We start from the raw sequence: 144,179 nt of genomic DNA, 5'->3' as shown, positions 1-144,179 counted from the left end.
AAAGGATTGTGCAACTTGGTTTTCTACGTTCATTAAAACACACACACATACAACTGATTTATATTTAGAAAGAAATGGCACCATTCAAAGAGAAAGCATATATAAACTATCAGATTCTCAAAAATGTATATGTTTTAAATATCTCTTAAAAATCTTGAAAGTGAAGTTGTTCTAGTATTTGCATATTAATGAAATGTGAATTTAACTAGTGGAAACCAACTAATTAAAAGACATTGCATATAACTTCCAGATGTGCTTCATGTAACCTCACAATCCTTCTGTCCTCTGCCTTGGTCAGATGACATCTGGAATATTGCACTCAATTCTGAACACCTCTTTTTTATTATATTTTAAAAATAAATTCTATTGTTCTCAGCCTTTTCTTATAAGCCACTTATGTATATACTTTTATTCCTCACCCACTGTAACTGAACACTCCCTGGTAACAAAGAAAAACAGGTAGGCAAAGGAGTAAAGCAAAAGAAATCTAACTGGTACATCTGATAATCTACATAGCATTCTGTCTTCCTACTTTCCTTCCTACCAAGAGAAGGCTGCTATGTTTCATTCATTGTTCTTTGGAACCATTATGGTTTTATTTTTCTATTTTTAAAAGTTTTATGGGTGCCTTTTGTTTTAACAACAGTTGTTTCTGGATACCCACCCTCATGAGCCTTTTCCTCATAACAAAGAAATACTGTGACACAGTTAAGCAAAACCAACACAAAGACCAAAATGGACAATTCATGCACCATTCTATACCCATAGTCCAGTACTCTCCAAGGAAAGGAAGGAGATGCATTTCTTTAACTCTTCTGTAGGGGTCATTCCAATTATACAGTGTTCCACTTTATTATAGTATTCATTGTACATATTGTTTTCCTGGTTCTGCCGATTTTACTCTGCCTTACTTCATAAAAGTCTTCTACTTCTCTGAATCTCTCATAGTTGTTATTTTTATGGTACAGTAATATTGCATTGCATTCACATGCCATAATTTGTTTAGCTGTTTCCTAATCAATAGAAACACACTTTATTTCCAGTTTCTTGCTACCACAAAAAGTGCTGCTATGAATATTTTAATACACATGGGATTTTCTTTCAGTCTTTGACCTCCTTGGGGTATATACCAAGCAGTGGAAATCTTTTGTCAAAGGATATAAAAAAATTTAGGAACTTTTCTCACATTGTTTTGTTTCTTACATGGAAAATTGTTTTGTAGGAAGGTCGGTCCAATTCACAGCTCTACAAATGAGGGATTAGTGTTCCTGTCTTCCTGTATTTCTCCAATACTGAGTATTCTGTTGTATGCAATCTTTGTCAATTTGCTGGGTTTAAGGTGAAATCTCAAAATGGTTTTAATGTGTATTTCTCTTACTGTTAGCGATTTTGAGCAATCTTTAATATGGCTGTTGACAATTTGGAAACTTGATATCCTTTGACCACTTATTTATTCAGGAAATGCTTTTGGTTTATATGTTTGTGTTAATTACCTATATATCTTAGATATCATGTACTTATCAGAAATTTTGATGTGAAAATATTTCTAATTTAAAGTTTCTTATAGTCGCAATGATTGTATTTCTGCAAAAGTTTTAAAAATTTCATGTTGTTGAATTTGCTTCTGTTTTCTTTTATGACTACCTCTGTCCTTTGTTCAGTTAAGAATTCTCCCCTAGTTATACTTGTGAAAGGAACTTTCTTCCATTTGAAATTTAGTGCAGTATGTAATATAAGATGCTGGTCTTACCCCTGTTTTCTGCCAAACTACTTTTCAACTTTTTCAAAAGCTTTTGTCAAATAGAGAGGTTTTCCCCATGTAATATATATTCTCAAGTTTATGAGATGCTGAACTTCTGAATTAATTTGTTTCTGATTCTTATATATTCATTCTATTCCACTGATCAACTTTCCTACTTTTTTTTTCCAAACCAGTACCAAATAGTTTTGATGGTTACTGCTTCATGATATAATTTGTTCTGGTTATTCTCCTTTCCCCTCCATTATTTCCCTTTGAGATCCTAGACCATTTGTTCCTCCATATGAATTTTATTATTACTTTTTCTAGTTCTTCAATGTAGCCACTTGACAGTTTGATTTTTAGAGAAATTAATCATTAAATTTAGATGGCATTTCCATTTTTAGTAAACCCTGAATATCTGTCTAATTATCTGCCTTCCTTAACATTTGTAAAATGTATTTTATAATATTTTGTCTATTTAATTGCTATAGTTAGCATTTTAGGCCTATGTGATATAACATTACGGAAAAACAACATCCTATTTTCCCTGAATTTATTGGGAAAGCTTATACTATTTCATTATTACAAATAGTAATAAGTTTTTGTTTCATATCTATAATTGTGTCATATTGAAATTATGTATCATTTAATTTTATTTTATGTATCTTAGCTGTATATGTTCTACTAGTTTGCAGGTATATCATCATCATCAACGTTTGTAGTAGTAGTAATGGTGGAGTTGTTGGTGGTGGTAGTGGTGGTGGTGGTGATAATAGCAGCAGCAGCAGCACTAGTGGTAGTAGTAGTAGTAGTAGTAGTAGTAGTAGGGCAGCATAGTGTAGTGGACAGAGAGCCAGAACCAGAGAGACTGGTTTGGAAATTCCTGACAGATCCTGACTAACATACACGTTGTGTGGCCCTGTTCAGGTTACTTAAGCTCTCAGTGCTTTGAGCAACTCTCTTACTCTCTTAAGACTATGAGTTACAAAGAAGATACTGACCTGCATTGGTAGAAAGAATTTCCTCATCCAGGGGCTTCCCTATACCAATGAAACCACAGGTCCAGTCCTATCCTATATTTTAAAAGGGCTACATGATGACTAGCATTTTTAGCATAAATTACTGCTATATTTTATCAGATTTTTATCTGCAAGTACTGATATGATAACTTTAAAAATGTAACTGTTAGTGATAATTACCATCTTAATATTGAACTATCCTTGCATCTTTGATATATATGTGGATGTATTATACATACACACACACACACACACACATATATACACATACACATACATATGTACACATGTGTGTGAGTGTATCTTCCTGAGTCCAAGTTGATTATAATAAATAAGTTTTCATATGTAGCTACAGCCATTTTGCTAAGATTTTATTTTTAAAATTTGCATCAATATTCACTGGTGAAAAGGGAGTTTGGTAGAGTGCTTCCTTGATCAATTACTGAGATTAGTATTTATGGTAGTAATTGTTCTTTCAATATTTGGTAGAATTATCTTGTAAATCATGGACTAGAATTTTCTCTTCTCTGCTAATTCCTTTTATGACTTGTTCAATTTCATTTTCCAATGTTGAGTTGTTTAAGATATCTATTTCTTGTTTTGTTAATTTAGATATTTTATATTTTTTAGATAATCATCCATTTCCATTACATTCTTGTTTTGGGGAGCATAACTTTTAAACACAGCTTTAAGATTTACTAGCTTAAAACTGCTTTGTGTCTTTGGGGACACCTTGTATAATAATTTATGGTAAATTTTAATAATTTTTTTTTACTTCCTCTCTATTGAAATTTACTTTTTTTTCCTTTTGGTTTCAGTAATTTGATTTTCATGTTCTTTTATTGGTCAGGTTAGCTAAAGATTTATTGATTTTGTTATTTTAATAATGAGCTCTTTGTTCTATTTATAATTTCTATATTTTATTTCATCTGTTTCTTCAAGATTTCTTCTTTGGTGCTTATTTTGGTTTATAAACTTGTGGATTCCTTGTTTTTACATTGCAGATACCTTAACACTCCCCTTTTCTATTTCATTAATGTTTTCAGAGGTCTAAATTTTCATTATCTGCAACTCATGATTTTATAATTTTGTTTCATTGCTGCCATTCTTTTTTACATCATTGCTGTTTTTATGATTTGTTCTTTGACCTACTCATTTTGCAAAGATGCTATGTGAAGCAAAGGGAAAGTGAAGGGAATAAGCATTTATATAGGGTCTTCTGTGGGTCAGGCACTGTGTTAAGTACTCTTTACAAATAGTTTCTAATTTGAATCTCACAATAACCTACAAGGTAGGTGCTATTATTATCTTCATTTTACAGATGAGGGAACTGAGGCAGAGGGAGAGGTTAAATGACTTGTCTAGGGTCATACAACTAGTAAACATCTGAGGCTGGATTTTAATTGAGGTCTTCTTGATGCCAGGCCCAGTACTTTATCCACTGGGCCACCAGCTGGCTGTGCTGAGAAATTTGCTTGTTATTTAGAGGTTCCACTTAAAAGACATGATAAGTCTTTCAAACCTTACTTTTTTTTTAACAGCCTTTTCAGTGCTTTAGTTCCTTTTTTGTTTCTGCTCTATTAGATTTATTCAGTTCTGGGAGGGAGACATTAAAATCTCTTAAAATTATTGTTTTATTTATGTCTTCTCTCTCTCTTTTTCTTTTTTGCGATTCTGGCTTTCCACTTATGAATTTAGATACCATCATTTATTACATATAGTTTAATAATGATGTTGTTTCATCATCTATGGTGCTTGCAAGTGTAATGTAGTTTCCCTCTTTCTCTCTCTGAAAATTACAAATTATTATTTTGTCTTATCTGATAGCATAGTTGTGACTCCTTTTTTTTTTTTGAATAACCTACTATGTAGTAAATTTTATTCTAGTTTCTTGTTTTCCTTCTGTCTTTATTTTTTATGTGTGTTTCTTATATATAGCAAATTATTTGGTTTTATTTTCTTATCCATTTTGTTAGTACCTTACATTTCATCAAGCTGTTCAATCAATTCATATTTAAGATTGAAATTGTAGGTTCATATTTTCTTCCATTTGCTTCTTTTGTGCTTATTTTTATCATCTCATCAGACAATGTGAACAATAGTCACAAGTTCTTATATACACACATAGCAGACTCCAAACAACAAATCTCTATGGTGACTGCAGAGGGACAGCTCCATATACTTGTAGCCTTCATGAGAAGGAGGCACTACTGTAAGACTATGGAAGAAAAGTTGTCTCCCAGAATGAATTTCTTCACTACATAGTCCAAACCACCCACTGTCTTCTGTGGAGTGGTGATTTGGGAAAAGAGGTAACTGAAAAGATATCTAAAAGACAAGTTGGTCAAACAATTAAAGATGGTAGTAGAAATTTTTTATAATCTTAAGTCAGGACTCAGAAGATGAAAGCAGTCTTGTCTCTTGCATCCAAATTATTCTTCAGGAATCCCGACAAAGACACAAATCTTCTTGTAGCAAGTTGTTTGGCTGATATTTTCTGAATCTATCATCCTGAATTGCCATATACTCACTACAAACCCAAGGACATACTTTAGTTGATTACAAGGTAGTTAAAAGTTTTGGAAGATACCAAGAATCCACAATATAATAGATATATTTTACTTATTAGAGAATTTAGCTTGGATGAAACCTATAATATTTGCTTTGATTGGAAGATTGCAATGAAATTTTTATTCAACTTTTTAGAATTGTTGATCAACTGTTGATCAACAGTTGATCAACAGTGATCAACAACAGCCACAATAGGAATGTCCAAATGTACATGCTAGACTTGATGAGTTCTAGTATTGTAGAAGGTGATGGAGTAACTCAAGAACTGTTGGATTTGATCCTATTCCTATGAACTACCTTTTGTGCACATAAAGACTTAAATAAATAAACAGTTGATCTTGCAAGGGTACTATTTTTTTTTAAATCCCAGACTGTTAAGACATGTATTATTAATTTTTAAAACCAAGTTTTGATATTGAGAATATATTCAATAAACGATTTATCCAAACATACATTTAGTTCAATAAACAATTTTTGACATTGATTCTCATTTATTGCTCTCTGTCGTGCCACAGCTTGAATTCAAACTAAAGAACTATGATAGAGAACGACATTTTGCCATGGTTCATTTGCTAGCTAAATTGGTTCTGAAGAGTCTGATTTGGCAACACAGATTTGGATTCTTTAGCAGTGATTTCTTGGAAGATGTAATGATATTCATGTTTCTTGTCAGGTTAAAAAGTGTGAGATTTGCCATTCACTGTTTATTAAATCACCGATACTTAACAGGGACCTTATGAAATACTTTAAAGTTAGATTTCATTATCCAAAAGAAACTAATTGTCATGATGTCATTGTTATAATAATAAAAGCTGGCAAAAGAGATCTTTCATTAGTCAATAATCTGTTACTTGGCTTTGTGAGGGAAAAAAAGTTGGAAAAATAGTGGAGATTCTGAAAAAGAAGTTATGATGGGTCTTGTCAACTTTACAAGGAATACTATCTTCATGTAGAATAAAGGATAAACATGTGCACCCATATCTTCAAAATAGCATTGATGCCCAATTTTTGTTAGACAGTATCTTGCAAATTCCTTTGTCTCTAGTAATCTTGAAACTGAAGAATGAAATGTTTACATAATTTCCCCCTCAGATCCAAATACTGAAAAGATACTCAATGACATGTGCAAATATAAGAAGATTTTCTATGTTATATTTTCATTGTGTATCCCTCATGAAAGGTAAGGTTTCTGGAATATAAGTGTTTTGAGGCCACCTCCTCATTCCATTCCTATGTTAACATATTTCTAATCTTAAATAATCTCCCACGGAAATATTGTAAAAATTACTTGTAAAGGGGCATAGATTTTGAAGCCCTAACTCCTGATTGCACTCTTCTCCCTTCCTTTTCCTTGCCTTTTTTTGTTCTTTCTAAATATCAAGTCCTATAGCTCCTTTTGCAGCCCAAATCTCTTTTTGCAGATGAGGAAATGAATATCCTGGAAAGTTAAGTGACTAGTGCCAAGTTACAGCCAGTTATTGAAAGAATTGGGAATAGAAACCAGGTCTCTTGACTTCTGGGTCAGAGCTCTTTCCACAAATCTATGTGTTTCTGCTTGTCTCTAGCCCCCTTCTATGCTTTCTAATTTGCAGTTTTTAATTGGCTGTGGGCTGGGAAACCAAATCACCAATCTTGTTTAATTTTATATAAAGTGGGAATAAATGGAGTATGAGTGTTTCTCCTTCTGGAATAAAGTAAATGGATTTTGCAATGGTAATCTTTGTAATGGCTCAGTGGCTTTTTTAACTTATGTGTGGCAGAAGCCACTATATTCCTCAGGCATCAAATTGACAGAAAACTACCTCTTACCTAAGTAAGGAAATTATTGAAATGGCCAGAAGTGATAATCCCCATCAATCAATATAAGTGGCACAGAGCACTTGGAATCAGGGGCTCTAGGTTTCAACCCTGGCTGTGCTATTTAAATACCTTCATACTCTTGGGCAAGTTGGTTCATTTTCTGGGTCTCATTTTTCTCCTTTGTAAAATAAGAAGATTGGATGATGTCTAAGGTTCCTCCTTCCAGATCTAGATTTTCTGCATGAATAAATACTTACTGAGCAACTACCATGTGGATCGAGCCAGGCTACTTAAAGATGAAGTCTAATTTTTTTTTTGGGGGGGGGATTCTTTCTCTATGTGTGTCTCTGTCTCTGTCTTGTCTTCTCTCTCTGTGTCTCTGTTCATTGGTATGGGAGCTTTGATCTGCTCTGTTTTCAAGAGATCCTTCAGTCTCAGCCTCCCAGATAGCAAGGATTGCAGGCAGATGCTACTGAAGAGGTCTAGGGGTTTGTGGGGTGCTCCTGGGAACCACTGAGATTATGATGCTGGGTCCTGTCTGAAAGAATTCAACTCAAATCTTCTTCCAGCCAGAGAAAAATTTGTTAGTGATAAAACACATAGGCCAGGTGATGCCCGTGAGAATGAGCAGGCATGAGACTCTCAACATCTGAATGGGGGCCAGGATAGATCTTATATACTAAAGTGACTTTGGGTGACCAGGGAAGGGTCTGGGAAAATGGTCTGGGAAAAGGGTCTGGGTGAGAATTCTGATTGGAATGTCTAAGAGACTGAATAGACAATGGGAATAGATAATGAAGGAACTGAAAGGCATCTGAATGAGATCAAAAAGGTGGGGCTAGGGCTTTTGAATGGAGATAAGGGGAGTTGACAAGAGGAGTCTATAAGGAATCTAAAATGGGAGCCAGATTCTTTTTAGGGCAAGGGGCAAAGAGGCATCTGAATAAGATTAAAAGGTAAGGCTAAGGCTAAGTCTTTCAAAGGGAGGTGAGGGACTGGGTCTGTAGACAAATGGGAGTCAGATTCCTTTTGGGTCAAGGGGCTAAGATCTCAGCTTGGGCCTACAGCCCATCACTACTGTCCCCTGCTGAAATTTTCTTTTTAAGCTAACCTAGATGGAAACACAAAGGGAAGAAAAGGTTATTAATTAGTTATGCATGCTGTTATGCAACATTTGTCTATGTCCTTCTGCAAATCTTCCATAGAGGTTGCATTCAGTATGCTAGAGGTCTTCCTATAGCTCTTTTGACATCATGCAGATACCAGTGGGTCAAGAACACAGAACTATGAGCAATTCATGGAATTGTAAGGAGGCAGATTTAAGGTTATTGCAAAGAAAAAAACCTCCCTAACAATTATGAACTTTGCAAAAATGTAAAGAACTGCTTTGGGAGGTTGTAGATTTCCTCTCATTGGAGGTCTTCAAGCAAAAGTGGATGACCACTTGTTAAATAAGTTGTAGCAGGGATTTCTTTTTCCAATCTACTGAGGTCCTTTATAACTCTGAGATCCCATGATTTGAGCACATGCACTATCCATCACTAATATCATGTAACTATCCCACAACAGTTCTCCAAATAGATACTTTGCAGCATATCTCCTACACAGTTCTTCAATAGTAAATATGTTTCAGTCTACTAATATACTCCTTATTCCTCTCCAATGACATCTAGGGAATGAAGAACTTTAATTCTTCAGGGGTCATAGAAGAATGTTGATGTTGAAAAAAAATTAACAAGCATTTATTAAGCACCTAGACTCCAGGGAGATATACATGCATATGTAATACACACACACACACACACACACACACATGCACATATATATTTACACACACACACATATATATGGAAAACATACCTACACACATATTCATACACATACACACACACATAAAAAGAATGAAATAATCCCTACTCCAAGAGGTGATGGGACAGGAGCCCAAGCCAAGATCTTTGCCCCTTGCCCCAAAGGGAATCTGGGTCCCATTTGTCTATAGGCTCCAGCTCCTCATCTCCCTTTGAAAGCCTTAGCCGTACCATTTGATCTTATTTAGATGTGCCTTGCCCCTTGCTCTAAAAAGAATCTAGCTCCCATTTGTCTACAGGACCCAGAAAACCCTTAAATTTTCAGGTTCCTTATCAACTTTCTTTATCTCCCTTTGAAAGCCCTAGCCTCACCTTTTGACCTTACTCAGATGCCTTCTAGTTCCCTTCATTACAGGCCCCATAAAACACTTCCAGTTCCCTCCATTATCTATTCCCATTGTCTATTCAATCTCTCAGACCTCCCAATCAGAATTATTATTATTATTATTATTATTTTAGGCAACTGGGGTTAAGTGACTTGCCCAGGGTCACACAGCTAGTAAGTGGCAAATGTTTGGTCTGAGGCTGGATTTGAACTCAGGGCCAGTGCTGTATTCATTGTGCCACCTAGCTGGCCCCTCCCAATCAGAATTCATAACCTAGACCCTTTTCCCAGTCCCCTTCTCTGGCCACCCAAAGTTACTTCAGTGTATAAAAATTCCACCCTGGCCCCCATTCAGATGCTGAGAATCTCATGCCCAAAAGGCTGAGACTTTCTCATGCCCGCTCATGGGTGTCACCTGGCCTATGTGTTTTTATCCCTAATAAACTTTTCCTCTGGCTGGAAGAAGATTTAAGTTGAATTCTTTCAGGCAGGGCCTGGCATCGCAATCTTGGGGTTCCCAGCAGCACCCCACAAACCTCTAGACCTCTTCAAGAGGGAGGATTTTTGTTTCTGGGAGAAGTTAGAAGTTGTTAAAAGTACTACAGTTTCCCAAAAGTCATACGACTTACTTTTCCCTTCCTGTTCATTTCTGGTCCCAGTTCACCATCCATCCATGAGATCTGTCCAAGATCCGCATTCTGATAGGACAGTTCCATTTGTCATCTATCTAGCATTGATGAGGTCAGAGTTTATTCAGGTATGGAAGTATGTGAGCCTCCTCCCTCTCCCTGAATATACACTCTGTTCTAGTTTTAGGCACCTCACTATCCCAAAAATTCACCATGCTTATTTTTTGCCTCTACGCATTTATGATGTCTCCCTCATTTAGAATGCCCTTTCTTTTCTTCTCCATTTGTCTTAATTCTATCCATCCTTTACCATCCAGCTTAAGACCATCTCCATTCACTTTCTTCCCATTACTGTGGTCCTCATTTCTTTTCCTCTCTTCTGAATTGGTATAGTACCTACAGTCACAGAATCAAAGAATTCAAAAGGACTTCAGAGACTATCTAGTCTAGCCTATACCTCAATGAGGACCCCTTCTATATCCCTGATAGATGCTCATCTAGCCTCTATCAAAAACCTTTAAAGAGAAGGAACCCAACATTTCCCAGGGCAGCCTAGTCTACTTTTAAACAACTCTAATGCTCAGGGAATATTTCCCTATAACACATTGAAATATGCCTCTTTAATTTACCTTCTGGGACAAAATTGAATAAATCTAAGCCTTTTCCACACAATAACTCTTCAACAACTTGAAGGAAGATTTCCTTTTCCCATCAAATCTTCTCTAGGATAAATACCAACCTTTTCCTTAACACCCCCACCCCAATTCCTTCAAACACATTTTGTATGGCATGGTCTTTAGTTTCCTTATAATCCCCGATTTCTTCCTCTGGATATTCTCCAGGTCGCCTGTGCTACATAAAAATGAGCCATTCAGAAGTGAAAATAATACTCCAATTGTTGTTTGACTATGGTAAAGTATAGACTATCAGCTCCCTCATTTTGGATACTGTGCTTTTCAATGCAGTCTAGGATAAAATTAGCCCTTTTTTACTTTACTGTTTACTCCTTTTACTCATTACAACTCCCAGGACTTTTTCACAGGAACTGTTGTCCAGCCATGCCTCCCCCACCCATTGTCTAGGAAACTGAATATTTTAACACAGGTCCTGAATTATTCATTTGGACTTATTAAATTTCATTTTATTAGATTTGAATTAGTGAATGAAAAGCCTTTTAAGTGCTTACTATTTGTTATTACCACAGGCAAAGCACTGTACTAGATATAGAGGATACAAATAGAAAGGCAAGATAGGCCTTACCCTCAAGGAGCTTACATTTTAATAGGGTGAGACAATACCTATTGAAGGGTTTGGATGAAGGACAGATGGAGTGGTCCTTAGGGAGCAGCAACAAAACAAATGGTAATGCATCTTATTTAGTGCTATTTCCATGGACAAAATCATTTGACAGTGCCAAGGACTTTGGTATTGAGAACTTCCTTTTCTGAATCTATAGTAGCTATGGTTTCTGAAGCCATTGGGGCTAAAGAACCTGCAAATGCTAGGGAATGTTGTGGGGTACTGCTATTCTTAGAGCTGCTGGGAACAGGTTCCTAGGCTTCCTCTACTGGAATCTGAATGGAGGTGGTAAGCGAGGGGAAGAGAGTGGTTTGGTCTGCCAGATACATGCTGCCTTCTCATGGCACTTTGCTACTTCAGCTTGGATGCCTCATGATATTTTTCAGTGCTGTGTTTAATATGGACAGAGATCAGTTGATTCATTTATAGGTGGTGCTGTAAGGTTTAAAAAGCACTTTTCTGCACAAAGCACAAAGGCTGGTTAGTAGAAGGAGCAAGTGCTGAATTTAGAGTTAGGATAATTGGGTTCAAAACTTGTCTCTGTCTCCAGTTGTGTGACCTTGGATAAATAATTCCCCTTTTCAAAGTCTCAGATTTGTCAATTCATTCAGTTCTGTGTTATGAGAATCAATTTAAGAAACATTAAATTGGCCCATCAAACTCATTTGACAAAAATTTAACTTTAGTAAACAGAATCTGAAGGATCACTTTAGTCTCTTACTCTATCATCTAGTGTATTATATTATCCCTCCCATATTAGAAAACAAAGATGAAGAACCACATAGCTGCCTCTTGAAATACACGTCATATGCCAACATCTTCCCCATGTTGAGTGCATCCCCATTCTTTAAAGCTTAACAATAATAAACATTTATTATTCTCCCATATGTTCAAAGGTTTAAAAAATGGTACAGTTGAAGGCCATGCCATGATCATGCTGTAGAATAGGCTCTTTCTCTTTTCTGCTTAGCTACATTGAGTATGAATGACCTCATTACTATGGGAAACCATCTCCAGTTCTCAACTTGGTCCAGAGGCTGGTTTTGAAAAAATATCACCTGAACTGCAATCTACTTTTTACTATGATCTCTAATTTATCTCAGATCCATAACATGTGAAGATTAGTTGAGGGAACTGAAGATGTTTAGCCTGGAGAAGACTCAATAATTTTCAAGTATTTGAAGGCTTGTCATGTAGAAGATGTAATAGACTCTTCTATTTGACCCTCAAAAGGCAAAACTAGGAGTAATGGCTGGAAGGTGAACAAAGGCAAATTTAAGGCTTGGTCAGTCAAGAAACATTTATTAAGTCCTTATTCTGTGTCAGATTTTGGGCTAAGCCCTGGGGATACAAAAAAGGGGCTCTCAGTAAGGTAGAGCTTTATAACAAGAATTATCCAAAAGTGGAATGGAATATCTCAGGGAAGCATGGGTTTGCCTTCAGTCAAGTCTTCAAGCAGAGGTTGGATGACCACCTTATGGTATGTTGTAGTGGAGATTCTGCTCTGGTGTGGGTTCATCAAAATGGCTGCTGAGGCACCTTCCACTTTTAAAATTCTGTGATTCTGTGAAATGTTTCCACCTCTTCCATGGAGCTTTCCAATTTCCCAAGTCATGTGAAAAAAAAAAGCCTTTCTTCTACCCCAACCTCATAAGCCACCATCTTTACATCCTTCTAATATAACTCATTGTGTGTTTCTTTGTTTTATTGTTATCTTTGTATGTATTAAATCCCATTAGTAGATTATAAAGTCCTTCATGAGGGCAGGGACTATCTTATACAAACATGCAGTCTCCCTCAGTGTCTAGGCATGGCACTCTGTACACAGTAAAAACTTAATAAACATTGCATTAAAATTATATTAAATTTATTATATTTGAGTGGTATGAAAATGCTACAGGAATATAATGCAAACTTTTATCCTTTATTATCTCAAGAATAAGAAGCTCTCAACTATATTCTAGATTGAGGATTTAAAATTCAAAATTCCTATTTTAAATGCTTTAAAAATATTAATTTTATTTAGAATGAACATTTTACTTGTGTCGGTAACTCTAACTTAAAAGTTCTTCCAAACTGTCTTTAGTTTCATGGCTCACCTCCCCCCTTTCCCCCTCCCCCCACTATTTATATTTTATTTCTAAGACCAAAATTCAAATATGTTTTGGTAAAAGGCAGTTAACACTATTCTCCAGAAGGATATCAAAGCTGCTTATTCTGGTTTAAATACACAAAACTATTCAGACTTAAAAACATGCTTGGTTTCAAATTATATAGAATGTTTTGGAAATGACATATCCAAAAGAAGAGGGCAATATAATTTAACATTTAATTACATACTATCTTGAACTATTTGATATACATTAGTCTTGTCTCACCCAACTAAATTGGAAATTTCTGTTGGCTAGCATAATGTTGTATTATAGCATATTATTCAGTAAATATTTCTAAGTGGACTAGTATGTCATTTTTAAAACTAATCTCAGCAGATAGCATACTGTAAAATGCTATTTTAAAAGTGGTACTTGAAAAATAAGACTAATTATCCTTACTTGCTAATGAAATGATGGTTTACTTAGAAAACCTTAGAGAATCAGCAAAGAAACTTATTAAAATATCAAATCACTTTAAAGTAGCTTACTGCCACTACCTACTCTAAACAGGAAAGCAAACACTAAATTATACATTTTAAACTCAAAATATTGAGCAAATGATAATTGTGGTCTTCATTATTTCTGTACATAAGTAATAATTGGTCTGTACTGTGAAATGTATGGCATGTTTTAGAAGTGGGGGAAAATGGTTCAAAGTTGGTGTTTTGAATGTCATTAGGTAGTCTAGAACATTAAGATGCAGTTTTGATGGAAAGTGTTGGTTCCATTACCAATAAACCAACTACATTCTCTAGGAGGTTTCAGACTAATCTCCTAGCTTTATTATCTTATTACTAGGGAGTTGACACTGAATAACAGATGTGTCAGATCCTATGAGACAGAGCTCAGTGTGATAATGGTAATGAAGAATTCATAGGATGATAAGATCATTTAAAAGTGCTAAAAGGTAAATTAGGAGCCTCCCTCTCCAAATTAAGTTCCCATGGTTGTACAGGTAGTAAATGGAAAAAGAAGCATCGTCTAACTCAGATCCTCTGACTCCAAACCTAGCTCTCTACTATACTCCAATGGAATGATACATTTTCAAAGTGTAAATGAGTTTATTTTTAAAATGGTTTCTTGCTTGTGAACATCTTACAAATTATTTCGATCCAAACATTTGACTGAGTCCATGGATCCATAGCTTCAGTTTGCTTATCCAAGAAATTACATTATCCATATTTAGCCAAGGATGACTCTCAAAATTGAAGGGAAATATAAATGAAGCTATGTCCCAAGTTATCTTGGAATAACTTAAACAAATGAAGATGAATTTTGTATAATCATAAAAGGAATGGATTGATATAGTCATAGTTTAATATAAACTAGGGATAAATATAATTATAACATGTAATTATATAAAATTATAAATTTTAAAAGTATACATTTAAATTTGTTGGTTTTCAGTCATGTCTGACTCTTTATGATTTCATTTCGGATTTTCTCAGCAAAGATACTTAAATGGCTTGCTGTTTCCTGATCCAGCTCATTTTATAGATGAGGAAACTGAGGCAACCAGAGTTAAGTGATTTGCCCAGGATCACACAGCTAATAAGTGTCTGAGGACAGATTTGAACTCATGAAAATGAGTCTTCCTGGCCTGGCACTCTATCCAACCACCTAGCTGCCCTATAAATTTTAATTATTTAATTTTTAAATTTAATTTTCATTTAATTTTTACCTATATATTTTAATTATTAAATTGTAATTACAAAAAATGAAAATAATAAACAATTGTTAAAAAGACATGCTACAAACTGATGCAGGGTGACATGAGAACCAGAGCAATATACATAATAAAGGATAGTAACTGTTTCTTTGTCTTTGCATCCACAGTGACTAGTAGATTGAAATCATCTAATACATGCAGGTTGAAATGAGCTAAAAATGATTTTTAAAAACTTAAAGGTTAAGATAATTGATCAGAAGTAGTTTCATGTCCATATATTTTCCTTTAATAAGTATTTTATAATACGTTAAATGGTGTTATATCTTTAAGAATAACTACAAAATAACCACTGTTAACATGCAATTTAGGTGTCATTGCTCTATCCAAGAATGGCTCATTGATGGGGGAATACTTTTACCTGTGAGCATTAATCTCACCTATTGTTCTAGTGGGATCTGCCATGCTTCCTCCTCCTAGAAGGATGGGTGGATTATATAGCTCAGGTGAATTAGCAATAATCAGTTTATTATATGCTTCGCATTTGTAAAGTTTCTTATCAAAAGTATTCTATTTAATCATCATCACCATCATCAAAGAATGTTTTGATGCTTAACTGTGTGTGTTGTGGTACAAAGGAAATTATAGAGACTTGTTCTCTTACTAATTATCATAGCCTCCTGGAGAATCAATGAGGAAAAAATATTTATTTTTAACAGGTCCTGAAACTGAAGGAGAAAAAGATTAATCTACTTAAGGGCATGTAGAAAAAATTAAGGATGATTGAGATAGAACATTATGTTAGCTAGGTCTTCCCAGGACCCCTCCTCCTTTTTAGCAACATCCTTATGATATGTTTATAGTTGTGGGGCCTGAGTCAAGCATTGTGTTCATTAGTACAATAATTTCATTTTGGTAAAAAATGTTTTATTTCAGTACAATTCTTAATAATCCAGTTTGTAGCTCCTAAATATCAGGAAATGTAAAACAATTTGTTAACATAAGCTGTTTATTCTGGTGCTAATTACAAAGCTTCCCAAAACTGAAATATACTTGGCTCTAAATTATATATACAGAAATATTTAGTATATTAGATGTTAATATATATAGAATCCAGATAGCCTCCAAACTTAGGAAAACAGAATTTTTAAAATCTAATTTTATTATGAAGATACAATGGCAAGCCAAGTGAACAGACATTAGGAATTTTTTTAAAAATGTAGCTTCCAGGATGAAAGGCAGTGGGACATAGAGTGGTGGACTTAGAATAAAAAAGACCTGGGTTCAAGTCTTGCCGCTAACACTGATGCTGGGCTATATTACTTTGGGCAAGTCACTTAAGCCCTCAGCATGCCAGGCAACTGCCCAATATTGTAAGCTGTAACTGCAAAGACAAACAACTTTGAAAATCTTAGGATCTCTTACCAATACCATGACCAACCATGAATCCAGAGGACTGAGGAATATGGTATCTACTTCCTGACAGAAAGGTGATGGTTTCAAGATAAAGATTGAGACAGTGACTATGCATATTTTTCCAGGGTTTTGTTGTTCTTTTTTTTTTAATTAGAAGACACTGGAGGTAGAGAAAATGAATGTTTACTAATTGAAAAAATCTGTTAATTTAAAAAATGGTAGTGGTGTGAAATGGTGGTTCCTTACCTGGAGCTCCCTAAACCAAAATCACAAGTCTGGTAAAACACACACACGTACATGAACATGCACACTCAAACAACAAAATTCCAGGATATGCAGGAGTTTTCATTTATAAATATGATCTTGAAACACTGCAAGTTCTGGAAATGACCTTTTGAATCCAGAAAGATGAAATAATATTCAGAAAAACTCTGGTGGTGCTATTGCATGCTCTTTGAAAACTGGTAACCTACAGATAGTAGTTTTAAAGTAAGAGAGGAAAGGTGATATAGAAGATATAGAACTAGATAGAGAAGGGACTCAGAATGACCTGGATTGGAATCTCTCTGCACTTACTAACTGTGTGATTCTGGGCAAGACATTTAACCCTTCTCAGACTCGGTCTCCTCATATATCAAACAGGGATAGTGATTGTATCAACCTCACAAAGTTACTGTGAGGATTAAATGAGAATAAACGTGAAGCCCTTTGTAATTCTTAAAGTATTATATAAATGTGAGCTACATAATTATTATTTATTGTTATTAATCATCTGTAAAATGGGGGAATTGAGCCTATGATAGTAATCAATAACCCATTCCTTTAACATTTCTGGATTAATATTTTTCTGTATTTGATATAAGTACATTCAACAAAATCAGGCAATGTCTGCATGTGTGTAATAATTGTTTTTTTTTATGAACTATGAAAATGTCTGAAATGACCCATCTATTTGTGGAATGATGAACAGTGTTTTATGCTCCTGTTTGACATCTAATCACATAAGCAAGAAAAGGGATATATGATTTCTTGAGGGGAAAGGGTGCAGTGTTCTTAAGCTGGCTTGTAGAAACAGTGAAATTTTATATTACATTTTCTTTTATTCTTTAAGAAAACATCCAAATCTTCTGGTTGTCCAATCCCCTGGATCTTTCCTGGAAGGCTGAAATGGCTGTAATTGTGCTGAACTGAACCAGCTAGAGAACTAGAGTGCCCTCTGTTGTTAGTTTTCCTTCACTACAGTTAAATGTCTTTACTGTTTTAAGACTGGGGCATCATAAACCAAACATTTACTCTTGATATAACTCAAATAAATCGATGAATTCTGCTCATAATAAAAAGAGTACTTCAATTTGGGAAACATCTCCAATAAAAAATATATATGTATATATAAAACTTAGTTAAGGCACTGTATAAATGTTGTATCATAATCAATCTCTTTATGAAATATTCAGATTTCCTTTGTAAAATAAAACTGTATGAAAATATTTGACATTGTTTGAAGCAAAGCCAAGGAATATTGTCAAAAATTTTTTATGACAGCATATCTCTTTAAAACCCCTGAATAATTCTGAGATATCCCTAATTTAAATATTTAGTAGAATAAGATCATAGGATCATAATGGGATTAAAGATTTTTTGGAGTTCAAAGGGACCTTTGAAGTTATCTAGTTTAACCCTCTCATTTTATACATGAAGAATTTGAAGTCTGGAGACATTATGAAACAACTCAACTTTACTACCACCTCTCTCCATTAACATTTCACATTTTGCATGTTGCTAGTAATTAAAAAAAATACATAGCACTTTAAAGTTTATAATATATTTTCATTGCAACAATCCTGTGAAATACATAATATAAGTATCATTATCACCATTTTGAAGATGACACTAGGTTTTAGAATATAGGATTAGATATTTAGAGATGGAAGAAACCTTCAAAGTCATCTATTGCCATCAAATTCAAATAGAAATGTATCCTAGAAACATAACTGACTTAGGAAACCACCAATTGTTCATTGTTGTTCAGCCATTTCAGTTGTGTCCATCTCTTCTTGGCAAAGATACTGGAGTGGTTGGCCATTTCCTTCTCCAGCTAATTTTACAGATGAGGAAATTAAGGCAAACAGGGTTCAGTGACTCACCCAAGGTCATACAGCTAGTAAGTGCCTGAGGTTAGATTCACACTCAGGCAGATGAGTTTCCCTGCCTCCAGGTCTGGCATCCCATCCGTGTGCCATAGATGACAAGGCATTTGGTTACCTTAGGAGTCATATTACTCCTGCAGTTTACCTTGTGCTTCATTGAATTTCTTCACATTCAGAGCACTAGGCAGAAATCACATTGCATTGACACCCTCCATGGGCCCTTGAGAACCACAAAAGAATATTATCTATTTTGTGTTATATTTTTATTCATTTTGATAAACATTTCACAATTACATTTTAATCTGGTTCTAGTATACTCAGGAGGCTTGCTGGCCACTTGAAGCCTGTGGACAACAAGTCTGACATCTTGAAAATTTTCTAATTTTCAGATGAGGAACTGAGACATAGGGAATCCAAGCAACTTCTCTGAGAGCAAAGTTGTAGTCAATATTCAGACCCAGGTCTCTGCCTCCAATTACAGCATTCATGTTCATGTATACACAAAAATATATAAGTATATATTATATATGATTTATATACATATATACATACATAAATAAATGTTTATATAATATGTAGAAGAAAATTGGGGTAAAAATACTTGTGATTTCTGGTGTGGAAAGTCTTCCAAAAATGTAATTAAACCATCCTTCAGTTTTAATTTGGCTTATAATCTTTCAGTTTATAGTCTTTGAAAGGTACCTGGAACACTTAAGAGTTTATGTGACTCACTCATAGTCCCACAACTAGGATGTACCAAAGGTAGGGTTTAAAACCAGGTCTTCCTAACCCCAAGGCTAGCCCTCTATCTACTTTATTAAGTCTGTAACCTGTATCTTGGAAACTGACAGGATGATTAGTCATTATGCATGCTATTGTCCTCAATGAGAAAGCTCCAGATTAGATCACATTTGTTTAGCCTCACTATAGAAACAAACAGGCATTTAATTTTTTTTATTTCATCTTTTTTTTAGTTCATTTAATTAACATTGTATGCGTTCACCTAGAGGGGCAGAACAGGTTGAGCTTCAATGTGGGCGTTCTTTTATACATTTCTAAATCTGGTAGCTTCAATATATTTTCTCCCCTTTGTACAGGACTATTCTTTTCCTGCCAAGGTTTTTGAATTTCTGAGCTGCTGGTAGCGATTCAGTTCTTGTACAAAGACGCAATTCTTGGCAGCTGTCCCTTTGGCATTCTCTAATATTTTCATAGACCTCAACTGAACTTTCAGTCTACTCGGGGAGCTTCAGAGACTGACAATGGAAACAACTTCTATTTGTCTTTTACACTCCTTACTTTTAATCCTTTCCATAAGCCACTTGAAAGTACTGGGCAGGTTAAAGAGAGAAAAGAAAAAGAAAAAAACACCAACAAAAAAAAATCTTTCTGTTTTCACCCCCATCCTCTACAGTGTTAAATTTCACCATTCCTTTTCTGTCTAAATAGAGATAAACACATTTTATTTAAATTAAAAGCTCCAGAGACGGTAAGGATAGTTTTTGTAGCTCTAACTATATATCCAGGATCCTGAAACTGAAAAAAGCAGATATTTGAGTACCATTCTCCCAAAATAAAATAGTAAAATAGCTGCAAAGGCATACAGGAATTGGGCTGCCTCCACAGATGCACTGTGTGATGTTTGAGTAGAATGGTGCGCTTTTGGGGTGTGTGTGTGTGGGGGGAGATGCTGGGGCCTCTGATGTTCTACTGTCAGAGGTAGGACAAGCCAGGTAACTCCTAGGGTATTAAACAGCCCACACTTAAAAGAGAAAACTAACAATCTCCCTTCCACACAGGTGCCACGCAAAGACCTCATCTCAATTTAATGTTCTATTTTTAATACAATTAAGATGCCTTTTACTGATGCCTTGCGTTTTTACATCACAGTAATTTTTGAACATACCATCCCTCAAAACCCAGTTCCAGTACTGATCTCTCCCTTGTAACCAAACGAAACCAATTAAGCAAAAACCAGCCATGCAATGACCTTGCCTGGTGGCATAGCATATGCAAATCTCTGCATGCCCACTTCACTTCTCCCACCCCCATAATCTCTCACCTGTCTTCCAAGAGGAAGGAGGTGTTTTCAAAGATCTCTTCTCCAAGATCAAAACTAGTCATTACAATCACTCAGAGTCTGACTTCCTTTTTGTGTTCTTTTCTTTTACATTATTGTAGTCACTGTTTAGTGTTCTGATTCCGTTCATTTCATTGTGCATCAGCTGATACAAATTGTCCCATGTCTTTTTTGTACATATTACTTTCTTTCAATGTTTAGTAATTTGTCTTTAACCAGGGCTCCTGCTATCAAATGTATTTGACCTAAAAAACACTGAGGGATTGCTCATGCCTATGTACATTGCATCTCACATGTGGAAACTGGGCCGTTTCATGCATTTATTCATTCACAGTGTCCTTATCGGAAAAGAGGCTCAATGAGGACTTGTAGGGATATATACAGGGTGATTCAAAACCACTATGATAATTATCTAATTTCAGATAACTGAGCTTTAAAAAAAGCTGAGTGGAAACTAATTTTGCTGTCTCCCTGCTTTTCTAATTTAAAGTCAAGTCTTCTAGGACTATTTCACTAGGATATTCTCATAGATTTCATTATTTTCTCTATTCTATTTATACAACATAGGTAACTTCACATTTGCCATCACTAATATATTTTTTGAATCTATTAGCATTTGACTTACTGGAGTGGCTCATGGCATTCTCTCTCTTTGGTCAAGATATATACATATACACACACATATACACACATACATATATACATGTGTGTATATTATACATTATATATGTATATATATACACATACATAATCCACACACATACATGCATACACACAGTGGCATACATACATACACACATATTATGTTCCTGTTCAACTGTTTCAGTCATGCCCAACTCTTTGTGACCCCATTTGAGGGTTTCTTGGCAGAGATATTGGAGTGTTTTGCTATTTCCTTATCCAGCTCATTTTACAGAAGAGAAATTATTAAGGGTCAAGTGATTTGCGCAGGGTTACACAGACAGTAAGTATCTGAGACCAGATTGGAACTGAGATAGATGAGTCTTCCTAACTCCAGGATAGGTACTCCATCCTATCACCTAACTGCTCTTATCCATATTATACAATATTGTACATACATACATATATATTTAGAATATTCTCACATATGGGCAGTAACATAAACACATTTTATCATGTTGATTCATGAAAGTTATTGGAGTTATAATATATGTTCAAGAAAAGAAGGAAGATTTCAAATTAAGAGAGCAAAGACTCTTTTTTTCCTCTGTAGGCTTTGGCTGGACTTAAATATCTCTTCAGAGAGAATCTGTAAAATGGGTGAATAAAACATACAATGTTGCCCTCAAAGAACTATTCAGAGTTATATAAACCTTAAAATGTTTTGTAAATGTGTTACTTCTATCATCACTATGACTATAATAAACTTAAAATGTCCATGTAAACACATTTTGTGTTTGATATGATTGCCATAAAAGGCTTGTGACCAAAGCCATCATAACTGAATTCAAATCAACTTTCTCATTCCTAAAGAAAAATAAAGAAACAAAGATTTACGGTAATCAGATAGGTCTTGGATCAAACCCAAAGCCTATTGGCAAAACCACACTTCACATAGCCATATAAGTTTCAGCCACTTTTTCTTTTATTTGTTAAAAGAAGGTAGAAATCTCTTGAAAACAGACACAAAAACAACAAAACAGTTGTATCATCACAGGAAAATGTTGATTTTATTCAAGTTATCAAGAAATCCTTTCTTGCACTGAAACATGAAAAAGCTTAATTTGAATTTGTGTAGTTTACAGAAAAATGAACCCAGTCATTTGCATTTGAAGGATATATTATTCATAACTATCCACTTTTCAATATACATGATGATCCTTGTATATTTGTGAGATTTGGGTTAAAAATTTAAGAGCACTAGCAGTACCCTCAGGCAGCTAAGTGGCACAGGGGATAGAATGCTGCGCCTGGAGTCAGGAAGGCTCATTTTCCTGAGTTCAAATCTGGCCTCAGACACTTATTAGCTGTGTGACCCTGGGCAAGTCACTTAACCCTGTTTGCCTCAGTTCATTGTCTGTCAAAAGAGCTGGAGAAGGAAATGGCTAACCATTCCAGTATCTTTGCCATGAAAACCTCAAACAGGGGTCATGAAGAGTTGGACACAACTGAAAAAATGACTCAACAACTAAAAGCAGTGTCCAAGAAAACTCTTCTTTTGAAAGTACTTTTCTTGGTTTCCCTGGTGACACTGTTTTATTAAGCTGTATTGCATAATTTACTTAGCATCTTTGCAAATTTCAATACATACATATGTACAAACATACGTATATTTTGCGTTTCAATTTTTTACTTATATACTAAAGATAACAATAGTTTTAGATTGGCTCAAAAATTTTGTGATAATGTACAAAATGATTATTACCCATCTTAAGCAGTTTTCCATGTATGATGATGTAAATGTCATAAGGGAAACTTATGAAACTCAAAACTTATGAAACTCTGAAACTTAAAAAAAAAAACAGCCTCATGACATATACTCTGACCCTACCCTATCAAGTGAAACAGTTTACTTAAGTGATACCATCTTTGAGGGCAAGAGCCATGTCTTTTCTCAATTATGCTAATGTCCACAGAACCATCCACCCAGAAGGCACTCAGGAAATGTGATAGAGATCAGTGGCATACCCCACCAGTGGCAGAGTTCCAAGGCTTTACAGTATTTAGTCTTCACTAGTGCTATTCCCTGGATAAAGGTTCATAAGCTCATTGTCATGTTGGAGCTCTGTTGTTCAGAGATATCACAGCCTGTTCTCCTATATTCACAGGCCAGAATAGATGCTGTTTGGCATATTCCCAGTATGAATTTCAGCCACACACAATTCCAGATTCACACATGACAACACATATCATCTAATGATTATGTGTAGAACAAATGGATATGATTGTGGATTATTTACAGAGTGAGTGTGATACAGAAGTGACGTTAAGTCTAACCAGGAATGAAACTGTATACTAACCTACATGAAGAAAACAAGTAGACAGACATTTTAGGAACACACAGAATGTTTTAATCATATCATTCATCTAATAGTGTTTTGTTGATAGTTATCTAAGTAGAGCTTAAAAATCAAAAAAGCCAGTCCAAAACAACCAAAACACACACACACACACACACACACACACACACACACACACACACACAATGTCCAGCATGTATTATGGCATCAAGTACTAGCCCAAACTAAATGATCAGGAATGGCCACATTGTACCTTCTGTATTCTGTAGAATTTGGATCTGTCAGATATCAGATATAATTACTTAAGTCATTTCACTGGTGCCATACATAACAATGAAAGATAACACTAGCCACTGGCAGTGAGATCCTGGAAAAAAATCTATCTGCTGGGATTGAAGCCATCCTTGATCTGCTTGAATGGACAAGAGCAACGGATGAATGACAGCTGGACGGCTACCTAAATAGTTATCAACTGGTATGAGGTGGAGTGACTAGAAGCTCTGTATACTCATTGAAGGACAACTTCAGTGAAAAGGGAAGAGAGGAGCAGAGGACAGAATGGTCTGGCATGCAGAAATTAGGAATTAGATGACTGTGAATATGTGGCCATGTAGCCTCATAGGTCACAAGGCAAAGTCAAAGAACGTGTTTGATACTGCAACTAGGAATCAATCAAGAAATATTTATTAAATATTTACTGTGTGCCAGGCATATAGGCATCTAGGTGATGCAGTGGATAAAGTGCTGGACCTGGAATCAGGGAGACTTGAGTTCAAATCTGGCCTTAGACACCACTAACTGTGAGATCCTGGGCAAGTCACTTAACCCTATTTACCTCAGTTTTCTCATCTGTAAAATGAGCTGGAGAAGGACATATTAAACCACTCTACTATTTTTGCCAAGAAAACCCCATGGGGGTCACAAAGACTTGGACACGACTGAAAAAACTGAACAATAATAATGTGCCAGGTAAGGTCTGAGGTCCTAAAGATGCAAAGAGAGAAGTGAGTCAGTTTCTGCTCCTCAAGAGCTTACTTTTTTTTTTAATCTATAATGGCTAATCAAACACAAATTATTGCACAGGCTTAATGGGAAAGAACCAATTATGACTGGCAATATCCCATAAACCTACACTGTCAGAACAGTGATAGCATCAGGAATCCAATACTGTCTTTAGAATCAAAGGCTTTGGTGAAGAAATGTTTACATGAAAGATGTTAAACTTCTTAATACTGCCAGCCATCTGTAGCTACATTGGGATTGTGAAACGGAAAGTTGTAACTAGGAAGAGTGAACTAGGTCCTTGCCTTAAAGCACTGAAATTTAGATTGTATACATATTTAATATATATGCTTCTTCAGCAATATAGAAGATAATATAGTAACATTAAACATCTCTAGTTTCCAAAATTGTTTCTCATGTGCAATTTTCTACAGGCCTTTTACCATCCTCTTTGTTCCACTTTGGATGCTATCCTTCCTGCTCAACTGAATTTCTCTTAGTTGCTCGTATTATTTTCACATCACAAATTGCAAATGAATTGCAAGCACACTGCCTGGCACATTGGCACTTAAATGTTTGTTGATTGATTACAAAGTTGATTTGGAGGCACTCTTCATGTTCTTTTCTCTGAATGCCCAAATTGTTGTGTATGACTCTGGTACAATGACAGGAAGTCCCATAGTACTGTCAGATTCTCAAGCAATTCATATCCCAGAACTGTAAGGATATGTGACTGGCTTACATGACTCTTTGAAGTCATAAAAAGAAATGCTGTCTCTCTCTAAGCCAAAAGGAAGAAGCAATGAAAGCCATACCTGGCTTTCCAGTGGCATTTGGTAGACTCAACATTATGGAATGTTAGGCAGCCACTCAAGGTTTACAATGTAATTTTCCAGGCAGTTTGTTGGCAATTTAAATTATATAACTGTCATTTCTTTTAAGATAAACCAGATTCTCCAAGTTAACTCTTTCAGACTATGTGGGTACCAGTCAGGGCACTCAAATATCCAAATATTAAAATGGATCTACCATCTCACTGATATGGCACTTCCTCCAGGGATGAAGACCGTAGCTCATCCATGCCTCACCATCCTTTATCTGTTGCCCATGTTTTCTCATAATTTCACCCAAGAGGTCCACACAAAATGCAAGGTCTTCCTAACTTTTTTTAATGACATGACACAGATACCAGTGGAGCACATAAGCTATGGTATATTAGGGCAATGCAACAATTTAGTAATGGAATCAGAGAGATCTAAATGTTTTAATTAATTAAATGTACCCAATTTTTATAAATATAATTGATGCAAAAAAACACATCCCTCGGTTGTCAGCATTTAAAATAGTCAATGTTAGCCTTCAAGGAACAATAGAGAACTGTTGAGCTGGTGCTTAACTTATAAAGGCCATATGAAAATTGTAATGCCTTATATAAGTAAGAAAGAAAAAAAAAACCTTGAAAAAAATTTTCCGTCATATACAAGAAAATAAAATAGCAACAAGCACTTAAAAAGTTAAAAATATGAACATCTAAATGAAAATTCTTTTGGCATGTTTCACTCTAAGGAGTGGGATACTTTGAAACCTTATCAAACAGGGTGTTGGAGTAGATGTGTTTTTCCTGCAAATTCTTGGTAATGAATATGCATTTAGAAAAAAAGCAGTAGAGAGGAGATTAGAAGCTGGTAAAGTCTATTTCACAAAATTTGAGAGTTAGAAGGGACTTCAGCATCAGTTCAGTCCAACTCATGTGCAGAAGGAATTCCTACTACAATACACCTGACGAAGACTCATCTGATCTTCACCTGAAGACTTCCAAGGAAAGAAAACCCACAACCTCTTGATACAGTCAATTCTGCTTTTTTTCAGAGCTCCAATTGTTAGGAAGTTTTCCTTATGTCTAGCTTTAATTTACCTTCTTGGAGTTCCCCTCATTGTTCTGGATAATCCCTATAGGATGAAATGGAATAAGTCTATTCTCTCTTTTACATAACAGCCATGCAAATACTTGAACACAAATATGTTCCCTGAGTCTTTCTGGCTTCAGCCTTAATATCTTCACTTCCTTCAACTGAACTTCTCATGACATAGACTCCAGTCCCTTTACCATCTTTGTGGTTCTCCTTGGACTCTCTCCAGCTTACCCAACCCTTCTTAAACTTTCTTCCTCAGACCTGATCATAATACTCTGGATTTCGTCCAAACGTAGCTACCAATGGCCCAGATGACCTTAGAATAGTCAATTGAATTGAAGTTGAGCCATTTAGATTGTTAGCATTTTGATTCCTTCTATAATATGTATAACTGGCAGTGGGAGCTGTAGTAGCAATACGAGAAAAGATAAAGGGCTCCTGACATCAATATTTTGTGCCTTGTTCATTGTTTTGAGGGGGAAAGAATTTAGAGACAGAGGAGGAAATGAATGGGCCACTGAGCTTCCCCAGGGAGCTAGGTCCTGTGGAGGTAGGAGGATGTTCTGAAGGAAGGGCAAAGGTGTTTTTTTTTTTCTGAATAGAGTCTTTGAGGGTTTATGGTGTCCTAAGAGATTACTGAAGGTGTCTGTGTACATACTGAATTGGAAATTTCCTAGGGTATTGTTTTATTAAAGGAGGCAGGAAATATTGAAAGGAAGCAGAGGAGAGTGTTGTTCATCTTCCTCCTAGTCACTGTTTAGACAGGATTTGCAACTGAATTTCCAGCTGTGCAGATTTTTAATGACTGAGAGGATCAATGGTCACATGCCCCAAAGAAAAATAAACAAACAAGTATTGTATTTAGAAGATCTGTCTTTGATATTTGTAAAATATGGAGCAGAGGGGGAGCTTTGAAATAAGATTATAGATTATTAAACACATGATTGAGAGCATTTAGAAAATGGAAGCATTGGTTCCTAGAAGCCAAAATGGGTTCATCAAAAATAAGTCAGATTAGACTAATTTTGTTTTTTTTTCATAGGGAAAGGGAAGGGAAAAAGCATTTATATAGTACCTACTATGTACAGGTACTATGCTAAGCACTTTACAAATATTATCTCATTTTATCCTCACCACAACTTTGTGAGGTAGGTGCTATTATCATTCTCCATGTTAGAATTAAGGAAACTAAGGTAAACAGAAATTAAGTGACTTGCCCAGAGTCACATAACTTATAAGTGTCTGAGATGTGATTTGAGTTCAGATCTTCCTGACTCCAGGTCAAATGCTCTATCCACCTAGCTGCCTAAAAAAGATATTTGTTTTTTGACATTATACTAGCGGACCAAGGGAATACTGTAGACACAAAGTATCTGGACCTCAGTGAGGTATCTGGTGAAACCTCCTGATGTTCTTGTGTGTAAAGATCAGTGCAGATAATGGACTGATACCAAGAAAAAAAAGGGGACAAAAAGCATGCTCCAAATGGTTCTGTTCAACATTTTTATTGGTAACTCAGAGGATGGCATACATGACATTGTATTTATTAAATTTATGACAAACCTAGGAGAGCTAGTTAATATGCTGAATACAAAAAAGTCTTCACAGACTAAAAGTCTTACTGAATCTAAGAGGATGGGCTGCAATAAAAATGTAAAGTGCAGTCGGGTCCAAAAAAATCAATTTCCTACAAAGCAGTTCATGTGAGAAAAGGCTTTTTCACAGGTGGAAACTGGCCTGTTGGATATCCTAACTTAAATATGTCAATTCAATGATCATTTATTGAGGGTACAGCATATTGGGTTAAGCACTAAAGATGAAAAGAGAAGTGTAATTTCTAGAGCAAGTGAGGTAATAAGTACTTGTGATAATACTTGTCACCCACATTAAGAACTCTGTATAGGTTAAAACAGATCTGGAGTATTATATTTAATTCCAGGCACCATTTTAAGAAGAGAAGTGCGCACTGAGGTGGCCAGGTTCAGAATACCACTTTACCCACTTTAGCTGTGTGACCCTGGGCAAGTCACTTAAACTATGTTTCCCTCAGTTTCTAAACCTGTAAAATGGAAATAATAATAGCACCAACCTCACAGGGTTGTTTTGAGGACCAAATATGAGAACTTTATAATATGTAATGTAATGTAATATAACATACTTTGCAAACCTTAAAACACTATATAAATGTTAGCTATTATTTTTAGTCTTGTTGATTTTACCTTCAGAATATCTCTGGCTTCTGTCCTATTCTCTCCACTCACAGTGCCATGGCTTCAGTTTCCTCATCTCTAAAATGGAGATAATACCTTCCAGTGTTTTGTAAGGCTCAAGTGAGATCACGCACATAAAGCACTATGGAAATTTTAAAACAAAACTATGATATCACTAGGTGGTATAGTGGATAGAGTACCAGGCCTGGAGTCAGGAAGACTCATCTTCCTGAGTTCAAATCTGGCCTCAGATACTTACTAGCTGTGTGACTCTGGAAAGGTCACTTAACTCTAGTTGCTTCAGTTCCTCATCTGTCAAATGGGCTGCAGAAGGAAACGGTAAATCACTTTGCCAAGAAAACCCCAAATGGGGTCACAAAGAGTCAAATACTACTAAAACAACTGAACAACAAATGACTATTAGTAACACTATGCTATTATGAATGATGACGACTGCTACTACCACCACCATCCCTTCTAGTGTACACCTTTTTCTTGGTATCAGTCCATTATCTGCACTGATCTTTGTATACAAGATCAAGAGGCTTCAGCAGATACCTTGCTGAAGTCTAGATGTATCATGTCTACAGTATTCCCTTGATCAACTACGTCTGCTGTCAGAAAGCAAAAATCCTTTTTGGGTAGCTAGTTGGATAGAGCTCTGGGCCTGAAGTCAGAAAGACCAGAGTTCAAATCCTGCCTCAGATATTTACTTATCTATGTGACCCTGGGCAAGTCCCTTAACCTTTGCTTGCCTCAGTTTCCTCAACTCTATGAAGGAGAATTATAACATCACCTACCTCACAGGGTTGTTGTGAGGATAAAATGAGATAATATTTGTAAAGTGCATAGCACAGTGCCTGGAATATAGTAGGTGCTACATAAATGCTTTTTCCCTTCCTCGGTGGCAAGAAAAAAAGAGCAAATAAAATTAGTCTAACCTGACTTGTTCTTACTGAACCCATTCTGGCTTCTAGGAATCAATGCTTCCACTTCTAAAGGCAAAATTTGTCTTCCAAAGGCCTAATTATTTCACTTCCCAGCTTAAAAACTTCAGAGACTCCTGATTGCCTTTAAAATTAAATACAGACTCTTAAACTTGGCCTTTAAAGATATCTACAAGCTCATCTTTAGCCAATTTGTACAAGTTTAAGATAATTCCCCTTCAAACTCTCCATATTCCAACAAAACTGACTTACCAGATGTTCCCTGAACTTGACATTCAATCTCTGTGCCTTTGAACTGTCTTCCATGCCTGGAATCCACTTTCACCCTCACCACTGCCCCTTTAAACTCCTTATGTTCCTTGTATTATTAACCTACGACACCCACCCACGGGTGTGCTGAAGCCACGTTATACTGTCTGGTCAATTGTTACATTTTCGTTGTGAGCATTTATATTTTAGAAATTGGCAAGTGCTACAAATCAGACTTGATTTATTGTTTTGTTGATTGTCTATAGACTTAAGAGGATAGAGAACATATTAAGAATGAAGATAAAATTTTAATGTATGACATGCCAACATTTCTTTTTAAAAGATCCAGTTGTTAAACATTTACCAGCACATCCTTACATCTACCCCCACCTCTTATAGAACAAAAGTCATTTGGGGACAGGGGCTGTTTCATTTTTCTTCTTTTTCATTGTACAGTCAGTTCAATCAATCAATGAGTAAACAGTTGTCAAGTGCCTATTATGTGTCAGGCACTGTGCTAAGTGCTGAGAATTCAAAAAGAGGCAAAAAAAAAAAGAGAGATAGCCCCTGCCTTCAAGGAGCTCACAATCTAATGGAGGAGATAACATAAATATGTATATATATATGTATGTATGTATGTATATATATACATATATATGTATATATATATACACACATACATACACACACAAACCAACTGTATGTAGGATAAATAGGAAATAATTAACACAGGGAAGGCACTAGAATGAAGAGTAGTTGGGGAAGGCTTCCTGTAGAAGATGGAGGTTTAGCTGAGACTTAAAAGAAAGCCAGGGAAGTCAATAGGGAAGATTAAGAAGAAGAGCATTGTAGGCCTGAAGGACAGCCAGAGAAAATGCCCAGAGCTGAGAGATGGAATGTCTTGCTTGTTGAACAGCCAGGAGGCCAGTTTCACTGGATCAAAGAGTACATGTAGGAGAGTGAGGTGTAAGGAGACTGGAAAGGTAGGAGGGAGTTAGATTATGAAGGGCTTTTCAAGCTGAGAAGATTTTGTATTTAATCCTGTAGGCCAGACCTGCATAACTTGGCAGGAGGTAGGGGTGAAAATTAAAGTAGGCCAAACTTCTTCAGGCTGCAGATATGATTTTATTGGCTCACTTTCCAAGGAAAGGTATAATTAATGATTAAACTATTTTGCAAATAAACCATATTAAAAAAAGGAAATTTCAATTAATGTCAATTAATTACACTTGTTACTTAAGATTTTTATTTATCATTAAATTGCTCCTCTCAGAGATAAAGACTGACGATGGTTGGTTGCCATGGGTCATGTGACAAACAAGAGAGAGTATGCATTGGCAACCCTCCCCCTCCACCAAGTTGCATGACAGATACAATAGTGACTAGTGGAAGGCAGGTGAAGTGGAGCACAGACAAGTACTCATTACATCTTTACTTTCTTTTACAACCTCTACATTTTTCACAGGCCACCAGAAATCCTTTTTGCAGGGAGCAAGTGACCAGTGGGTCATATGTCGTTCAGGCCTGCTGTAGGTGATGCTAACATGGTCAGACCTGCATTTTGGGAAAACCACTTAAATGGAGGAGTGGAGGATGGAATGGAGTGGGGAGAGACATGAGGCAGGCAGACTTACCAGTCAGCTCTTGCTGTTGTCCAGGTCTGAGGGGATGAGGGCTCGCACCGGAACTGTGGCAGTGTTAGAGGCCTGCTATAATGTGATATATGCATTCCTAAAAACCACTAAGCTATACAAAATCACATAAAAACCACAGGACCTCTGGGAAAATTGGGATTAGGGACCCAACATTAAACGTCTTCATCAGTGACACATTAAAAAAAAAAGATTTTTGTTGTTGCTCAGTCGTTTTCAGTAATGGCTGACACTTCATGACCCCATTTGGAGTTATCTTGGCAGAAATACTGGAGTGGTTTGCCATTTCCTTCTCCAGCTCATTTTACAGATGAGGAAATTGAGGCAAACAGGGTTAAGTAGCATGCCCAGGGTCACATAGCTAGTAAGTGTCAGAGGCCACATTTGAACTCAGGAAGATGAATCTTCTTAACTCTTTCCACTGAGCCACCTAGCTGCCCCCCAAAAGACAAGAACTTAATTTTAAAAGGGCAGCATAATTTTAAATGGTTAAGAAATACATAAGTACTACAACAAACAGTGACAAGGTCAGCAGCCTAGAGCTGTTGCTCAGCCTACTGTCTGGCAAAGCATATCCATACAAGTGAGAAAGTGGCCTCCAGGACACTGAAGCCCCTACAGCAGAAGATAGGGGTGTGGGAGGCTGTGCCTATGTGGGTGCTGACCGGTACTCCTCAGCCCACGGGGGACCATCTCTAGTTATCCTGATCTGTATCTTGCCATTGGACCCAGATAGCTTGGGAAGAGAAAGTGTATCTGATGACTTTGCACAGCCCTCCCTCACTTAAATCCAATTCACTTGCAAGTCATGACATCACCTTCCTGATGTCAAGGTCCTCTTTGAGAACGAAGGACAAACAATAACAACAGCCAATCAATCAATATGGCGCTTCGCTTTGAAGTATGTTCGTGAAAGTGGACGTTGGAAGATCGCAGAGTTTGAGTTATTGTAAAGGAGAGTGAAAATTGTAACATCACTTGTGGCTGGGTGTGGTTCATCATCCTCTTGTCTCTTTTGCATACTTACATGCATTTTGTGTATTCCCATGCAGCTCCCTTCAACTGGGTGCAATTTTCTGAATTCTTCTTGCTTCTCACAGATGAAATTTCACATAAGCAAATGCAACATCTGCCTTATGCTCAAATTATTCCCTGATAAAATATATCAGTCAACTTGCAACAAATTTGTGTTTTCAAAATAAGTGTTTCAGTGCAACTTACTGTATCTCCAGGGTCTAGCACAGCGATTTGCTCATAACAGGTACTTAAATGTTTATTGACTTGAATTTGGCTTTAGCAGGCAGATCTACAGCTGCTAGCTGGTAATTATCAGGAGACAAATTTGGACTAGATACTAAGAACTTCCTAGCAATTAGGCTTGCCCAAAAATGCAGTGGTAATTAAGTTTCTGTCACCAGACGTGTTCAAGACCACTTGGTAGGCCTAATGCTTATGGAAATTCACATTTCAGGTAGGGTTTGAATTAAATGGTTCCTAAGCAATTTGCCAACTCTGAGATTCTATGATTCTTTAGGGAAATCCAGGCCAGATTTTGCTTCTAGATTGGTAGAGACAGACTGTTAGACATGATAAAAATTCACATGTCTTTATGAAATAAAACCCGATCAATCTTGGCAAATGGAAAGAGAGTCATCTAAATTACAGCTAGTTTAAAAAACAATAATGACAACAACATAGAATCATAGGATTTTTAGTTGGATAAATTATTTCTTTTTAAAAGAAATACAGTTTTATTACTTTTAAGTTAGCAAAGTGTTGCTAAATAGTGCTACTGAAGAGATTAAAAATGACATAACTAGTATGTTATTTGTTTATATGAGAAGAGATGTTTTAGACTTGAGAACAGTTTGTTCTCTTAAGTAAAATACTACTCTCATTTTTTACTTTATAGAGTTTGCTTAGCAAAGTTTTTCTGTCTGGAAACATATAGTACATGGCAAACAATCCAAACCTTTATAAAATAATGTTAAATGGCAAATTGTTGGGTTCTAATGTATATTTTGCTTATTACATACAAAGACATTGTGTTTAAACATAAATGGTAAAACATTACATGTATATATACAGAGTATAATAACAGATGTCATATGGACATTTCAAACATCATCTTATATGTACTGAGAATACATTCAAAAGCAGAAGTGCAATCTCAGTAAATATGCACAAGGGTCTCTTTAAAAGCCCTGTCAATAGGAAATCAACAGTCACAGAACTATTATTTCTCATAAAGCAATTTAGTGAAAATTGTGAAACATCTGGAAGAATGTTGCTCTGTAAGAATATCTGGCAATATTTTGAAAACCTTTAAATTTAATTTATTCTGAACCTAATAAATGCCAAATTAAATGAGCATTTCCATATACACAGTATAAAAGAAAAAAGAATTGTACATGAATCACTATTAAGTACCACTTGCTTTCTTTCTTAAAAACATAATAAATTCAACATGTAACTTTCAAAGCTGTCCTGCTTGTCTGTGATTCTTTCTGGACTCCCCTCTGTTAATCTCAGTGCATTTTTTTAAAAAGTGCTTCAATAATCCTTCTTTCCTTCCTTTTATTTTTATTTTTTGCTACCCTTTCTCTACCACATATACCTGTACTCCTTACCAATTGGGAGAAAAAACCTTGTAAAAATAGCTTAGAAATATTTTTAAAGCTTCCATTTAAAGGTCATGCATAAACAAGGAGACAAATGTAATTGAACATTTTAGTGCACATGGAGCATTAAAATTTTGCCCTTCCATAAGCCCCAATTTTAACTAAATTTCAGTGTAGTGATATCCTGGAAAATCACTTTCAAATATATCCAAAAAGACTGGGATTTTTCCTTTTCCATGAAGATAGGCCTTCTAAAATATTAAACAAAAGCAGACCCATTCCATTTCCCTTTTTTTTCCACCCCTTGCTGCTTCCCCTCATTATCCACATAAGATCCCTTTGAACACCCTCCTATGCTTTCAGATCCTGGCAGAAGGCACATTTAATGCCTACAATAGCTGCTTCTTTGAGACACAGGAGAGCATTGTCTCAGGGATCTAAAGAGGTTCATGACATTGCAAAGTTGCAGTTGCTAAGCAGGCCGATCAAGAGTTACTTCCAACCCTGGTAACTCAGGCCTTGTTCAAACACTTCCTCAAAATCACCTGCTAACGGCATCACAATGCACAATTTTTAAATACAGAAAAAAGACAATGGAGTACAAAGTAAAGATCTCTACCTGCTCCTACTAGGCATTTTTTCAAAGGGGAAACTGTGAAATGTCATTCTAATAGTTGAGAAAGCAGTAGGAAGCCCTGCATGCTAATAATATCTTAGAACAATATAGCCCAGATAGCTTACCAGACTATTTTCTTTTTAATCTTCAAAAGTGGCATGAAGTTAATGGTTTAACTTCCTTTTAAAAAGCATTAATGGTTTATTAACACACACACACACACACACACACACACACACACACACACACACACACACACGGCTTGGCTGATTGCTCTTAATCTTCCTTTATAGTGTGTGGCCTGGCATCAGGAAGACCTGAGTTCAAGTCCAGACTCAGATACTTATTAGCTGTGTGACACTGGGCAAATCACTTCACCTCTATCTGCCTCAGTTTCCTCAACTACAAAATAGGGATTGTAACAGCACCTACTCTCAAAGCTGTTTTGAATCTAAAATTAGATAATATTTAATATAATATAACAATGTAATAAAGTTTATAGGACAGTGTCTGGAACATAGTGGGTGCTTAATAAATGCTTATGTCCTTCCTTTATGCCCTCAGTCTTGTCCTATGGTTCTGGCACACGAAGGCTTGCTTTGAAAAACATCCTTTATGCTTATACCTACTGTACATAGGGCCATATATCTATAGCAGGAAAAGACCTCAGATGCAATCAAATCCAACATTTTCATTCCACAGATGAGGAAAATGAGGCCTAAGGAAAGCAAGTGACTTGCCCAAGGCCACACAGGTGTTAAGCATTAGAGGAGAAATTAATGTCATTTTTAAAGCTGTCTCTCTAAATTAATTTGGATTACTTTGCATTTACTTAAGCTGTAAACATGTTGCATAAACCCAGTAGGATGAAAGCTTGGGGAAGAAAACTTTTTTTTTTTTGCATCCTCTGAGCCTTGCATAGTTTGGTGATTCATAAATTTTGGTAAATCTTAGACCTATATTTCTGTTTTAGAAATGCTAAACTCTGAGCAAATATGCCACTTAGGCTGCTTTGTTTAGGACACATACATTTCTCTTCTATTATTGATGTATGGTCTCTGCAATAGAAGAATGTGCATTATGTAGCTTTTTCAGGTGATTGTGAATCTTTTTTTCCCCCAAACAATGTCAGAATGTGTGGAGATAATTGATTCTGTCACATTTCTTTCATGACCCAGACAACCTATTTTCTCCCCGACTTTTTTACAAATTTGACCTCTGGTACAAATAGCAATAATAACTGGAGCAAAAGGCGCATATACATAACAATGCCCTTGATTCTCTTCTTTTCAGCTGATTTCCAAGGCAGACAGAGTAAACAGCCTTCTCCCAGCTTTCTGACTTTCCACAGCTGAGAGTGTAGGATGTTTACAATATCTGTCACTCAGTATTCTCCAACATGGGCTTGAGGTCACCAGTGCAAATTTCAAGCAAGACAGCATCAGAGAAGGACACATTCGCGAGGTTACAACTGAACTGCAGAAACATCTCTTGGGATTTCTGAATTTGGTTGAGTAAGGTGTGAATTTAGGATTTGTTGGGATTTTAGTATGGGATTGGGGTTTGAACATATCTGATTTCCATGTGGGGCCATATTGTGTGCCCAGTCAAGTCTCCTTATACCTGCAAGTCCCTTTCCTTTGTTCAGTTAAATTCTTGGACTTCTACTTTGGTATGGGCCTAGGTTCTGGATGTTTTCATCATTCCCTAAAAACCAATCCCAAGACATTCCACCTTTGCCTTTAGAAAGCAAGAACTTCTGTCCAGAACCTCCCCAAACTATCCAGAATCCAGCTTTATCTCTCATGCTGTGAAACTTTCTTCTGGCTTACTCCTACATGTAACAGAGCACCATGAGCCTGCAAGATAAGAGAATCTGTCGCTTGAATTATATGTTACATGGTCATAAATTCAATCAAGGAAGAGAAAAGTAAATATGCTAGGGTGAAAGGTACATCTATAAAAAAGTATAATGTAAACTTGTAACATCAGGCAGAAATTTTTCTATGTAACATGTGACAGGAAAAAAAATCAGTATTTGGAGGCATAAGTACAAATAGGGTTAATCAATGCCTCCAGGGTCTTTCCAATATTGTTTGCTCCAGTGTAACCTTGACCTTCGCATAATAAATTAGTCCATGATACAAAGGAAGTCAAAGAGGTAAAAAATCTTAAATATTGTTATGTCCCAGAGTAGCTAGCTCTAAAGAACAAAGGAGACATGAGGCAGGGTAGAGCTAAGTGGCTCACAATCCCTAGAAGATGAAGGATCACCTACATGAGTCTTTGATTTCTTTCTTTTTTAAAGAGCACTCTTCCTATAAAGAGCATTTTGTAGGAAATACAAAACCTTTTTATGACTAAAAAACAATAGCTGTAAAGGAGTTGTGCATTCATAAGCTTTTTGTCACATTAAAAATGTTATGATAGATATGAATCTATCACACAAGATATGGATATGTATATTTTTTTTGTCAGCAGCAATAACTGATGCAATTTCTCAGAATGAAGCAAAATGTGCATTGACTACTAGTGCTAAGAAAGACATCAGTCGTCTGTCAAGACTATAGAATCCTCGTTGCGTTGGGTGACTGCTCACAGGTGATGAAAACAGATCCAACCTTTCTGTTGCTGCTGTTATTGTCGAGTCGTTTCAGTCGTGTCCAACTCTTCCTGACCCCAACTTGAGGCTTCTTTTTTGGTAAGGGTACAGGTGTGGTTTGCCATTTCCTTCTCCAATCCATTTTACAGACGAAGAACTGGTGCAAACAGGGTTAAGTGACTTGCACAGTGTCACCTGGCTAATAAGCTTCTAAGGCCAGATTTGAATTCATAAAGATTATCCTCCTGGATTTTTCCTTTTAAAATTTTAAAATTATTTTTATTTATATTGTTAAATATTTCCCAATTAGATATGAAAATTTTTAACACTCACTTTAGAAAAATTTGAGTTCCAAATTCTCCTTCCCTCCTGTACCTCCCCCATGCCGACTTTGAGGAGGCAAACAGTTTGATCTTAGTTATACATATATCTCATGTGATACTTGTTTTCTCATTAGCCATGTTGCAAAAGAAAACACAAATAAAATAAAACAATAAAAATAATGTGAAAAAAAGATTATCCTCCTGATTCAAAGCCCTATCCAAGTGCTCTATTCCCTGCACCACCTAGCCACCAAAATTTAGTTGTTGTTGTCGAGTCATTTCAGTTGTGTCCAACTCTTCACGATCCCATTTGGGATTTTCTTGGCAAAGATACAGGAGCAGTTTGCTGTTTCCTTTTCCAGCCCATTTTATAGATGAGGAACTGAGGCAAACAGGGTTAAGAGACTTGCCCAGGGTCTACTACACTGAAATCCCTGGTAAGCACTAATTAATAATAGCCACCATTCTCTAGGCCAAAGCCTATCTTACTTCTACCTAGGGGCTCTTAAATCTTTTGGGTGTCATGGACCCCATTGATAGTCTGGTGAAGCCTATTGGTGCCTTCTCAAAAAAACCTTTTTAGATGCATTAAAAAAATATGATTATAAAAGAAACCAAAAGTTAGTGAAGATAAAGATGCAATTTTTTTCCCCATCCAAGTTTGTGGACCCTTGAAATTGATTCATGAATCCCTTAGGAATCCATGGATACCAGGTAAAGAACCCCTCCCTGTTCTAGCATTTCTTTGACTCCCAAAGTCTACAAGTGTTTATTACTATGAACAGTTAAGTGGTACAATGGAGGGAGCAATGGGCCTTCAGTCAGGAAGATCTGAGTTCAAACGCTGTCTCAGATTTTAGTAGCTGTGTAATCCTGGGCAAGCCACCTTGCTCAGCTTGCCTCTGTTTCTTCAACTGCAAAATTAGGATAATAATAGTACCTACCTTCACTCGCTTGCTGTGAGAATCAAATGAGATAATGTTTATTAAAAGCAATTAGCACAGTGCCTGCCATGTGGTAGGAGTTATATAAATGCATATTCCCCTTCCTCCTACTATGTGGCAGGCACTGTGTTAATTTCTGGGAATACATATTCAAGCAGATAGAGAGTTCTTGCACTCAAGGAGCTTACATTCTAATAAAACATAAAAGCTGAAGGGAGGGGAAGGGAAGATGGATCCAGCTGGGGGCACTGTAAAGAAAGTCTGGAGCACAGAGAAGAGTGAAGACATGACAAGTCATCCCAAAGTTGTCAGTAAAACTTTAAAGTCAACATATTCACGCCATCTCAACATTATCAGCACCATTTGGTGTTCTGCTGATCTTACTGAGGATGTCTGGAACTTGTATGAGATTTACACATCACAGGACCAGAAGGCCATGACAGCAGCACCCAGATAGCTTTTCCTAATTCAGCACATATTCTCAGGATGTGAATTTTGGTACAATTTGTATATAATGTCCCTTTGACCTTGGGACAGTTTGCTCATGACTTCTTCTGCAATCTTCCTTCGTGTGATTGCTACTTTAATATTGTCTACTCATAAACTTACTTACTATACAGGGAAGAGTGGTCAGGGGGACAGAACAAGATACAATTGTAACATGAAGGCGCCAGGGGCAGAGTGGTATGCCCAATGTGAGAAGTTCAGGGGTAAAGTGAGCTTCTAGGACAAAAAAGTTTCTGTGTCATTGTTGAGAAAGTCCAGCAGAGTCAGGAGTGCCTTCTGGATAGGAACTCTTTCCAGCACACCAAGCTTCTTCCCTGGAGAAATTATTTAACCTCTCTAACCCACTTGTCATCTAAAAAAGATTATACATTTTACTTGGTTCTTCTAATTATGTAATTGTAAAGGACTTTAGGGCAGTGACAATCTAACCAAAATAATCACTGTAGCAACTATAGTGGTATGATGCCACACATTTGGCTTATACTTCCCAAACTAATATGACCATGGAATACTTTGGGGCTTAAAATAGATAAATGGAAGCCATGTGTGATGGGACAGAAAAAGGTGTATATTTTAAATTATGTGTAACCTGTGGCCTAGCATTTCAAGCTCTAGATTTACATGGCCTGGGTTCAGTCTTGCAGAGCCTCCAACATGGTGTGATGGTAAATGTTAAACAATTAGCTCTCCAAAAAAAAAAAATACACACTGAACTTTTAAAGTTAATCTGTATTATTACCATTTTCCCCATCTGTTTTTTAAAAGACTAGACAGTAAACAAAACAATAAATTAACCCTGATTTGTATATTTCTGAGTAGTAAATACTCACACTGATAATTAAACAATTGGTGGTTAAAGCTGGCTCCAGCACACCCTTGGTGGCTTTTCAAAAATTAAGGGTTTTTTGGCTCAATTTGCTGCCCCCCGCCCAAGCATGTCCTCTGGGAACCTCAAAAAGACTGCTCCTGTCTAGTTTCTAGAGATGTGGTAGTGTAGTCTTTGGCTCCTGTGTATGTATTCAAGAAATTAATGTATCATTGGTAGAGGACAGCCTTTATTTCACAGAAACAATGACTGGGCAAAGAACACAAAGGATACAAAATAGCCCATAAACAACTAATACAATGCTCTTCCCTCTTTAGTGATTCCCACCTTCTTCTCACCCAGGGGAGAATTATCTAATGGGCACCCCCACTATGATTTGGTATCTCCCTAGAGAAAAAAATACTTTGGGGTTGCTAGAAAAGACAACCCCTAAACGTTCCACAAAGTCCAAAAACAGAACTGCTCTAGCTTTATGGTATACCCCAAGGACCTATACTCTTTCCAGAAGGAAAACACGCTTTGGGCTGCTAAAGATCAAAATAACCCGACATTCCAATAAGTCCATTCACCCCAGGGACTTATACGGGCTTATGGTTTTAAGGGCTTGAAACCCCACCCCCCACCCCTTCCCTGGAAGGCAAATTAAATCTGTGTTGTTAGTCAGACAACTCCTTTCCCTGCCAGACTTGCAGTCACTTAATGATGAATGGTCATATCAAAGGGTAAAGTTCAGGCAGGTTTTATCATTCCTCCATGTCACAGATCATAGATTTAGATATCAAAGAGACCTTTGCCATCATCTAGTCAAATCCCCCTTCATTTCAGAGATGAGAATCTAAGCATACAGGAGTGAAGTGCTTTGCCCATGACGCAGGTAAAAAGTGGCTGAGGCAGGATCGAATCCAACATTCTCTGACTCTAAATCCAGCATTCTTCCCCCTGAACTGTAGTACTTCTGTTGATCAGTCCCCACGTTGCTCTTCCAAATCCAGGACCATTTATTAGATGCTCAAGCTAGAAACTTTTGGTGCTCTTCCATAAATCTAGCAAGGCAGGGGGAGCAAAATGGGAGAGGAGATCTGAACACTTGGCCACAGGCTAGATGGTTACCTTCTCCAAAGTCCCATTTCTTGGTCTTACAGGTTATGTCACTGCCTCTTTATGAATAGGGCCAAGAACTTAGGTTCAATCAATAAGTCAATCTATCAACATTTATTAAGCACCTACTATGTTCTAGGCACTGTGCTAAGCACAGGGGACACAAAGAGGCAAAAGACAGTCCCTGACCTCTAGAAGCTTATAATCTAATGGGGCAGACAACATGCAAACATATACAAACAAGCTATACACAGGATAAATAGGAAATAATTAACAGAGTGAAGGTGCTAGGATTAAGAGGGGTTGGGAAAGCTTCCTGTGAAAGATGGGATTTTAGCTGGGACTTAAAGGAAGCCAAAGAAATCAGGAGGTTTTAAGGACAGAGAGCATCCTAGGCACAGTGGAAAGCCAAAAAAAAAAATGCTTCAAGGTGAGAGATGGAGAGTCTTTTTTGTCAAACAGCCAGGAAGCCAAAGTCACTGGATCAAAGAGTACATGGTTTAAAGAATTCTCCCTTCTTCCACCCAAGAAACTAGGACATATTGCTCCTTGGGGTCATGTTGTTGAGGCCACTTGTATCTCTTGGGCCACATGGGCCATATAACTCATGTAACTGCTTTGTGCTTCCTCCCCAAAGCTGCCATTCATGGTTACCAGTGAGAAGACTATATGAATGCACAGACACCTGCTCCCCCAGGACTCAAATCTATTCAAGTTGCTGGTTTTTTAGCTCTCTCTGGATTTTTCTGGAAAAAAAATGCCAGCTACAGGTCTATTGGCATCGTTTTGTTTAATTTTAAGAATGTTATTGCTACCTTTTGCTTTTACATTGACTTTTTCCTCTTTTGGTCTCCCTCTCTCAAAGGGCTATCCCTTATAACAAAGATTTCTTTTTAATAAAAGAAAAAAGGGAAAAGAGAAAATAATTCAGCAGAATTGATCAATACATTAAAAAAAATCTGTCAATATGTATGGTGCTCTACCCCATGGACTGCCAAGCTCTATTGGATATAAAAATATTTTAGGCTTATCTATGGGGCAGTTGGGTGGTACAGTGGTTGAATGTCAGGCCTGGGGTCAGGAAAAGCCATCTTCATGAGTTCAAATCCAGTCTCAGATACTTACTAACTGCGTGACCCTGGGCAAGTCACTTAACCCTGGTTGCTTCAGTTGCTCATCTGTAAAATGAGCTGGAGAAGAAAATGGTGAATCACTCCAGTATCTTTGCTAAGAAAACCCCCAAATGGAGTCACAAAAAGTCAAACACAACTAAACAACAAACAGACTTATCTATTGGCATAATGGTTTTTTGTTTTGGCTCTTTTTAATAAGGCTAATACTAAGGGGTTAATACATCCACAAGCATACATACAACCTAAGCCAATCCATTCATCCCACATTACTTTTACTCAATTGCTCTTCTGGTATGAGGTGCGAATATGTTCACAGGTTCAGGAGATGTCCTTGATGCTCTTGGTGAGGATCACTAGCCCACATATAGAGCTGCAGAAACTTCTAATCTTATCAAGTTGATAATCAAAAGATTATAGTTTTAGATCTGGAAAGGATCTTAGAAGTAACTTAATCTAATCACATATTGTTACTGTTCAGTCATTTTCAGTCATGTCTGACTTCCTGACCCTGTTTGGGATTTTCTTGGCAAAGATACTGGCGTGGTTTACCATATTCTTCTCCAGCTCATTTTACAAATGAGGAAACTGAGACAAATAGGGTAAGCAACTTGCCCAGGGTGACACTGGTAGTAAGTGTCTGAAGCCAGATTTGAACTCAGTAAGAGAAGTCTTCCTAATTTCTGGCCTGGCACTCCTACTTTATTGTATAGATGAAGAAACTGAGGTTCACTGAAAATGGAAGATTTGACCAACTTGTGATAAGGAGAGACAAGATTCAAATAGAGGTCCTCTGAGTCCAAATTTAGCACTATTTCCTCTGTACCAGGCTGACTCCTGATAAAAGCGCAGTATGGGAAATTCTGGAGCTAAACAGAGAAAGATTGTTCTTATACTGAAAAATTCCTGATCCATTCATAATTTCTTAATATTTTGGAATGAAAAATAACACTAAAATTGAAATTTTTATGGAGCTTCTATGTATATTGGAACTCTTTATACATGAGGAAGACTCTGTTTCTACTTTTTATTAGATGTGTAATAATAACAATGACACCCAACTTTATTTTTAAACTAACAAGAGATTTTCCAGTTGCTAGAAATTTATTTATTTTTAAACATCTATGCAGGGTTATAACACTTCTTTTTTTTCCTATAGGATTCATAACGAGAAGGCAGATGAGGATGAATGTATCACAGACAGTATTTTCTCCAATAAAAAACATGGCTTTTGGGAGTGCTAAATAAACTTCAGTGAGGCAGCCCTAGTGTGTGGATGAATTCCAAATGAGGAAAAGGCAGTCAGGGTGCATATTAAGTTCAGAGGAGAAGTCTTTGTAAACAATGTAAAAATGGACAAGAAAGAAAGGAAATGAGACTAATAGTTGGGTCTGGCTAGAGAATAATTACTTTCAGAGACTTAAAAAATATTTTAACTGGAAGGGCCCACACCCTTACTAAATTCAGATATCAAAGAAATTTTAGTTACATAAAAAGCTGTGATTTTAGCCTCCCAAACATAAGTCTGAAATGTTATGTTTTTATCATGGAATTCTATTTTTTTTCCTCTTTGTTTAGGCTCCTTTCCTAGAAATTTGATATTATCTAAGTCTCCAATAAACTAACACCTGATCATCACAAGCTTCTTATATGGCAGACCTTACATATCATGTACATATAAAAATCAGATTCTCTCAGCTTTTTTTTAGACACACAATTCCCTGCCTCTTATAAGCTCTAATTTTTTTCAAGTTCCCCTCAAATGCCACTTCCTATTTGAGGCATTTCTTGATTCCCCCTAGTTATTACCCCCTTCTATATTACTTCGTATTTACTTTGTGTAAATTTTATGTTTATTTATATGGATAAGTGTTTTTTTGTTCAGTTGTTTTTTAATCATGACCAACTCGTTGTGACCCCATTTGAGTTTATTTTTTTTTAATTATTGGCAAAAATACTGAAGTGGTTTGCCATTTCCTTCTCCAGCATATTCTATGGATGAAGAATTAAAGCAAATAGGATTTCCCAGGGTCACACAGGTAGTAAGTATCTGGGGTCAGTTTTGAACTCATGAAAATAAATCTTCCTGATTCCATGGGTATGTGTAGTTTTCCCCAAAAATAAGTCAACTCCTGGAGGTCAGTGACTGTTTCTTTCTTTCTCTATTTAGAACCTAGCACAGTACCTACATATATTAACTTCTTAATGAATACATGTTGAATGAATGAATGTTTTATCTTAAAAAAAGTATAGCCTTATCTATTAGTCTGCTTTTTAAAGTTATTTTTTTAAATTGGTCAATCAACTTTCAGTAGATACCAAATCCTTATTTATTTACATTGTGTCCATTTCCCTTATTTCCAAGGTATTTTCTTTTTCTCTGAATCTCACTTTTCTTGTGGCTAAAAGTTACTAGTTCTATGCCTGAAATGACCGAATAGATGGTATAATACCTAAAGTTGCCCTAAATTACTGTTATGTGGAGAGGGTACTATTCTCTCAGGTGTCATTGTTACAAATTCTGGAAAGTCAGGCTTCCAAATATAAATCTGTTTCCCATTGGGGAACAGAAGCTGCTATTGGTTAAATATTTCTAAAGTGACCACTCCCTTCTCCTTTATTCCTCCCAGTTCACAAGATGGGATGGGGTGGGGCTGGGAAATGTGTCCATTTTTCCTTTAATACTGTAACTGTGTCTGAGACTGATATTCAGCAGGGCTGAAAACCCTCTTTTGTTGTTGTTGTTGAGGTCATTTCAGTCACATCCAACCCTATTTGGGATAAAGGAATTGGCAAAGCACTCTGGTATCTTTGCCAAGAAAACCCTCTATCAAACTCTTTTTAATCAACAAATACGATCCTAATTCCAAAACCAGGAAAGGATAAAGCAAAGAATCAATGACAGTAATATTAATGCAAAACCTTTAAATAAAATATTAGCAAAAAGATTATAAGAACATGTCCAAAACACTATTCAGAGTGGCTAAATTGTATGTCTAGGGACAGCTAAGTGTTGCAGTAGATAGAACACCAGCGCTGGAGTCAAAAGGAACTGAGCTGAAATCTGTCCTCAGACAATTACTAGCTGTGTGACTCTGGGCAAATCACTTAACTCTGTTACCTCAGTTCTTCATCTATAAAATGAGCTGGAGAAAGAAATGGCAAGTTACTCCAGTACCCAAGAAAACCCCAAATGGAGTCATAGAGAGTTGGACATGAATGAAATGACTCAACAACAACAAACTTGGATTTATACTATGGATGCAAAGATGGCTGAACAGAAGGGGGAAAAAAATAACAAAATGAATCATATGTAAAAGAAAAATACTATCAGACTACAGTAATCATAGTAATATATGCAAAAAGAAGATTTTGAGGAAGGATAACATTCATTTATGCTAAAAAAAAAAGACCCTAAACAGCAAAGGCACAGAAGGGCCAAATTTGTTAATATGATTATGTTTATATATCCAAAAGCTGCCATAATGTGCAACATGGAAACAATAGAGGCTTTCCTGAGTAAAAAAGAGAAGTAAAAAAGTAATACCTCCTCAGTTATTTGACATAGTTCTAGAAATGCTGATGATAGTAGAAACAAAAAAGAAAGAATAGACAAGTTGGCAACCTGGTAAAAGTAGAGATGAAGTTAGCTCTATCAGTAGATAAGATTATTGACTTAGAAAACCCCAGAGAATCAGCAAACTAACTAAATGGATATACTTAATAGTTATAATAAAATAGCAAGATACAAAGTATCCTCCCCCAACAAAATTCAATGAGGATGTTAAGATATTCCAACACCAAACTAAACTGAAACATACTTTGAGTGAATGATTGGATATAAGAAAATCCTGATGAAAAATGCAACAATTTGTCTTTCAATTTGAAATCTTTCATATGCTTAGAAAGAAAGGAATGGATGAAGAAGATTTTCTTATAAAGTCCCTCATAGCTTTGTTTTGTTTTGTTTTAAGTCGGGCTCCTTTATTCTCAACTTTAAAAAACTTAGATGAAAAGAAGGAGGCAGCTGTGGCCTAGGAGCAAGAAAATCTGAGTTTTACATCTCGCTCTGTCACTAAATGAACTGTATAATCTCAGGAACATTACCAAACTTTTGTGGGTCTCTTCATCTAAAAAGTGATGCAGTTAAACTCAATCTCTAAGAAGTCATCCAGTACTAAAATGCTAAGTTTTCTCAAGTTCAGTTTCTCTCATTATAAAAATTCAATTTATGATAAAATCACCCTATTGTTTTATAAAGCAGGAAATGAATTCTGAATATATCAGCCAAAGACTGTGGGAGAAGTTTCACCACACAATTTTTGTGGAATCTTCCAATTTTAAAATCTAGTGATTTTTTAAAAGCTTCTTAGTGAGGAGGAAGTATGCTCAATCATTAATTCATTTAACATACACATCAGAGAACAGGCTCTCCTCATCCTATTTCAAGAACAGTTAGCAAGGTAGAAAGGAGAGAGCAGCAGTACCTTGGGGCTCAGGTAAACTCAAAAGGAATTGCACCGCCATTATGGTGTGGAGAGGTAAAGTTTAGCTGGGTTATTTAAGGAAATGGAAGAGTAGTATGATTATAGTCTGCAGGATAGAATAACACTGGCTGCAATCCTGCTGCCTTTGGGCAGAATTGAGGTGAGAAGAACTGATCCCAGGACAGACTTTCCCACACAGGGAAGTGCACAGCTGTAGTGGTGTGGGCATCCTAGGGAGACTTCCTTTATATGGGCTTTTTCTGTGCATTCCATTGGTGTACTAATTCAGTAGGAAGGCAGCCTGAGGGGCAAACGTGGTGTGAAAATGTCTCCTGAATTTCCTCACCCTCATGGACAAAGTCTTTTGTTCATTGTTTTCCCCCTGCCAGCAATTTTCGAGGCCCAGAATTGCACCGTTTATTTACTACACCATTGTGAAATGATGAAACTAATCTATGTTGCTTTCTGTCTTTGACCCAGATCAATTTGTTAGTTTTGAAAAATGAAAAGCTTTTGCAAAGTTTGAGGAAACAGAGTATGAATTACCAAATAGAGAAGCATTTCTTTGCTGTGGAAAATACAGGTAAGAGCTGAGGTACTCCTCAGGGTTATACATTCTACTAGGCCCATGAGAAAATAATTATATGCACTTTGCAACTATATTTTAAATTAAGCATTGTTATTAATGTTTTATCACAAAATTATTGATTTTATTTTTTAAATAGATAATTTAAGAAGTTTTCTATATTCTTGGGCCCAGAAGTTTGTTGTAAGAATACATAAATGGTTTTTCGATGAAAGTCAATGAGAAAACTATACTTACTAGAAACTTTTTGACATTCCTTCGCTCTTCAACTCCAATATAAGGCTACATGTTACAGACTGACACAATTTAGGCCATAATTATAAATGTGAGCCTTCCTTGCACTATATGGTAAGTTGGCTAGAGCACGAAAGAAGTGAATGAATGTCCTTGCTGGCATAGTAGCCACAAACGAAAATTCATCAGAAGCCTCAAAGGCATCAGTTAGCATTGGAGACCATTTCTCATCATTGATAAGCTCAAGAAATGAGATTTTTCAAGTCTCTTTGACAAATGTTTACCAAAAATGTGAAGATGGTTTTTGAGATACCTATCACTTTTGTGTTATTACCAGTTGGTATTACATTATATGTGAAAGGTAAACCAAGGAATGGAATCAATTTATGATAAAGTAGAACCAACCCGCCCTCCCCCAAAACTTTATTAGCTCAATATTTGAAAGTTCTATAAATCAGGAAGTTTTAGATCCATAAGAACTTGAAAGTGACAACAGTAACATTTAACTTTTAAACATGTATAGTTTTTTAGGACTCATTTTAACAACTTGGTTTTCTGTTTCATAAATCTAAACTAGATCTGTAAGAATACTTTGGGAGTACTTTAATCATTAGGACACAAACCTCTAAGCTAACTTCAGAATGATTCCTTAATTAACACTTAAGATATGGTATACTAGAGAAAAAATTGGTGGAATTAGAGACAGAAGACCTGAGCCCCTGTACCTCCCTATATCTTAGTACCTGTGTGATGCTGGGCAAGTTATCTTCTGGGCATCAGTTTCCTTGCCTGTAAAGTGAGGGAATTGTACTCAACAATGCCTCTGATGTCCTTTCTAACATGAAATGTATGATGGGGATGAACTACCCTTCTTGAATATTCAGTCCTCAGTTAAGAAAAGGATTTGGTTATGATACAAGAACCTTGAGCCACAGTGGGAGACTCACCTTCCTTTTCTTTGGCTACAATAGATAATGAAGGAAGGAGTGTTAGGGCTGGGGCTGGGGGAGCCCAGCAGAAAGGAAGAGGAGGAGGAGAAGGAAGAGGAGAAGAAGGAGGAGAAAGAAGATACTTTTACTTTAGCTTTTGCAGTCTCAAGGTTACTGCTGCAAGAGAGGAAGAAATACATCAATCAGGATGAGAATTCCTTACAAAAAGGAGACACAATGACAAATACAAAACACTCCCACAATGTCAAGACTACCACCAGGTGTCAGTATAACCTAAAGCATGGCTACAACAATTTGTGTTTACTTATAAATTGTAGCTATTTCAAATCAGAACTATATAAGTATTAGTCTAACAAGTCTTTTCATCTCAGAACTTAGCACATCAATAATCTCTGAGAATCCTGTTGTACAAAAAAACTACTGAATTTCAACCACCGAATCATTTCATCACTTTTCTCATGATATGGTAAAAAAAAAATAGAGCCAATTGAAATGAAAATATCTGAAGGAAAACACAAGTAGAGCCACAAGGAGTTAAGCTTTTGCTTCTCTGCTAAGAGAGTCACTTCCTTCTGTCCCTCTGATAAGATCTTAAGGCACTAAAGTCCTCCCTGGACTTAATGAGACAAACATACATGAATCCGGTCTACTTTATTTACTTAAAGAAAACAAAACAAAACCTTCACTGATTGTTTCATTGCGGGTGGGGGTGGATGGGAGAACAGCGCTCATCTGTGTTTTAACTACAGTGAGGTGGCAGAGGATAGAATGCCAGGCCTGGAGTCAGGAAGATTTCTCTTTGTGAATTCAAATCTGGACTCAGACACTAGCTGTGTGACCTTGGGCATGTCACTTAACCCTGTTTGCCTCAGTTTCCTCATCTGTAAAATAAGCTAGAGAAGAAAATGGCAACCACTCCAGTATCTCAGCCAAGAAAACCCCATATCGAGTCACAAAGAGACAAACATATTTGAAAAATGCCTGAACAACAAATCCTTCCAGGAAAGCTTTTGAGAGATATGTGTGTGTCTGTGTGTCTCTGTGTGTGTATCTTTCATGTATAGAATAACAGTGACATTTCAACATGTGCGGAAATTACCACTAGAATCGGCACCAAACCCTTTAGCTATAAAGAAAGTCAGCCTCTAAATCATGTGAAACAGATGGCTGTCCATCCAATTTTAAATATATTTTCATTTCAGGTGGCTGAAGGCAGTTTAGTCATCACCAAGGTTCATCTTTCCATACTAAAAAAATTATATGAATTTTACTTCTGAAGACTTACTATAAGAACCGCAGCAGATAGTGCTACACCTGGGGTCAAGAAGATCAATCTCAAATCCTTCCTCAGACACTTACTATCTCTGAGACCCTTGGCAAGTCACTTTCTTCTCTAATCTGTCCTCTGTAAAGTGAAAGCAACTGCTTCAAAGGGTTGTTGTGAGGATGAAATGAGGTAAAATGTATCAGTCAGTCCACCAGTAAACACTTCATACGCACCTACTGTGTACCAGGCACTGTGCTAAGTGCCAGGGATACAAAGACAGGCAAAAGACAACCCCTGCCCTCAAGGAGCACACAGTCTAATGGGAGAGATAACATAAAACAGCTATGTACAAACAAGTTATAGATAGGATACATTGGAAATAATCACTAGAGAAAGGACACTAGAATTAAAAGGGATTAAGAAAGCCTGCCTATAGTAGGTAAGATTTTAACTGGGCCTTAAAGCAAACCAGGAGGAGAGGATGAGGATGGAGAGGAATGGGAGATAACCAGTGAAAAGGCCCAGAGTCTAGAGATGGAGAGTTTTGTTTGAGGAACAGCAAAGGGGCCAGTGTCACTTTCTCCTCTGGAGCTATATAGGCCCAGTGGTAAGATATAGATCAGGATGACTGGAGACTGAGAATGTGTAAGAAGAGTGGGAAAGTGTGTGTGTTGGGAGCAGCTTATAAAGGGCTTTGAATGCCAAACTTATGATTTTATATTTTATTCTGGAGGTGAAGTACTGCATAAATGTTAGCTATAATTACGGTAGCTACACTACTTGTAATCCTTTTTACACATTTATTTAAATAGAAGGCAATTTCTTTCTTCTTCTTCTTTTCTTTTTCAAATGAGGAATCTTAAGGATAATTTGCTATATCACTACAAGCAACTCTCCATTGAGATCCAGATATATTTCAATAGGTTAGTATTTGAAATGTAGAATCTCACAGAAGGATTCATTTCAGGCTTTTCGACACCACTTTGTATTTAATATGTCTTATAGAAGGTTTTTTAATACTAACTCTATTATGGTGGACTTCTGTTTAACTTGTGGTTGACTTCAGCTCCTAGGTTTTTGCCTCATTAGTTTTTCTCTATGTAACAAGACCCTGGAGATGAATGCCTGTTGGCAGGTAGGAATCTCCCATCATTCCTTTCCTTGACCTCGAGTGAGCTTCCTCTGACTCTGTGGCTGGCCAGACTTGAGTGTCTGGGTGAGCCCCTCCCAAGTTACAGCAGGTGGCTAGTGGGAGTATACCAGACACTATGAATTTGGAGAAGAGGTAGGGAGAGGAATAGAGAAGTGGTAACAGCACAGAGCTAGGAACCAGAGGAACCATGTGTAGCTGCTAGAGAGTGCAGTAGTGAGAAGCCCCCATGGAAGGAGAGGCTGCTGGAATGAGGTCACAAGGGCTGTATTTCTCTACCAGTGCCAGCTTTTGTTACCATGAGGCCTGTGGAGGATGGATCTGTGCTTTCTCAAGATGCATTTAGAGGGAAGGCATAAGGCTTTGAATGCTCATTTCCCCCCCCTTTTCCTCTGTTCTTTTTTCCCCCAAGGGTGTGTGCATTCTCCCAAAATTTATCTGATTCTTTAAAGTATATTTACCTTGCCTTTGAAGACACTTTAAAAGTACACTTTGTTAACCATTACATTGCTGATCCAGGCATTCATTACTCAAATGTAGCATGGTTGTGCCTGTAAGGAAATAGCCAGGAGGGGAAAGAGAGAGATTCAAAACAATCATATTTTACCAGAGTGTTACTTTTCTCTTGTTCAGTCATTCCAATCATGTCTGACTCTTTGTGACCTCATTTGGAGTTTTCTTGGCAGAGATACTGGAGTGGTTTGCCATTTCCTTCTCCAGCTTATTTTATAGGTGAGGAAATTGAGGCAAACAGAGTTAAATGACTTGCCCAGGATCACAGATCTAGTAAGTGTCTGAGGCAGAATTTGAACTCATGAAGATAAGTCTTCCTGACTCCAGGACTCTAGAGTTCCCATGGAATAGTTTGAAGGGAAAAGCAAGCCTCCTGAGGGAAGGAGCTATGGAGATGGTCATAGTAATATCAATCCTATAATAAGGAAAGGAGCAACAGGTGAAAGTGAATGAGCCTGGATCACCTGCACAGGCCAATAGCACACTTCCACTGCTAGCTCTCCCTGAATACAGGGGCTATATTTTAGGAAGGGTGTTGATGAACTAGATAGCAAACAGAGGAGAGTGTTGAAGAGAATGATGAAATGCTTTGAAACATTCACCAAGAGGAACCAGTAATGTTTAGCCTGAAGAAAAAAAACATTGAGGATATATGATGATTACTTTCAAATACCTGAAAGTCTATCATGTGGAGGCAGTATCAGATTTGCTGTTTTTGGCACCAGAAGTAAGAAGGCAGCACCATTTATTACTATATATCTCCTATGATGCGCCCCAGCACTGCCTTATGTGCTAGGGATACAAAGAAAGGCAAAAACAGTATCTGTCCTCAAAGAGCTTACAATGTAACAATCATGACAACAGAAACAACTATGAACAAACAAGATACATACAGATTAACTGGAGGAAATCTTAGGGGTAAGGCATAGGGTAAGATACTGTAGAACTAGAAAGGTAGGAGAGGGCCAGCTTAAGAAACATTTTGAAAGCATTTTATATTTGATCCTGGAGATAACAGGAGGTCGCTGGAGTCTACCGAAGGGGGAAAGAGGTGCGAAAGAACTAAAGAGCAATATGTAGAAATTGTGGAGTCACTTTTCAGGCCAAAATAAAAGAAAAAACAATTCCTAACATTTAGAGATTTCCTAAAGGGGAATAATTCTGGGGATCCAGCTACCAAAGCAGATAAAATACTTGAAAATATTCAATTACAAAGTCCTCCTTAGAAAAATAAAGACCAACTTAAATAACTGAAGAAATATTCAGTGCTCATGGCTGGGCCATACCAATGGAATAAAAATGAAAATGTTACCAAAGTTAATTTACACTTTTTAATCTATACCAATCAAATTATCCAATGGATACTTTACAGAGCTCAATAAAATAATGTTGTGATTCAGTAGTTTCAGGCAAGTCTAACTCTTCATGACCCCATCTGGGGTTTTCTTGGCAAAGATATTGGAGTGGTTTGCCATTTTCTTCTTTGCCATTTTACAGATCAGAAAACGGAAGGAAATAGGGTGAAGTGATTTGATGAGGGTCCCACAGTATGTGTCTGAGGGCAGATTTGAACTTAGGAAGATGAATCATCCTGACTCCAGACCCAGCACTCCATCCACTATACCAACTAGCTGCCCTAATCAAATAATAGCACAGTTCATTTGGAAAAATAAAAGATCTAGAATTTCAAGGGAAATGATGAAAACAGGTCAGTATGGAAGACCTTGGACTATATTATAAAACTGAAGTCATTAAGGCCACTTGATATTAGTTAAAATATAGAGAGGTAGATCATTGGAACAGACTAGAGAAAGAAGAATTAGAAACAATAAAATTTATTTATCTAGTATTTGATAAAACCAGAAAAACATAAATTACATAGGAAAGGACTCCCTATTTGATAAAAGTGGCTGGGAAAACTGGAAAGCAGTGTGGCAGAGATAAGATTTAGATTAACATTGTCCATCATATTCTATAATACGTTCTAAATGGATATGCAACTTTGATATTAAAGAAAATACTATAAAAATTAGAAGAGAAGCAGATCCTATAGCTCTAATAGCCAAGGGTAGAATATATATATATATATATATATATATATATATATATGCATACATACATATATACATATATATATGCATACATACATATATACATATACACACATACATATATGTATATATATATGTGTGTGTGTATATACATACATATATATGTGTATGTATGTATATATGTGTATATATATATACATATATATATATATATATATATGATTGCAATTTCTACATATTGCTCTTTAATTCATGAGCACCTGTTCCCCCATTCAGTGCACAAACAAAATTAACACATTTAGGATATGACGAGAGGAAATTAAAAGGTAAAAACAAAGTCTTTTTATCAAATGTCTCTGACAAGGATTTGCTATTCAAGATATAAGATACACACACACAAACTATATATATATATATATATTTATATAAAATACACACACACATACAACTACATCCCAATAAATGATCAAAGGATATGAACAGTTCTCAAACAGAGAATTGCAAACTATGAAAATATGAAGAATGCTCCAAATCATAAGAGAAAAGTAAATCAAAACAAATCTTGAGATTTCACCTCACACTCTGCAAATTAGCAAAGATGACAAAAGTTAGGAACAGTCAATGTTGAGAGGGGTTGTGGGAAAATAGGCACATTAGTATGTTGTTAGCAGAACCATTAATCAGTACAGCCACTTTGGAAAGCAATTTGGAATTATGAAAATAAAGATTCTAAAATCTCTATGCCCTTTGACCTACAGATTCCATTCGTAGGCTTATACCCCAAGGAAGCCACTGATAAGAAGGAAAGTCTCCATATACATCAAAATATTTATAGCAGCACTTTTTTTGTGTGATAGCAAAGAATTAGAAATAAGGGAGAAGCTCATCAATGGGGGGATGGCTAAACAAATTGTGGGATATAAATGTAATGGGATATTTGTCCCTTAAGAAATATTAAATATTTTTTAAAAAGAAATATTGAATATGATGAATTCAGAGAAGTGTGGAAAGATTTATATGAAATGATGTAGAGTGAAGTAAGCAGACCCAAGAAGACGACATTCACAATGATTATAACAATGTAAATAGGAAGAACTACAAATAAAAAAAATTAAAAGTGAATGTTGCAAAATTATGAAGAACAAACATGGCTTGAAAGAACTGATATGAGAAGATACTTTCAACCCACCATAATCTTTTGCAGGTGTGGGAGATCCACAAATGTACACTGCATATATTTTCAGACTTTTTTTTTGATATATTGATTGGTTAATTTAACTTTTTTCCTCTTTTTGGCTTTAAAAAAATACTCTTTAAAATATGGGGTTGCTCTCTGGAAGGGGAAGGGATACTGAGGAAAATTATGATATAAAAAACAAATGACATTCATAAAAACTTTTTTTAAGGTGGATTAGGCTACTATAGGAGGCAGCTAGTTCCTTCTCACTAGAGGTTTGCAAGTGAAGGCTGGATGACCATTTGTGGTGGGGATGTTGCAGAAAGGATAATGGGTTAGTTAAGAGTTGGCACAGTTGGCCTTATTCTGAGATTCCATGATCCCCCCCCTCCCATTCCTGGATACTAAATAGTAGACTGACTTCTCTATAGGTACAACATTTTCTGCTTCTATATGTTTTTTATTAGTGTTCTTTCATAAGCTATAAACCCCCAGAGGGCAGATACTGTTATCTATGTACTTTTGTACAGCATTCTGTACAGCTCTACATGCAAGAGTCACTTAACTGGTTTTCAAGATGATAATGACTTCCTTTAATCAATGAGACTTGCTTCAGGAAACACATCTGGTACAGCATATTCACAGTAGGAATATCATCCAATATTGTTAACAATGAATCTGATAAGTTCCTAAAATAATTGGAAAGGAAAAATAAAATTAACGTGTGTTAGGGACGGGGGAGATTGCTGAAATCCAAAGACATGCCTTACATTAAATCATTTGAATTGGTCACATGTTAAAAAAAAAGTATGATACATAGTATTTAACAGCATGATTAATGTGATCATCCTTTAAATCAAGCTATACAGGAGAACACTAAGCAGAGAAGTATACATGAATGAGGGATCAGAAGGAAAAGATTAAGGCAATATACACCTTAGAGAGAAATAGGGATTGCTAAGGGGTAACTAGGGGGTGAAGTGGACAGAGCACTGGGCCTAAGAAATCTGACCTCAGACACTCACTAGCTGTGTGACTCTGGGCAAATCACTCAACCCTGTTTGCCTTGGTTTCCTCATCTGTAAAGTGATCTGGAGAAGGAAATGGCAAACCACACCAGGATCTTTGCCAAGAAAATCCCAAATGAAGTTACAAAGAGTCAGACATGACTGAAACTACAGAACAATAACAACATAGGAACTAGACCTGTGCTTAATTAGTATAGGGAATTCTCATGTGAGGAAATTCTCTCTATTAATGCAGGTTAGACCCTTCTCTGCAACTTATAGTCTTAGAGAGTTGCTTAGGACACTGAGAAGTCAAGCATCTCTATCTGCTATTCCACATTATATTTTCATTTGTTCCTGAGGTTTCTGTCTCAAATGAGGTCAAGACTATATCTGCCACCAAGTTCATCATAACAGTTCCTCAAGATAATGGTTTAGTGCTCCTTTGAGAAACTCCAGAAAAAAGTACCACACGAGAATAGATATTTGAAGGACTTATAGGATTTGGAGCTGGATTGGGCTCTTTTTGGTCACCTAGTCTCATTTCCTCAATTTACAAAGGAGGAAAGTGAAGCTAACAAAGGGGAAGTAAATTTCCCAGCAATAACAGTAATTTAAAGACTTCACAGATGCAGAACTGGAAGGTATGTCAGAGAACATTTAGTGATAGCATCATATGTTTAGATCAAGAAGGAGCCACAGAACCACCAAGGTCATGTAGTCCAACCTTGTCATTTTATTTATTTTTCCTGACATTTTAATTTTATTTTTAAAAATTCTACCATTCCAGCCTTAATAAACACCATTTAAAATGGGTATTTCCATATACATGGCAGAAGAGAACAATGAAACTGTACATGAAATAGCAGGTTTATATTACGTATAATTTGTTTTTCTTGCTTTTCAAGAATCTCAAATGTTATAATAGAAAAAAGTAGAAAGGAAGGGGGTCTATCAATACTTGAACTCAAACTGTACTACAAAGATGTAATTATAGCAATATGGCATTGGTTTTATAAGAGAGAAAAGTTCATCAGTGGAGCAGATTAGGTATACAACATCTTAAAGCAAATCAACACAGTGGTATAGTTTTTGGTATATCCAGATTACTGGGGGAAGAAATTACTGTTTGACAAAAAGGTCTGAGAAAACTGAACAGCAGTCTGGAAGGAATTAGGTTTATACAAATAACCTTTTTTTGGTGTTGTTGAGTCATTTCAGTCATGTCCAACTCTGCATGGCCCCATTTGGGGTGTTCTTGGCAAAGATACTGGAATGGTTTACTATTTCCTTCTCCAGCTCATTTTTCAGATGAGGAAATTGAGGAAAACAAGGTTAAGTGACTTGCCTAGGGTCACACAGGTAGTAAGTGGCTGAGGCAGAATTCAAAGTCTGGAGTCCTCCTGACTCCAGGCCTGGCATTCTATCTACTGCACCACCTAGCGGCCTTAATCAATACCTTACATCATACAAGATTAGCTACATATGGATACATTACCTAGGTATAAAAGGTCCAATCATAAACAAATGAAAGGAGTAAGGAAATTACCTTTTAGATCTATGGATAGGGGAAGAGTTCATAATTAAACAAGTGACAGAAAAGATCACACAAGATAAAATTTAGCAATTTTGATTATAAGAATCGAAAAGGTTTTGGATAAACATATAATATAGTAAAAATTAGAAGACAAAACAGGCAACTGGAAAAAAAATCTTTGCAAGAAATTTCTCTTACAAAGGTCTAATTTCCAAGATATATAAGGTACTGATTCAAACTTATAATTGTAAGAACCAATCTCCAATAGATAAAATAGGCAAAATAGGATCAAGCAGTTTTCAAAGAAAGAAATCCAAACTACCCAAAAGTCATGTAAAAATGCCTTAAATCACTAATAATTTTTTATACTTTTTCTTTTTTGAAATTTTATTTTGCTTTATCAACAATCATTTCCATAAGCTTTTGAGTCTTAAATTTTTCTACCCCTCCCTGGTGTGTAATCTGATATAGGCTACATGTATACATTCCTATTAAACATATTTTCACATTAGTGATGTTGTAGGGAAGAATTAGAACCAATAGGAGGAACCACAAGAAAGAGAAAACAAAACAAAACAGAAGGAAAAAAAGCAAATAATATGCTTTGATCTGCATTCAAACTCCAGAGTTCTTTCTTTGGACGTGGATAGCATTTTCCACCATGAGACCTTTGGAGATGTCTTAAATCCTTGCATTGCTGAGAAGGGTTAAGTCTATCAATGTTAGTCATCACACAACGTGGCTGTCACTGTGTACAATGTTCTTCTGGTTCTACTCACTTCACTCAGCATCAGTCCACACAAATCTTTCCAGGTTTTTCTGAAGCCCACCTGCTCATCATTTCTTATAGCACAAGAGTATTCCATTACATTCATATACCGCAATTCGTTCAGCCATTCCTCAATTGATGGGCATTGTCTCAATTTCCAATTTTTTGCCACCATGGAAAGAGCTGCTATAAATATTTTTGTGCATGTGGGTCCTTTTCCCATTTGTATGATCTCTTTGGGATACAGCCCTAGAAGCGCTATTGCCAGGTCAAAGGGTATGCACATTTTTATAGCACTTTGGGCATAGTTCCAAATTGCCCTCCAAAATGGTTGGATCATTTCACAACTCCACCAACAAGGCATTAGTGTTCCAATTTTCCCACAACTTCTCCAACATTTATCATTTTCCTGTTTTGTCATGTTGGCCAATCTGTTAGGTGAGATATGGTACTTCAGAGTTCTTTTGATTTGCATTTCTCTAATCAATAGTGTAAATCACTAATAATTAAAGAAATGAAAATTAAATCATCTTTAGGGTTCTACCTCACACCTATCAGAATGGTAAAGATGACAAAACAGGAAAATTAAAAGAGTTGGAGGGGTTGGGGGGAAAAGATAACTATTGGTGGAGCTGTGAATTGGTCCAGAGATTCTGGAAAGCAATTTAGAACTATGCTTAGAAAGTTGCCAAACTTTGCATATTATTTGACCCAGCTATACGACCACTAGGCCTAGACTCCAGCTAAATAAAAGAAAGAAGAAAAGGACCTATATAATGTTGTTAAGTTGGACAAGTCACTTAAACTGTCTCAGTTTCCTCAGGTACAAAATGGTAATAATAATGGCACCTATATCCCAGTTGATGTGAAGATAAAATGAGGCAATATTCATAAACACTTTGTAAACCTTAAAGAGGTATATAAATGTTAGCTACAGGCAATATAAACCACTCCCCTTTACTCAAGGTCTTCAAAAAGAGGATGGATTTCTATTTCCCAGATGTGTTGTAGAAGACGGTCTTTTTCTGACATAGGTTGGAAACAGATGACCACTTAAGTTTCTTCCTGCTCTAAAATTTGATGGTCCTCTGATATATTTCCTCCTTCATTCAAAATCAGTAGATGCGGGGCAGCTAGGTGGCACAGTACATAGAGCACTGGCCCTGGAGTCAGGAGGACCTGAGTTCAAATGCGGCCTCAGATATATAATACTCACTAGCTGTGTGACTCTGAGCAAGTGACTTAATCCCACTTGCCTCACCAAGAAAACCAAACCAAACCAAACCAAAACAACCGCCCCCAAAAACCCCCAACAACAACAAAAAACAAAATCAGCAGAGGGAGAAAAGGCAATAGGACTCCTGGAGATGACAATCAGCTGTTATTTGTCGTTCAGTGCACTGTGGTACTTTGCCTTCATTTCTGTTTAATCCTTAAATCTTCCTATTTGTGGAAGTTCTATGTAGGTAGAACAAGTAGATATAAAAACCACACAAATAATCTTCCCTCTTTCCTTTTTATTAATGCTCAAAATATTTTCCAGGCCAAAATGCATAATTTATGGAGTCCTAATAAAAAGCCAAGGAGAAGATTAGAATTTCAGAGGGGGAAGGGACCTGTCAGATCTTTTTAGCCTCCCTCACGCTGCAAAATCAAATTATCTACCCAAGGCTAAAATTTAAGGCTATAGCCTTAAATAAACCAAATATTAAGAGATTGACTGAAACCTGGGACATGTTCCAGAAGCTCATGGTGACCCTAGATATCACTGAAGATTTAGATGAAGAATACTAGGGCCTGGGCTTTCCTGAGTGGAAAAGGCGAGGGATATTGCCCTTCAATGACCACTCTACTTAATAGCACAACATCAGGCCATGCTTTCTGATATACTTCTAGGCCACCCACATGCTAAAGGTCATGGAATAGGTGAGAATAAAAACAAACAAGAAAGAGCAAACCCCAAACATCATTGGCTCTTTATTAGAATAGTACAAAATTACACACACACACACACACACACACACACACACACACAATACATAAAATAGGATTCTGTAGGCATGGTGAATTATTTAGGGGAAAAAAAGTACCTCTTCTCCACCTAGAAAAATCCAAAGAGAAAGGGGAAATGTTCTTCAAGGAAGACCCACTAGGATATGAAAAATGTAATAATCAATTAAGTAGACTTACTTTATTTTTTATTTTTGCTTTTTGAAGACTGAAAATGAATGATGTCTAAGCATATTCTATGACAAATGTAAATCTAGGAAGAGGAACGTAAGTTCAGTGCAGTGGAAAACATTCTTAACTTCTTGTGGTAGGTACAGATTTCAAGAGTCGGCTTTGCTACTTTCCTACCTGTGAGACCTTGAGAAAGTCAACTAACTCTCTGGACAACAGTTTCTGCATCTGTAAAATGAGAGAATTGAATTAGATGAACAGCTTTAAGATCTATGATATTATATGAGGGCCTTGTTTTCCTTCTAAGACCTGGAAAAAATATTCTGGATATCAGTATTCCTGCCACTGCAGATACTGTTACTAGCTGAGAAACAAAGTTTTTTTTTTATTTTGGTTGCTCTGAGTTATGAGGACATAGGTCATTGGTTAACCCTGGATCATTAAGCCCTTAGTTAATTGTGTTGCCTAGAAACAAACTTATAACTGGTGGATATTTTAATCATTGTTTCTTTTTTTAAGTTTACTTTGCTGTCACCAACATGCCTCAACTGTTTCTTTGGTTTAAAATAACAGCTGACTTGCAATTAGAAGCTGTTAGCAGAGGAGGCCCTTCCTCACTACCCCCTGACTTCCTTCAACCTCGGCTCTTCAGCAGAGGGTTTCTCATATTCTATCCTGGCAAGAACCAATCTGCTGAGCAGATGTCATGTGACACTGTCTGTTGGCACCCACCGCGGCTTTGATGTGTGCTGGCATCCAGCAGTCACTTCAAACTGCTCACATGGCTAAAAGCAAATAGGGAATAATGACAGACACGTCTTTTCTTCCACCATGAACAAGGTTTACTGGGATAAAGTGGTCTGTGTTTCTGATTTTTCTTAAAGACTAGATCTGTGGGTGCTGAAGGAAAAGTATTTATCTTCATTATACTGAGCCCTCCTGGGCAGTATCTTTCAGCTTGATTTGGTTAAACAAAACAGCCCTCACATCTTGATTTCTGTACTAGGTCTCCTTGAGCAAAACAGATCATGGAGGTGCTCAACCATTGGGTATTTTTTTTAATGATTACCTAACATGGAGATGATTATAAAAGCAAACAAACAAAAAAACCCAAAAATTGGAGATATATCTACTCTTTAAAGTATAATGAATTAGGCAGACTCTTTAGAAGACCCAACTAACTATTCATGACCTCTTCCATTAAAAAATTACTCCTGTGCAGAGAAAGAACTGATAAAGAAGTACGTATAGAATGATTTTACACACACACACATACACATACACACACCCACACACACACTTATGTCTAATAGTAGCCTTCTCTGGGTGGGGAGGAAGAAAAAAAGAAAAAAAATAAAGAAATTCACATGATAACTTTATTATATCTTTAAATGAACTAGCAAGTTATCCATAATAGATTTGTAGGCTCATGTGCAACTTTTTTTTATTGTATTATGTTATGGAAATGCTTGTTTTATCCCATAAATTAAAAATTAAATGAATAAAAATTTTAAAAAATTACTCCTATTAATACATTTTTATTCCTTCAGGAGTATGTAAACTCCTTGAGGGCAGGGACTGTTTTTATCCTTTATGTCCAATTCCATGTCTACTGCTTGGCGTAGATCAGGAGTTTAATGTATGCTTATTGAATTGAATGTTTATTTTGCAGGTGAGGAACCTGAGACCCAGAGTTCAATGACTTGCCCAAGGTCACAGAGAGCAAACCTGCACAAAGATACTCCCTTCTGAACAAACAGTTCCAGAGAGAAAAAAAAACACATTGAATAAAAATCTAGCAAATTCTGTAGCTAAGCAATCTGATGGAATGCAACTAAGTAAAGTTGGCAGCCCTCATAGTCCTAAAAGAACTTTTTGCTTGGAATGCATTCCCTTTTACTTCCCCTCCCTACCCCACCCCTACCCCCATCTCGGAGAACACTATTTTTCTTCCAAGCACAGTGCAGGTGCCACCTTCCACAGGAGGTCTTTCTTGACCCCCACCCCCCCATTAATGCTCTCTCCCTTATCTCTGAAATTACATTGTATTTACTCTGCATATATTTTGTATTTCCTTCTCTGTGTATCTCTTGAATCTCCCTGGTCAAATGTAAGCTGCTTGAAGATAAGGAATGTTTGGGTTTTGTCTCTGTATTCCCAGCACCTAGAGTAGTGCCTGGCACATAGTAGGCTCTTAGTGAAATTGAACTGAATTTCAAAAAAACATAGCTTCCCTTTCCAAGTTCAGAGTTGGCATTATCTTCTGCATTAAACTTAATGAAATTACATTGTTCATTCCCCCCCCCCCCACCCACATGCCCCTGACAGACCGGAGGATTCCTGCTGGGCAGACAAGAAACTCCTGACTTCCTCCTCCTACCCTGATAAATGTCTTGGTTACATTCTGGCAAGAACACAGATCTGTACTCTGCAAAGGATTCCTTTTCAAAGATGTGAAGGATCTTGAATGAGAACTTCTGGACTCATCAACCCATTTCCTGCATTGGAAGGGAGTCTCCCAAATAATTCTCTAAAGGAAGCACTGATATGGAGACAACCCAGATGGTCTATTCAGTAAAATAGCAGTTGTTTACTGATGTGATTGTCTCAGCTATGACACAAGAGAATTAAGAATACACTGTGACTGAAGATAAAAGTCTATACAAGGATGCACACTTACTTGTTATGTACAAGCCCCATTTCATCAGGAAGGGGGAATGAGCATTTATAAAGCACTTACTATGTACCAAGGCACAGTGCTAGGCACTTAAAAAAACCCCAAAACCAAAAACAAATATTAGTTCATTTCATCCTCATAACCCCAAAAGGCATGTGATATTATTAACCCCATTATACAGTTGGTGATATAAAGTGCCACCCTTGAAGTCAGGAAGACCTGAGTTCAAATTCAGCCTCAGACATTGACTAGATATGTGACCCTGGGCAATTCACTCCATCCTGTTTGCTTCAGTTTTCTCATCTATAAAATGAGCTAGAGAAGGAAATGGCAAACCACTCCAGTACCTTTGCCAAGAAAACTCCAGATAGGGTCATGAAGAGTCAGACCTGACTGAAACGACTGAACAACAACAAAAAACACAAATGTTTAATGTACATTCTATTTGTTTTTTGGCTTCATGTCTTATCTGCTCTACTACATCTTAAGTTCCTTGATGGCAGGGACCACATTTTATTTACCTTTGTAGCTTTGCAAGAATAACACATTATACAAACTAGTCATTAATACATGCTTATTGAATGAATGGATATATTTTACTTTATTCAGAGATTCATTTGGCTGTGGGAACAGCATATTACTAGAAAACATATTAATAAGCAATATTTCAGGAGTACCCTCTGTGAAATGTGAGGATGTTTATTCTTCAGTTCCTTCTCTAAAGCAAAAAAAAAAAAATGGTCCTTAACAGGAGCAGAAACTAAGAACATAAACTGTTCTCTTTTTTCTCCACAACAAGAAAAAAAACATTTTTCAAGGATGTTATTCTAAGTGCCTTTCATGGTACTAAAATTAACTCTATCTTCAAATGTGAAATTCTGTTTAGGAATGTATACGTAACTGCTCTAGGTGTAGAAGCAGGCAGATGTGATCTGACAATGATCAGTAACAACAGATTTAAGTTGTATGTAGCACCTGCCATATCAACAGCTCAATTTTATAAATATACTAGCAGTCACCCAGTGACAATCAACAGATGTGAATCGGAAAGGCACACGAGTAGAAAGCATAGGTGTGTATACCAATCTGTGCATCTATATGTCTGTATATATCCACATATGGGTTCTTGTGTTTATGATTCCCTGGTTACATAGAATGGTTAGTCTCTGTATTTGTCTTTGATTGTCTTCTCTCATTCTTTCCTTCCTTTTATATATGTTTGTATACACATATATTTAAGTGTGTATCTATATCTATATAACATATAACATGTGTATATATGTAAAAATGTATATATATATGTATATGTGTGTATACAATCACAGGATAATTTTTGCTTTTTGTTACTGTGACATAGATTATTGGGTAATACTGGATCAAGCCTATTAGTCATCTTAACCTGCAAAGTGTTTATAGCAACATGATATAATATACACATAGACACACATCTTCAAGTATTCTATATGTATACAGATATATGCATTGCTGATATCTGGTTTTGAGCTCTGAATAATGACTTTTGGGGGATAGAAATAAGGCTAGAATTAAAATTGCACACGTATTATATATGAACACCTGTATATGCACACATACATGCATGCAAGTATACATGTGTATATATATATATATATGTGTGTGTGTGTGTGTGTGTATACACTTATATATGCATGTATGTATGTGTCCACATCACTCAGGCTTAGATCTCAGTAGTTACTCAATAATTCAGAATTTAACACTTGTGCATGTGGTTAAGTATGGATCTCACAACTAACTATATGCTTGCTGTAGCATGGCTAGCCCAGCTCAGTTCAGAGAGGTTTCTCATGAAGTTAGCTACGGTGAAAAAATTCAGCACAACAGTTTTCATACACTGTCTACCTGACCCAAAGTGAGGTTGAAATCTATACTGGTAGGTCAGTTGGTGGTACAATAGCCTGGAGTCAGGGGGACCTGAGGTCAAATCCAGCCTCCTCAGATACTAGCTGGGTAACCCTGGGCAAATCACTTAACTCCAAATGCTGAGAGAGAGAGAGAGAGAGAGAGAGAGAGAGAGAGAGAGAGAGAGAGAGAGAGAGAGAGAGAGAGAGAGAGAGAGAGAGAGGAGAGAGAGAGAGAGAGAGAGAGAGAGAGAGAGAGAGAGAGAGAGAGAGAGAGAGAGAGAGAGAGAGAGAGAGAAAAGAAAAAAGAAAAAAAAAGAAACCTCCACCAGTAGAGGAAGGGGCTATACTAATTGAAATCACACATCCTAGAAGAAGCTCCAACATAAGTCTAAAGAGTCAAATAATGCATGGCAAAGGTGACTATTTGAGGGAGGGGGAGGCAATCAAAATGTTAATATTACCTGAAAAAAAATCAAGTCTGATGCTTAAGGGAAATCTAGGATACATTTCCTGAAAGCAAATGACCTACTAGTTTGTAATACCAAGGCAGGGTCTGCATTTTCTACTTCCTTTACAACTCTCCACAAAGTGTGGCACAATGCTTTGCACACAGTAGGATATAAAGCATATGGGACTGATTAAATGTATTTCCCACAGTAGTCTTCAGAGGTAGATGGAATTCTGATGCTACCCCTGACATTTCTTCCTTATTAAAGTACCACAAAGAACTCAAAACTGAAAACATTAATACTGTAACAAGTAATTACATTTAGAATTACTACATGGCAAAATATAAATAAATACAGCCATAGTTAAGGACACAGAGAGAACTTTCTTTGAATAATGTTTTTTCTCATTAAATGAAGACGAGAATGAGCAAGAACTGAAATCATTGCTTAAAAATCCACTTGCACTTAACTGTGTCTTTAGCCATGGATATTTAACACTTTATGGGGTTTCAGAGGTTACATAGCCTAACCTCCTCATTTTATGAAGTGAAGGGAAAAGAGAAAGGAATAGGCATATATAGAGATCCTACTATGTATCAGACACTATGCTAAGCACTTTTTACAAATATCATGACATTTGGTCCTAACAACAACCTTGGGAAGTAGATGCTATTATTATCCTCATTTTACAGTTGAGGAAACTAAGGCAGAGAGAGGTTAAGTGACTTGCCCAGTGTCACGAAGCTAGTAAATGTCTGAGATGGTATTTGAACTCAGATCTTTCTGACTCCAGGGTTCCTGATACTCTATCCACTATGCCACCAGCTCAGGAAAGTGAAAGCCAATATGTGGGACTGACTTGGTCCAAGTCACACAGTAGTTAGTGAAAGAGTTAGCACCTGAAGCTGGGCCATTGGACTTCCTGGATATTCTCTACACTGGGGGCAGGGGTGGGAACATTCCCTCTGCTGAACTTTGATAGCATGGAGTTTGTTCTTAACCCTCTAATGCATTTATAACACCCCACTTTGTTTCACAGTTAATGGTAGACATATCTTATCTCCCCTACTGGATTTTGTAAGCCCCCTGGAGGTCAGGGATCTTATGTGCCTTAATGACCACACATAAATAGATTAGTCTTCAATCAATGTTTGTTGAAAAAAAATGAAAGGGATGGAGGGCAGCAATCACTTATCCTTCTATCACAAACCATATAGGCTACAGCTCCTAGGGAAAGACAGCTGTGCAGGAAGTAGTCCACCCTAGCACCACCTTGGAGCATCCTGTCTTTGCCCAGCAGGCTCTAGCCTCACCCTTCATGAGTTTTGTCCTGCTTTGCAGAAGATCTGAAATCAGTTGTGGCACATTCACTTGACTCCCATTGTCTATGTTTTCAAAACAAACTTCTCATTTCAAATAATGACTAAAGGTTAATCTGTTTTCCTTCCACAGTGTTTGAGGTTAATATTAAGGAAAGGGACACAGACTTAGAGCTGGAAGGGATGTTGGAGGTCATTTGTCTAACTTCCCTATTTTACAGAAGAGGAAACTGAGGCCAGGTTAAGAGGCTTGCCCAAGGTCACATAGGTGGCAGGATTCAAACTCAGGTATTGACTCCAAAACCAGTGCTTTCTTGACTTTCTTCCCCCTTCTCAGTTACTGAAAACAGCACAATTTAGCATTGATAGGCATATATTTCCAGGGTAGGGCAGGTATCCCTAGGCAAATGTCAATGTCTCTAAAAAATTGGCATTCTAGTTCTCATTTTTAAAGTTTATGTTTACAAGTAAAGTATTAGGGTTTTTTTTAAGTTTAGTTAAGTTTTAGTTTTTCTAGTTTTATAGAGTGTTTTTAGGTGCTTAATTAGTATGGGCCAGGTATAAAAATATTGTTATTTATGATTGTGTATTCAGCAAATATTTACTTTAGAAAATTTAAAAAATGAAACTCCCTGGGGGTACACCAGTAAAGAAGTGTGCTGCACATGGTGGTACTTAGTTAACATAGTTTAGCAGAGTCATTTTAATCCTCGAATTGGCCTGAGAGATTATTTAATACATTTGACAGATGGTAAAACTGAGGTCCAGAAAGCTCAGCTGAGTAGCAAAATAGAGATTAGAATCTAAGTCATCTGAATCTCTATCAGGGGCAGCTCTTGTTAGCCTATGTTCAGAGTTTTCATTCTTTGGCTTTTCTCTCCTCTGGTGCACCTTGAATTGATCCTTACTCAACTGCTTGATAGTGCCTTGCCCAATGTGTTATTTCTGTTCAGTCTATCATGCCCGACTCTTCATGACCCCATTTGGGGTTTTCTTGGCAAAGATTGATAAAAACTAGAGTAATTTGACATTTCTTTCCCCAGCTCTTTTTTGCAGAAGAGGAAACTGAGGCAAGTAGGGTTAAGCAACTTGCCCGGGGTCACCCAGCTAGTAATTGTCTGAGGCCAGATTTAAACTCAGGAAGAAGAATCTTTCTGACTCCAGGACCAGCACTCCATCCACTGTACCACTTAGCTGCCCCTTGCCCAAGCTAAGACTTAAAACCTTAGAAGACAATGGCTGCAAACTGTCTTTTCACAGAAGCAGAGATGGTATCTTCCAGAGCAGTGATACTACTGTATCTTAAAGGCAGTAGTCTTACAGTTCTTGGCTAGGACTAGGCTGCTCTAGGTAAACAACTTTCTGCTCTCACTCATGTCCACTTAATACTCTTCTAGGTTAGAATCTATATCTATTTACCCCCTTTCATACTCATAAAGGTGTTTGGTTTCAGATTCTAAGTAGGGGCAAGGATAGGCCATAAATAAGTGGTGGGTTCTGTAGCACTTCCTGTGGATCTGGGGGCTGAAATGTAAGATGGCTTCCACAAAACTCTAATCTCCAATTTGCCTACCCTGGGACATAAACTAACTGCCCTAGCAGCTGTCATGCATGCAGGTGTCCTGGGCCCAGCTGGGAGCAGTATACTCACTGTTACTTGCTGACCCAACCATTCTCAGAAGCTTGTTACCAAAATCTAAGTAAGCAGATTTATTCACTAAAAGCCAAGAGACTTAACCCTGGGTGGTACTTGAAGGCATAAAATGTACAATTTGATTCATGATAGAAAACCACATAGACTCAAGAATTCTTAATGTAATCCCCTAATGTTTGAACCAAAGCTTGGTAGATGCTTAGTAGAGCTTAACTTAAGTATTACAAGTTTTGTGTGTGTGCGTGTGTGTGTTTTAATTTTTAAATACAACAACAAAAAGGATATCACTGTACTTTTTTTTATCCCTACAAAATCAAAAGAGTAGGAGGGAGTGGGAGTAGGGAGAATCTGCATGAAGAAACCCAGAGTATTACAGTCTGCATGTGCTGTGGAAAAGGCCTGCTGGTCACACATCTGTCCCTCTGACCATATTTAGAGTAACTTCCTTTAATATCATTGGCAAATGTGAAACACAGAAGGCAATATATTTACCTGTCTTCTACTTTATAATTCTTAGTTCTAAAATCATAGAATTAAAGTTTCACTTTCAAAGTGGAGAGAAATCAGCCGTTAGTTTAGGCTTGATCCTCATTAACCAATTGGACAGGCTATGTAAGTGATTAGGCTGTGACGTTGGGAAATTTCAACTATAATTTCATGCTTGATCTTTGACATGCACAAAGAGAGTTGAACTCTTTGAATATGGCCAGGATGCTGCCCCTAGGCATGGCCAAACCCACACCACATAACTTAGGAGTAAGACAAAGGTTTAGTCCAAAGCAGCTGACCAGGTCTGGTATGTGGGCTTCCTTTCGGCTCCTTTCCAAAGCTCACAGAGCTGTCTCCTAGCCTGACTCAAATAGGCTGTGTGTGTGTGTGTGTGTGTGTGTGTGTGTGTGTGTGTGTGTGTGTACGTACCCAAATGTGTGTGTTGGGGTGGGAGTAGTTAGGAGGTTTGATGGGAGTACTCGAGAGCCCCCAAACTGCCTTGCTAAGGCACACGGCAGTGAGAAATGACTTGAAGGGGATGCCAGAATGTCCTTTTCCTCTGCTGGACAAGTCTGACCTGGGCTTCACAATCTCCTAGGCTAAAAATAACTCAGAGAACTGCTACTCAAGCAAAGCGGCCTGGCCGGAAGGCACGGGAGCAGCCTGGAGGCAGTGGCAGTTAGAGGCCCCTTGTTGAATGGAATATATAATCCATTTAACAGCTGCTGTATCTCATTAAGAACACTGGCATGAAAGATACTTGACAAGTACAAAAAAGAAAAAAAAGACAGCAGTCTATTTACAGATGCAGCCGGAGTCCTCCCTTGTTTTATAGCTTTCAAGGAAAAGAAAGCATGTCTGCATGATAACTTTATCCTATAATTCTACACATTTAAAAAAAAATGTAGTCCGCCATATGCTTAAGCAGATCTTTTCACACAGAATTTTTCAAAACAACCATGAAAGCCCTGCACAGTTTTGCCAGAGTCATTCAGGTTTGACATCTGAAATGGAATGTGTAGTTAACAGAGTGGATCCAAAGTCTTCCCAAAGTTACTGGAATCAAGTACAGCATCAGTCACTGTGGCTCTCAATATGCTAACGAAAGTGAATTACTGGATCACAGGACACTGAGGAAAACAGCAAAAAGCTAAGCCTACTCACGTTAGTATACCTTGTGTAATTTCCTTGAAAATAATAAACATGAAAGTTGAAGGAAGCTGTGTCTAAGAAAATTGTATATAATACTCAAGATCCATAATTTCACAAAATGATAATAACAATATCTAGCTTAAATGTTTAGAGAGCTTTCCTACTCACCCTGGCCAAAGTTTCTCCCCTTTACAAAATACCTTTTTAATGCCTAAGTCAGACCATGTCACTCCTATGCTCAAGAATCTTCGATGGCTCCCTACTGCCTGTAAGATAAAATGCCAATTTCCTAGCTTGGCATTTTAAGGTCTTAAGCAACCTCAATGTAATGTATCTTTCTATTCCTATTTGACACGAATTCCCTTCACGTACTCTTCATTCTCACCAAATTGGACTATTAAAGAGTTTCTCATACTTGATAGGCTATCTCTAATCTTCATATATTCATATAGCCTGTATATCCCATGCATTCCTTTCTCGTCTTTCTCTGTTAAAAGCCTCTGTTGCATTTTAGATAGATCATCTGTGCTGGGTTTATGGAGAAGAATCACACTGGATGAGAGGGCTTGCATAGGTTACAATCTGTACCAGTGAACAGAACACCCATATGGATCAAATCGCAGAAGTGTCAAAGAATATACAAACAAGGTTCAGTCTGTATCCAACTTGTAAATGAGATGCACTCCAAATATTTGTTTGTGACTAGATAAGTTTGGAATTTGGAATTCATTTTCCCATAAAATTTTTCTTCTTTTATTCTACTTTTAGATTCTCAAAAAAACAAAATCCCACCACGTTGTTTTTTTTTTTTCCCCACAAAGGGTCTGTGGCTGTAGCATGGGCTTCAGTGGTATACGGCCTGCCATTTGGATGACTTTAAATTGAATGACTGCGCCAACCAGCTGTGTAATGTGGGCAAATCTCTTAACTTCTCTGGCCCTCATTTCATCATCTGTGAGATAAAGTAATTAGACCCATAAGGTCCCTTCCAGCTCTGAGATTCTGATTTCATCTGGTTTTGGAAGACTTTTTTTCCCCAAACATAGACTATTCGAAATTCAATCTTTTTTTTTTCTTTGAGGGGGGAAAACTCAAATTTTAGAAATAGATGGCTAGGGACAGTTCAAAATTTATGTTTAGTAGGAGTATGTTTATAATTGTATTTAAAAAAATAAAGTTCTTCAATACTAAGGTAACCAAATATCTTTTATATTAAAATAGTTATTGTGCATATGTGTTTGTACAGTAAAACATCATTGACTTAGATTTGAGGAAAATGAAATTGTAAGCACTGGAAGAAAAGAAGGAAATCTGCAAAGCCAAAATAATAGCCATCACAAAACTGTTCTCATAACTAATTTAAACCATCCTTCAGTAAACTTTAAGCATTCTAGGAGCAACCATCTAGATATAAAAATTTATGTGCTAATGATTTATAATCTTTTTAAATTGGTTTTAATAAAATAGTTCCCAAAGATTTAGGCAAGACTTTGTTAGCTCATTTCCAGTTAAAATATGCATTCACTCATTCAAACGAACATTTTAAAAGCAACTCTATTTGCATAAAACTGTATTAAAGCATCAGACAGATAGTGCTAAAAAGACAAATAAGACAGAGTCTTCTGCCTTCAAGGAGCATCTGATTTAGTCAGTGTTGGGGTGGGGTGATAATACAGGGGGCACAAATAAGTATAACATAAATTCGAGTTTTCTAAGGGCACAGAATAAGTGAATAAAACCACATTTCTTTTTATATTTCTTTTATGACACTGTAATTCATACTAGTAAAAGCTTACTAGTCTTCCCCTCCAATCAGTCTGAAGGAGGTTTTTACTCACTGCCCCCACATTCTTTCCAGAGTAGCCATACACAGCCTTTTCCATTTGGAATGTCTGGTTACTCTACTGATAGAGTAATTCCAAATACCTTTCTCTGAGTGGCCCCTGCATCCATTCTATTTATGGGAGGCATCATGACTTCAGGCCAAGTTTTTCAAAATAGAATTCTCTGACTCTTATATGGGGACCCTTTGGATTTTCAGAGACTCATCAATGCCTTTACCTTATGTTAGAAGCCTGACACCAGTTACAGAGCATGGAAAGAGAGGAAATACTTTAAAACAGGAAAGATAGTTTGCGAAATTGACTAGATTCCAAAAGCCTCTTTGGTTGAAGGGGCAGGGGAAGAGGCCATTGATATATTACACAAAGCCCTCTACACATGGACAGCTGAGTTGTCTCTGCTACTGACTTGGTGTGTGGCTTTAATTAATTCCTTCAGCATCTGAGACATGGGAGGCTCTCTCTCCCCTCCTTCATGGGGATATTGTGGAGATAAATTCCATGGCACACCGTGACCTCTTAGGGCAGGATACAAATTGTAAATACAAGGAAGCTTTATTAACTATAAAATGATGACAGGATCTGACAACCACAGAGAGGGTGTGGCAAAGCAGATTATTTTCTGAGTGAATAAATTCATTTGTGGGAAAAGAAGGGTTTACTCCTATAGGTTACAGAAAAATCTCCTGGATAGGAGATGGTCAAGGATGAATGCTGAGACTGAAAGATATATTCAGGGTATATGAACTTTGATTAAGACCCTACGTATTCATTCTAGTCCAAAACCATAACAGTGGGAAGGGAGAAATGAGCAGGGAGGGAAGAAAAAAAATATCAAGAAAAAGGGACTCATAATTCCCCCTCCATTCTGTTCCTCTCCTATGTTACTGTTAAGTAAAGAGAAAAAGTGATAAATTTAACATATATGTTATGTACAAGCTTCTACAGAAGGTTGAGAGGCAGCATAACAACAATGGAAATATCTCTTATTGGTTTTGGACTCAGGAGACCTGGGTTCAGACCCTGTTTCTGTCATTTACTAAATGTATGACACTGGGGGGAGTGCTTACTCTTTCTGGAAACCTCAGTTTGCTCATCTGTAAAATGGAGAAGTAGGGTTAGAGGGACTGAATTGACTAACACTTCTAAGTTCTCTATGAACTCTCAAGGAATGGTACTATATGCATTTTTGAAAATCCATAATGTTGATTGTCTTCTTAAAAATCAACCAACAAACATTAAGTGCTGAGTGGTAAGGATAAGGATACAAAATTGGGACTGTCCCAGCTTTCAAAGAACTTGAGGATTTTTTTTTTCTGGAGGTAGTTTTCATGGCCTCCAAGGCAACTCTCCAAGAATATAAATGGCAAAATTAATTGTAGATCTGCTTTGGGGGGAGGCGTTTCCTCACTAGAAATTTCATCTATACTGATGAAATCCCAGATCCAGTCCAAAAAATGAGGACACAAAAACAGCCTTTTGAATGGCAGTTTATTTATTTTGACAAGTCTTTATTAAGCACCAGGAACTTAGAAATATTATCTCATTTTATTCTGATAACACCCTGGTGAGTAGATATTATAATTATCCCCATTTTACTGTTGAGGAAGCATAGGCAGACAAGGGGTTAAGTGACTTGCACAGGGTTACACAGCTTGTAAGTGTTTGATTCAGGATTTGAACTCGGGTCTTTCTGACTCCAGGCCCAGGGCTCTCCCCATTGGGTCACCAAGCTGACTTTATTTTATTTACTTTAATAACTTATATTTCCATGGTACTTCCCTTTTCGTGTTGTTTTTATATCCATGATCTCATTTAATTCTCATCACAACCCTACCTATAAGCAGAGCAGGCATCAGCTCCATTTTACAGAAAACTGCATCAGAGAGGCAAAAAGAATTAAATATTTGTTTGCACGTTGTCTCCCCCATTAAGTTGTAAGTTCTTTGAGGGCAGGGACTGCCTTTTGCCTCTTTGTATTCCCAGTGCTTAGCACAGTGCCTGGCACATAGTAGGTGCTTAATAAATATTTATTGAATTGAACTGAATTGAAAGGTGACTCAATAGACTAATGATAAAGAAAATGAGGAAGATAGATTACTAGGCAATGTATCCTTACGGTTCCCTCTAGTTCTAAAGTTCTAGGCCTCTCCACTGGGGCTTGGTTTCCTGACTCCTCATCCCAAGCCCTTTCTACTGGATTATGCTGCCAACAATTTTTGTATGGTGACACCCCAGGGGCCCCAGTGGATTTCATGAACTGCTCAGGATAGATGAAACTGCCTCTTTTCCTAAGTTATCCTCCAAGCTAAAGCTTACAAATTCCTGTTTTTTTGCAACACTAATCTTTCCTAAAAATCAAATTTCTAAGTGAATATCAGGTTCCAAATTTACTATTCCATGAAAGCCCTATTAGTTTTCTTTTCTTTTTTTTTTATCTCTGGATAATTTTTCACAATATCCCAAATTACCAGAACACCTTCCCTTCTCTGGGCCTCAGTTCCCTCATACACAAAATGGAGGGGTTTAGTATCATACACTGGAAAAGGAAGGAATTGAGCAAGCCACATAGTCCTGAGACTCCTAGGGGAAAGGAGACTTCCTCAAGTTCACACAATTGGTAAGTCAAAGAGTCAAGATTCAAACCTAATGCCTCTGGCATCAAACCCAGTACTCCTATTACTGTACCATATGATTTCTAGGCCCCTTCCAGATCTAATACTTCCTGATGTTATTTAGCTAAGATCGTGATGATGGTAATCTGAATTCAAGTAGCTACTGAGTGTGCCCAAATGTAAGGCCGCAGGCAAGATGTAGTACAGAGAAGCACTCAACATTGTCCCTGCCCGCAAGAAGTTTATAACTTAAGTGTGGGGGAAAAGCATATTCACAAACATAAAAAGATAGCTAATAGTATAAGGCAATATGTATGTATCAAGTACCAAATAAGTATTAAAAACAGTAACTGCATCAGACAGAACACCTGATTTGAAGTCAGAAGACCTAGGTTCAAATACTGACTCTGCCACTTAGCACCTACATAATTTTGGAAAAGTCATTTGATACTTCTGGGTATCCTCATCTAAATATGAGGGGGCTGGATTAGATGACCTCTCAGTCCCTTCCAGCTCAAGACATATATGTCCTTATGATATATGTGACCAGGCAGCTAGGTGGCTAGGTGGCTAGAATGCCAGGCCTGGAGTCAGGAAGATCTGAGTTCAAATCCAGCCTCAGACATCTATTACCTGTGTGACTCTGGGCAAGTCACTTAGCCTTGTCTACCTCAGTTTCTTCATCTATAAAAATGAGCTGAAGAAGGAAATGGCAAATTACTCTAAGATATTTGCCAAGAAAACCCAAAAAAGGGCCATAAAGGGTCAGATACAACTGACATATTATTTTATGACCTAAACCAACAGCACCTATTGCCAAGAGGAAGATAGTGGGACTAGGGTTGATCCTTCAGGATGGGCAGCATACAGGTAGATGGAAAGGAGGGGTTAAGGATGTTTTAGACTGTCAGAATGGCTTATATAAAGGCTTTAACAGGAGTAGACAAAGTGTGTCTTGAGAAGAAAGAATTCTTCAACCATCCCATACACTTGGGTAATCAAAGATCTTAGAATTTTGCTTATAACTATAAAGATTTCTTATTTCCTGTATTAGATGCTTCCTCACTATTTTTCTCAAGACATATAATAAACATAATTATCTGCTTGGGGTATCTCTTTTCCTATAACATTTATTAAAAATACCCCATTCATAGCCTGTTATTTAAGCTAATATTTCTTACCTCATCAAATCAGCTAGAAATTTGGCCCAGCACTTAACTGAAAATTCCTTACCTATGAAATAAGGGGGTTGGATTAGTTGAAGTTTAAGGTCCCTCATAGATCAAAGTCCCATGTAACTGAGCTTCCACTCCAACCTGGGGTGTTTTACATCCTGCTGTTTGGCTTGGTGGATAGAGCACCCGGCCTGAAGTCAGGAAGACTAATCTTCCTGAGTTTAAAACCAGCCTCAGACACTTAGGAGCTGTGTGACCCTAGGAGAGTCGCTTAACTCTGTTTGCCTCAGTTTCCTCATCTGTAAAATGAGTTGGAGAAAGAAATGGCAATTCCCTCCACTATCTTTGCCAGGAAAATTCTAACTGGGTCACAAAGAAAAAGACCCCAACTGAAATAACTGAATAACAAACGTTCTGGGATTTACTGAGTTTAGAGAAACTCTTTGGAAGAGGCACACACAGAAAGGGAATCCAGTTCCTCAACATGTTCCTGATTTCCAGTTGGCCTCTTCGAAAGACTGTGGAGAAAGGACTCCCCTGGGGGTGAGATCAGGCCTTCTCTCTGGGTTTGAGCTGAGATCTTATCTTGCTCCCAGCTAAAAAAGCTAATTCACTCATGCATTCTCTGGTACATTCTAATCTGCATAACTTCTCCAATTTCTGTCTGCTGTTTTACTGGGATAAATGGGTTTAATCTCAATTTGTGTTTTTTTGTGATCATCTTTTGTGTAAGTGGCCTTTGGTGGGAAGGAACTAAGACTGCCAATACAAGCTAAGGACTACCCTTCCTCCCTTAAGGGCTCAGGAAAGCAGCTCTACTTATGAATTTATCATCTCCTAGACTACCAATATTTGACAGGGTCAGAGAGAGAAAATTCTAGCCTGATAGCTCTCTCTAAGCCTAAAGGAAAGAGAGCTCCATTCCCAGCAGTTCTTGTGAGTCCTGCATGTTAAGGACTGTAGACACAGTATTTAACTTTCCTCCCCTCCACAGGGGCAGGCATAGTCCTCACAGTCCTCTGAAATAAAGTGAAGGAAAACACACACACACACACACACACACACACACACACACACACAAAATTCATGCCACCTGAAAGCCAAGTTTTTATATTCATCACTTAGGTCACCCCTCAATAGAATTCCCAGGCTAGACTATATTTGTCTAATAGCATAAGCTATGCTAATGAATGTGACTAGGGTTATAGATAGAGACGGCCTAAGTGATGATATGGCCGACCTTCTTCATTTTACAGAGGAAACTAAAGCCCAAAGAAGAAGTAAAGAGATTTTCTCATGGCCCCCCTCTGTCAGTCCAGAGTTCTTTCCATAGCACCCTGCTAAACTTAATTTGTGAAAAACTAATGTTAAATGATTCTCTCCTTTATTCATGCAAATCTTAGTCACATTAGCCATGTGGCCATGCCTTTAAAAATTATCCACCTCTCAATAATACTCAAACACCATATCCATGCCCTGACATTTCTGTAATGCCGGCACTACAGTACCAGCCGTTAATTCTCCCATTCTTAAAGCATAGAAGACAATCACTAGAATAAAGAAGAATCCATTTTTCTTAGAAGATTAGTGTTAATTACACTTGCCAAGAAAATTACAAACAATCCATATGGTAAGCAAAATAAGATGGTACAAGTATTTAAGTTTCTTGCTAACACTTTTGAATTCTGAGATCACAAGTTTGGATCATAGAAACTGCTGCTATTGTGATCTGGCAGCACAGAAAAGCCATGATGATAGAACAAAGATAATATATTCCTTTTAAAAAGTGCATTTATATTTGTGAGCATTTTCCCCTTGCTAAATATATTTCCTTTCATAATCAGTTTTACTTGTCCAAAGATCTGGCAATCCTCTAGAAATGACAACATTCTCATTTCAAAGAATTGCTAAGATAACCTAAGCCTGACTTTCTAGGCCCTATTAAATGGGTGTACTGAGAGGGGATATAGTTATTTATTTCTCTTCGCCTTTAACTCCAGTTACATTAAACCAGGCACTGAAATAGATCTATTTTTTTAATCTTTCTACCTTGATTGAAAAAAAAATCTCCTGCCCCTTTCCAACACCCCAATATGGAAATAAACATTCAGGCTGGAGGTCAGCCTCACCTACTGCTACAAACCTTTACACTTCTCACAAGGGAAGGGGGTAGTTAGTGCTGCTTTGACGAACTCTGATGCCAAGACTATTTGCCCTACCCTTTAAATGTTTTCAGCTCATCCCTAATAATAATGTTCACCACTCCCTCAACTATTTATACCCTCTTCCCCCAGCCTTTCTATCCACGCCCCCACCCCAGCCCATCTACTATGGTATTACATTTAGGCATCTCATTGGAGGAGGCAAGGTGTTCATTCCTTCTAAGTTGACATTAATAGCAATCAGCCAAAAATTTGGAGAATGAGAACTGTCTATTGTATACATTAAATTTGAATCAGTGACCTAATCTGACATTTTGGTGCAAACCACATTATTCATTGTGGTATGCTACATTCAATGGATTTTTTAAAAAAATAATATTTTCAAGATTTCTAATAACTCATTGATAAGCATGACTGAATATCTATCTTTTGATTTCCTTTAACACAGCTCACAGATTGAGAAATCTGTCTTGAGTAACCAATACTGCAAGCCCAGAAATAGCAAAGGTTGACTAATTTGTACAGGGTCACAGTGAAAGCTCAACGGCAGAACAGGGTACAGAGTGTGGATTTCCTGTCTAGTGTTTGATCACCAGAATATAGATATTAAAACAACAAAAACAAACAAATGAACCCTAAACACTGGTCTAACCTGATTTACTGGCATAAGGGAGAAGGGAAAATGGGGAAGAAATATGTGGGAGCCAAAAAATATATACAGTACTAAAATTATTTTAAAAAGAACAAATGTGTCAAAACCATATATTCTGCGTAATGTAGTAGAAAAGAGAAGGATTTGTAGAACTTCTGTTCAGATCCCAGTTCTACTTATTGACTTGTTTTTACCTCCTTGGGCCTCTATCTCCTCATCTGTAAAATGGGGAGTTTGAACTAGATGACCTCGAAGTTCCCTTTTTTGTTTAAATCTCCAAAATGGGTAATCTACAACTTAGTGATTATTAACCACAAAGTACTTCCTAACACCAAAATACAACTAAACATGAAAGAGCTAAGAATAGAATCCAGCTTCTTCCTAACATGAATATTAGAAGCTTTCCCTCTTAAACACAGAACATTAAGTCAAATTTAATGAATATTCTGAATCTGATAATTTTTAAATTTAATATTTTATTTTCCCAATTAGATGTAAAAATGAATTTAACAATATTTTTTTCAAATTTTGGGTGGAGAATTTTTTTAGTGCTAGACCAAGTTCAACCCCAGTACAAAAGTGGCATATTTTGAGTCAATGCAATGGCATTATTTGTGTTAGCATCTTCTATCTTCCTAACACTTTTTTTTTATTAGATGAATAACTAATTTTCCCTCTATTTTAGCATAGAAGTATTAATTTAAGTACCAATGACATATGTATTCCTAGCTTTTACTATGATATACCCTCATTTAAAATGTCTGTGTTGGCTCTGGGGATCAGATTTAGTCACAAGCCTATTTTTAAGCAAGTTCATGCATTGGGCCCAAAGCATCAAATATACACAAAACAAACATTTTGAGTGGTAGATCTGGTGATGGCTATGAATAAGAAAAGAAAACATGACCATACCTTATTTTTTTACACCTTTCAGAGTGTTTTTACACAGTTTGTTTCATATTCTGAAACAGGATGACATCTTAATCAACAATCATTTATAAAATACCTGCCAAATGCCAGGCACTGTCCTGCCCTCAAGGGGCTTACATTCTAATAGTGGAGATATCTATGTACACATATAGGTGTATATAAAATAAACATAAATACAAAATAGTTTAGGTAGGGAAGGACGAAGAAAGGTTAAAAAAAGACTAAGAGAAATGGGCAATATGGTGAGATTTGGGGTATATTCCAACACAAAGGAGAGCGCTTTTGCATCTATTTCTCTAATCAGACAGTGCACAGAAGTCTATAGGGCCGATAATTTTGCATTAAGGATCCATGCTAAATGGACCCCTAATCTACTTTATTTTAATTTTCATTAAAATAGTGTCCTCTCTCACAACGTAGTGCACCATTAAGCTTACAGTAATTAGCTATACAAATTAGTAAAGGCAGATTTAAGTATCATGGGGTAACCTTAACTTGCCCGCATCACTCACACCAAATAAATAAAATCCATACATTAGAGAGAAATCCTTGTCCATGCATGACAACTGAAAGAGAGACCCCATTAAAGGCAAGCATATAGTTTAACGTATTTAATTTCTGTAGTGTTCATTCTAATAATAGGTACATTTGGAGAATTAGCAATCCTATTTTTTGTGTACTTTATTTCCTGAGGGTTTTTTTTTTTCTACTAGAAACTGCAAAAATGGAAGAAAAGAGTAATGTGAACCCAGCATCTCAAATGTCTGAAATGCACAGCGCCACATCTGCATAATTGCAAGCACAAATAACTACACCTAATACAGTCACCCTGCATAGGGCACTCCACTATTCTAAAATAGCATTTCAGGTGAAAACTCAGCATGTTCAAGAAAGTCAACTCCATTACTTAGGGACAACTCTTCACTAACAACCAGTCTTAAAGTTTCTTCAAATTCCATGCAGAGTAGTAGAAATTAAGTATTAACTGGGGAACTTGCCCCTTGGAAAGCTAATAAACTTTAAACCAAGACCAGAAAGCCGAAATGGGCAGTTACCTTTCAGCCAAGATACCGAATGGAAAGTTTTAGCTAAGAAGGGAATTCTGATAGAAATCAGCATGTCCGCTTGGCAGCCTTCACGACTGCAAACATCCTTCTCTCTACTGTATTACTTTTGCCGAACTTCAAGCAGCGAAGAGATTTGGCAGACGTGCAACAGTTGTACAGTATCATTCCAAAATGGAGCCTTGGTTCAAAACATATTTAAAGACAGGAAAGAAATGTCAATGAAATGAATCACCATCACCATGTTTCGAGTCAGTTACATCATCCGTTCCCACTCAGAAATCTTCCTTTCAGGGGCAAACCTGCCGCCACTTTGAAAAAGCCAATGAATAAAAATCTAAATGTGCCATCATTATTTTAATCACTCAGTATACTGCTATTGTGTTTTAAAACATTACAAATTTCATCGGAAGAGTTGTATGTATTTAGCTTCACAAGCAAATTTTGACACTGCTTTGTAGTCAGCCTCTTGATGAAGGAAAGTTTTCTCTCTTAACGGAAGTAAGTCATATTTATGAGTGTGATATGCAATATTTTGCTAGACCTAAATTATTATGATATTAAAGACATACTATCAAGGAGCAGAACCCTAGGGAAGCAATTAGCAATTCAGCGTTTTAGTTTATGTGGGATGTTAATCCCCCTTACTGAAGTTGATGTTAATTTTTGACTCTATGAATGCTGAAGTGTGAAACTTTTAATGTTGTGAAATTGAATATCAAATGCAACAGTAACAGAAGGAATTTGCCTTCTAGAATTGAATGCAAGTGGAAACATGGCAGTATATTGGTCTAAAGAAGCATCTCACGTTATTTTTTAAAGTAGTGAACCAGCAATGGCCACGACAAAGAATGATCATCATTCTTAAACTTTAAGAACATTTATCTTAATCATGGAGCAGGGAAGTCTGTGTGCTTGATTTAAGTAAAATAGATTAAAACTTCTAAAAGTATTGATCTAATAGCAATTACAAACATGATAGCATTAGAGTAAGAATAGGGGAAATGAAGTAGACAGGAGAGAAGCAATGAAATGAGGGAGTGTAAGGGAAATAACTGGGAGTGTATGAGGGGAGTGGGAAGGCTGGTGAAAGGAAAAACATTTCTCTAAGATTACAGCTGTTCACTTGGAAAATCTCATCTGGCGTCCTGGGATTCAGATGAATTATTCTTTTCTATAAAATGGCTTTAGTTTTACAAGTTGAAAGAAGCACCGACCTTTCTTAATACCCTATGAAGACTGACAGGGGGAAAATTACCTAGCATGCCTCAGAAGCAGTATGGCTTTACCTACTGCACCCTTTCCTGTGTGTATAACTCTGAGAATGTGCAGCTGAATTTTTCAATTGTCCACTCTACTTACAAGCGGAAATTTAAATGTTTTTCTTCACCTATTTCTGTCCCTCGAAGTTGTTGGAAATTCTAATGGTAAATTAGTTAACATGTAAAGAAATCTATACTGATATTAATTCTCTGTCACAGCTTATCAACAGATAAATAGCTGATAAAAGTCAATTTATGAGTTAGGCAGGTCAAAATAATTGTATTGTAAAATTTTATCAATAAAGCACAGGTTTAAAAAGCTACGAAGCTAAAATAACATGACATTCTCTAACTTCTTCTAACTTGCTCTTACCTAACTTCTTCCTCCACTCCCCCATGGACCAAGCCATTTATGTTTTATAGTATTAAGAATACTGTCTGTCATCCATTGTTAACATCTACCATTAATTCTGGGCAACTAAGTGCACAGTGGATAGAGTGTTGGGCCTGGAGTCAGGAAGATTTCTCTTTTGGGTTCAAGTCCAGCCTCAGATACTTATTAGCTGTGTGACCCCAGGCAAGTCATTTAACCCTGTTTGCCTCAGTTTCCTCATCTGTAAAATGAGCTAGATAAGGAAATGGCAAACAACTATGGTATCTTTGCTAGAAAAATCCCAAGTTGGATACCACTGAATGACAAAAAACTAATTAATTCTAAAGTACAGGTTAATTTTATCATAGGATCACAGCATCACAAATTTAAACCTAAAAGAGACCTTGGAGATCATATAATCCACTTTAGAGAGAAGGCCATTTTAGATAAAAAGCTACCAAATAGTAGTGCCTGTAGATAAGAGTACTTCTCTCCTGTGCCATCTTGTAAGGAATGTGAAATTAATCAGTCAATCCATTCATTGCTCCTTGTTTTGTGGTGCTGTTAAGTATGAATCTGTACCCCTAGTATAATTACCATGAGTGGAATAAACTGAGTGTTTGGTAAATTCCTGCAGGACAGACTTTGAATTTGAAAAATTAAAGTGGATCCTTTTATAGATTGGCAAACTGACACCTAGAGAGATTAAGTTAAATATCTTGCTCAAAGTCACATAGGAAGTAAATGATAGAGATGGGATTTAAACTCTGGTCCTCAGACTCCAAATCCAGTGTAGAATACCTTGCTTTCTGCAATCAATCAGTCAACAAGCATCAGTTAAAGCACGTAGTATGCACCAGGCATTGTGCTGAGTGCTGGGAATATAAAGATGAAAATGAAATGCCCTTGTGTAGCTTACATTCTATCATAGGCAATTACATTTCTATTTTGTTCCTACAATCTATATTTTATGCAAACATATTATACAAAAATACAGAATTATACTAATGATGAATTATGGGGATGAGCACTTTTCAAAGATTCACATCAGTATTCACTTAAATTGCAAGTAATCCTTAATTTAGAATAGCAACTCATCTTTTGGGTAAACCACAGGACACCTGCAGAGCAGAGTGGGTGTAATTCCACTGTCAATATATCAAGGATCCTTCTAACATCACAGATCACAGCTCAGCTCTAACTTAATAAGTTGTACAGAGTTACCTCTTGAGCTCAGGGTTATGTGGAGATTTAAACTCTAAGATCTTCCTGTCTCAAACTCAAACACCTATGGAGTATCCCATATGACTCTGCAGTACCACTGAATCCAATAAAAGTGTTCTGATCACTTTTACAAAGGCCTAAATCAAATCTTAAGCAGATTTATAAAAGCACAAATGAAAACAAAAATTAACCAGAATCAAATTGGAGCAGCATTATGTAGGGGAAAGAAGCACTGGGCTAGGATTCAGAAGAAATCCTAGGTCACAATCTTGGGCAAGGAACTAAGGCACCCTGAGCCTCATTTTCCTCATCTGTAAAGTGAATATGCATGACATACTGCATGATCCAGAGTCTAAGGTTTTACATTCTGTGCAATGCTATGAATCAAAAACATCAGCCTGAAAACTAATGGATTAACACCAGCCTTTTCATCCCTCCTTATCCCAGCATTTAAGTACTAAACCAAGAAGCCACAAAGTCATTTTATTCTTACTGTCCTTTCCTCCTCTCTCTCCTCTCCCCTTTCCAAATAATACTGATCCTATAGATGTAGATCTGTGGGGATCATGCCTGCTATTTCCAAATAGCCATAAAAATTCACTTTGTCATTATCACTGATCTACAGCTAGAAAGGACCTTGGAGTCTTTTCATCCAGTCTTCCCACTTTATAGAGGAGGCCAACTAAAGTTAAGTGACTTGTCCAAGGTCACACAGGCAGTAAGTAACTGAGCTGGGATTTTAACCCATTTCCTCTAACTCCAAACTCAGCATTTCCTTTCCCCACTGTACCATACACAATCTTTTCTCACATTTGGATTCTGAGCCTTGGATTTAGCAGAGCAAAAGAAGTGGCTGAAGGTGTCTAGAAGTGAGCAAATATACATATTTTTTTCCCTAGCACAAGAACATGGTACATATTCTCAATTGTCTTACAAATACCCATCAAAAAATACTACAGTGTCTATAAACATAGAGTTTCATTGGAGGGGAGGAGGGTCCATGGGCAAGTGAAATCCTCTAAAAGATATATAGGAATAGATTTTTTAAAAAAAATTTCAAATGTTTTGTCCCCACTTTGTTGAATATGCAGCAAACAGAAACCAACAAGCTAATTGTCCTTAAAGTGGCAACACTCCTCGAAGTCTGAGGCAGTAGGCAGCTGCAAACATCCGACTGAAAGCCCCATCTGCTGCTTCACAGCTTCCAGTCGAGGATGTTTACAGCCGCTCACTGTCAACAGCAATATGCATTCTTTGGCTGTTTATTTAGTTAACCTGAAGCGGGGTCCCAAGCAGGTGTTTTGAAGATTTATACACATCAGTGTCCTGGTTGATGGAAAAAGCCTCATTCAGATGGCAGAACTAGGTCTCTCTTATAGAAACAGTTGGGGAAATAAGACCCCCTTGGAAGTTTGGTTATTCGGCTATAGTATTTATCATGGAATTCAATGTGTTTTATTCACTGGGCTTGAGGAAAACAAACAAACAAACATTTCTTTCTCCATCTTTACTTGTGGCAAAAAGAAACCAAGGTGGCAAAAGCAGTAAGCTATAAATAACATCATGAACATTAACCAGTTAAAGTTTTTCTCTAAACAAGAATTTAACTACATTTCATTTTAAGGCTTATGGCCCAAGTCTAACATTTACTACAAGGAAGAAATGCATATATAGCAGGCTACTTAAAACATGAAAGACCTACTTTACGAATCACAGGGGTGGGGGGAGATTTACAGTGTTCCTCATTCATTTTCCTTTTACTCTAATATAGTCCCCCCTCCCCTGCCCTTCCCAATTCCCCCCTGAGAATTACACAGTTGGCTGACTTTTAAAACTGCAAAAATCAGGATTAAGAGGAGATGGAGGTAAGGTATAATAAAGGAACCATTAGATCCTACTCCAATTTTTCCTATCAGTTTATAGATCAACATTTCCCACTGGAAAAACACAGAACCCACTGCCTACCACACCATGATGCACATTAAGTCCAACAGGGGTGCCTTACTTAGATTCCACTCCCATTCTCTTATGAAAATAAATGAGGAAAACCAAAGGTTAAGCAGTAGCAACAACTATTTTCCTGAAGTAATTCAAAACCAGTCCAAGTCCAGTAACAGATGAAGTTGATACTGAAAAGAGGGTAAGTCTTTCCTTGGGATTTGTTTTTAGATGAAATGGCCATGAGGCCCTCGCCATTTGCTGAAGAGGTTACTTAGCAGTCTGGGACAGGAAGCAGAAAAAGCCACACTCAAACAGTGTTTACTAAGACTGATTGCTATGAAGAGCACCACAAATCACTCCTTAAAAACATTGGGTTATTTTACCTTCCTAAGGAAGGTTAAGAAAGTTAATCTTTCAGGCAGCAGGTGAAAACAAGCTCAATTATGCTGTGGCCTTTCCTTTTATTAACCATGGACTTTGAGCGATTAAAACCTCCTAGGGAACCACATTTTCTCAATGGGTCAAGTCACATAAGGGAACAAAGCAAACTTTATCAGTGCAGTGCAATTCTACATTCCAGAAATTCTTAGCACTTGGCATCCATCTACCACTCGAGCCTGGAGAGGAGTGAGTGCATCTCTGAGGCTGAACTACCCCTACAAACTTTATGAAGTTCTCACCGAGGTGCCCCTTTCACTGAAGTGAGCCACAAACAAAGTAGGTGCTTTTTAATTAAAAGAGATAAATAACACCTCCTCCCCAAGCTGTCCAGCCTGGACAGACGGAGGACAGCTTGGAGAAAAAAAATAAAGCAAAACAAAACTCAGTGATGGCTATTTTCATAAAGAAAATGTTTTTAGTCCAATGCATTTTCCTCAAAGTGGAGGGCCTCCTACTTGCCTTGGAATCTTATCACTTTTAAATTAAAAACAAAATAAAACAAAGCAAAAACAGGAAAAAAAAAGCCCCAAACAGAAAAAGAGACCAACTTGAGGAGAGGATGCAAGCCACTTCATGTTGCCTTTCACTAACAAACAATTTGGTGATAGCAGAGAAGAGGGATTTCAGCGTCATTATACCTTGGCCCAATTTGGAACAGATTAGCCTTTCATCTGTAACTTTATTAATACAGCACCAACAATTCTCTAAAAGAAAAATGAAAGACCATGAGATCTTAGTTGTCTGAATTCATTAGCTGAAGGACATTGTCTCTACAACAATACAGTATTTCACTGTCTTTATGTATGTACAGCTCCCTTTCAGCTTTTGCAAGATACAAGAGAGATCAGATCTTGGTGAAAGTCAAAGCAAGGTCATTCCAATAAGTTGCTGCATAATTTTGCTCATTCAATAAAAGCCAGTTTACTTTTTTTTTAAATCTTACTATTAACTGTTTCAACTATTTGCTTTTTTTTTTTTGTAGTTACTTGGTTTGTTTATATAACATTTGGAGGAGCTGGCCCTTTAAAAATAATCCACTTAAGAACTAAATAAAATGTGTTAAGAATCAAAAAATTATGTAACCAACTGAGAAATGTGATTGGCAAATTTACCTAGGTGCCAGGGGTCAAACCTGAATAAAATCCAATTGTGTCCTGTAAATCAAACCCAGATTTTTCTTAAATACCCTGACAAATACTCATGAGATGAAACAAGATACTTCTAGAAAACTGTATAGAAAACTACACATACTTTTCCAGTGTCTTGTATGTTCATGAAATATTAAATGCAGTCTCCCTAAAATTTTCCAGTCAGTGCTATAACTTGGAAATCTTGCACCACAGACAAGTCTTAAAGATGTTCTCTTGCTTTGTTAGAAACCAGTTATTCTAGCACCAAGTCTTTTTCTCCTTCACCCCCCAAAATGGTGACAAATGCTGGAGTGATTCTAGGTAAAGTAGTTATGTTTGTCATTTGTCTGTCTTTCCTCCTTTTTGGGAGGGTCTTTTATCCCTACTATGCTATACCTAATAGAGAACCAGAAGCACAAGTCTCAACTTTGACACAGATTGGCTGTGTGACCCTGGGCAAATGACTTGGCCTCTCCATGTTCTAGGCAACCATCAACACTATAAGTTTCAGAGAAGGAGCTTACTTGCATTGGTAAAGGAATTTCCCTTACTTGAGAATTCTTTCTACTAATGAAATCACAGCACCAGTCTCTATCTCTAGAGGAACAAAACAAATAACAATTTAAAATGCTTCCTTCCCAGAGGTATTTGCAATTTAATATAGACCAACACGTCCAGTTAGTTGAATGGGACTCTACTGGTGACATATCAGTAAACAAATGAAAGAGAAAGAAGGAGGAGTGAAAGTTTACTTTGCCTATGGATAACGTAAGGTCTGAGAGGGAAGTCAATACCCTGTCCCTACTTTTAGCCTCCTAAGTATTTGACCTTTCCCTCAGGCTCTAGATATCTAAAAGTCCAGGGTAATAAGGTTATCAGAAGTCCTGTGGTTTCAGAAGTCAAGATGAAGGTGTTTCAAGATTGTGTAAAGATGTCACCATTAGAGCCCCCGTTCCCACAGCTCTCCAAACTTAGTCTCTCTAAACCTTCTGAAAATAGAATATGTCTGTTGCAGCTGCATTGATGTAGTCAGGCCACTGTTTCCATACTCCAGGAGCCATATAATCCTTCAGAGACTAAGGCCAGATGGTTTTTCCTTCACTCCTCTAAAGACACAAAATGAGTGCAAGTAGACAAGGACCCTGCCTGGATTCCAGGAACTCCATCCTGGAATCATCATCACCATCAGACTATATTTGGGTAAGTCAATTCCCCAAACATTTATTGAGCAAGCACCTAGAGGCAGAGAACTAGGCTAAAAGCTGTCAGGGCCTCTATGGTAAAAACAAAAAGCATTTAGTGAAAAAGAAAGCTTAGTCTTAATCCTTCCTTGCTTGGTTTCTGCAATTAACATAAATATAGGGCCAACATTTCTCCCTGCCCCACCCCAAAAAAGGGAGGTTAGACTTGATGATGGAAACAGCAAGAAAGTAGCAAAGGTTTATGGAGCCTGATTTTCAATAGACTGAACACAGAAACTACAGGAGGTAGAAACCATCTTTATGAACGACCATGAGGGTTTTACATTCTTTTAAAGAAAAAACCCTTCCAACATAGAGAATTTGATACTATGTGCAGCTAGCACATGGGGAAGCATTTCAGGTCAAACAGGCATTATTATGAAAAGTTGGGAGTTTAAAAAAAGAATTAGGTGTGGAATTAAGCTACTTTTTTGGAAATTAAGTTTACACCCTTGTGCCGATATCCTTAGCTGCAGTATGACTTCAGTGAAAGAAATAAAGTTTCAAGAATTTTTTTTAAGTGAAAATGTCAAACATCTTCTACCTTTCTAATACTTCCCTTGGAATATAAACACACTATCACCTTGCTAAAAGGCAGGCATTAGGGTCTTGGACAACAGGTAACAGGATAGCTGAAATAATCCTAACGTGAGGCTTTTTAAGAGGTTCTGGACAAGACTGATAAAAACCCAATTGAAAACTGGGACATGACAGACCCATACCATAGAAAGACTCACATATCACATTTATAGACTGGGTCCATTTTTCATAAATGAACTTTGCTGTTTTGTTTTTATGATTCTGGCCTAATAAGAGCCAAGACTTCTCTTCTTAACCTCTTCATCACCCATTTAATAGATTCTACCAATGTCTAAATAGCAAGCATGAAGAGTGAGGATGTAGCACATGGGTAATTAGGGTTTTGCTGTGCAGTCTACTCCTTTTTAATGTGTTCCCCAGGAAACAGAAGTGTCTACGAGGAGGAGTAAGAAGATTCCACTGTAGTCCAAAGGACATTATAATGTGAATAAGAAAAACATTACAAACTGAGAAAGAATATTACAAAGAAGAGTTTTACATAATGCAAACAACAAAGAGGACTGAAGAGGAATATGCTTAATTTTAGGTACCAAATATTTTCCATGTGACCTCATATCTACCAGAGAGATCAAACACACAAAACTTCTACCAAGTCCAGCTCCTAGTTATTAATTTAGCCCACTCATTTCTAAATCATTACATTATGTGATATTTTTATTACGTTCAAACAGAGTAGAGTTCAAGGGAAAAAAAAGCTTTTCCAGTATAGATGTAGGGATGATTTAAACATAGAATCAGAGCTATAAAGATCCTCAGAGGAGATCTAGTCCAGTCACCCATTCTGAGACCCTGAATGGTTAAGTGATTTGTTCAAAATCACCCAGATAATAAATATCTGAGGCAGGATTCAAACCCAAGCTCTCTGATTCCAAGTTCAGAAGACTTTCCTCTGAATCAGAGGAAAGTTTTGCTGAACAGTCCTCCCTTTTTTAAGAAATGAAAAAAAAAGTCTGGGAAGTATAGTAGGCCAAAGGAGGGAAAAGGAAGTGACTGCAAATCTTTTTCAATCCCCACAATGTTTCTGAAGAAAAGCAATCAATATACCATGAATTTCTGAACAAGTGACTTCTCTTTAGAAGTAGAAAGGAAAATATTCCTTCTCAGTACCAACAATGTTTTTTTTTCCCAAATCCAAGGTGAATATAAGTTCCTTTTTAAAAAATAGCAATGTACAAAATAATTTTTATTAGAAATAGTGTGCTGTGAGACTGATCTAATTGGTGTCATGTTCAGACCTGGAGAATAACAGAATAAGGCAGCACAGAATGGGTGGGATGTGTTTCCTAGACAGAAGGAGACTGATGGGGCAAAGTCCCTAGACTTTGGATTAGTCAAACTAATACAAATTAAACTCAGACCAGGATTAGATTAGGAGCTTGGGTGATAACTGTTGGTCAAGAAACCAGGCAGAGGATCTGTTCACCAAATGGCAAGGAGCCCAGGCAAAGAGACCAACAAGGAGAGCTCTAAGTAGAAGGCATGTGATACTAGCAGTAACAAAGATAGAGCTTGATAGTGAAAGCCAACTGTCTCTTGAGGCAGAATCTACTTTCCAAGTCAGGATCTACTCAGGCCCAAACTGGTCTCTGAGTGAAGGTGCTTCTGAATCTACTGGTAGAGGCAAGTGGGTACATTTGACTAGAGTAGGGACATGAGGAGGCACAAAGCCAGGTAGTTTCTGGAAATAACAAGCACTTAAATATTAACCTTTTTCCTCCAGATACTTGATAATTCTGGGCAATTTGAGGGCATCTTGTAGCTCAAAAAAGAATGGCTCTTTCATTGGTACAATCAGTTTTAAGTCTGGCTCTGTCCTTGTTGCCATAAGATTGGTCAGAATTTTAGATTCAAAAGGGAATTTAGAAATAAACTGATACAACCTACTCATTATTCACATGAAGAAACTGGGGTATAGAGGCATTAAGTGAATTGCCCAAAATCTCAGTGAGATATAGTCCAGTATGTTTTCTTTGATATCAGGCTGCCTCCCTTGATGGGCTAAGTTTGCTTTAGTTGCTAATGAATTTGCAAACTAAAGAAAAAGAATGTCTCTAAGCCCAAGTGTACTCTCAGACCTGGAAAGATACAACCATATTTTTTCCCTTTGGAGTCCCAAATTCTCTACAAGAATCTCAACCTTGTAGAACTATCATTATAAATATATTCTTGAATCTTTCCAAAGTCATATGACTTTATCAGTGTATTCCCTCGACAAATGTGGATTTAAACTTTGCATTTCTTAGTTTTTCATGAATTGCTATAGCTTAAAAAAAATCAAGGTGGGAAATGTTTTGCTGCCGAGTCTCACTGAGCATATTTAGGCTGGTCCTTAGAAGACAGATACAAGGTCTATCACTGGACCTATACTTAAAAGCCCCTCTAGATTGGTGGAAACTACTAGAGTTTGCTTCCTGCCGGCAGAGCTTTCAATGAGAAGTTTCAAGGCAGGACCGTAATGAGCATTGGTGTAGAGTCTTTATGGAAGTCCATTACAAATTTTTATTTTACAATATTTTTACAATTTTACAATTTTACAATACAGTTTACAAGTCACTTGTTTTAGACTCCTTAAAATTCTCTCATTTGCATATATTCAGCATCTTTCTTTCAAGAAGTTAAGTGAAACTCTACAATTGTTCATCTAGGACTGGTAAGATTGACAAACATTTAGCAAATGCTTACTAAGTAACTTGCCAAGCATTGGGATAGCGCTAGTGAGAAAAAGGAAAAAGCAAAACAGTTCCTGCCCTCAAGAAGCTTACATTTTAGCGGGGGAGAGAATGTATACATAAATAGGTATAGACAAGATATATACAGAAAAGATATGAAGCAACCTTATAAAGGAAGGCATTAATAGCTGGGATGGCCAAGAAAGGCCTTGGTAGAAGGTAGCATTTGGTCTGAATTTTAAAGAAATACTTTGACAAGTACTTTCTGTACTACTTTACAGTCAGGAGATAGAGATAAAAGCTAATTGATAAATCCAAGGTCAAGGCCTGTGTCAATATTTACAAGCTGTCTGCCTGTCCTTTCATTAATGAATATGTAAAAGACTTTTATGGTCAGTTTCAGTTGTAGTAACATCTGGAATTGGTGTGTATGGGTGGAGGGTGCCCATGATCTGACATTCATTCCAGTCTGCTCCATTCCACATTGGACTGCCTCAAGTAACAAGAATATACCTAGAGATCCAATATGACCTTATGATTCTGTTTTCTTCTCTCTACAGTAGATAAGAATGCTAATAAGAGACTTTATCCTCAAAAGAAAACCCTAAATATCTTACCCCATTAAGATACCAGATGGGTCAATTCAATTTGGTCTACAGGTAAACTGATAAAAATCAACAGCTATGTACTTGGGAAGTAGAAATCTCCCTTCTAAGATGAAAACATTTGGGAAGAAACTAACATTAGCTGTGACCCCCAAAGGAGTAATGATCAGTGATACTCTATTAGACTGTGAGCTCCTACAGGACAGGGGCTGTTTCTGTCTTCTTTGTATCTTCATCATACAACATTGTGCCCGGCACATAGTAGGTGCTTAATAAATACTCATCTTAATTCGACTTGATCCTAAAGCAAATATCAAGGGCACAGATGTGGCATAGTGGATAGAGCACTGGGCTTGGAACCAGGAAGACTCACCTTCATGAGTCCTAATCTGGTTTCAGGTACTAGCTGTATGACCCTGGGCAAATCACTTAACCCTGTTTGTCTCAGTTTCCTTATCAGTAAAATGGTCTGGAAAAGGAAATGGCAAACCATTCCAGTATGTCTCCCTCAAAAATCCCAAATGGGATCACTTAGAGTATGACACGACTTAAACAAGTAAACAGTTACAAAAGCCAATATCAAATAGCATTAAATACCATACTCAACCAATAAAGACATAAAAGTCATGTAATCATGGACTTTTAGAGGACATCTAGTTCAACCTCCTCATTGTACAAAAAGGAAGAATCTGAAACTCAGGGGAATTAAGTGGTTTACCAAAGTCACATGGGTAATAAGCATGAAGCAGGATCTGAACTCAGGTCCTCTGACTCTAAAGTCAGTGTGCTTTCAACTGTACCCCATGGCTTTCTTTTGACCCTTGATTAGCCCCCACACTTCATTTCCTTCATTTCTGCAACCAGGACTTGCAAGATTCACTGAAGAAAGTAAACAAAGAGAAATCAGTTGATTTCAACTCCTACAAATTTATGGCACTCAAGTAACCAAGCATATGTTTGCTGAAATGTTGCTGAGGTGTATAAGACCAGTCTGGGTAGAGCTCATGTTTCAGGTTGGGGAATATTGGGAAATAAGGCTGGAAAAGAGCGGTGACCTCAACTAAACAGAATACTGCTAGAGATCAAGGCAAACTACGTTAAAAAAAAATCTGATCCTACTAACTAAGCATTTGCTTTTGGGAAAGTCCTTTATCTTCTCTAGGACTCAGACTTTTCATCTGTAAAATGAGAAAGGATTTCAAAGGCTGCTTTACACTCTAAAATCCTATGATTTTTATGATTCTACTGCTTGAATCTAGGACAGGAGGAAATAAAAAAGAAGAAACAAAAAACAAATCACAGCCAAATCACAGGCACAGTAGATGGTAGCCTACCTTGTTAACTTGCTTAATTTTTATATATGTGTATACATATATATACACATACATATATGTATGTGTGTATACATACATATACATACATGTGTGTGTGTGTGTGTGTGTGTGTGTATAAAACCATGAATTACCCTGACTTCACTCACCATCATTTCCCACACCCACACGCTTTTAAAAATAGCAAGACTACAAAATAGTTTCAGTGTATATTTACAGACATAGTAGTTAGTAACCAACTCATGAAGCATTCTGGATAAAGGACTGAGTGCTTTCCAAAACTGTCTGGACTGAGAGAAGGAAAGGAAAAGATATACTATATACCTTCGATATGTTAAGGCTAACTAGGAAACAAAAAATAGATCAAAGACACAGTCATTTTTACGAACAGAAACAAGAATCCTATGTTTCCTGACTGATATCTTGTATGACAAATCTTGTCTACAAGTCATTGTTGGCTGTGGCCTATACCTCTCACGGGTCTTGGATCATCCAAAATTGTAATTCATTGTAATGTGACATTCCATCTCACATGGCCATATGGCACCACTGGTAAAATAATGATAATAAATTGCATCATATGGTAGCTTAGGAAAGTTCAGTGCAGTTTCCATTCACAAAACAAATCCATTATGCTCCATTAATTAATTTCAGCTATCCCCTTCCTTCTATGTAAAACTGTTATTATTTTCGTTAAACTATCAGAATTGGAAAATTAATGAATCCCTCCTGCAATAGCTCCAACAAGTAATCAGTCCTGTCTCTCTGCCTGAAGACCTCCAATGAAGGGGAGCTCCCTACTTCCTAGGCAGTCCATTTGGCTTTTAGAAAACTCCTAGTGGTTAGAAAGTTGTCATCCTCCCCCTCCCCCCAACCCCGACTCATATCAAAGTATAATCTTCTGCTCTACTTCTCAGTGTACCCTCTGTAGGAGCAAATATGATGAGTCTATGCACTCTTCCACAATACAGCCCTTGTAGTATTTGATGACAGTGAAATCTACATCCTTATTCTTTTTTTTTTCTTTTCAAGGCTGAATCCCCAGTTCCTATAATCAATTTTCCTATGGTATAGTGTCTATTCTCCTCATTGGGTATTGTCTTGGGGATATGCTTCAGCTAATCATTATCCCTTCTACAATGTGGCACCCAGCACCGGACAGAATGTTCTAGATGTGATCTGTGGTCTTGTGACAGAAGAGGATACAAAATAAAATAGAGGGAACAGAAAGAGGATTATGAGGATTATAAGAAGAGCAGCTGTTTATAACTGATTTCTGCAGCTTCTGAGTGGACATTTGCATACTCCAAGAAAGACTGGCTGTCTTCTGTTTGTTATCATCAGTTACTTGGAAACTAACTAAACACTCCAAACTTAACCCTCTTCACAACCCATAGACTGACTTACCTACCGCACCTGGGTATTCAGGTAGAGAGCTTTTCACATAATCTAATGAATAACCTGAGTTTGCCATAGAGACAGTTTACTAAACAGGCGTTTTTAGGGGCCCAGAAATAAATTAGAGTATATTATGTTGCATTACATTGACTATAATGTATAATGTCATAAAGTTATCTAGTAAATAGTAGGCATTTAATAAATGTTCAATGCATGAAAAAGAAGAGACTTGGGCATTTGATATAGACAACTAATCCCCTCCCCAAACATTCATCATAATTTTTTTTACTGATACTGAAATTAAACTCTTAATATTAATAGAAGGATTACATATAATAAGAATGATGTATTCCTATTGGAAAAGTTCCTAGTTTGACAGTGAGGGAAAGAAAAGGGGGTAAAAAGGGAGCCAAGATTTTCCAAGAAGTCTGCTTTAGAATTCAGTTTTCATCTAACTAGATATTACTTTGTTCATTAAAAATGTACATGTATATATAAAAATATATAAACATAAGCATATAATGTGTATACACATTTATATGCATGCATGCATGTTTATGTATGCGTACACACATATCTTTGACTGGCATACCCAGATTAGAGGTGGGCTGTTGTTTTTAAAATCTGGCTTCAAAATTGACTACTTGTTTTTTCTGCACATGTTCAGAAGTAAGTACTAAGGTTCTGGCAGTTTTTTAAAGAAAGAATATAAACATACCAATCTAATACCTGCAGTTCTGCTAACAATATTGTTTGTATTATAAAACCCAAGAATGATGGCTACAGAGTGAAACCGCCAGCATAAACAAACATTACTTAGTTACTAGTGGCATCTCAAACCAGTACACATAAATCTCAAAAGGCAAAAAAGAATGAAATTTTCCACTCCTACAAGATGCCTCTTTTAAGAGATTAGAAGAGAAGGGGGAGGAGTCATGGGGAAGGGAGAGGTACTAGTGAATCCCACGACTTTAGCCAATATAATACAATACAAGGGAATAAGTGAACAGAGTGTGAAGCTCTTATGGAAGGTTTCAATGATCAGGTCTGGTGAACACAACCCATACAAAGCATCCCAGCTGAGAAGAACATTCTGTGTACTTTTACTTTTTAAAATTCTAACTACAGGACAACAAATTCTGTCCCTCAGGGGCAAAGGAGGTAACAGCCACAGGCCCAGGAAGGAAGAAGAAGGAGCAGGAAGGGGAAAAACAATGCAGTGGTCCCTGTAGAGACCAAAAGGGGTCTGTGCAGAACATGTCAGAACGAAATTGCACAGTCACTGGAAATCCTGGCTGTCCTTCCTAATGCTCAGTGATTGGCCACCTAGGGTTTTTCAAACTTTTTTTGATAAGCTACTGGTTCTTAGGATACCTCCTGTATTTCCATAGATAAGATTTATAGTTGGTCCCTATGTTTCCAGGGAAGGATTTAGGGTAAAAATCAGCTTTGAAATTAAAGGAAGAACTGCTCAGAGATGCCAGAACTTAGTTTAACAATACTTGTTGGCCATTAAGACTACATTAATCTTATAGGACTCCTCTGCTATCAGATACCACTAGTACTCTTGCCCTTGATTTTCAATTCTGCTGTCAAGTCTTCCACTCTACCTGTTACTCTAATCATGTTATTCTCCTTCAAGGACCTAGTAGAAGGAGTGGGGAATCTTCGGCCTTGAGGCCACATGTGGCCCTCTGGGTTCTCAAGTGTGGCCCTTTGACTAAATCCAAACTTCACTGAACAAATCCCCTTAATAAAAAGATTTGTTCTAATCTGGAACTATACTCAAAGGGCTATATAACTGCATTCCCTTTGATCCAGCAATACCGCTACTAGGTCTATATCCCAAAGAGATCATAAAAAAGGGAAAAGGACCCACATGTACAAAAAATAATTACAGTAGCTCTTTTTGTGGTAGCAAAGAATTGGAAATTGAGGGGATGTCCGTCAATTGGGGAATGGCTGAACAAGTTGTGGTATATGAATGTAATGGAATACTACTGTTCCATAAGAAATGATGAGCAGGTGGACTTCAGAAAAACCTGGAAAGACTTGCATGAACTGATGCTGAGTGAAGTAAGTAGAACCAGGAGAACACTGTACACAGTAACAGCAACATTGTGAGATGACTGGCTTTGTTAGATTTAGCTCTTCTGAGCAATGCAATGATCTAAGGCAATTCCAAAAGACTCATGATAGAAAATGCTGTCAACATTCAGAGAAAGAACTATGGAGTCTGAATGCAGATTGAAGCATGCTATTTCTCTCTCTGGCATTTTCTTTCTCATGGTTTTCCCCTTTTGTTCTGATTCTTCTTTTATAACATGATTAATGTGGAAATATGTTTAATACGATCATACATGTATAGCCTATATCAGATTATATGCCGTCTTGGGAAGGAGGAGGTGAAGGGGGGTGAAGGAAGGGGGAGGAAATTTAGAATTCCAAATCTTATGACAGCGAATATTGAAAACTAAAAATAAATTAATTAAATTTTTAAAAAGGATTTGTTCTGTAAAATTAGACTTAGTTAAAAGGCTGCACCCAAGGACCTAGAAAGCCACATGTCACCTCAAGGCCAAAGATTCCCCACCTCTGTAGGATGGGATTCCAAAAAAAATGATGTTATAATTTATGTCTGCCTGTTACAGAATTCAGACTAAAGAGACATAAGTCTCTTCAGGAAAAGCAAAACCTGTAGCAGACAGACAGGTTGGATGACTCTATTGATTTTGGCAACACATATATGTTGCACCATGCCAATAAAGTTACTGAAAATCAAGACTGATGACTGAAGAAACTAGAACCATACGTTTCTTCCCTTACTATTTATCTAACAAAGGCCTATTCATGAAGAGAATTTAAGGATGCCTGTAAAAAGACATTGTTGACAGAAATCAAGTCTATTTACCTGCCAAGAACATGGGGAAAACTACCCAGGATTATTCTCCTTTTCTCAGACACCCTTTGCACATATTTACTGATCACTGTCTAAATTTAATTTGTCTTTCATTCCAAGTATTGTTAAATCCACCAATCAATCAATAAATATTTATTAAGTACTTACTATGTGGTAGGCTTGGGATATAAAGAAAAAATAAAACCATTCCCTGTCCTCAAGGAACTTGAGAGAAAGAACACCCACATTCTCTCTCTCTCTCTCTCTCTCTCTCTCTCTCTCTCTCTCTCTCAAATAATGCAAAGGAGTAGGTACAAGATAAGCTTAGAGGGGAAGACACCAAGAGGAAAGATTTCCTGAAGAAGCCAGTGAGTCTTAGAGGAAGTCTTAGAGTTGGGGAGGAAGAGCATTTCTATAAATGCAAGTTGTACCTCCCCATTGAGTTGGGTACTCCTTAACATCAGGGACCAGTCCTATTTGATTTGCACACAATACCACCTTCTTTCCAGGGCTTAGAGTACAGTGCTTTCAGTGGTAAATTATCGAATTATCAGAGCAGGCACATGCCTAGGGGTCCCAAAGGTTACTAGAAATCAACTAGCTTGATTTTTTCCCCCTTTTGGGGAGATAATTCTTCTTTTCATAGTCTTGGGTGGGGTTCAAGGCTGAAACCAGGGATTCCAAGTAGTTGCTTCCTTCTTTATTCTGTCCTATCCCAGAGCACAGGCCCTCCTTACCAAGAGACAGAGCAAAGTATGAATGACCACTGAGGTTCATGGGGCAGAGGGGAACAGCACTTCACAAAAGCCAAGAGAAGGGAAAATAGAAGAGAGTAATATCTTAGTTCCTGATCTCCAGGAAACACTTCTGGTAGCTTTCAACAATTCGATTCAACCAACAGTTACAAGCAAAGTATTGCACTAAATAACGAACATTTAAAAAGGGAAAAATAACCATCTCTGTACATTCCCCACCCCCCCCAGCCAAGGAGTTTACAACTTTCTGGGAAGCTGAGATGATTCCTTATCCTGCTGGTCTTGCTGGCTAGTTCTACCAAATGGCAATTGAGGTGTAAAATGAAAGGAGTAGGGTCTTGGTAAATAGAGCTCCCAAGGGACGTTAATCATTCATGTCCGTACATACTAAAGACCTTCTAGCTGATAACCAAAGCTGGCTAATAGACATCTTACTTAAAGAAGGATTATTTTGAAAGCTACACGATAAATATAATAATCATATTATAATATATCTATACAACCAAACAATGCTTATATCCATGGTACCTGTTTAAGAAACATTTGCTATATTTAAATTCAAGGGAAGATACAAAGGGAGACAAAACATGTAATGGAAATAGCTATAGCATAAAACAAACAATTATAATATTAAGAAAAAAAATCTCTTGATTCCTAGTATATTATCCTGAACAAAAACTCACCTTGGTGGGGACATTGTCTACAGCAAACTAGATTCTAGACCAACCAAAGAAATCTATTTGTAAATTAACAGATAATTTTGCTCATTCTTCCCAACCCTGATATGTTAGTCTAATTCAACAACCATTTATTAAACATCTCCTTTACACAAGACATTGTGCTAAGGGGGATACAAAGCCACACCAAAAACATTTCCTGCCCTCCAAGAACTTGCACATACTAGACACAGTTATGGGAGAGGGGAATATCATATAAACATATATAAGTATAAACTTGACAATGTGAGGCAAGAGAAAGCACTGATGTGGATCTCAGCAGTGCCAAGGGATTATAGGTAATGCTGCTTTCTCTCACAGCTAACTTGTGGTCCCTCTACATCATAAATGACATGACCATTCCTCAGTGGAAAAAGAAGAGGAACCATTTTGCTTGCTCTCCGATGCTCCTCTCTAGAGAGGCTCCGCTTCCAGATTCTCCTCTTCCCTCAACAATAGCCAAAAAAAAAAATCACCCCTACTGAAACAGAAAGATGCATTGAGTCCATGATAGCTGTTTTCCAGAAGTATGCTAGTAGGAAGATAACTCGAAACACCCTCTCCAAGACTGAATTCCCGACCTTTATGAATGCAGAGCTGGCTTTCTTCACACAGAACCAGGACCCCAGTGTTCTGGACTGAATGATGAAGAAACTGGACCTCAACTATGATGGAAAGTTAGACTTTCAAGAATTTCTGAATCTAACTGGCAGCTTGGCACAGGCTTGCCATGCCTCCTTCATAGCATCTGGCCAGCCCGTCAAGAAAATGTGAATGAGCCTTCCAGCCAATTTTCCAAACACACCCTTCCTCCAAACCAGCAAATGTGCACCCATTCCTCATAGTCACACACTAAACTCTAAGAAGACAAGGCTACAATACAAGCCATTCACTTTGTAGCAATAAAATGTGATTATTTAAAAAAAAATTTAAAAAAAGGAAAAGAAGAGGAAGAAGCAAAAGAAAATCAAAGGTGGAAAAAGAAAAAGAGAAAGAAGGGAAGTAGATGAAGACAGTTTGGCTAAGCAGAAAGAGTACAGGCTCTGAAGTCAGTTTAGGTGAGTCTAAATCTCACCTCTGATACAACCATGTAACTTTGGCAAGTAACAGCTCCCTGGGCTTTAGTTTCATCTGTAAAATAAGAGGATTAGAATAGAAAGCTTCTAAGGTTCTTTCAAGCTTTAAGTCAATGATTACACATACACACCTGGATATAAACATATGATTACATTATACACACACATATCAATATGTGGTTACATATATGTTTGCACATATGCATGTATGGAGACAAAAAGGAAGGACTAGGAAGAAAAAGTGGCTTAAGGAGGAAGGGAGAAATACTGAGTGAAGAACTAGAATTAAGGAACAAAGCCTGGAATTAAAGGAAGGAGCTGGCCTGTAGTCAACGTTGGTGTTGGGACCTAAAAGGAGAATGGGAAGAAGAGATAAAAATTAGAAAAGGAAGGAGAGGAGAGATATAAGAAAGAAAAAGACAGCTAACATGAGAGAGATGATAATAAGGGAATTAAAGGTCACACGTAGTGATCATAGGCCTATGACATAAAGATCACTTAAGGATCACAGATTTGAAGGAGAAAGGAATTTACCTTAGAAGTCATCTAACACAATCTCGTATCCTCAGTATCATTTTACATATGAGAGGTTAAGTGTGATTTACACAAAGAGACACAGGTAATAAATAGCAGAGCAAGGATTTAAACCCAGGTCTTCTGATTCAAAACCCAGCTCTCCTTCCACTGTACCACACTGCCATGGTCAGAAGAGGCCTTTTAATAAGAACTACTTAATAAAGAGTAATAAGGAGGATACTGAGACTTATACAAAAAGTGAGGAGATTTCATATTGACTGTGGGTAAACATATTTTAGAATTAGAAAATTAATTTGTAAAAAATGAAAAATGGCATACTTTTTTTCCTAAAATACAAAAAATTTTTTTTCAGGTAAGAGTATTTATATGTCTTATTCCTTACTTTAAGGCTCATTTTCCCATTCTAGCATTTAACAGAGAAAAAGCTCTTGACAATTAACAAGTATCTATTTTTTTCTATCAATAGTTTCATGGTTAGCTGCTTTTCATGGTTCTTCTGAAATATCAAAAAGGAACCATACATGTTTGTAGTAGACATACTGAACATTTTTCACACAACCAGTATATTTTTCAATTATTTAGGTTTTAAAAACTTCTATAAATTTCCATAGGAAATAATGTCTCCCCACCACTACCTCCTGCCACCACTGGGCAAAGGGGTAAGAAAACTTTTTCTTTTTTTTTTCTTTTTGAAAGGCTAATAACAAAATACTGACTTGGCAGATTTAGATTAATTCAAGGACTAACATTTGGTGTGGTTTTTCTTTTATAATGATACTACAAAATACTTCACAAATTTACATTATTTCAGGGGATATATTTAACATTTGCTAATAAAACATGGATTATTAAACTCTGGATTTAGGGGAAATATTAGCATTAAAATAGTATATGATAACAGAATAAAAAATTAGCCTGAGCCTTAATTGTGATGTTGTAAGAAAGGAAGCCTTGAAATCCTTAAGTTGGGATAAAATTGAAACAGACTTGAAGGGTTCTAATGACTAAAAGAAGATAAATATAATTTAAGTAGAATTTAAGTCCCATATTTACAAGCTACACACCCTACACAACTAGGGACAGGAAAGCATTTGGATTCAACCCTTTATAAGTATCCAACCGGAGGTAAAGTTTAAAACACACACATACACACACACACACACACACACACACACACACACACACGCACAACTCTCATTTTCAGAGAAGAAAAGAAACTCTTGCTCAATAAGTAGCAATTATGCTGAAGAATTTATATGCTGAGCACGACTGAATGTAAAAACACCAGATCAGTCAACCATAGCTTTAGCACTTTGAGTATGATTAACAGAATGAACTTTCAAAGGTCAATTAAATGTCAACACATTTTAAAGAGAGAGTCTTCTTAAGTTTGGTCAATGTATAATGGCACCTCATAACTCAGGGATGCCTTTCTTAATTTAAGTGCAATTTGTGTGTTATGTATGTACACACACAGGCCAACTCACAAACACAAAAGCTGGACAATTCCTCCAGGAGTTTAGTTGTATCTACACGACAGCCCCCACAGTGTGAAAGTATCTGAAGTTATGAAATGGTTCAAAAGAATAGGCCTTTTGTTGACACAGCACCATGCAATGAAGATGAAAATGGATCAGAGCAGGCAAAAAATGCTAAGATTGCCAAGGTAATCCGATAGTCCCGCTTACATCAACAGAATTGCCCTCACCAGCGTAAACCCTTCCCTACTCTTAGTACACACCCCCATGGTCATCGTACTGACTGCTGGCACTTGCCAGGTAAAGTACATTACGTGCTCAAAGCTGCCAAGATCTGAGACCCGAAATTAACTTTGCAGGAAGACATATCTGAAGGTAGGAGCTCTCTCTGCTCATTATTGACACTTCTAATAAGGTATTAAACAACTACAATTTCTTCTTAGATGTGTTTCCTTCCATCCCAGGCAGTCAATGGCAAGTTTATTGTGTCATTTCACTGTGCGAAACACAGAAGAAGCATGAACTGTGGATTGGCTCTGCTTTCAAGGGGCCTATATTCTAACTGAAGAGGAAACACTAATACATGAAACAACAGTGAACAAAAAAATAAGACTTAAGACATAAATGATAATAAATGCTATGACAGCTTGGAGGAAAGCAACTCACTGAGACCTGGGATAGTAAAAGGAGGATTCATGGAGGAGGGAGACCTGGAAGAGTTGAAAGTGTTTGGACAGACAAAGAAGAAGGAAGGTAGATGAAGGAAGCACAGTGTTAAAGCTAGAAGAGATCCCCAAATTTACTTAGCCCAACACCTTGTAAGATGAGGAAAATAAGACTCAAAGAATGCCTAGGGTCACTCAGAAGGTTAGTGGCACAATCAGAACCAGAACTTAAGTCTCTTGATTCCCAGGCTACTGTTCCCATTATGAGTGAAGGCAGGAAGAGGAACCAAGTGCCCACAGGGTGGTGAAGAGACCTGTCAATAGGTTCCTGGTGACAAGGAATGGCAAGAAGGCTGGGTAGCTAAGATGGGACCAGACATTGGAGGAGATTTATAACTAGTCAAAAGAGCTTAGAGGTTAATGGCCATCAAAGGTTTTTGAGAGTATTTAAGAAAGACCAGCCAAGGAGTAAGTAGTACATGGATAGAATGGAGGAGAAGAGACTGGGAGAGGTGAGACCAACAAGCAGCTTCTTACTCAAGGGTTTTGTGTACTGAATATCATCAGGCACGTGTTTTGGAAAAGTAGAAAGTACTGTAGAAAGGTAGGGTGTTATTACTATGGTGTCTTCCTGAGTCCAAACATTATTGAATCTGAAACTCAGAACTGGCTTCCCTGAAGGTTCTACTCCCAGAAGCTACCTTGCAGTTGGATGCTTGTTCCTTGAGGTAGCATGGTGCAAGGAAAAGAAAGCCGAAGTACTTAGAAGTCAAAAGACCTAAATTCAAATCCCAGTTCTGTCACTTACTACCAGTACAACCTTAAGAAGGTTATCTTCTCTGGGCCTCAGTTTCCTCATCTACAAAAATCAAAAAGTTAGATTAGATGGCCTTTAAGGTCCCTTGCAGTCCTAGATTTATGATCCTTGCTTCCTATGGGAAGAGGGAAATAAAAGCCCTTCTTTCCATGACATTGCCACAACTAGATCCAAAGGGGATATATACATGACATGTGTATACATATGTATGTGTATGGGCACGTATATCACCTTCGGATCTCAACATCTAGTTGTTGCAATGTGGAGGAAAGAAGGGCATATACATATACACACATACATATATCTATACACATATATACATACAAATACACACACACACACACACACACACAGACATGCGCGCGCACGCGCAACTTGCCCACTACTATAAGGGTTAAGATTGATTCAGAAATCAGAGTTACCTTAGAAAGTCATCTTCATTCAGTGTTTCTAAAAGTGTAGATCAAATTAAAGATTTAAGAAAGGGTGAGGAGTGGGAGTTTTCACCTGAGATGTGAAGGTTTTAGTGGTGGTAGAGTTTTGGTTCTTAACTAGTATGATGCTTTCCTTACTTCCTATGCCTTCTTTATTTCAACAATCACCTCCCTCTTAACAGTAATCACTTAGTGATCTCTCTTCCCCCAAAATACTGAGAGCTACTTATTTCCTTCATAGTCTCCTTTCCTTTACTTTCTCTTCCTTTTCCATAGCAAGTTTGATGAGACAGACAGGCAGAGACAAACCCAGATAGAAAGACAGAGAGAGACAGATAGAGATACAGAGAGAAACTGAGAGACAGAAAGAAAATGTAGCCATCTAAGCAGCGACATGGTAGAGAAGAGGCAACTTTAGACCTGAGTTCAGACAGTATGTCTGACACACACTTATTATATGACTAGGCATTTTACTTAACCTTGACCTTGAAACTCTAAGATTATGGAAGAGTATTTGCTTACCTATATTGGCAGAAGGAGTTTCCCCAAAGGAGCTCCCTATCCCAATCATAGGCCTAGACCAATTTTTTTTTCAATTATGACTCTTAGTTTGTGGAAAACATCAAATCCCACCACATGTTTTTGTTTGTTTGTAGGGAATAATGTAGGTGCAGAGACTGGGACATAGAAAATGGACCTATGATTTCATGATGCATAGGGAATTCTCAGGGGAGAGAAGTCCTAGGAATATAGATTGACACCTTCTCTACAACTTAGTCTTATGATAGCCAGAGCTTCAGTGATTCTTGCCCAGTGCCACATAGTCAATTTGTGTCAGAGGTGGGTCTTCCTGACTTCAAGGCTGGTTCTCTCTATCCACTACACTATATAGCCTCCACTAAAATCTCATGTATAGGAGTGTGGAGTTGACCCAGGATTCTTAAAGATTATAGCAGCAAAGTGTAAGCTCATGCTAACACTGGCTGAAAGGGCTTTGAATGGTGTTGATTCTGACAATTGGACAAGCAAAGTGTGGACTCATTTTCTAGAGATCTCTAAACCACACTGGCATTCCTTCTTCTATAACCAGAACTTGGCCTAACTACAGGTTCCAATAGATGAACTTTTAACTTCATCTTGCCCAGAACCAGGCCACCACACTGTTTTCTGGCTATCTTAAAACCTTTACCTCTCCTCATTCTTTCTCCTCCCCTTTCTAACTTTAGCTCCCCATATGTGTTTTCTATTTCTATTCATATGTTAGCTCCTTGAGATCAGAAGCTGTCTTGCTTGTTTGCATTTGTACTGTACGTGGCACATAGTAAGTGTTCAGTGCATGTTTTTTCATTCATTCATTCATCACCAGAAGGTAGATCATAAGTTTTGTTTGGTCTCCTATTGTTATAGAAAATTATCATCTAAATGTGGAAGAGTTATTTTCTGTCACTAGTGCAAGTATATTTGCTGGTGAAATTACGGATCTTTGAAATCTTGAAGAATTTTGTGGGCAAAGAGGTATAAGGGCTCTTCAGTGGGGTTGAAGATGTACAGATATAAAGAAGAGGAGTGACAATTAGTAGATACAGTTACATATCCTACCATCTGTGAAATCAGCTTCAGAGAGGATGGTTCTCTCTATTTGTGAGTGTTTGAGACTCTGGAAGGGACAGAGCCCCGTTCAGCACTACCTCCTTTTCTTTCCCAAACACTCTTTAACCCTACAGATCACCTAAGGAGGCCTTATTTCTCCATTTTCAGGGTATGGAGGCGAAAGAAGCAAAAAGCTGTAGGCAAAGATCCTCCAGGAAGTGAGTCTATGCCTCTTTGATGTCATGGAACTCCCTCTATGAAACCATATCCTGAGATTCTCTTCCTTTCTCCACCCTTCGCTCTGCAGGAAGTTCCATCTCCCTGTAGAGACTTCCAATAAGCAGTTGAAGGAAAAAGGTTCTTTTGGGGAGGTAGCCAAGGATACAAGAGTGGGAGGAGAAGGTTCTAACCGCCATACAATTTTCATTTAGCAATACCACAAAATATTTGTAGAGGGATCCTAATATTACAGTTACACCCCTAATTCCTCTCTTCTCCTCTCTATTCCCTCCAAAGAAGAAACAGTCTTGTAAGACTTGAAATGAAGGACATGTTCTAGGAATGCTGTTGTTCAAAAGGCCCCTCTAGATTTCATAGTTACTTTTGGTTAAGGCTATGGTGCCATTGAAGTCTCCATTTTTAAAAATAGCCATGGATTTCTACTTTAGAGAGTGTGTGCTCTCTTTTATGCTTATCTTCCCTTTACTAGTCATTCACTCAGACTCCTTAGGAATACAATTATCCCTCAAAGTGACGATTCTTTCCATTTGAGATTTCTCCTACCCATTTGGTGTTTGTCTGGACTGAAAGGCATTCATTGGGTCATAGATTCAAAGCTGAAAATGAATTAAGAGGTCATCTAGTCCAATCCTCTCATTTTACATATAAGGAAACTGAGGCTTAGGGAGGAAGGAAGGTTTATGAAGGGACAGAGCAAGCCTGGATACATGACCATACCCTTCAGGTTCTATCTCTGTATTACTTCTGCCAAATTCTTTTTCTGAACCCTTTCTGTTTTACTGTCTCATCACTCTGCAACAAAACTTTAATACTCTTTAAGGGTGGGCAAAACAGGATTTTGATAGCCTATAAGTAATTGATTTGCTGTCTCTTTTATATAAGAGCACCAATTTCAGAAAGCTTAAGAAAATCTTTGAAATTTATAATTTAAGGGTTATAACCATTTAGTTTCTGTAAAACATATAAACTCTTAGAATTTTGTTTTATTTTATATGTATACACACATATATACATATGCACATATGTATACATATATACATTTACATGTATATATACATACACATTTGGTTATGGAAATTTCTCTTTTGCCACACACTCTCAGTGAAGAAAAATATATTATGGCTTAAAATAAAAGTTAGCACAATCTTGTATTGCCACTTAACCTGTGATAATGTCAGTGTTGTTCCAGATGTTAATGTATACCATTACAAATTTATTAAAATTATACATCTGTCATTTCATGAGCACATCTTAAGGAAGACCTTTATAAAGTTGTGTTGCGTTAGCATAGATGACACTGAAAATAAGGAGCTATTTTCAAACCTTCATTAAACTCGGATACAGATATACTTCATTATAGGTTACTATTCCTGCAAGAAAGATACCAGCTTAAGATTAATTTGGATGTGACATTTTCTTTTTCAAAGAGAGTGAAGGCTTTCAAAAGTTCTCAGCAAACAAGAGCAACCTGGGTGGAAAAGCTACCTGTATACTCTTTTCTAAACTGAGGGCAGGCAGAAGAGATTTTTAATGGCACTTTACATAGCTGTCTCCCTATCCACCCCCAACTTCTCCATTTTCTCTGACCTATCCCTGTTTCTTTTTTTTTTTTTTTTACAGTTCCTATCTCTCTTGACTTTGTCAAGCATTTCTGGCACATTTTGCAGAAGTAGTAACTTTTTATCCCCTCTCAAGACCAACTCTGCAGCAGTAATAACAAAAGTAACTTAAGAGTTGCTTCTAATAGACTGAAAGGTCAACACAGGCATATGTAAATTTTATGGAAACGTTTATCTTATCTAGATAAAAAGCTAGGCATAGTTCTAAGACCCCTGAATTAAAATAAACCAGCATTTCTTAAAAATCACAGAAAGCTAGAGCTCAGATATCTTTTAGTCTAACACTCTCATTTTAAAGACTGAGTCTCAGAGGGCTTAAATAATTTGTTCAAGGTCACATCGCTTGTTAGGGACAAATACAGTACTGGTCTCAGATTACTGCTCTACCGACTATTCTATAAATTGTAATACAAAACACCAATTCTGTCCTTTACTGCCTGAATGACCTTGTGCATGTCTTAATCTCTTTGGGCCTCAGTTTCCACGTTTATGAAATGAGAGAATTGGCCTAGATGATAATCTAGGACTTTATAATCCTACCTACTCAAACAAAGATACTCAGGATAGAACTCCCAGGGTTTTTGGGGGGGGGCCGGGCAGGAATGCAAGGGGTCGACCAAAAGAGAGGATGACGTTAGTCAGTGGCCTCTCACGGGCTCCCTCTTATCTTTATCAAACCTAAGAACCAAACCCACGGGAACCAATCAGGCTGCAATGCTATACTCACTGGCTTGGGTACCGAGTTGCTCTTGGCGGCATCTTCTTGCCGGCTCCTAGACCGTGAACATCCCGAAGATGCAGATGCACCTCAGTTTGCAGGCGTCTGAGGAGTTGTGCTGACACAGAAGTAGCCAAGAGTCGCCCGGCAGTGTCCCCAGCCTGTGGGCAGACACCAGCCCCTCCAAGGCTTGAGGAAACTTTTCCCCTAGTTCAAAGGGGCACCAGTCCCGGGGAATCGGTTCGGTCCGGCGATGAGGCTCAAGGCCTTTTGGGGTGAACATATGCCAAGGGAGAGGGCAGCCACGCACTGATCGCGAGGAGATCGGGAGGTAGGGGGTAGGGGGTTCCGTGGCTTGCACTAACTGCATTCCCTCGCTTGGACCGGTGGCGGAGGGGACCGGGAGATGAAATGAAGTAAGAAAAGGGAAAAAGAGAATAAAAAAGAAAGAAAAAACTAGAGAAAGTGGTAGCAGCAGGAAAAGGGAGAAGGCCGTCGGCTTAGGGTAGTAGCAGGGCAGGGATCGTCAGCGCGGAAATCAAAGTTTGTCTTTTCGTTCCAGCAAAGTTTCCTAGGACCCTCGGGAAGTCCGAGAGGAAAGATAGGGGCTCTTCACCCTTGCCTCCAGGCCTGTTTTCCTTCTATCCCCTACTCCAGCCCCCGATAGATCTCCCTAGCAGTGGCCTGAGAGATCTGAGGGGCAGAACTCAGCGTCTGGGACGCTGCTAGGGTGGGGGTAGGGGGAGGGAAGAGCTAACTGCGCCCCCTCCTCCGGGCGCTTAGACTTTAGGTCCCGAAGAAGACCGATGCTTATCTCTCCTCTCCTCCTCCTCCTCCTCCTTGCTCTCTCTCTCTCTCTCTCTCTCTCTCTCTCTCTCTCTCTCTCTCTCTGTCTCACACACACACACACACACACACACACACACACACACACACACACACACACAGTGAGGGCCAGAGGGAGGAGAGCAACTATTCCCCTGTTTAAAAGAAGTGCATCCGCTGAAACAAGACGCTCGCTGTGCCCGGGACGGACTGACTGTCCGGCTGGGTATTGTCTCGAATGAAAGCATGTTCAACGGAGGCAGCGACAGCAGGAGAAAGAGAAGAGGAGAAGGGAGAATGCAGCCGAGCATTTGCAGTTGCCGTCTTTTTTTTTTTTTGGCTTCTTCCAATCCTCCCTCCTCTGCCCCCTCCCCCCGACTCCTTTACTCCTCCTTCTCCTCTCACCACATTCTTTGTGTGTCTCTCCCTTTCCTTGGACCGGTTCCGCTTCCAGCCTGACAGCCGAGCGGTTCTGCAGCTCCGGATCCTTCTTCCTTCGGCCGGTGTTGGCTTTGCTTTGCTTAGCTCTCCTGCGAAACCCGGGCCCCTGGCAGGGGTAGCAGCAACAGCAGCGAGGGCAGGAGCAGCAAGGGCAGCAGCAGCAGCAGCGAGGGCAGCAGCAGCAGTGAGAGCAGCAGCGAGGGAAGCAGCAGCAGCGAGAGCAGGAGGAGAGGAGGAGAAGGAGGGGGAGAGGAGGAAGAGGAGGAGAAGAGGAGAGGGAGGAGGAGAGAGGAGAGAGGAAGAAGAGCAGGAGGAGGAGCGCTGACAAATGATGCCTAGGAGCCGCACCAGTAGAAAGGGAAAAGCACAGAATCAGCCTCTTAGGACACACTGCAGGTGACTTGTTCGTCAGGCTCCTTTACCTCCCCTTTCTAGGAGCTGTTCTTTACCCAGGACCCCGGACCAAGGCACTCCTCCCAGGCGAACACAGCTGCCGGCTCCTCCTCCTCCCTCTCCCCTGCCTCCAACCTCAGCCCTGATCCGCTAAGCTGAGCGCTCCTCTCAGCAACCAACAACTAGACCGCCGGCAACAAATCTAAGTGGGGAATTCCACCCCCCCCAGCCCCCTCTTTCTAGCTCCTCCACCCCCCTCCCCCGATCCACCAATTAGCTCAGCGGAGAGGGGGCAAATCGGTCCAATGAAGAGCCAGAAAACCCAGCCAGTCCCGGAGGGTTCAGCCAATAGAGGGGGACTTGGGCAACAGATCCGCCCCCTTTTCCATTAGGAGTGAAGCTAACTGTGGCCAGTGGTGCTATCCCGCCCTGGAGTGAGAACTGAGAGCCAGAAAGGTGTGGGGTTAAAGGGGTTTTAGATCTAGCCAGTCAGATACAACGTTTATGAATGTATACTAAAGTGTGAACGCGGGAGGCATCTCACAAGTTTTCTCACTTTTCCCTTCCCTGACCCTCCTCTTTTCCCCAAAGTCAAACGCCATCTCTGGGAAAAGTTCTAATATGAAGAATCCCTGCAAGAAACATGTCGAAGGCACCAATTTGTTATCCTTTTTTAAGCAACTAAATACTAACTTTTCTCGCTTTATAGGACTCGGGTATTTCTCAAATTTTTTAAATGACCTTTTTTTTAAAGTTGATGCCAGAACATCAGGTCTCTAAATACGAGTTACCAAATACAGAAGATAAAATAGTTCTTTCAAAATTTTAATGCACATAATTATATTAAAGAATAAAAGTGCAATATAGTTTAGTATTGGTTATGCAGATGATTAACTTTTATTTCAGTGCTAAACCCCAAAGGATTTGCTAATATACTACTATCAATATCTGATAAAATAATTTAATAGAAAATAGATATTTGAGGGAAAGATGATAGCATCATAGGTTTAGAGACCTTAGAGTTTACCTAGTTTCGCAGCTCAAATTAAAGATATGGAAACTGAGTCCCAAGAGAGGCTAAAAAGCAAATTGTCCAAGATCATTCCTGTAGCAAGGAGCAGAGTGGCAATTGGAGGCTAGGCATTCTGTTTCCAAATCCAGAGCTCTTCCCATGAGATCATATTGGAGAAAACTTATTTTTAGTTAAACATTATACATAGCTAGTTCATAATCAAAATGCTTTGTGCGTAGAAGGTACTCAATAAATAGCAGTTGATTTGATTTGACTATTGGCTAGTATTATTTAGCTGATTAAGGGTATGTTATTACTTTATGCTCTTAAAGGGCATTGAACTATGCAGATTTAAAATTGATATTTGTTAACATCTGTTGATTTTAAAGTTCAATAACACCTATTGGTGCTTTTTATTATTAATATATTTTTGGGGTCCCAAAACTCTTAATGCAGTTTTAAGCTTTAATAGCTATGTGTAGGTATGTCTTCACTTCTTTGGGCAACAAATTTGGTCATAAATAGTTCTTATAGAAGAATATAGGGGGTAACTAGTGATGCAGTGAGTAGAGCACTGGCCCTAAAGTCAGGAAAACCTGAGTTCAAATGTGGCCTCGGACACATGACACTCACTAGCTGTGTGACTGTGGGCAAGTCACTTAACCCCAATTGCCTCACCAAGAAGAAGAAGAAGAAGAAGAAGAAGAAGAAGAAGAAGAAGAAGAAGAAGAAGAGGAATATAGGGAATAAATTATTCTGAGGCTTTAACCAGGGCAGGAAACTTTTGGCCTTGGGGCCACATCCATGTTCTAACCTATTTTACCTTCTCCATTTGAGTGAATAAGTGATCTCAATGATGTTTACAACAGATATGATCCATTTGTTCTGGGCCAGGCCTGATTCAGTCCTCTCTAGTGGTTCAGGTTTGGGATTGGAATGAACCACTTGTAGATCATCAGACATTTAATTTAATGGGTTTAGTTAACAGTACAGTTAAGTCCTGATTAAATTATACTATATTTAAAGTTATAATTATGTAAAATATGTTCATTGGTTTCAGCCCAATGGAAATATGAAATTCGAATTTGAATAGTGCAGACATTTCAGGGGATTCATTATTTGAACTAGACTCTTAAAGGAATTCATTATTTGAACTAATTGGGACCTAACTGTTGAATGGAAAGAAGAATACTCAGCAAGTATGTAGCATTGGTTCATAAGATTCCAGTTTTCTCCTTTCCTGTTCATTTGCTACAATGGCATGGCAGGGTCAGCAAGGTATGTCAAACCTCAAAAGCCCCTGATTCCTTTTATGCTACGCTTTTATACTTAGGTGAATAGACACCTGCAGCAGCAAACAGTTCAAGCCTTCTTTAATTCCCTGTACCAATTAGGGAAGGTTTTATTGCCTTTTTAGGACTAATTAGCCTTGTCTGTATATGGGTAGATGATGTTATTACCATTACCATCTATGCCAACCTATGTTGCATAATTCTTGACACTGTCCTTCCATAGTTTAGTTTACCATAGATGGTATGTCCAAACAATTGTGTGCCTTTCTTTTATTCTCTTGACATTAAAAGGCTATTAACAGGACCTATGGTATACCCATTGGTTATCCCTTCCTTTCACCAACCCATCTTTTTAATTATACATTTCTTGATGACATACTTAACACTGCTTCTCCTAAATAATTTTTCATTATAATTTGTTTCAGCCTGCTCATGATCTTCTTGTATCTGTTGTCATTTGGCTGGTTGTCAAATTTAGTTCTTCAGAGACTACAGGGCACCATGACTCATAGTCATACAACACTGAAAGAATACAGATACGAAAGAAAAAAAAAGAATAGCCTTTTGTTTTGGGAAGAAACAACAACAAAATAACTACAAGTCCCTAAGGCAAGTCAGCCCACTCTTTTACTCCTGTTCAGTTCTGGGCCCAGTTCGTCATACATTTGCAGCGTCTGTTCAAGCTACATACTGATGGACGAATTCTATAAGTTGTTCATCCAATTGCTCATCATAGTCTGGACAATAGGCATTCTTCATCCATTTGGTTTTTCCTGTGTGGATAGACCAAACTCTTCTTAGTTATTATGGGTCACATTTAAGGGGCTCTGAAATGTTCTGACCTTCATACAATCAGCACAATGTCATCTGCAAATAAGAACACTTGGAAGACCTCACAATCTACAAGGAATCACTCTTCAACTTGGACTCTGCTCTGCATCTCTTCCTTGACAGTGGTAGGCAAGTTTGGGAAACATATTATCACTGCTTTATGCCTTGCTTGATATTAATGACCAATGGGTCCTTAGATAATATTATGTCTGTCATATCTTTCCAGGATTCTTGTATAATTTGGAAATATGCGTAGGTGAAACTTCATCAGATACCTTTAATGAGGCATTTGGCTCTACTAAATCAAGTGTGTGTTGATATTTTTTTCCTTTTTAATCAATGGTAAGCACAGTGAAGGGGTAAAAAAAAGGATAAAGCAAAAAGTTTTATCTTCCAGGTGTGTGTTCTTATTCTAGGAGCCATTATAGCAGGATGCATGCCTGATTGACAGCATTTCAAGATTTTACTCTCACCATTTCCACTGCCTGTGCATTATAATACTGGGGAAAGAATCCTGACCTTGGGGGTCACATGACTTTATTTCCAATCCCTGTCCTGCTGTTAACTTCTTGTGTAACCTCCCTGGGCCTCAGGTCTCTCATCTGTAAAATGGGGGGGCATGTTGTATTAATAATCTTTGTTTCCTAGATCTATGATTGTATGACTTCCTTTGATAATTTGAAGTCTGGTAGGAGTGGGAATGGGATAATGAATATTGAAGGAGTATAGAGATATGTTCAAACCTGTAAGTTTGCCTTCAATTTAAGTGTTCAACATATCCATCCCTCTCCTTCCTATAATCCAAAGAGGATAGTATTTCTAGACCTTTTTTTCTTTTTTTGAAAGAATTTTATGAAGAGAGATATAAACTAACTTGGCAGAGGGAAGTGAGATTTCTGAGTGAAGAAAGTCTAAGAATGTATTCTTGACTAATTTGAGAAGTGGTACAGTGCGGTAGATACTGGACTTGGAATCAGAATATTTGGATTCCAGTCCATATGGTCATTTAGTAGTTGTGTGGCCTTGGGCAAGCCACTAAGCTTTTTTGAATCTTAGCTTTCTAATCTGTGAAAATGGAAATAATGACAGTTGCATTATGTACCTCCCCTTGTTCACAAAAAGGTCTTGCCTCTGTCATGCTAGTTCTGTAATGGTGAGCAACACACTAGCCCTCAAGTATAGGAATAAATGGACCCTACCTTAAAATGATAAGTAATATTTATCTAAAGCCATCAGCGAGCATTATCTGTAATGAGTTATAAGCTAGAAGCCTTCCCAATATGATCAGGGGTGAAACAAGGATGTTCATTATTACCTCTATTATTCAGTATTGTACTATAAATGTTAGTTACAGCAATAAGAGAAGAAAAAGAATTAGAATAGACAATGAGGAAACAAAACTATCACTCTTTGCAGATGATATGATGGTATACTTAGAGAATCAACTAAAAAACTACTTCAAATAATTAACAACTTTAGCAAAGTTTCAGGACACACAAATCTCTTAAATTGCAAAGAAAGTACCAACCTTCACTGGTAGAAGGAATTCACTCATCTAGATTTTTTTATGCCAGTGACATCACAAGACCGATCACCATCTTTATCTATGTCATAGGGGTCTTTGGGAAGATCAAGTGAGATAGAATATGAAAAGTATGTGCCATATAAATGTCCTCTTAAAGGCAGGGCCCAAATGTTTCATTTTTATCTTTTGAATCACAAATACTTTGCACCGTATCCCTAAGATAATAGGTGTTTAATAAATGCTTGTTGTTTGATTTATCTATTAGTAATAATTATTAATACTGATTTCATGTAATGTGATAGCATTTTGTGCTCTTCCCCTTAGGCATATATCACTCAGTGTACACACTTATACCTATAAATAAAGATATGTGTGCACAAATATGTAAATATACAACACTTAAATATAAATAATTATGACATATAAACCACATAAACAGATATGTAAATTGTATGTATGTATGTGTATATATATATATATATATATATACACATACATACATATGCACATGTACACATACAGATATACATACACATGGTTTATATCCCTTACTAGATTCTAAGCACCTTGAATGTAAGGAATGTATCTTTATATCTCTATCACAGAAATTGCTCCTAAAATGAACTCAAGAAATGATTGTTGAATGATAATTAATTTTATGTATAGCCCTTTAAAATAGGATGAAGCTACAGAAACAGATGAGGGAATAAAAATTCTTTTTAAAAAGTGCTAAATAAATGTAAGCTATCATTCTAAAGGTCTAATTCAACATTTTCTCAGCTTTAAAAAGTTAAGCAAATTTCACTATGGCTGTATCAATAAATTGATGTAACCTATGACTGTCAAAGCATGCAATTTTGTAGGAAAGCTGTTAGTGTCCAGTGGTTTGAATTTATACCCATTAAATATTTAACCTGATTCACAATTAAAATTTTCATATAAATTTATTAGGGATTTACATGTAGGCTTTGCATTCCATTTTCCAAAACGAAAGCATTTTTTTTTTGAAGAGAGTGTTTCCAAGTAGTGTACTATAATTAGTTTTTTCAATTTTGTAAAGCACATGCACTTGAGTGTGCTCGCAGGCACACACACACACACACACACACACACACACACACACACACACACACCCTGCCTAAAAACAAAGTCAATTCCTCTTGCTTTCCAGAACCTTAGCACAGGCTTACATGTAGTGCTTATGGTGCTCTTGGAATATGTTGCTAATGTAACATGAATTTACAGTAGCTGTGGGATGAGGCAGTGCTGGGGTAGAGTTTGGAGTCAGAGAAATTGTTAGTAGTTCACTTTTGAGATTTTGCTTTCATAGTAGCCAGGTCTACACATACTGTGGTGAAATCAACCCATCTAAAACATAAATCAGATAAACCAGTATTTCTCCATTCCCTGGCACTTCTTGGAGCCAGGGATATTTGTGGTGAGAAGTATGATTCTGTATTGGTACACACTTCATTTACTTAGAGATTAATTCAAAGGTCTTTATCTTGACTTCCTTATTGGCTTCGTATTAAAGAGAAGGCACAAGACAAGTTAACCTGTGAGCTCTTTTTGGAGGACAGTCTGCACTCATAACAGATGCTAATGTTTACCAGAGAAATTGACACCGTGGGGACTTTAGCATTCTTTTTTTTGGGGGGGCAGCTTCAGAGTTTTCCACATATAAATAAATATCTAATCTTTGACATGCTATATCATATTCTTATGCCCTAGAGATGTCACTAATTGAAATATTTTTCTCTCTCTCCCTCCTTTTAAGACTCACACATTCTGGATTTTGATCGTTCTGTTTTGTGACCTTGGTTAAATCACCTCTCTATTTGACTTCCAATTCAAGAATTATCAGGGGCAGCTAGGTGGCAAAGTGGATATAGCACAGGGCTTGGAGTCAGAAGGACCTGAGTTCAAATCCAGTTGTGTGACCTGGGCAAGCCACTTAACCCCAATTGCCTTCCCCCCTCCAAAAAAAAAAAAGGAATTATGTCTTTGTCACTTACTCTAAAATGGCATCAGGAGAAATTGTGTATTAGCCTACTTATGGTAATTATGAGAGACTTTGTAATGGGTGACAGGTCTTGGAGCAAGTTCTAGTTATGTTCTGTCTTTGGCACATCCTGTCCCTGTTACCATGGGGAAATTTCTTGCCCTCTCAGTGCTAAAACAAGTTATTGGTGATTTGCTAATCATCTGTTGGGGTTTTCATATTGGTGATCTCTGTACCAATGAAATCATAGTTCAAGAAAAAGAGTTTTAAAAAAAAGTAATTTTAGAAATAATCAGCTCTCATCTCCCTTTTATGACTGGTATACTAGAAATGAAAGTATAGGTTGGAGAATCTTTGTCTAGCCCATGCCACCGTGGTTCTTTGGGTAGGCAACAGAAGATCTCTTCAATAATTTCTATGTGCATGTATACTTTATGCTTGGGGCAATTAGGTGGCAAGATGTTGGGTCTGGAGTCAGGAAGATTCATCTTCCTGTGTTCAAATCTGGCCTCAGATAATTAGTAGCTATGTGATCCTGGACAAGTCACTTAGACCTGTTTGCCTTGGTTTCTTCAAATCTATAAAATGAGCTGAAAAAAAAAAAAGAAAAACCACTCCAGTATCTTTGCCAAGGAAATCCCAAAAAGAGTCATGAAGAGTCTGACAGGACTGAAAAAAGACTGAACAACAACACTTTATGCATGAGTGAAAGGGAATTGAGAGTACCTCTAGATAATAGCCTGAATCTCATTCTCCTTGACTCCTTGCCACACCCCTTAAACTCCTTAAACATATACCTCTACAGTGAAAATGTGGGGCCATTCTAATTTAGGATTTGTCCAAAGTCTTACCAGGAATAAGTGGGAAAAATGACTTAGTCTCTCTATGCCTCATTTTCCTCATCTCTAAAAATGAGGACATTGTACTCTATCAGGGGTTCTTCATATTTTTTTTTTCTGTCACGTACCCCTTAGGCAGTCTGCTGAAGTCTCTGGACCCCTTCTCAGAATAATGTGTTTAAATGTATAAAATAAAATACAGACGACTATAAAGGAAACTGATCGTATTGAAATAGTTATCAAAATATTGAAAAACAAACACAGAGCCCATGTTAAAAGCCCTTATATTAAATGATCATTAATGTCCCTGCCAGTGTGGAATCCAACTATTCTTTCTGAGGTTTATTTCTCCAAACTGAGGAGAGCAACTCTGGCCAAATGAAGTACAAAATTTCCGCTAGACAGTACAGTCCAGAAATATTAAACACTTTTTTGGAAATCAAACACATTTATGTCCAAGTATTATTTTTAAAATATAATTAAGAATTGTTTGAGTTTGGGGCTTAGGGGTAGGTCCATTAAGATTATTGATTGACACAATAGCATATAGCTGTGGTCTCAGAACTTTTTTGATTGTGTAACCCCAGCATGTGTCCCTAATGTATGTATATTTATGAAATACATTTTTATACTGCTGTGCAATACACTCTGTCCAAAACAATATAAAAGCAAAGTTGTGGAGTTTGGGTAAGTAAGAGAGTAGTTCTCAGTACACAGTACAGAATTTGCCTTCTGAGGAATGCTGTCCCAGCTATGCGGTGGTCAAAATGGTAGGGGGTAGGTATCTTGGAGGGGGTAGGGTTCCCAATGGTACTTACAGAGCTGCTGCTGTGGGTGTCTGAGTAGCAGCTAGGTGATAACTGACCAATATTGGGAGGTTGGGAACTTTTACAGCAGGAGGATTGTGGTATGATGGGTGAAAGAAGGGTAAGTGTGGTTATCTGGAAGTCCCACTTCTCTCTAGGCTTTTCCAGGGAGGGTAGCAGTTGACCCATCTTCCTAGCCACCTATTGCTAATTAGCTGATCAATACCTCTAGTGAGGTGGCACAGTGGATAGAGTGTAGAGCCTGGAATCAGAAAGACCTGAGTTCAAATCTGGCCTCAGACACTTATTAGCTGTATGACCCTGGGCAAATCACTTAACCCTGTTTGTCTCAGTTTGCTCATCTGTATAATGAGCCAGAGCAGGAAATGACAAACCATTCCAGTATCTTTGCCAAGAATACTCCAAATGGGTTTGGGGTGGAGTCAAGATGGCAGAGAAAAGGCAGAGACTCACCTGAGCTTCCCCCCAAACACCTCCACACACCTTTAAATGATGCCTCAAAATCTAAAGCAGCAGAACCCACAGAAGGATAGAGTGAGACAATTTTCTAGCCCAAGACAACTTAGATCAGCAGGAAAAGTCTGTTGCACTACGATGAAAGTGGAGCACAGTCCAATGTAGGCTACAACAGCGAAGACCTGGTCCCAGCAAACCAGGAGCAGGCCTTGGGGGCAACTGAATCAGTAGAAGCAATGGCAGTTTCTGGACCTCTCAGCCCACAGACAGTAAGGGCATTGGACAACTGGTCAGAAGATTACAAAGGTCCCTTTGCTGGCACTAGGGGCAGAACTCTTTCCCTTTGCCCGCACTTGGACCTGGGTCACAGTCCTGCATCACAGTACCAGGGAAAGAAGGAGCACTAGCACACCAGAGCTCATGGCCATAAGGGAGTGAGGACCCTGGTCACAGTCCCAGGGTGGAAAAGAGTGCTTGTGGTTTTTCACAGACCAGTGCACAGTACAGAAGAGTAGTAAACACACCTCTCCCTAGATCATACTACCTCAGAAAAACTGAAAACTTAGAGGTCCATTACCTATGAAAACAGCTGCACAAAAAAACCTGAAGCTTGGGATGGTGCCCCTTCCATTCTGGAAGCAGAGATCCACTTTAGCACAGAGTTAAAAGTCAAGAAATAGGCTGGAAAATGAGCAAAGAGCAGAAAAAGATCCTGACTATGGAAAGTTACTATGGTGACAGGGAAGATCAAAACATAAACTCAGAAGAGGACAACAAAGTCAAAACTGCTACATACAAAGCCTCAAAGGAAAATATGAATTGGCTTCAGGCCATGGAAAAGCTCAAAAAAAAAAAACTCAAATAAGAGAAGTAGAGGAAAAATTAGGAAGCAAAATGAAAGTGGTGCAAGAAAATCTTGAAAAAAGAGTCAATAGCTTGGTAAAGGAGGCACAAAAAATACTGAAGAAAACACTTTGAAAAAGAGAATAGGGAAGTGGAGCCAAGATGAGAGTAACTGCAGAGTAAAGGCAGGGAATCTCATGAGCTCTCCTCCAAATATCTTTAACTAATGACTAAACAAATTCAAGAGCAGCAGACCCTACAAAAAAAATGGAGTGAAAACAATTTTCCAGCCTAAGACAACTTAGATGGTCAACAGGAAAGGTCTGTTGCTTCAGGGTCAGAGAGGAAAACAGTCCAGTGCAGGCTGCACTTCACAGACCAGGCCCCAGCAAAGCAGGAGCAGGCCTTGGGGCAACTGAATCAGTGGCAGCAGTGGTGGTTTCCATATCTCTCAGCTCACAGATGGTAAGGGGATCCAACAATGGGTCAGAAGGAGATTTACAGGGGTCCTTTGCTGGGAAAGACTCTGTTGTATTGTCTATACTTGGATCTGAGTCACTGTCCTGGGTCTTACTCCCAGTAGGAGAAGGAACCCTAGCACATCAGAGCTTGTGGCTACAGGGGTCCAGGACTCTGCTCATAGTTCCAGGATTAAAAAGAGTGCTTGTGGGCACTCACAAACTAGCGTACAGTACAGGAGAATAGTAAACACACCTCTCCCTAGCTTATACCACCTTGGAAGAGCCAAAAACTTACAGGTGCCTGGAATTACCTCTAAAAACAGCTTCACAAAAAAACCCCCAAACAAACAAAACCTGAATCTTGGGACAGTGCCCTTTCCACTTGAGAGGCAGAGCTTCACTTTAGCATAGAGTTAAAAATCAAGAAATAGGCTAGAAAATGAGAAACAACAGAAAAAAAATTCTGACCATAGAAAGTTACTATGGTGACAAAGATCAAAACACACACTTAGAAGAAGATAATAAATTCAAAATTCCTGCTTCCAAAGCCTCAAAGAAAAATATGAATTAGTCTTAGGCCATGGAGGAGCTCAAAAGGGATTTTTAAAATCAAGTAAGAAAGGTAGAGGGAAAATTGGAAAGAGAAATGAGAGTGATGCAAAAAAAAATAATGAAAAAGGAGTCAATAGCTTGGTAAAAAAAAAAGGCACAAAAATACTGAATAACACTTTAAAAACAGACTAGGCCAAATGGTAAAAGAAGTACAAAAATCCAATGGAGAGAAGAAAGTCTTGAAAAGCAGAGTTGGCAAAATGGAAAAAGATATACAAAAATTCACTGAAGAGAAGAATTGGCCAAATGGAAAAGGAGGTACAAAAGCTCCCTAAAGAAAATAATTCCTTAAAAGTTAGAATTGGGCAAGTGGAAGCTAATGACTTATGAGACATTAAGAAACAATAAAACAAAATCAAAAGAATGAAGAGATAGAAGAAAATGTGAAATATCTCATTGGAAAAATAACTGATCTGGAAAACAGACCCAGGAGAGATAATTTAAGAATTGTTGTACTACCTAAAGTCATGGTTTAAAGAAAGAGTCTGGACATCATCTTTCAAGAAATTAACAAGGAAAACTGTTCTAATATCCTACAGCCAGGGGGTGAAATAGAAATTGAAAGAATTCATAGATCACCTCCTGAAAGAGTTCCTTTCCAGAAATATTATAGTCAAATTCCAGACCTCTCAGATCAAGGAGAAAATACTGTAAGCAGCCAAAAAGAAACAATTAAAATATCATGGAGCCACAGTCAGGATAACACAAGATTTAGCAGCTTCTACATTAAAGAATTTACAGGATTCACATTAAAGGCTTGGACTATGATATTCCAGAGGGCAAAAGAACTAGGATTACAACCGAGAATCACCTACCAGCAACACTGAGTATAATCCTTCAGGGGGAAAAATGTATATTTAATGAAATAGAAGACTTTCAAGCATTCCTAATAAAAAGACCAGAGCTGAATAGAAAATTTGATTTTCATATACAAGATGTAAATGAAGCATAAAAAGGTATACAGGAAAGAGAAAGTGTAAAGGATTCAATAAAGTTAAACTGTTTACCTGCCTACATGGGAAAATGATATTTATAACTCCTAAAAACTATCTCATTATTAGGGAAGTTAGGAATATACATAGACAGAAAGCAGAGATGTGAGTTGAATGTGATGGTATGATTATCTAAAACAGTAAAATTAAGAAACTGGGAGAAAGGGAAATGGAGAGGTAGAATTGATAAATTATCTGACATAAAAGAGTCTTGAAAGAGATTTTACACTAGCAGGGCAGATAAAGGAGGTGGGGGGAGGGGATGAAGAAGCATGTGAACCTTACTCTCATCAGAATTGGCTCAGAGGGCTGATGGAAGGGAGGCCAGATTCAGGGAGGTAAAAATTAGAAGCAAAACAGGGTTAAAGGACAGAGAGAAAGAGAGAGAAAGAGAGAGAGAGAGAGAGAGAGAGAGAGAGAGAGAGAGAGAGAGAGAGAGACAGAGACAGAGAGAAGAGAGAGAGACAGAGAGAGACAGAGAGAGAGAGAGAGAGAGAGAGAGAGAGAGAAAAGGATAAACAGGGGGAAAATAGGATGGAGGAAAATATATATAGTTAGTAATTATTACTGTGGAAAAAATATATGTTTTTCTGATAAAGACCTCATTTATTAAATATTTATAATACTGAATGAAATTTATAGAAATAAGAGTCATTCCTCAGTTGACAAATGGTCAAATGATATGAAGAGGCAATTTTCAGAAAAGTAATCAAGGCTATCTATAATCATACCGAAAAAAGTTTTAAATCACTACTGATTAGAAAAATGCAAATTAAAACGATTCTGCCACCGCACACCTGTCAGATTGACTAATATGACAGAAAATGAAAATGACAAATTCTGGAGGGGATGTGGGAAAATCAAAACACTAAGGCACTGTTGGTGAAATTGTATACTGATTCAACCATTCTGGACAGCCATTTTGAACTATGCCCAAAGGACTATAAAACCATATATAAAACCCTTTGACCAAACAATACCACTACTAGGTCTATATCCCAAAGAGATAGAAATCAAAAATATGTACAAAAATATTTATAGCAGCTCTTTTAGTGCTGGCAAAGAATTCGAAATTGAGGGGATATCCATTAATTGGGAAATGGCTGCACAAGTTGTTGTATATGACTGTGATGGAACACTATTGTGCTATTTGAAAGGATGAGTAGGATACTCTCAGAAAAACCTGGAAAAACTTACATGAACTGATGCAAAGTGAAAGGAGCAGGACCAGAAAAACATTGTACACAGTAACAACAATGCTGTGTGATGATCTATTGTGAATAACTTAATTATTCTCTGCAATACAATGATCCAAGACAATTCCAAAGCACTTATGATGAAAGGTGCTATCTATCTGGAGAGAAAGAACAGGTGGAGTCTCAATGCAGATCAAAGATTCTTTTTCTTTACTTTCTTTATTTTGATTTGTATGTGTTTTCTTTCACAAGCATGACTTACATGGAAATGTATCTTACATAGCTACACATGTATAACCTAGGTCAAATTGCTTATCCTCTCAATTTGGAGGAGGGTTTGGGGCAGGGGAGGAAGAGTGGGAGAAAATTCAGAACTCAAAATTTGAAAAAAAAGAATGTTAAAAATTGTTTAATATATAATTGCAGAAAAATATTAAATTTTTAAAAAAGATGAAAAAATAATACCCCAAATGGGGTCATGAAGAATCAGTTATGACTGAAAAAAAGACTGCACAACATGCCTCTTAGGATCATACTGCTGTCCACTTGTGATAATTCCAGAGTCTTTCAGAAGGCCCTTGCCCTCACCTTGGAAACTATTGGTGAAATCTCCTGGTGTGGAGACTCCCTTTGCTGGTATAGAGGGACAATTCATTTGTAACTTACAGTTTTACAGAGTTTCCTTCATCAGAGAGATGTTTAGGGACTTGCCTACAGTGACACAGCCAGAATATGGCAGACAGTAATTGAACTCACATCTTCCTGACTCCAAGATCAGCCCTCTATCTATTATATCACCCTGCCTCTAAATTATAGATTGTTGTTCATTTATGTCTGACCCTTCATAACCCAATTTGGAGTTTTCTTGGCACAAATACTGGAATGGTTTGCCATTTCCCTCTTTAACTTGTTTTACAGGTGAGGAAACTGAGGCAAACAGGGTTAAGTGACCCAGGGTCACACAGCTAGTTAATATATGAGGCTGGATTTGAACTCAGGAAAAGGAGTCCTGCCTCCAGACCCAGCCCTTTATCTATTGTGCCACCTTGGTGCCCCTCAATGATAGATTACCAGTGACCCTACAGAGGAGAAATTAACGTAGAAGTCAGAAATTTGGCTAAAATAATTAGAATGTCTGGTTTGAATATTAACTAAAATGCATACCCCGTTAGAAGCTTATCCCTTTATAGCATCCATTTTTAGCTTTTATCCTTGAGACCCTATCTCAAGATGTACTAAAATACAGTTGATCTTTTCACCAGAATTACTATTTCTTTCACACTCCTATATAAAGACTTCATTTGTCCCTTGTTGCTTTTAAGCAAAACACGGTAATGATTTTCTATTTTGACAGACATGCTTTCATAATGCCTGTTGTCTGCTCCTGTAGAAACCTTAAAGAAATCTTTTTTTTTTTTTTGTGGAAATCTGTTACTTCAGTTTATATTTTTTTTAAAAAGAAATAAAATGGAACCATAGCTTTTGGAAATTGGAAGTGACCTTTGAAGTTATTTTGTTTAATCCCTTTATTTTACAGATGAGGAAATTGAAACCCAGAGAGATTAAGTGATTTAACCTAAGGTTACTTACCTAGGTAGCAAGTAGCGGAGCCAGGATTTGAGGACAGATCTTTTGACACTAAGCCCAATTATCTTTCAGCTAGTTCTCAAATATAATTTAAGTGTTTAAAAATATATACATAGTATATGCGAGCATTCCTCCATCATGCTGGGCCCCATTTTTCCATGGATGAGCTCCTCTCAGGGCCCGAATTTTGAGAAGGGACCCAGATCCACCATCTTCCACTACCCTCCTAGCTTTGCTTCTAACTTTCTAGACTGCCTCCATGCCTCAAGTGACTCAATGCCTGGGGCCTCCTCACACTTGAATTTCCAGTGGTCCTTGTGACCTTCTCTCCTTTGAGTTCTTCCATCATGACAGCTTTCTCATTGATGGATTCCTCCTGTGGCCTCCATTTTAAGGAGACACACAGACCAGCCATCCTTAATTCTTCTTCCAGCTTTGCTTTTGACTTTCTGGACTGGGACACCCTTTACTGTTACCCATCCTCACTCCCCAGCTTTTTGGTTCCCTTTTCTGTATTATCTTTCCCCATTAGAGTCAAAGCTCCTTGAGGGCAGGGACTGTCTTTTTTTTTTCCTTCCCAAGTACTTATCACAGTGCCTGGTTAGTAAGTACTTAATAAATACTTGTTGCCTTGCTTTTTCTTTTTATTCTCTCCCCCATACATATAACATGGATAGCTAATTGATTTTGATACCTGATTCAATGCAGTCCCTATGAGTAATAGTGAGAGACTCCAGGGTAGCTCATTCATAAACATCCTGTGAGTTGAAATTCGATGCAAGTTTTATGATAGTGTGGAAGTCAGCATGTGAATGTTCATAGCAATTTGAAATATTTCATTTGTACATTCTAAATCAGTCACACATGAAATTTCACTTCAGGAAGTGTGATTAATCTTTTCTTAACATTTGCGTTTGCACAAGCATCCACCCTTCAAATCAGGGAGTGTGGGACAATGGGAGTTGTTTGGAACTTAGCCGAAGTCAATATTTTCAAACATTCCTGAGGAGCATCCCTGGTAAGATGGTCAGGGCTCAAGGCCTTAGAGCAAGTTCATTCACAATGAGGATTGTGCTGAAGGGGAAACAACCAGGTTGCTTAAGCCAAGTCATGTCAGACAGGCAGATCTCCAAATTAGAGAGTAAACATGATGAAGTCATCCCATCTTTCAAAGTCAATCTACCAGTGCCGGGCAATCTACCAGAGTTGGATGTTTTTTGTTGTTGTTCCTTAAGATATATTCGGCCATGAAACCTTTCTCAATCCCTGCCTCTTCCTGCCCCTTAGCTGCTAATGTTCTTCTCCAGACTACCTAATATTTGTCCACTTTCTGTAGATTTTTATTTATTCATTTTAAATTTATGCTGTACATATTTATCTATGTACTTATTGTACCTCCACTTCACTAGAATGTAAATTCTTTGTGAGTATGGATTACTCCATTCTTTGTACTTGTATTTCAAGCTTCCAGCATAGTTTCTGGCAGATTAGGCAAATTAGATCACAGGGTGACTCAAAAGCTTGAATGCAGTTCTAAATTTCAATAGCTTAAATCTGCACACAGGCCTTTGAGATTGTTGTTGTTTGTCCTTGGTTCTTGGAGATGACCATGGCATCAGGGAGGTGATGCCATGACATGCAAATGAATTGGTTTTAAGTGAAGGAGGACTGTGCAAAGTCACCAGCCTCATTTTCTACCCTGAACTTGTTTAAATGATTTATCAAAAGAAAAATAACTTTCAATTAGTTCTGGAACCTGTGTACCTGGACACCCTAATATACTGCAGCATACTCTACTCCGTATCCACTTCACTGTGGCTTTTAATAATAATAATAATAATGGTGGGGATAGAGACTGAATCTGAATTATATTGGTATAAGGGGACTCCTAGATAAGGAAATTTCCATTGTCAATTCAAATGGGCACCTTCACTGTAGCTAAGAGAGTTTCCTAGAACACTGAGACATTAAGTGATGTGCTAAGGGTCACACAACTAGTAAGTATGTAAGGCAGGATTTGAACTCAGGAAGATACCTTCCTGATTCTAAGCCCAGTACTCTATCCACTGCACCACCTAGCTGCCCTGGGAGTCTATCTACCAAGTAACTTTATGAATATAACTAAAAACATTCTTTACTGAAACATAGACCCAAATAGTAAGACAAATGTTAATTTCTCATGGATAGGCCAAGCCAATGTATATAATAAAGGTGACAATGTTGCCTAAATTTTTTTACGTATTCAGGGCCATATTAACCAAACCACCAAATCATTACTTTCCCCAGCTAGAGAAATAAACAATACTGTAATAGAATTTATTTGGAGGAACAAAAAGTAGATGATTTCAAAAGAAATAATTATAAATAGTTGGAAGGAAGGGAGCTGAACAGTAACAGATCCCAGAAGATACTACCAAGTAGTCAATCATCAAAACTATTTGGTACTGGTTAAAAAGTAGAGATCAATAGAGTAGATAAGATATAAAACATAGAGAAGTTTGCAAATGTAGTAACGTAGTGTTTGGTAAATACAGAGATCCCAAGTCCTGGAATAAAGACTAACCATTTTACAAAAGTAGCTGGAAAACTAGAAAGCAACCTAGCTGAAGTTAGACTTATAATTTCTTAGGCCATATACCAAGATAAGCTCAAATGGATATATGACATGAATGTATAAGGTCACATGATAAACAAATTTGAAGTACAAGGAATCCAAGTCAAAAAGAGTCAGCAAGCATTTATTCAGCACTTACTGTGTTCTAGGCACTGTGCTAAGTGTTGGGAATATAAATACAAGTGGGAAAAAAAGACAGTCCTTGCTCTTAAGGAGCTTACATTCTAATGGGGGAAGAGAACACATAATAGGAAATGAAAAGAAGGGGAGAAGTAGAAGGTACCCACACGGAGAAACGATAGAGGAAATCCAGAAAGTCAGGAGTTCTATCTAGAGAAGAATGAATACATAAGTTGGGCTTGATTGTTTTCTTCAAGTTCGAAGTTCTCAGAGGAACCAGCCAATCAGGGAAAGGGATCACAGGAGTAGAGTGTAATTTCAATATGAGAAGTCTAGGGTTGGAATGAGCATCCAGCATGAGAAGTTTCTGTGGGATGGCAAAGAATATTTATGGGGTAAAAAGTGGAGCCTGAAGGAAAATAGCTTTCAGAACCATGGAAAGGATAAGAATTCATGAACAAATAAGGGAGAGGATCACAGAAAATAAAATAGACAATTTTGATCACATAGAATTCAAAAGTTTTTTTTTAATAGAAATTAAACTAATCTGCTTAAAATTTTAAGGGAAAGAAGTTAACTGAGGAGAAATGTTTGCACAAAGTTTTCCTGGTATAGGTCCCATGTCCAAGATATATGAAGGACTGTTTGAAATCTCTAAGAATAAGAGCCATTTTCCAACAGATAAATGATGAGAAAAAAGAAGATGACAATTGTTGGAGGAACTAAGGGAAGACAAGCACACTGATGCACTGTTGGTGGAGGTGGGAATTGGTCTAGTCATTCTGGAAAGCAACTTGGAATTAAACCAAAAAATCACTGGACTGTGTCTATTCTTTGACTCAGCTTACTATTACTAGATTTATACTACAGAGAGATCAAAGAGGAAAAAGATCTATGCGTACAAAAATATTTATAGCAGCCGTCTTTATTTTAGCAAAGAACTAGAAGCTAAGGGAATGCCAATCAATTAGGAAGTGACTGAATGTGTTATGGTATACGAATATAATGGAACATTGTTGTACCGTAAGAAATGACAAAACGCATGGGAACATTTGTATGAACTGATGCAGAATAAAGTGAGTAGACTCAGAAGAATGATTTATGTAATAACAATAATATTGTAAAGATACACATTTTTGAAAGACTTAAGAACTCTGTTGGGATGGCAGCACCTTCTCATAGGGGGTTGCTCCCTTTTTGTTGTTTTAGTCATTTTCAGCTATGTCTGGCTCTTCATGATCCCTTTTCAGGTTTTCTTGGCAAAGATATTAGAATGGTTTGCCATTTCCTTCTCCAGCTCATTTTACAGATGAAGAAACTGAGGTAAACAGGATTAAGTAGTTTGCCCAGGGTCACACACCTAGTAAGTTTCTGAAGCCAGATTGGAAATCAGGTCTTTCTGACTCCAGACCTGGTTCTCTATCCACTGTGCCAACCAGTCACTGCCTTAGGTGATGGCTAATGATAGTGTAGTGGTATTATGATTTGGAGGGCACGGCTTTTCTCAGGGTTCTTGGATAAACTCTAATTCCAGAGTATCAGTGATGAAGCATGCCTTCTACTTCCTGAGAGAAAAATGGTGGATTTGACTTGCAGTCAATGTGGGAATTTGTTTCTTCTCAGCTGTGTGTATGTGATATAAGGGCTTTGTTTTTGTTGTTTTCTTTTTTCTCTTTGGGAGAGGGAGGTAATGAGAAGGTATAAGGGAGCTAGGGAGAGGGTTGCCCTCTAATGCTTCCCTACCCCCCCCCCAAAAAAAAGGAAAGGAAGAAATGAAAGAAATAAGGGTCACTGAAAACTTTTGGGGGGGGTGAAGGGGAGGAGGCAATCAGGGTTAAGTGACTTTCCCAGGGTCACAGAGCTAGAAAATGTCTGAGGGAAGATTTGTACTTAGGTCTCCCTGACTCCAGGGCCAGTGTTCTATCCCCAAAGTCCATTTTTTTTTTATTTAGGCAATTGGAATTGAGTGACTTGCTCATGGTCACACAGCTAGCAAGTGTCAAGTGTCTGGTCCGAGGCCAGATTTGAACTCAGGTCCTCCTGCCACCTAGCTGCCCCACAAAGCCTATTTTTGAAATGTACAGATTAGAACCCAAGGAAGGCCAGAGGAATCACAGGCAAGTAGGAGAGTTCTGAAAATAATGTGCTGAATTTTTATATACTTTAAAAATAAGTTATGCTGACTAGAGGTTTTTTGTTTGTTTGAGTGAGGCAAGTGGGGTTAAGTGACTTGCTTCAAGTCACACAGATAGTAAGTGTTATGTGTGTCTGAGGCTGGATTTGAACTCAGGTCCTTCTGACTCCTGGGATGGTGCTCTATCCATTGCACCACCTAGCTGCCCTGCTGACTAGAGTTTTATTGTTTCATGTATAACTCTTTGCTTTCTGTTCCACTGTATTTGTGGAAATCCTTATTTTTTTTTTGATGTTTAAATTCAATTTTTTTTAAAATGAGAAAAAAAATTCATGTACTTAAAAATTAAAAATAAAACACAAATAAATAAGAAACAGCATTATAGTCAGGCACCAAGAAGAATGAAAAGGGACTAGAGGAAGATGGGATCATAAGTATGAACAGAAAGAAACAAGGTTATTACCAGTTGATAGTAAACAGGATTGTTCTGGCAAACTAGAGCCAGGAGGTCCAGGAAAAGTAGTGGTGGGGGGGGGGAGGATAAGACATAGGTTCACAGCAAACATGCTAAGTAGGAGGCAGAGCCAAGATGGCAGAGAAAAGGCAGAGATTTTCATGAACTCTCCTCTCCTGAAAATACTTTTAAATAATGCCTCAAAACAAATTCTAGAGCAGCAGAACCACAAAATGACAGAGTGAAATAATTTTCCATTCTAAGTTGGGGGCAACTGAATCAGTAGCAGCAATGGTGGTTTTCAGACCTCTCAGCCCACACTGTAAGGGCATCTGACACAGGGGCAGGGCTCTGTTGTATTGCCCATATGTGAACCTGGGTCACAGTCTGGCATCTCAGTTCCTGGACAAGGAGGAGCACCAGCACACTAGAGCTTGTTGCCACAAGGTAGTGGGAGCCCTTCACAGTTCCATGATGGAAAAGAGTGCTTGTGGCTGGTCATAGACCAGTGTACAGTACAGGAGAAAGTAACCACACCTTTCCCTAGATTATACCATCCTGGAAAAACTGAATTATCTCTGAAAACAGCTGGACAAAAACTCTGAAGTTTGGGATGGTGCTCCCTCCACTTCATAAACAGTGCCCCACTTTAGTATAGAGTTAAAAGTCAAGAAATAGGTTGTGAAATGAGCAAATAGAAAAAAAAATTCTGACTATAGAAAGTTACTGTAGTGACAGGGAAGATTAAAACGCAAACTCAGAGGAAGACAATAAAGGCAAAACCCCTACATCCAAAGCCTCAAAGAAATTGTGAATTGTCCCCAGGCCATGGAAGGGCTCTAAAGGATTTTAAAAATTGAGTAAGAAAAGTGGGAGAAAATTGGGAAGAGAAATGAGAGTGATGCAAGAAAATATGAAAAAATGAATCAACAATTTGGTAAAGGAGGCACAAAAAAAATACTGAAGAAAACAACACCTTAAAAAGCAGAATAGGTCAAATGGTAAAAGAGGCATAAAAATGCAATGAAAAGAAGAATGCCTTGAAAAACAGGTTGTCAAATGGAAAAAGATATACAAAAATTCACTGAAGAGAACTCCTTAAAAAATAACATTGGCCAAATGGAAAAAGTGGTACAAAAACTCACTGAAGAAAATAATCCCTTAAAAATTAGAATTGGGCAAATGGAAAATAATGACTTTATGAGACATCAAGAAACAATCAAACAAAATCAAAAGAGTGAAAAAATAGAAGAAAATGTGAAATATCTCATTGGAAAAACAACTGACCTGGAAAATAGATCCAGGAGAAATAATTTTAAAATTATTAGATAACCTGAAAACTGTGATCAAAAAAAAAAAGAACCTAGACCTTATCTTTCAAGAACTTATTGAGGAAAACTGACCTGATATTCTACAACAGAGAGCAGAATAGAAATTGAAAGAATCCATTGATCACCTTCTGAAAGAGATGCCAGAATGAACACTCCCAGGAAAATTATAGCCAAACTCCAAAATTCCCAGGTCAAGGAGAAAATATTGTAAGCAGTCAGAAAGAAACAATTTAAATATCATGGATTCACAATTCTGGATAACACAAGATTTAGCATTTTCTACGTTAAAGGATCTGAGGTCTTGGAATATAACATCCTGGAGGGCAAAAGAGGTAGGATCACAACTAAGAATCACCTACCCAGCAAAACTAAGTATAATTCTTCAGGGGAAAAAAATTGACCTTCAATGAAATAGAGGACTTTTAAGTATTCCTGATGAAAAGACCAGAGCTGAATAGAAAATTTTACTTTCAAATACAAGATGCAAAAGAAGCATAAAAAGGTAAACAAGAAAGAGGAATCATAAAGGATTCAATAAAGTTAAACTGTTTATATTCCTACATGGGAAAATGATACTTGTTAGGGCAGTTAGAAGCAGTGCACATAGAGGGCATTGGTGTGAGTTGAATATGATGGGATAATTATCTAAAAAATAAAATTAAGGGGTGAGAAAAGAATGCACTGGGAGAATGGGAAAGGGAGAGGCAGAATGGGGTAAGTTATGTGACACAAAAGAGGCATGAAAGATTTTGAAGTGAAGGGAAATATGGAGGAAGGGGAGGTGGAGGAGTGTGTGAACTTCATTCTCAGATTGGAATTGGCTCAAAGAGGGAATAACAGACACACACTCAGTTGGGTATAGAAATCTATCTTAACATACAGCAAAGTAGGAGAAGAAGGGGATAATGGGAGGGTGATAGAAGGGAGGACAGATTAGGGGAGGTAAAAGTCAGAAGTAAAACACTTCAGAATAGACAAGGTGAAAGGAGAGAGAAAAAGACAGTAGGATAAATGGGGAAAATAGGATAGAGGAAAATACATAGGTGGTTATCATTACCATGAAAAAAATTTTTTTCAGTAAGTCTCTCTGATAAAGACCTAATTTTTCAAATATATAGAAAACAGAGAGCCATTTCCTAATTGATAAATCATCAAAGGATATGAACAGGCAGTTTTTAGATTAAGTAATCAAAGTTATCTATAGTCATATGAAAAAAATGTTTTTAATTTCTATTGATTAGAGATACGCAAATTAAAACATCTCTGAGCTACCACCCCATACCTACCAGATTGGCTAATATGACAGAAAAGGAAAATGACAAATGTTGGAAGGGTTGTGGGAAAATCAAAACACTAATGCACTGTTGGTTAAGTTATATACTGATTGAACCATTCTGGAGAGCAATTTGGAATTATGTCCAAATGGCTATAAAACCATGCATACCCTTTGACCAAACAATACTACTACTAGGTCTGCATTAAAAAAAACAACCCAGCAACAACAACAAAATATAAAAGGACATACCTATACAAAGATATTTATAGAAGCTTTTTTAGTTGTGGCAAAGAATTGGAAATTGAGGGGATGTCTTACTAATTAGGTAATACTATTGTGCCATAAGAAATGATGAGCAAGATGCTTTCAGAAAAATCTGGAAAGACTTACATGAACTGATGCAAAGTAAAATGAGCAGAACTAGGAGAACATTGTACACAGTAATAGCAATATTATGTGGTGATCTACTGGGAATAACTTAGCTATTCTCAGCAATACAATAAACCAAGACAATCCAAGACAATCCAAGAACTTATGATGAAAAGTGCTGTCCATCTCCAGAGAAAGAACTGATGGAGTCTGAGTCCAGATTCTTTACTTCTTTTCCTTTTCTTTTTTTTTGGATGTTTTCTCTCATAGCATGACATACATAAAAATGTGTTTTGTGTGTATAACCTATGTCAAACTGCTTGCCTTCTCAATGGGGGGAAGGAGGGGAGGGAGAGAATTAGTGACTCAAAATTTGAAAACAGAATGTTAAAATTGTTTTTTTTACATGTAACTGTGAAAATAATATAAATTTAAAAATAGAAAATGCATCTTAAAAGAAAAGAAAGCGTGCTAAGTCTATGGCTTCCCACTGTCTACAAGGCCAAATTCCTTAGCATCGTATTTCAATCTTTTCATGCTCTGTTTTCAATCTCTCTCTCTACCATTCTCTCTCTCTCTCTCTCTCTCTCTCTCTCTCTCTCTCTCTCTCTCTCTCTCAGTTAAGTGACTTGCCCAGGTTTACACAGCTAGTAAGTGTCTGAGGACACATTTGAACTCAGGTCCTTCTGACTCTAGGGCCAGTGCTCTATTCAATGACACCATCTAGCTTCCCCACTACCATTATTTCTTCTTATTTTTCTATCTGTAGCTATGAGGTAGAGAGGCTGGACTACTTGCTATTCCCAATCAGCAAATTTTGAGTTTTCTCACCTCTACTTTTGCTCAGGTTGTTTCCTCTTAGAATGCCTTTCTCCCCTTGTTTGGATGCTGAAATCTCACCTAACCTTGAAGGTCCTATTCAAATTTGATCTCCTTAATGAAAATTATCTCATCATTCCAACCCAATGGGCCCTAGCAACTGGAGTGGAGCACAAGATAAATTTTCTTCTATAAACTCCCATGATATGTGCTTAGTATTTCTTTTATAGTACTTTTTATATGTACAACTATGTGATTTTGATATTAGTGATATTTGCATAGAAGTCATGGAATGTTAGAGGTAACAGAGACCTTAGAACTCATCTAGGTCCAGCTTCTTCTTTTAAATTGGCAATGTGGTATAGAGTTTGGAGTCATGAGGACTCATCTTCCTGAGTTCAAATTTGGCACCAGACACTTACTAGCTGTGTGACCCTGCGCAAGTTACTTTACTCTGTTTACCTCAATTTCCTCATCTGTAAAATGAGCTGGAGAAGGAAATGACTAATGATTTCAGTCCCTTTGCCAAAAAAATCCCAAATGGGTTTACAAAGAGTCACACACAACTGAACAGCAAAACTCATACAAATCACTTAAGCCCTCTCAGCCTCCATTTTTCTCTATGCCAAGAGGAAATTAAAATACCTATATCACCATTTATGACTCATGGATCTATAAGGATCAAATGAGATAACCTATGCAACATATTTTGTGAACCTTAAAGCATTATATAAATGTCATAAATGTCCAGTGGAGGAAACCTGACATTGTTTGAAACTAGCTGAATTATCAATATAGAATCTTTGAAAAGTAGTGAGATTTCAACAATTATATACCTTGCATTTGATTAGTACCTTATAATGTTCAAAAGGCGTTCACACAAAAATAATAATGCTACTGGTCAGTTATTTTTTCACTTGTGTCTGACTCTTCATGACCCCATTTGGGGTTTTCTTGGCAAAGAGAATGAAGTGGTTTGCCATTTCCTTCTCCAGCTCATTTTACAGATGAGAAAACTGAGGCAAACAGGGTTAAGTGACTTGCCTAGGGTTACACAGCTAGTAAGTGTCTGAAGCCAGATTTGAACTCAAGAAGATGAATTTCCTGATTCCAAGCACGGTGCTCTGTACTTTGTGCCACCTAACTGCTCCAATGGTAATGCTAGCTCTCATTTCTATACTCTTTCAGGCAGTTGGGGCAAGTGGTATTTTGAATGAAAAAGGATTTATTAAGTGCTAACAGTATGTGACACCTAGTGCTATAAGCTGGAGATAGAAATCAAAAAGCAAGACAGTCCCTATTCTCAAGAAGCTCTCACTCAAGGAGATCATGTCAAGGAGGAGGTAACATATATAAATTAAATTTCAAGCACAAAGTGCATGGTAATGATTCTTTTTTATTATCATTTCCATCAGTAAGGCCACATCAGTTTCTGATGTTTTACCCTTTGAGAACTCCAAGGTCATTACTGCCAAGAATTCTCATTTCTAGGTTTTCAGTAACTCAGGCTATTGAGGAGTCAGGGACTACAGTGCCTGTAGAGGCAGTTGTTGGATCATACATCCATAAGGGTGATTCTCTGTACCTTGGCTGTTGGAGGGGCAGTGGTCACACCTGAGTTGGAATCAGAACCAGTAGTCTGGGAGAGGGGTGGAGATTAAGGGTGCTGCTATTTCCAATGCTATTGGACTCAGAGTGGTACTAGTTTGTTTCCACTAGGATCTGAGGGAGGGTAGCTGTTGAGGTGATCACAGTGGACTGATTTACCTGGCATGTCACCTCCTGTCTCTCAAAGTACCTTGCTTTTTTTAACTAGGTAGTACAGAGAACAGAACGATGGACTTGGGTAGAGTCAGGAAGACCAGAGTTCAAAAGTCCTAGACACTTAATAGCTGTGTGATTCTAGGAAATTTATTTAATGCTTGTTTCTATATGCCTAAGTTTCCACATCTGGAGATAATAATAACCCCTATCATCTAAGGTTGTTGTGAGGATAGAATTTAATAACGTTTATAAAACTTTTTACAGTCTTTAAAATACTATATAAATATTGTTGTTGCCTGCCCTGCTAATGGCAGTTCATTAGCACTTGATGGTGATGATGGTTGGAATAGCTACTCCTTCTCTTCAAGGGCTTGCTTCCTCTCTGGTAGCTGATGATGGTTGTAGTGGCTAGGCTGGAAGAAGGGTCTTTGGTCTGCTGGGTGCTACTATTGCCAAGGATCTTGCATGCATAGTCCTGGGCATTTCTAATGGGGTCTTATTACAGTCATTGAGAAAAAGAACTGGGGCTATTCTCTCTACAGGTCTCCTAATTCACTGGTCAGGAGTCATCTCATTACATCTTGTTATATGAATCTTGGATAATAATTGTATACTCATGGGAATCTTAAGATATCCATTACTTTTTTCTTTTCTAAATGAGGCTTTTAAAAAGATAATCTCTAAGATTCTCCCCAGTTCTAAAATGACTTGATTCTAAGGTAGTAAGGAATTTAATTCTAAGGCAATATATCACAGAGTCCAATAGAACAATAAAAAAGGTACTAGATTGGATCTTTTGAGTAACTTCCATATTTGTGATCTAAAATTTTAAAATCTTCTTTTAAAGCTTAGACAGTTGGCATACTCCTCATTTTCATTTTTCATCAAGAAAGTTTGAACATTTCCATTGCTTTTAAATAATTTTGGGCAAAAGATATAGTTTGTGATAGAACATATAGTTGGTTGTTGTCCTTCATTCTTGAACAGGACCAAAATGACATCACTATGTCAATTTGTGGTGTGTCCAGCTATGGCTGATCAGACCAATATAAGCTTGAAATGTTCTACCCCAGGTTGGGCACAAATACTCCATGTAAATATTTTGGGTGGATTCTCTAAGTTTGTGAATCTTGAGTTTCTCTTGAGCTATTTCAATTCTGCTTTGCTCATAGAGCACACCACCTTCTTTGATATGGGCACACCATGCTGACCAATCCTGTGCCAGTGTCTCTCCTATTACACAATCAATTCCAAAGTTCTTAAGAGAGATCTTGAGAGTATCCTTGTATCGCTTCTTCTGACCACCATGTGAATGCTTGACCTGTGTGAATTCTCCATAAAATATTCTTTTTGGGAAGTGTACATTTTGCATTTGAACAATGTGACCAGCTCCATAAGAGTTACGCTTTCTGCAGCGGAGTTTGAATGCTTCCTCAAGAAAGGACCCTCAGTGTCTGAGATCTTATCCTGCCAGGTGATCTTAAGAATCTTCCTAAGACAATTCACATGGAAATGATTCAGTTTCCTGGCATGGTGCTGGTATAACTGTCCAGGTTTCACAGGTATGCAATAGTGAGGTCAACACAACAGTTTTGTAGGCCTTCAGTTTGGCAGTCAGTCTAATACCTCTTCTCTCCCACTTTCCTTCAGAGGCTCCCAAACATTGATCTAGCTCTGACAGTGCATCTGTCAACTTCGTTATCAATGTGTACATGCCTAGAAAGTACACTACCAAGGTAAGTGAACTCATCCACAACATTCAAAACATCTCCATTTACTGTAATCAATGGTTCCACAACCATGGTGTGGTGGTGGCTGATGGAGCAGCTGTGTTTTCTTGAAGTTTATTAGGCCAAAATTAGCCCAAGCTAATTAGAGAATTGATCCACACTTTGTTGTATCTCAGCTTCAGAGGTTGCATTGAGTGCACGATCATCTGCAAATAGAGCATCATGCACCAACACTCCCTCCATTTTGGTCTTGGCTTGCCTTTCAAGTTGAAGAATTTACTTTTAGTGCTGTAGTCCTTGGTGCTGTGTTTATCCTCATTGAAAGCATTTGACAACATGGTTGAAAACATCATGCCAAAAACATGGGAGTAAGCACACAGCCTTGTTTCACTCCACTGATGACTGGGAAAGCATGAGAGCATTGACTGTCATCTAGAACCCAGGCAAACATGCTGTCATGAAATTGATGTACAATGCTGATGAACTTTTCTGGGCAAACACATTTTGACATAATTTTCCATAAGCCCTCATGACTGACAGTATCAAAGACCTTGGTCAGATCTACAGATGTTGTGCACAAACCTCTGTTCTGATCCCATCATTTCTCCTGGAGTTATCGGGCAACAAACACTATATCAACCATTCCTTGGCCCTTTCTGAAGCCGCACTGGTTCTCAGGTAGATGGCCATCTTCCAGGTGAAGGATTAGCCTATTAAGGAGGATTCTGGCAAGAATCCTGCCAGCAATGACTGAGAGAGAGAGACCCCTTTGTTATTGTCATAGGACAATTTATTTCCTTTACTTTTATAGAGATGGACAATGGAGGTATCTTTGAACTCCTGGGAGATAACCTCTTCTTACCACATAACCTGGAAAATTTCAGTCAGCTTTTATATGAGCACTGGACCCCTCACCTTGTAAATCTCAGATGAAATAGAATCAGTACCAGGTGCTTTGCCACACAAAAGGAGCCTAATAGCATTCAAAATCTCTTCCTTAGTTGGAACTTCAGCTAGGGACTGACCTGAGATAAATGGTCAGTGGCTTCAGCATTAATTGATGATGGTCTGTTGAGAACACTGTGGAAGTGTTCAGTCCATCTCTCTGGGATCATGTCCTTATCACTAATCAATGTATCTCCATCAGCACTGAGTAGTTGAGATGCACCATAGGTCTTTGGGCCATATAAATAGCCTTCAGGACACTATAAAAGCACTTTGGATTGTTACTATCAGCATAAAACTGAATTTTATCTGCCTCTTACTGAGCCAAGAATCCCAAATCTCCTTAAGCTTTGTTTGTACTTTACTTTTGATGGAATTAAATGCTGCCTTCTTAGAGATGGATGAACTATCTGTGGGGGTTTCCATTTTTCATGTAGCAACTTCTGAATTTCCCCACCATTTTCATCAAACCAGTTTTGGTGTTTGTGAGTATTCTGACCCAGATGAGGAAATGGAATGCTATACACTAAACCTCAAAGCCACCCACTTCTTTTCTGCTTCATTGCTGCCAACCTGTGTGTTGGCTCAACTTTCCCTCCAAGGTAGCAATAAACTGTTTCTTCTCAGAGAAGAGCTCTAATCTGTTGACAATAATTCTTCTGGTAGCCATTTTGCCTTGGGGATGCAACTTTTGTTGAATTCAAGTATTTAGCTTGGAGAGGATAAGTCTATGATCAATCCAGCACTCTATACCACACATTGCCTTTGTCACTCTCACATCCTGTCTGCCTCTTCTTTTTACAATCACATAGTCTATTAAATGCCAATGTTTGCTGTAGGTTGCATCCATGAAGTTTTATTGCAGTTAGATAAATGGAAGACAGTGTTGGTGATGAGGTCATGAGATGCACAAGTCTACAATAGGTAGTGACCATTGCTCTTGCTGTTTCCAACTCCGTTCCTCCCTAGGACTCCCTGCCAAGTCTAGTAGTCTGAGCCTACTCTAGCATTCAAGTCACCCAGAATTATGTTTGTCCTCTTTTGGCACATTGCTGATAAGGGTCTCCAGGTCTCCATAAAATTTTTCTTTGACCGTATCAGGGTTTGTCATGACAGGAGCATAGGCACTGAAGATGGTGGCATGATATTTTCCTGCAAGTGTATTTTCATGAGCCTATCATTCACTCTTTTGATAGGCATACAAGCTTGTTGACTAAAATAGTTTTGATTGCAAAACCTACACCAGCTTCACAGTGTCCCGCTTCACTGCAGTCACTCCAGAAAAACACATATCCAGCTCCAACTTCAGTAAGCTGGCCTTCATTTGCCAACTTTGTTTTACTCAGGGCTGCTATTTGGATGTGATACTTGCTGAGTTTCTTTTTTCTTTTTCTTTTAAATTTATTTTAGTCAAATACTAAAACTTAAATACACAATAAGAAAAGAAAAAGAAACATATTATGAAGTTAAATATAAAAAAAGAAAAGAAAAAACATGTCATATGTATAGCAGAGCATAGGAAATGATTCAGGATATATAGCAATAACTTTTCATTTCAAGAAAGCCTATATATTGGGGGCAGCTAGGTGGCAAAGTAGATAGAGCACCTGCCCTGAAGTCAGGAGGACCTGAGTTCAAATCTAGCCTCAGATCAAATACTTGACACTCACTACTGGTGTGACCCTGGGCAAGTCACTTAACCCCAACTGCCTAAAAAAAGAGCCTATATATTAAATACTGGGCATTATGTTGAAAGCTGTCCATCTTTTCTTTGCTTCCTTGTAGGTTTTCTTTTGTTCTCTGCTGTACATGTTTTACTTTGTTCTTTTTTCTCCCTTCCTTTTCCCTATCCCCCACCCCAAGGCTACACTTAACAGGGACATATTTATATATAGATATTAACATATACACATAAATATGTAAACATCTACTTTCCCTAAGATATTCTACTCCTAATCTTTGTTTTTGTTTGTGCATATCTCTAATTTCCTATTTCTCCTAACTCCTCTACTTCTACCTGCTACCTTCTCCTATTACTTAATCTATGCCCCACCCCCAGCAATCCTTCCCTTATCCTCCTATTCCCCTAAATCTAAAAACTCTTCTGTATCCCCCTTTTGACTCATTCTTTCACCCTCCCCCCTAAACATCCCTCCTTTATCCTCTCCTCCCTCCCTATCCCCTTGGAGTTTTATTTCTTTCTAAATTTAGAAGACTTTAAACTCTTCTAGATGTATGTTATTTTTCCCTTTTGAACCTATTCCCCAAGAAAGTAGGTTTCCAGAACTAACAGCCCCTCTCCACAATCTAATTCCTCTGTATTGGTTCTTCCTCTTGCACCTTGTTCATTTAAGATGATTACTCTTTTAGCTGTTCTTGAATGGTTTTACTATTTGAAGTCATATCATACTCAGGTCTACCTCAATCTTTCTTATAAGTTACCTAATTACTAATAACAACCTTAGACATAGGTTTTATATTTTACATACATAAAAGGTAAACATTCTATCCTTATTGAGTCCCTTGTAATTGATCATTGGTATGTACATCATATTTTCCTTGGCTATTGTATATCAAATCTTCTATTGAGTTTAGGTTTTTTTTTTTTAACAAAGTCCTGAAAGTCTGACAATTCATTAAATATCCATTCTTTTTCATTCAAAATGATGCTTAACTTTGCTGGGTATGATATTTTTGGCTGGTTCTTTTGCTCTTTGATATATATAGTGTTCCAAGACCTGCGATCTTTTAGTGTCTGTCACCACTGCTAGGTCTTATGTGATTCTAATTGTGGTACTGCCATATGTAAATTGTTTTTTTTGTTGTTGTTGTTGCACATAATGTTTTGTCCTTGAGCTGGGGGTTTTGGAATTCGACTATAATATTCCTGTGAATTTTCCTTATAGGATCTCTTTCAGGTGGTGATTGGTAAATTTTTTCCATTTCTACTTTCCCATCTTGTTCTAATGCTTCAGGATAATTTCTTTAATTATTTCTTGTATTATTGTATCAAGATTCTTTTTCTGATCATAGCTTTCAGATAGTTTAATTATTCATATGTTATATCTTCTTGATCTGTTCTCCAGATCAGTTGTTCTTCTTATGAGATGTTTCACATTGTCTTCTATTTTTTTATTCTTTATGTATTTTTTAAATTTTATTTCTTCATTTTTTATAACTTCACTGGCTTCCTCTTGCCCAATTCTGATTTTCAAGGAGTCATTTTCTTCCTTAAGATTCTGGATCTCCTACTTCCAATTGATTGACTTTCTTTTCATAATCTTCTTGTTTTTCTTGGATTATTCTTGTTTTTCTTTTTAGCTTTTCCTCAGTCTCTCTAATTTGATTTTTAAAGTTCTTCAATGAATTCTTTTTGGGCAGGTGACCATTTGACACTACTCTTTGGGGTAAAAGAGGGTTTCTTTGTTTCAGTATCCTCCTATGAAGATGAACCTCAGTCTTCTTTATTCCCATAATAGTTCTCTGTGGTTGTTTATTTCTCCTTTGCCTGTGCATTTTTTTGGGGGGGAGCAATCCTTTAGTTTTTATAATCACCTCTAATCCTGGGGTATGGGGAATGGTGCCTCTGGCCTCTAATCCTCTTCAGTTCTCCCCTATGACCTTGAACTCACACCTAGACCTCCAGCCTCCTGTAAGTGCCCACGGCCAGCTGCATCCCCACCCCACTGATTCTGCACTCACTAGGTACGTGCTGGTTCATTCTCACCCATCACTTTCCGCAGCACAGGATAGTGTAGGGGATAAAGCACTGGATTTTGAATTAACCTCTGACATTTACTAATTGTGTGACTCTGGACACTGTCCGTCTTTCAAGTCTACTGGATTTTGTGTTTTCTACAAGAGTGCCCACATTCCGTGTGCTGATGGTGAGTCGAATCATCTTTGCAGATGTTTTTGTACTTTTTTTGTGTGTGTTTTGACTGCATGATGGGATCCCTGCCTGCTGAGGTAATCAGGCCATGGTTGGGTAAGCGGGCAATTTTTTCTAGCCCCTTCCTCACATCAGGAGGCGAGTAGTGTGATCCTTAAAAGGCTGCTCACACACCCAGAAGACTTCTGAATCCCACTGCTGCTTCCAGTGAGAAGACAACCCCGATGGCCTGGGCTGCCTGTGTGTGGGATTGTGACTACAGCTACCAGTGTATCTGTGGCTGCTGCTTCATCACTTGCCTGTAGCCACAGGACTTTGAAATAGGTAAAATGGTATAATGTTATGGGTGATGTCTTTTGATTCACACCTAAACTGGATTTAAGTGAGGCAGAGTTGCATGAAGTCCTTAGCCTCACTCCTCCAGGGTCTTCCAGTGGCAGGACAGAATCAAGACACCTGGTGATGGCTCAAGATGCAGTGGATGACCTTAGCATCTACAATGTCTAACCAAGCTCTAAGCATTCCACAGCACCAGCTTCAGCTGCCTTCATAGCCGTTGGAACAGATTGTTCTCTTCTGCCCATTCCACCAGGGGAAGTCTTCACATGTTTGAGGTAGACACCCACCTAACTCACCAATATTTGAGACCCCTCGGTTATCCTCAACCTGGTTTACCCTGTCTGATGAATCTGTTTACTGGAATGTGGTCACTGCATGTGCTACAGCTTCTTGGAGCCACAGGTGAGAGTTAGGTGGAACAGAGGGACATCAAAGGTAGAAAGAAGTCCTGAAAAGGGCTCCACAGCCTTCACACCAGAGGCACTAATCTTCCCTGAACATACCCTATACCTTTAGAGAAAAATATAGTTAAAAAAAGACAGAAAATATAGTTACATTATAAAAAGAATAGAAGAAATGCAATAAAAGTGTAATTCATGTAATTAATAGTATTTATAAAGTGCTTTAAGGTTTTAAAAGTGCATTATATATTAATATTTCTGGTTTTCAACAGCACTCTGAGATAAGTACTTCAGATACCATCTCTATTTTGTAGATAACTAAACTGAGCCTCAGAAAGGTAAAGTGATTCGTCCAGAGTCACACAATTAATAAATGTCAGAGGTTAATTCAAAATCCAATGCTGTATTCACTACCCTATCCTGGTCCTATCCTGGCCTTGACTCTGAAAGAAAACAAATAGACCACTCCTCACAAGAGATTCCTAGGAGGACTTTTCCCTATTTCTTTGCTGCCCCACCTTGTCTAATCGATTTTTTTTTCCCTCTGAAATAGCCATATCAGAGAATACGTCAGGGCTTCAAATTAAAAGATTATGGCAGAGCTCACTCCTCCTGCTACATCCTCTTATGAAAACTAGATACTTAAGACTCAGATTGAATTCAGAAACTCCAAGTGGAAAGCTCGCAAACCTCATGCTCAGCAGAGCCTGGTCAGTCAATGACCATAGGACCAGTGGGGAACATGGGACACAGGGCAGTGCTTAGCAGTAGCCACAGGAGACCAGCAGGGAGCAGTGTCTAATAGATACCATGTGTGGAAAATATTACATCTAGTGAGACTACAAATCCAGTAAAGGCTTTTTGCATTGAAAGACCAGAGAATTGACACAATTAGCATAATTGTCAGTCCTATGGCATTATGGCATAAGATATATATGGTTCCTTCTATGCATGTGCTCTGGCCGTGTGTGTTTGCTACCTATGTACCTCTTCAGAAGTTACTGGATGAGAGGAGATTTAAATTGAGCTCAATATTTCTTTTCCTAGTCATCTTTTTAATAACATTTGTACACAAGTTTGCTAAGTGTACTTGTCCATCATTACAACTCTTTATTTCCCCCAGGGAAAAACAACAACTTTTAAGCTGTTTTGGGGAACCAAAGGTTTTGTAGAACACAATTTGTGACAGACGCTGGCATAGAGCTAGTCTAAGAATTTTATAATTAAGATGAATGACCAAATTCATGTAAATTCCACCTAAAAAAATTAGGTCCATTTTGGGATATAGGAGGATATAACTCATTCAAATAGTCATTCATTCAAATAAATAAACATCTATTCGGTACTTACCCCATGCAAGACACAGTGATATGTGCCAGCTTTATGATACTAATATAACTTTATCCATATAATTGCTACAGTTGATTGAGCAAACAACAACACACTTAGAATGCTAGGTTTTATTATATGAATTTGATTGTTGGTTCATAAAATTTGAACTAAGAATTTGTTACCTATAACAATGGATATATTTATGTTCCAATTATAACAACTTCAAGGAAAATATTCTTTCTCTACCTCTTTCTCTATCTGGTATTGTGGATATCAGGTAAACCTAAGAGGCCTGGGAATGTGCTTCCCCTTCCATTCACCCAGAGCATAGCCTGCTTCCAGTCTGACCCCCATAGCCACTATCAGTTATTACAGAAAGGGAAACTCCCTGTGGAGAAGGAACCACCATTCCTACCACCTTTAACACCAACTGCTGGCCAGTTGCCACCAACAGAGGAGGCCA

General features: G+C 37.6%; 2 long non-coding RNA genes and 1 pseudogene across 2 annotated transcripts; 2 read left to right on the top strand and 1 right to left on the bottom strand.

Moving 5' to 3' along the window:
- Positions 1–4,992: 4,992 nt before the first annotated feature.
- On the top strand, positions 4,993–6,411 carry LOC110217696 (sister chromatid cohesion protein PDS5 homolog A pseudogene; annotated as a pseudogene).
- A 33,908-nt stretch (positions 6,412–40,319) lies between these two features.
- LOC110217688 (uncharacterized) lies at positions 40,320–109,589 on the bottom strand. Its single transcript, XR_002327117.2, has 4 exons — positions 108,072–109,589; positions 55,317–55,439; positions 51,471–51,560; positions 40,320–41,150 (listed from the first exon to the last, which is right to left on the bottom strand). It is a non-coding gene; the product is annotated as an uncharacterized LOC110217688 (long non-coding RNA).
- LOC110217689 (uncharacterized) lies at positions 108,411–110,422 on the top strand. Its single transcript, XR_002327120.1, has 2 exons — positions 108,411–108,478; positions 109,764–110,422. It is a non-coding gene; the product is annotated as an uncharacterized LOC110217689 (long non-coding RNA).
- Positions 110,423–144,179: the final 33,757 nt, after the last annotated feature.

The sequence above is a fragment of the Phascolarctos cinereus genome, unplaced genomic scaffold (assembly GCF_003287225.1).
Source record: "Phascolarctos cinereus isolate Bilbo 61053 unplaced genomic scaffold, phaCin_HiC Scaffold_5;HRSCAF=322, whole genome shotgun sequence".
NCBI classification, from domain to species: Eukaryota; Metazoa; Chordata; class Mammalia; order Diprotodontia; family Phascolarctidae; genus Phascolarctos; species Phascolarctos cinereus.
The sequence above is the reverse complement of the archived record's forward strand: the minus strand, read 5'-3'. Positions and strand labels throughout refer to the sequence as shown.